The sequence below is a fragment of the Panicum virgatum genome, chromosome 8K, assembly GCF_016808335.1.
Source record: "Panicum virgatum strain AP13 chromosome 8K, P.virgatum_v5, whole genome shotgun sequence".
Taxonomy (NCBI): domain Eukaryota; kingdom Viridiplantae; phylum Streptophyta; class Magnoliopsida; order Poales; family Poaceae; genus Panicum; species Panicum virgatum.
In genome coordinates, this window is record NC_053143.1 from 5,266,195 (window position 1) to 5,369,883 (window position 103,689).

The 103,689-nt window shown below is 44.0% G+C and overlaps 5 protein-coding genes, 3 long non-coding RNA genes and 1 pseudogene across 8 annotated transcripts; 6 read left to right on the forward strand and 3 right to left on the reverse strand.

Annotated features, from left to right (window-relative positions):
* The first annotated feature begins 30,402 nt into the window (after positions 1 to 30,402).
* Positions 30,403 to 31,946, forward strand: LOC120643676 (leucine-rich repeat receptor protein kinase MSL1-like). Its single transcript, XM_039920119.1, has 2 exons — positions 30,403 to 31,192; positions 31,414 to 31,946. The coding sequence occupies exons 1-2, from the start codon at positions 30,432 to 30,434 to the stop codon at positions 31,754 to 31,756; spliced, it is 1,104 nt and encodes a 367-aa protein (XP_039776053.1). The 5' UTR covers positions 30,403 to 30,431; the 3' UTR covers positions 31,757 to 31,946.
* Positions 31,947 to 50,210: 18,264 nt separating this feature from the next.
* LOC120646109 lies at positions 50,211 to 51,794 on the forward strand. The gene is made up of 4 exons (XR_005664279.1): positions 50,211 to 50,426; positions 50,533 to 50,621; positions 50,925 to 50,984; positions 51,608 to 51,794. It is a non-coding gene; the product is annotated as an uncharacterized LOC120646109 (long non-coding RNA).
* Positions 51,795 to 69,884: 18,090 nt separating this feature from the next.
* Positions 69,885 to 71,171, forward strand: LOC120645346. The gene has a single exon (XM_039922146.1). The coding sequence runs from the start codon at positions 69,885 to 69,887 to the stop codon at positions 71,169 to 71,171; it is 1,287 nt and encodes a 428-aa protein (XP_039778080.1).
* A 272-nt stretch (positions 71,172 to 71,443) lies between these two features.
* Positions 71,444 to 73,639, forward strand: LOC120643677. Its single transcript, XM_039920120.1, has 4 exons — positions 71,444 to 72,424; positions 72,509 to 72,596; positions 72,691 to 72,912; positions 72,946 to 73,639. Exons 1-4 carry the CDS (start codon positions 71,460 to 71,462, stop codon positions 73,492 to 73,494), a joined length of 1,824 nt encoding a protein of 607 aa, XP_039776054.1. The 5' UTR covers positions 71,444 to 71,459; the 3' UTR covers positions 73,495 to 73,639.
* A 616-nt stretch (positions 73,640 to 74,255) lies between these two features.
* Positions 74,256 to 75,598, reverse strand: LOC120646110 (B3 domain-containing protein Os06g0112300-like). Its single transcript, XM_039922820.1, has 3 exons — positions 75,077 to 75,598; positions 74,828 to 74,905; positions 74,256 to 74,751 (listed from the first exon to the last, which is right to left on the reverse strand). Exons 1-3 carry the CDS (start codon positions 75,506 to 75,508, stop codon positions 74,422 to 74,424), a joined length of 840 nt encoding a protein of 279 aa, XP_039778754.1. The 5' UTR covers positions 75,509 to 75,598; the 3' UTR covers positions 74,256 to 74,421.
* Positions 75,599 to 77,127: 1,529 nt separating this feature from the next.
* LOC120646111 lies at positions 77,128 to 78,294 on the forward strand. The gene is made up of 3 exons (XR_005664280.1): positions 77,128 to 77,263; positions 77,889 to 77,953; positions 78,068 to 78,294. It is a non-coding gene; the product is annotated as an uncharacterized LOC120646111 (long non-coding RNA).
* Positions 78,295 to 79,124: 830 nt separating this feature from the next.
* On the forward strand, positions 79,125 to 80,936 carry LOC120645347 (annotated as a pseudogene).
* Positions 80,937 to 83,328: 2,392 nt separating this feature from the next.
* LOC120645348 lies at positions 83,329 to 83,966 on the reverse strand. Its single transcript, XM_039922147.1, has 2 exons — positions 83,455 to 83,966; positions 83,329 to 83,398 (listed from the first exon to the last, which is right to left on the reverse strand). The coding sequence occupies exons 1-2, from the start codon at positions 83,964 to 83,966 to the stop codon at positions 83,329 to 83,331; spliced, it is 582 nt and encodes a 193-aa protein (XP_039778081.1).
* A 2,979-nt stretch (positions 83,967 to 86,945) lies between these two features.
* On the reverse strand, positions 86,946 to 88,750 carry LOC120643678. Its single transcript, XR_005663099.1, has 2 exons — positions 88,150 to 88,750; positions 86,946 to 87,339 (listed from the first exon to the last, which is right to left on the reverse strand). It is a non-coding gene; the product is annotated as an uncharacterized LOC120643678 (long non-coding RNA).
* Positions 88,751 to 103,689: the final 14,939 nt, after the last annotated feature.

Genomic DNA, 103,689 nt, shown 5'->3' on the forward strand with positions numbered 1-103,689 from the left:
CAGTATCAGAAATTGCTATCACCTAATTATTTTTTTGTACATGATCGCAACATATATTTTTGTTATACTACTAAGAGTTACATTAGACATTCAACGGAAAGAGTGAAGTTCGTCTTCAATCACTACCCGAAACACAGAGGGAGTATGATTTAAAAGGCTTTACTTCACTTGAATAAACGAGAACGAGTTGATGAATGTGGGGAGTACAATGTTTGTAAGTATTTTATTATAAAATTTTATTAGAAGTCCAACTTGAATGTAGGACGTACAAAGTTTTGGCATGTATGATTCAAATGTTTATATTTCTAGCACGTGGTTTGTTAACGATTTAAGTTTCGAGCCATCCTAGAAAATAGCGACAAAGAACAAATTTGAGAATTGAACAGAAGCACTTGGGCTTCTCCTGCTTTACACCGTTGTTACTAGAACCAAGACCGGACCAAACAGGCGAACCGACCTGAAAAGATGGAAACTAGCAGCATATGTTTTTTTTAACCAGAATGATTGTTTGTGCAAGCTACCATGGTATGATGGAAACATGAGGCAAGAACCAAGTACTCATTACAGAAGTACCCCCAAAATTTTGTTGAATGGCTGAAACCTTAGCGGGCTACTACTGGTTGGAGAGTCTTTGTAAAGGCCTCGTAGTGAATCCCTACCCACTCACCAAAGGAAGTGTTTAAGAGGCTAGCTACCTCGGGCGACATGGGAGACACGACTTGTGGGTAAAGTGTGCAACCTCTGTAGAGTGAAAACTGATATATTAGCCGTGCTCACGGTCAAGAGCGGCTCGGACCCTCACATGTCAACTTAATAGAAATCACTACTTGATTTCAGTTGTTTATTTGTTCCAAGCTGTCACACCCGGTTTATGAAGACAAACCGAATGCATCTCATATGTGCGCCAGGATCAGTTTACACACATATGATTGACCATAAAGTGAATATCACAACGAGTGCAAACATAAAGAGAGTATTAATGACTTTATTACAAAACCGAACGTCTTAAGAAAATAAGTAAACGTCTATAGAGTAGCAATGGAATCTTCTTCAGCACAGGCAGATGACTGGGAGACATACGCTAGAAATCCTCGAAGTCTTCTGGATACTCCGGACATTTGTTATTATGGTCTGAGCAGCAAGTATGCAAGGGTGAGTACACTTATGGTTGGTACTCAACAAGTGGTAGGGAAACAACTATAATAAATGCAAGGCTAATTCAAGGAATAGCTGACACGGCTAACTGCACTCAGCACTTTTAGTTGATCAAATTTTATTAGCAAGCATTAACTAGATATAAGTATATACCATTAAACCCATAAGATAAGAATATATGAAGATAAACCACATAACCATAAGTAAAAGCGGCGATTTAGATCAACTTCAAGTTCAATTATCATGTGAGGGTCCAAGCCGCTCGTGACCGTGAGCACGGCTGATATATCAGTTTTGCACTCTGCAGAGGTTGTACACTTTCACCACAATTCACGTAAAAGCTCCGAAGAACTTTAAACCCAACCATGCAAGTGCGGGCCAAGCACCGTATCACACTTCCTTAGGTATGACTGCATAGGGACGCTACGAGGCCTTTACAAAGATTCCCTAACCCATGACAATCCGCTTAGGTTTCCAGTCAAAGTGGTCATAACACTATCCTAATGAGGTGGTACCTTGCCAAAGGACCATTAAACAATACCAATTGCCCCAATAGGACCGAGCTATACCCCATCGATGCATCCCCTCTTGCCCTTTCGGTAAGACTGTCACAAGCTAGAGTTTCCAATTATTCAGCCAAAACCAGAGCCATATGGTATTGTGGTTGTACTGTTTTCTTGGGTGGTTCTCCATGTTCCAATTAACACATATGATCTTGATTAACAACATTAAGCCATCACGAACATGGAGTAAACAAGTATAGCATTTGTATTAACATTATCCACCCATAACCAAGGTAAAGTGACTAGCATAGCTACCCAACATGAAAATAAACCCAAGTTTATCAAGGAATAAGGTAAACAATACTAGGCACGTCCTTAACTCGGTTCCCATCATATTATAGACACATGCATGTACATAAAAGTAAATGTGATAGACTTGATGATTTCATGGGTCAAAAACATGATCAAGGGTCCACTTGCCTTCCTCAAACTGCTACTGGTCCAGTCCTCCGAAGTCTTGATCTTGCTGCTGCTCCTCGAACTGCGGATCGTCTATCGCACCAAACATGCACATACAAACAAACAAGTACAAACAATAAGAAATAGTACACCAGACAAAATAAATAGTACAAAAAGAGGTTACTATACTATACTACTCGTTGCAACGATCACGTGAGCGTAAAGATCATCGAAAACGGATCTAAAACGGAAAAGTTATGGCTAAAACAAGATCTAAGGGCTAAAACATAATTAAATCTTATACGCAGGGGCTAAAACATAAAAGAAAGGGCTTTTTTGTAAATACTTTTTAACAGCAATGGACGGCAGGTTAATTTTGATAAAACAGAGGGGTTTATGTGCAAAACGGGCTTTGTTGACCGGTAAGCATCTGGTTTGACTCTGCTTAGGTTGGATCTGGGCCACCCGATCTAGATCGGACGGCCACCGTGGGTTGGGTCAAGCTAGCGGCGGCGCGAGCAACTGGCGGCGAGCTGAGGCGGCGGCGCACGGCGGTGGATCACCGGACTTGGCCGTAAACGGCCGTCTAGGACTCGATTCGAGCACGGCAAACACTGGAAGCACGAGCGCGACCTTGCGAACCGATCTAGGGCATCGGCGCAGAGCCTAGGCGAGCGGAGCGAGCTTGCGGCGGCGCACGGCGGAGCGGCGGCGCCGGCGAACAGTTGCGGGCAAAACAGAGTGAGGGACAGGCGGATAAGGAGCTGGAGAGCTCCCTCACCTCGATGCGAAGCTTCGGGGCGGCGAAAATTGTCGACGGGGAGCAGCGGAACGGCGGCGCAGCTTGGAGCTCCAACAATGGCGGCGGCGCGGAAGCTAGGGTTTTGCGAGGCAAGAGGCGGCGGCTTCGGGGTAGGGTTCAAGGGGGTCTAGGGGCGCTTATATAGAGGCGGACTCGGGCCCTTGGCATGCGGGCCAAGAGAGGCGCGGCGACGCGCGCGGCCGGGTCGGATTCGAGCTCGAGTCCGGCTCGGTCGGGGGAGGGAGACGGACCCGACGGGCGGGGCCCGCCTGTCAGCCACGGAGAGGGAGAGGAGGCGAAGCGAGCCGGCGTGGGGACTGGGCCGCGCGGACAGGAGAAGGAAAGAAAAAGAAAAAAGAAGAGGTGGGCCGGGCTGAAAGCAGGTTAGGGAAAAAGGAAAGGCTTTCTATTTTTCTGAAACGGTTCAAACACTTCAATTTAAATTCAAATCCGAGGATTCGAATTTAAATTGAACAACAAGCAAATAAAGATGCAAACCACCATGAAATGCACACACCTATTTTCCTTATATTTATTTTATGGCTAAATAATTTATTTAATTCCCGACAAATGCTCTAAAATCAAAATAAATTAAACAAACTCTTATCGAACCTATACAAAGTCCAATTAATTTTAATTAGGTTCCTAATTTGAAAACACGGGTGTTACAAACCTACCCCCTTAAAAGGAATCTCGTCCTCGAGATTCAGCTGGGCTAGCAAAGAGCTGAGGGGATTCTTTCTGTAACTCATATTCTATTTCCCAAGTAGCCTCATCCTCTGCATGATGACTCCACTGAACCTTACACATCCGTATCCTCTTACTCCGAGTAATCCTCTCTAATGTGTCCAGAATTTTGACCGGATACTCAGTATAAGTCAAATCATCCTGCACATTCAGTTCCTCCAGTGGCAATTCCTCCTCTGGCACCCTCAAACACTTTTTCAACTGAGATATATGGAACACATTGTGAACAACGGACAATCGGGCCGGTAGTTCTAGCTCATAAGCTACTTCACCCTTCCGGGCCAAGATCTTGAATGGTCCGATGTAACGAGGTGACAACTTCCCCTTAACCTTGAATCTGCGCAAACCTCTAATAGGTGACACTTTGAGATACACAAAATTTCCTTCTTCAAAGATCAACTCTCTACGTCGGGTGTCTGCATAGCTCTTCTGCCTCGACTGTGCCACTTTCAGATTCTCTCTGACAACCTGCACTTGTCGTTCGCCCTCTTTTATGATCTCAGGGCCGAACAACTGGCTTTCTCCTATCTCACTCCAATATAATGGAGTTCTGCACTTCCTTCCATATAATGCCTCAAACGGTGCCATCTTCAAACTGGCCTAGTAACTGTTGTTGTATGAAAACTCTGCATACGGCAAGCTCTTATCCCAACTGCCTCCATGCTTTAGAGCGTAGGCTTGGAGCATATCCTCTAACACCTGATTGGTCCTTTCTGTCTGCCCATCTGTCTGCGGGTGATAAGCTGAGCTGAAGTTCAGCTTCGTATCCATTGACTCATGCAACTTCTACCAAAACCGAGACGTGAACTGAGTACCTTTGTCGGACACAATCTTCTTAGGTACCCCATGTAGGCAGACAATCCTGGATATGTATAGCTCTGCCAGTTTGGCTCCCGAGTAAGTAGTCTTCACTGGAATGAAGTGAGCCACCTTTGTCAACCTATCCACAATAACCCATATAGAATCATAGCCATCCTTTGCACGTGGTAACCCCACAATAATACCAATTTCTTCCCATTTCCATTATGGTATTTTCAACGGTTGCAACAAACCGGCTGGTCTCTGGTGTTCCGCCTTGACTCTCTGACACACATCACATATGGCCACGTGAGCTGCAACATCACGCTTCATGCCATACCACCAATACCTTTCTTTCAAATCCTGGTACATCTTGGTGCTGCCTGGGTGAATCGAATACGCTGAGTCATGGGATTCCTTTAGAATCTTCTCTCGCAGATGATCCACCTCTGGCACACATATCCTCTTTCTGAACCACACGGTTCCATGTTCATCCTCAGTAAAATCAGGTGCCTTGCCTCTCTCTATCAGCTCCTTGATCTTATCATCCTCAAGCTGACCCTTCTGTATCTCTTGCTCAAGAGTCGGCTCGACTTCTATAGTGATTCCATCAGTGTGACCAACAAAACCAAGGTTGGGTTTCTCAAACTCCCAACACAATTCTTGAGGCATCTGACTGACCCTGGTGGCGTTCGCATAACTCTTGCGACTCAAAGCATCAGCAACCACATTAGCTTTTTCGGGGTGATAGTGTATCTCCAGATCATAATCTTTTATGAGCTCTAACCATCTTCTCTATCTCAGGTTGAGGTCATTCTAAGTGAAGATGTATTTCAGACTCTTGTGATCAGTATATATCTAACATCTATGTCCCAACAGATAATGCCTCCATATCTTCAATGCATGTACCACGGCTGCTAATTCCAAGTCGTGCATGGGGTAATTCTACTCATGCTTCCTCAACTGACGAGACGCATAAGCAATCACATGTCCCTCTTGCATCAGCACACAACTTAGTCCTTGTCGGGATGCATCACAATATATATCAAAGCTCTTGTGGATATCCGGCATAGCCAACACTGGTGCTGTGGTCAATCGTCTCCTCAATTCTTCAAAACTGGCTTGGCAGCCATTTGACCATACAAACTCTTTTCCTTTCTCCAATAGTGAAGTAAGGGGTTTCACTATCTTGGAGAAACCTTCTATAAATCTTCTGTAGTAGCCTGCGAGTCCTAAGAAACTCCGGATTTCTGACACTGTCTGAGGTGGTTCCCACTTCAACACATCTCTGACCTTGCTGGGATCAACTACAATTCCTCCATCTGTGATGATATGACCAAGAAACGAAACCTCTTTCAACCAGAATTCACATTTGCAGAACTTGGCATACAACTGATTTTCCCTGAGCTTCTGCAAAACAAGCCTCAAGTGCTCCTCATGTTCCTCCTCATTCTTGGAGTACACCAAAATATCATCGATGAACACCACTACGAACTTGTCGAGATACTCCATAAACACATTATTCATCAAATACATAAAGTAAGCTGGTGCATTGGTCAACCCGAATGACATGACCGTATATTCATACAACCCATATCTGGTAGTGAAAGCGGTCATGGGAATGTCCGACGGTCGTATCCTCAACTGGTGATATCCTGACCTCAGATCGATCTCCTTGGAGAGTACCTTGGCTTCTCTCAGCTGATCAAACAAATCTTCTATACGAGGCAACGGATACTTGTTCTTGATAGTAACTTCATTTAATGACCTGTAGTCCACACACATCCTCTGTGTACCATCCTTCTTGTCAACAAAGATCACTGGTGCTCCCCATGGTGACGAACTAGCACGAATAAATTTCTTATCTAACAATTCCTTTAATTGTTTCTTAAGTTCTTCTAGTTCACCAACGGACATCCTATATGGTCTCTTAGCAATAGGTGCAGTGCCAGGTAAAAGGTCTATGATGAACTCAATGTCACGTTCAGGTGGCATACCTGGCAAGTCATCGGGGAACACATCTGAGTACTCGCACGCTATCCTGATGTCCTCTATCAGAGCAGCCTTCATCTGATTCACCGTACAATCTGCTGATGTGGGAGGGGTTGCAACAAACTCAAACCTCTCACCTTCTGGGTTTGTGAGGAGCACTGATCTCTTGGCACACTGAATCACTGCATCAACCTTGCTCAACCATCCCATTCCAAGAATGATATCGATTCCTCTAGAGTCCAGTACTACGAAGTTGGCACGGAATTCTCTACCCATGATCTGGAATCCGACACCAAGACAATGGTACATGGCCTTCATGTTTCCCCCGGGCAAACTAACTAGCATGTGTTTTGACATAGAATGTACGGGAATACCATATTTTGCTACGAACTGAGCAGAAATGAAAGAATGCGATGCTCCCGAATCAAATAAAACCGTTGCAGGGGCGGAGTTGACTAAAAACATACCGAATACAACTTCCTGGGCCTCCTGAGCGATCTCCGCAGCATCATGGTTCACCCTCCCTTGAACATAATTCTGCTGTCCTCGGTTGCCCTGGGGAGTCTGGTTGTTGTTCCTCGGCTGCTGCTGCAGTTGTTGGGGGGTCTGTCTCTGCCCACTGTTACTGAATTGGCCTAGCGTACCCTGGGTATTCCTTTTGGGACAAGCATGAGCAAAGTGTCCAAGCTGACCACACTTGAAGCAAGCATTGCCTCCAGAAGATGCGGGGTTGTTGTTTCTCGCAGGGGTACCGACTGGAGTGTTCTGTCGATTCTGCTGGGGAGTGGCGTGTTGAGCTGACTGCTAATTCTGCTGGTACTGCAGAGCTGGGTGCTGATACTGATACTGATTCTGCCCAAAGTTGACATTCTGTCCTCCTGTGCGATACTGGTTTCCTTGCGTGGGTCCAAAGCGCGGGCGCGAGTTGCTAGACTAGCCTTGTGACTCGAACTTCCACTTCTGCTCGCCCATCTCCTTGCGAGCATTCTCCACGGCGATGGCATTGTCCACCAGTTTCTGGAAGCTATCAAACCTGTGCACCAACAACTGATATATGATGGGTGCAACCAACCCTAGCCTGAAGTAGTCCTGCTTCTGCCCATCTGTGGCCACGTCTGCGGGGGCATAGCGGGACAGCTGGATGAACTTGTCCCGATACTCACTTACAGACATTCCCCCTTGCTTCAGAGCTAGAAATTCCTGCCTCTTTAGCTTCATCAAACCCTCAGGTATGTGGTGCTCCCTGAATTGAGTCCTGAACTCTTCCCAGGTGATGGTGTCTTGATCAGCATGGGCAGCGATATAAGCATCCCACCAGTCTGCTGCAGTTCCTTCTAATCTACTTGAGGCATACAGTACTTTCTCCCTGTCTGTACACTGAACTATGTTCAGCATCTTCTCAATGGTCTTGAGCCAGTCATCGGCGTGAAGAGGATCTGGTGAGTGGAAGAAAGTAGGAGGTCTATGACTCATGAAGTCACGGTGGCGATCCCTATGTGGCGGCTGTGGTACTGGAGCTTGGTTCGCTTGAGCTTGTAGATTGTCCATGGCGTTGGCCATTTGTGTCAGCAGCTGTGTCTTCACAGCAAGGAACTGCTCCATCCCTGCTGGTGGTGGTGGCGGTGGCCCGTTGTTCTGGTTGTTGCCTCCACTCATGTTGTTGGGTTGCTAGTTGTTGCCTCTTCTTTGACGCTGCACTGGTGGCTGATCAACTCCTGATCCGGACCTGGTGTTCACCATCTGACCGGTTAGACAAGTAAGACTCATGAAATAATCATGGTAAATTATAGGTGCAAGGATGAGATAGAGACAATATAAAATAAAATAGATAACCCCAAGCTTTACTAACTAGCTAACTTTATTAAAAACTTGATGCAATCATGGTCATCACTCCATAATTACACCGCAATCATTACAAAAAGCCAACTCACAAGTGTTCACAAAACCAAGCATTGAAACACACTGATTAACTAACACACTTAAATAAACATTCACGAGCTAGCGATTACAAAAAGACTCTTTACAAGACTCAACCTAAACTCTTAAGCCTATCATCTAATAGAAACGGTTCTGGTAGCCACGGTCGCCGAAACGAAGTTCTTGAGCGGGGGTGACAAGGCGGGAAGCGGAGGCTCCTCCTCTGGAACGGGTGGAGGCGCCTCTCCTGCAAGCTGGGCCTCTAGCTGGCGAATCCTGTGGTGAGCTTCTCTTAGTCGGTCTTGGGTGTCGTCCAGTTGGTTGACGACGCTCCTTAGGTCCGAGTCGACTCCGGCGAGAGCTCGCACTATGACATTGACGCGGGTCTCCTCGTCCCCTCCAAGTGTCAATTCCGTATCCTCCGTCCCACGAGCACGGCGAGGAAGGTGCTGATAGTCTATGTCCTCTAAGTCTCGGCGGTTGGTGTGGTTGAGGGACCAGAGAGCCCTCCTGGCGGCATGGCTGACTGCGGCACGGTAGGTCGCCATGGGTGTGGAGGAGTCGTGTGCGGAGACGGTCATCATGCCTCGGGGCCCATTATCCACCCTTATGTGGACCCGAGTGACGTAGTAGTCGCCGAGCGCAGGGTCTTCATAGTGCCATGTCTCGTACATGGGAGCCACGGGGTTGTGAAGCTCGTCCAGCACGTCTCGAAGCAGCAGGGGGAAATGACCCTCCTCGTGGAGTGAGTTGTAGACGCGGTACGGTGCCTTTTCTTCTGGCGGGCCGTCATCCTGATCATCTTCATCATCATCCTTGTCGTCCGGATCCTCTGGATCCTCTAGGTCTTCTGGGTCTCCTCAAGCGGGTGCAGGTGCTGAAGCTGCTGGAGCAGGAGGTGCAGGTGGTGGTACTGGGGCTTCATCCTCTGACATCTCCAGGGGCTCCTCCTCTGCATCAGAGCCTTCCCACATGCCTCCTCCATAGTAGCCCTCACACTGGATGTCACCGTTGTCCTCCTCCAGCGACGGCGACCGCTGGAACCTGAGCTTCGAAATAGGCCAGTGGCGGGCCTAGATCGTGTGCTGGCGTCGGCGACGGTAGAGATGGCTGTATGGTTCCGTCCGCATCGACTTCCCGGATGTTTCCTTCTTGGTCTTCGTCGAAGAAGTAATCCCTCCCGGGCACTTCCTCAACCTCTTCCTCCGGCTGAGCTGGAACTGGAGCAGGCGCTGGGGCGGGTACTAGTTCAGCAGGTGCAGGAACGGTACGACAGGCGAAGACACGACCTCCAGTGCTCTTGCGTGCAGTCTGCTTGGTTCTGGCCATCTGAGGAACAGGATAGAAAGGTTTTAGAATATACTTGAAAGAAAAGACAGGTATGCGATCAAGGATGAGATACAAGCTATCAATAAGGATTAAGCAAATAAGCAGGAAAGAGCATGGCTACTAAGCAAGATAGACCTTAATTTTCGACCATTTCTATCTAGGCTAACGTCCTACAGTCAACACTGCTCTGATACCACTTCTGTCACACCCGATTTATGAAGACAAACCGAATGCATCTCATATGTGCACCAGGATCAGTTTACACACATATGATTGACCATAAAGTGAATATCACAACGAGTGCAAACGTAAACAGAGTATTAAAGACTTTATTAGAAAAATCGAATATCTTAAGCAAATAAGTAAACGTCTATAGAGTAGCAGCGAAATCTTCTTCAGCACAGGCAGATGACTGGGAGACATACGCCTAGAAATCCTCGAAGTCTTCTGGATACTCCGGACAGTTGTTATTATGGTCTGAGCAGCAAGTATGCAAGGGTGAGTACACTTATGGTTGGTACTCCACAAGTGGTAGGGAAACAACTATAATACATGCAAGACTAATTCAAGGAATAGCTGACACGGCTAACTGCACTCAGCACTTTCAGTTGATCAAATTTTATTAGCAAGCATTAACTAGATATAAGTATATACCATTAAACCCATAAGATAAGCATATATGAAGATAAACCACATAACCATAAGTAAAAGCGTCGATTTAGATCAACTTCCAATTCAATTATCATGTGAGGGTCCAAGCCGCTCATGACCGTGAGCACGGCTGATATATCAGTTTTACACTCTGCAGAGGTTGTACACTTTCACCACAATTCGCGTAAAAGCTCCGAAGAACTTTAAACCCAACCATGCAAGTGTGGGCCAAGCACCGTATCACACTTCCTTAGGTATGACTGCATAGGGACGCTGCGAGACCTTTACAAAGATTCCCTAACCCATGACAATCCACTAAGGTTTCCAGTCAAACTGGTCATAACACTATCCTAATGAGGTGGTACCTTGCCAAAGGACCATTAAACAATACCAATTGCCCCAATAGGACCGAGCTATACCCCATCGATGCATCCCCTCTTGCCCTTTCGGTAAGACTGTCACAAGTTAGAGTTTCCAATTATTCAGCCAAGACCAGAGCCATATGGTATTGTGATTGCACTGTTTTCTTGGGCGGTTCTCCATGTTCCAATTAACACATATGATCTTGATTAACATCATTAAGCCATCATGAGCATGAAGTAAACAAGTATAGCATTTGTATTAACATTATCCACCCATAACCAAGGTAAAGCAACTAGCATAGCTACCCAACATGAAAATAAACCCAAGTTGATCAAGGAATAAGGTAAACAATACTAGGCACGTCCTTAACTCGGTTCCCATCATATTATAGACACATGCATGTACATAAAAGTAAATGTGATAGACTTGATGATTTCATGGGTCAAAAACATGATCAAGGGTCCACTTGCCTTCCTCAAACTGCTGCTGGTCCGGTCCTCCAAAGTCTTGATCTTGCTGCCGCTCCTCGAACTGCGGATCGTCTATCGCACCAAACACGCACATACAAACAAACAAGTACAAACAATAAACAGTACACTAGACAACATAAACAGTACAAAAAGATGTTACTAAACTATACTTCTCGTTGCAACGATCGCGTGAGCGTAAAGATCATCGAAAACGGATCTAAAACGGAAAAGTTAAGGCTAAAACAAGATCTAAGGGCTAAAACATAATTAAATCTTATACGCAGGGGCTAAAACATAAAAGAAAGGGATTTTTCATAAATACTTTTCAATAGCAGTGGACGGCGGGTTAATTTTGATAAAACAGAGGGGTTTATGCGCAAAACAGGCTTGGTTGACCGATAAGCATCTGGTTTGACTCTGCTTAGGTTGGATCTGGGCCACCCGATCTAGATCGGACGGCCACCGTGGGTTGGGGTGAGCTAGCGGCGGCGCGAGCGACCGGCGGCAAGCTGAGGCGGCGGCGCGCGGCGGCGGATCGCCGGACTTGGCCGTAAACGGCCGTCTGGGACTCGGTTCGAGCACGACAAACACTGGAAGCACGAGCGCGACCTTGCGAACCGATCTACGGCATCGGCGCAGAGCCTAGGCGAGCAAAGCGAGCTTGCGGCGGCGCACGGCGGAGCGGTGGCGCCAGTGAACAGATGCGGGTAAAACAGAGCGAGGGAGAGGGGGATAAGGAGCTGGAGAGCTCCCTCACCTCGACGCGAAGCTTCGGGGCGGCGAAAATTGTCGACGGGGAGCAGCGGAACGGCGGCGCAGCTTGGAGCTCCAAGCTCCAACAGTGGCGGCGGCGCGAAAGCTAGGGTTTTGCGAGGCTAGAGGCGGCGGCTTCGGCTTAGGGTTCAAGGGGGTCTAGGGGCGCTTATATAGGGGCGAACTCGGGCCCTTGGCGTGCGGGCCAAGAGAGGCGCGGCGGCGCGCGCGGCCGGGTCGGATTCGAGCTCGAGTCCGGCTCGGTCGAGGGAGGGAGACGGACCCGACGGGCGGGGCCCGCCTGTCGGCCACAGAGAGGGAGAGGAGGCGAAGCGGGCCAGCGCGGGGACTGGGCCGCGCGGACAGGAGAAGGGAAGAAAAAGAAAAAAGAAGAGGTGGGCCGGGCTGAAAGCAGGTTAGGGAAAAAGGAAAGGCTTTCTATTTTTCTGAAACGGTTCAAACACTTCAATTTAAATTCAAATCCGAGGATTCAAATTTAAATTGAACAACAAGCAAATAAAGATGCAAACCAGCATGAAATACACACAGCTATTTTCCTTATATTTATTTTATGGCTAAATAATTTATTTAATTCCCGACAAATGCTCTAAAATCAAAATAAATTAAACAAACTCTTATCGAACCTATACAAAGTCCAATTAATTTTAATTAGGTTCCTAATTTGAAAACACGGGTGTTACATAAGCTACTTGTTTACTTCAGTCTTACTACTTCTTTTATAAATGTGGGTTTGGTTCATACAAGCTTAGTAAATAGCTGCTTTAATTTATATATCAATTAAAATGCTTACCGCTTTACTCAGCCAGCCTTTATTCCTTGTTATAAGCCTTGCATGTCATTTACTTTTCTAATATACTTGCTGAGTACGACATGTGCTCACTCTTGCTATAAGCACACTGCTCAGAGGAGAAAGTTGCAATGAAGTGAAGATGTTGCTGAGTTCTAGGCGTACGCAACCCCCGGTCGATTTCTTGTGAAGTGTGGAGCCATCGTTTCCAGGATAAGCTGTGTATCTCTGCTAGTCGTTTATTTGTTGTCTGTGTATCTCTGCTAGTTGTTTATTCGTTGTAAGTCTCCTTTACGTGACATTGTTGCTCATTATTCCATTATGACATCACTATATGTATGGAATTTGATCCTGGCATACATATAATTATGCATTCGGTTTTCTTTTAAAAACCGAGTGTGACATTTACTGAAAGTTTGCAGTAAAATAAGATAAACTTTGGTCTTTTAAACTAGGATACAAATTGCAAATGCAGTCTGTTTTTTAGAGTTTTAGGGCCTTAAGCAAAGCAACAGACTGTATCATAGGTTCATTGCAGCACCAGCACCCTGACAGAACAATCCATCAGCTGCTAAAACACCTCACAACTTACCCAGAGAAGTTTACCAAACAGGAAAAGGACACAGCTCAAAATTGGAAATAGGACACAGCACCAGCACACCCTGACGGAACTGCTAAAAATGCAGAGTGACTCTGTCTGTCTTTACAAACAATACTAGAAAGAAGTGCAAGAATACAAAGACAAGCAAAGAAGGCTTAATTTTTCTTGTGTGCATATTGAATCCTTTCTTCACTACAACTGTATTTCAGTGCAGCAGGTTTGGGTGGAAATTTGAGCTGGAACAATTTTACAGAATACCCCCAAATCCTGCACCTTGCTGCAAAATCGTGACATGTTCTCTTGCTAGACAATCACTAAAATGCAAACGTGCAATGAACCAGGCGGACGACGTAGGGTAGTCCCTTGTCTGGTGCACCAATTTCGGAAACAGAGTCAAATGGGAGCATGCTACTAGATGCAAGGGGAGTATACCCAGTTTCAGGAGCAGAAGAAAATGTTGTTAAGTTACTCTTAGTGGCCAGCTGCGGTGCTAATAGGCCAATAAACTTCTTTTTTATAATACAAAAAGAACAACATAAAATAACAAAAAAGAAAGAAGAATGAGGATCGCAGTGTCAAAGTTGGAAGCAAGAACAGGTTGAAAGCCTTCTGGGGCTCAGTCACAGTAGTGCCTTCCGTGCATTTTGCAAAACTGAAATCGTGTCGGTTTCATCGACGAGAGAATCCAAACCAATCTGATTTCTCTCCAGGTCGTCTCGGATCCCATCTGGAATCCATCGTGTGTGCTTCCCATTAGTTATCCAAAAACACTTTCAGGAAAAGATGAAATTGCTGAGAACAATTTAACTATCTTTAATTTCTTTCCTGGCAGTGTTGTACATATATACAAATGGTGGCGACCAAATCAGTCTCAGCTACTCAGGCGTGAATCACTTGTCCATTAATGGTGCTAGTTGATGAGCAAATTAAATGCGTATCAACAAAAGCAAAACTCGTGCCAGCAATTTCCTCTGTCCATGCTTATTAAAATAAAGAAAAATTAATAATCCATTGTCACTGCCTTACTGGTACTACATGACTGCCTATAAAAAACAGCAAACCATCACCAAGTAGTAGACTAGCTAGGGAAAGAGGGGTAGTAGGATGCTCAAGGGCTGTGAAGAACGTGCCATAATGCTGGGCGATAGGAACAGGAGGCAATATGGAAATCATAAGAACGAGAATCTCTAGGGAGGCACCGGACTTGGGTGACACCGCAGAGCCTCCATATAGGAAATGGCCTGATCCCTAAGCTTAAGCATGTGCGTGACTGTGCGAGGCTTCATGCTCCGACGGGTGGATTAGTGTGAGCTCAAGGATGTGTACTCCAGAGAGAACGAGGACGAGCTTGTGATGCTCAAGGGCTGCGAAGAACATGCTATGAAGGTGGGCGATGGGAGCGGGAGGCAAAAGGGAAATGTACTTATCAGAAGAACGAGAATCTTGTGGTGGCGCCGGACTTGGATGGCACTACAGAGCCTCCATGTAGGAAATGGGCCGAGCCCTAAGCTTAAGCATGGGCGTGAGGCATTTTCCATTTCCGTATTAACCAAAGAAAATAATATTATATAATATGGGAATTATTGTATTCCCACATAGATTCTACAAACACAATTACTCTTGAAAAATGAAAAAAGTGTATTTGTTTCATTCATTTTGATTTGTCGGTCAATTTGTATAATTTCACTATTCACGCTGATGCATGTTCTAGTAGCAGCTATACACCAAGTCCAGTCTCGTGAGCAGGAGAAATTTGCAGAATTATATGTAGTGTTGGTGTGGACCTATTTATCATATCAGTAGGATGTTGTACTCTCTAGAAATACCGTGCCACATTTTGAGTGTTTCTAGGAGATGCAAAACCCTGCAGAATCATGTATCTATATCGCATATTGATAGTCTCGTCTTATCTTGCAAATACGTGGAGCAAGCTTGATGGATTCTATAACGTCTCCATTGGGTGGACTGTCCTCTTTGTACAACTACTAGTGTCAGTCCATTTACGGTGATGATGAGCTGATCTTCCGTGCATGCAATATATGGTGTCATTTTGATGAATAAAAGCAGACACCAGGAATTTCCACTAGCATTAACAGAGAAAAAAGAAAAAAAAAGATTCACCATCTGTATGACTGCCTATATATACATCCATACCCGTAGAGTGTAGACTTGAGGTAGAGGAGAGAAGGATGAATAATAGAGCTAGGAAGGAGCTCGAGCTGCATGCAATGGTGTGTTGGGAATGAGAGGCAAAATGGGAAGTAGACGTCTGCTCCTCAAGAATCAAGAGGGAGATAAATACTAAGCTAGTCTCTTTCAGTGAAGATGCTTCCGTTTCTTAGCTCTTTTGCCGATCCTGGATGGCAGCGCGTGGTGTGGAAGATTCTGCAGCATGTGGCTAGCTATTCCTAAGCATACGGTGCATGGCCCTCATCCTCTTCTTCTACTTGCTAGATCAGAGGGACTCTTACCACTGATACGTGGATCCTGGTGCTGTGGGGCCCGCATGTCAGTGAGAGTGAGTCCATCTACAGTACTGCAGAGGAACCTACTTGTAAGCACAAAAACAGCTTGTAAGTCTATGGAGCTCAGTCACATTGAATCGGATAATAGAGAATTTTTTTGTGCATTTGCAAAACTCTTTTTTTTCTTTTGTTCCCCTTCCGTGCATTTTGCAGAACTGGAATCTTGTTGGTTTCATCGATCAATGACGGGAATCTAAATGAATAATCGGATTTCTCTTTGGGTCATCATCAGATCCCATCAGGAATCCACTGCGCATGTTTCCCGTCAGTTATCAACAAATTTCGGAAACAGTGTCAAATGGGAGCATGTTACTCGATGCAAGGGGAGTACACCCAGTTTCAGGAGCAGAAGAAAACGTTGTTAAGCTACTCTTAGTGGCCAGCTGCGGTACTAATAGGCCAATAAACTTCTTTTTTATAATACAAAAAGAACAACAGAAAATAAGAAAAAGAAAGAAGAATGGGGATCGCAGTGTCAAAGAGTTGGAAGCAGGGTGTAGGATACATGGATTACAAATATGGGGAGGGTACAGAAGGATAGGGATCGATTTTTTTCTGTAAGCAAGAACAGGTTGAAAGCCTACTGGGGTCCAGTCACGGTAGAGCCTTCCGTGCATTTTGCAAAACTGAAATCGTGTAGGTTTCATCGATGATGAGAACCCAAACCAATCAGATTTCTCTCTGGGTCATCGGATCCCATCAGGAATCCATTGGGTGTGCTTCCCATCAGTTATCCAAAAATACTATCTGGAAAAGATGAAATTTCCAGGAACATTTTAACTATCTTTAATTTCTTTCCTCGTAGTGTTGTGCATATATACAAATGGAGACCAAATGAGTATGAGCTACTTAAGCGATCACTCGTCCATTAATTGTGCTAGTTGATGAGAAAATTAATTGCGTAGCAACACAAGCAACTCGTGCCAGCGTTTTCCTCTGTCGATGCTTATTAAAATAAAGAAAAATTAATAATTCACTGTCACTGCCTTACTGGTACTACATGACTGCCTATATAAAGTTAAAAACCAGCAAACCATCACCAAGTAGTAGACTAGGGAAAGAGGGGAAGTAGGATGCTCAAGGGCTGTGAAGAACATGCCATGATGCTGGGTGATGGGAACAGGAGGCAATATGGAAATCATAAGAACGAGAATCTCTTGGGAGGCGCCGGACTTGGGTGACACTGCAGAGCCTCCATATAGGAAATGGCCTGATCCCTAAGCTTAAGAATGGGCATGACTGCACGAAGCTTCATGCTCTGAAGGATGGAGTAGTTTGAGCTCAAGGATCTGTCCTGCAGAGAGAATGAGGAGCTGATCTTCCGTGCATGCAAGATATGGTGTCATTTTGATGAATAAAAGCAGACACCAGGAATTTCCACTAGTATCAACAGAGAAAAAAGAAAAAACAAAGATTCACCATCTGTATGACTGCTTATATATACATCCATACGCGTAGAGTGTAGACTAGAGGTAGAGGAGTGAAGGATGAATAATAGAGCCAGGAAGGAGCTGCATGCAATGGTGTGTTGGGAATGAGAGGCAAAAATGGAATGTAGACGTCTACTCCTCAAGAATCAAGAGGGAGGGAAATTCTAAGCTAGTCTCTTTCAGTGAAGATGCTTCTGCCAATCGTGGATGGCAGCGCGCGGCGTGGAAGATTCAGCAGCATGTTCCTAAGCATACCGCGCATGGCCCTCGTCCGATCTGCTGGCCGAATCAGAGGGACTCGTCCCACTGACACGTGGATCCCGGTGCTATAGGGCCCACATGCTAGTGAGAGCGAGTCCCTCTGCAGTACGTACTGCAGAGGAATCTACTTGTAAGCACAAGAACAGCTTGGAAGCTTTTGGGCCCAGTCACATTAAAGCGGATAATAAAGAAATTTCATTGTGCATTTGCAATTTTTTTCTTTTGTCCCCTTCCGTGCATTTTGCAAAACTGGAATCTTGTTGGTTTCATCGATAGATGAAGGGAATCTAAATGGATAATCGGATTTCTCTCAGGTCATCATCAGATCCCATCAGGAATCCGCTGCGCATGGTTCCCATCAGTTATCCAGAAAAAAGATAAACTATCAGGAAAAGATATGAATAGATAGGAACACTAACTATCTTTTCTTTCCTCGTCCATTAATCAACCTCAGCAGCTCAGCTACTTACTCGTCCATTAATGGTGATATGACGAGCCAATCCTCTGTGCCAGATAGGGTTTGGTCGATGCGTGAATGCGTGGCAATAAAAGCCAAACTCGAGCCAGCAATTTCCTCGGTCAAATAAATAAAAGAACAATCAATGTCACTGCATGCTTTTCTAGCAGTACATGACTGCTGCCTATAAAAACATCAAACCATCGCCAAGTACTAGACAAGCAGTGGAAGAGAGGAGTAGGAATGTAGGATGCTCAAGGGGTTGGAAGAGCCTGCCATGCGTGCGGGGCGGGGAATGGGAGGCAAAAGGAAATACTCGTCAGAGGAACCAGAACCTTGAGGGAGGCGACGGACTTGGTTGGCACTATAGTACAGACCTCCATGTAGGAAATAGGATGAGTCCTAAGCGTAAGCGTAACCGTGGGCATGAGGTTGGTGATGGAATTGATCTCCACCAGTTGGCCGTTGCGCCAACTGGTCCCTTGACCTCGCGCCCTGATTGGGGGCCCAACCCAAGACGAGGCTGGTGGGCCCCCGTCGCGCAGCCCTATAAAGAGAAGGTGGGGACTGACGGCTCAGGATACGAGGTTCGCCGCCGCCACTGTTCCCCACCTCAAAACCCTAACCCGATCAGAGAGAGGGTGGGCTGCAGCGGCGGGAAGAACCAACGGCGCTGCCACTTCACCGCGCCGTCACCACTGCGTCTCCACTGCACCGGCCGTCGCTACCCCTGAGCGGATCTTCAGCTGCTGGAAGCTTTATAGGCGCGCAAGTAAAGAACTTACCCTGACATATTTTGTGTATCCGGGTTATTTTGGCAAAAGTTCAATCCAGATATAGATCACTGGAACAAAATTGAGAATGTCGGCCTCATGCTAAGTTGGAAAGATCAAGTACTCTCAAAAGATTGTGAGTACAAAAGTAGAACATGTGAAATGTGTAGCGAAATCCACAATTGTCGCTAACTTTCACACTTGGAGGTTTTGTGTGGAAAAGCTCCAAAATGAAACAATTATCATCAATGTGATGCAAAGACATGGTATAGCATGATACGAGGCCGAGGGACAGGCAAAATGGTTAAAGAAACCTGTACCCAGAGTTTTGATAATGGTTGACAACAACGATAACCATTTAAGTATTTTGCTCCTATAACAACGAGTCAAGTGTGGTGCCAAACACATTGACACAAAGTTATACGTTGTAAAGGAGAAAGTCCGGAATTATGTTGAAATGCATTGAGTAAAAGAATGACAGACATGTGTTTGTGGATCCACTTATTAAAGGCTTGCCGCCCAGTGTGTACAGAGAACACACAGTCGACATGGGTTTATGGTATAGCCTATACTTTCCGGACAATAAAGGGCCCCAAAGTTAAAGTATCTATTTCAGAACAGAGACATGTATTGTAGCTGTTAAATCTATCGGCAACCGACCGTGACGATGAAACTGCTCTATGCATTAATTTGTGATGAAATATGAAAAGAAGTAAAAGATATGAAGATAAAAGTATAAGAGGATATCAAGGGGGAGAATGAGGAAATTGATCTCCATCAGTTGGCCGTTGCCCTGATCGGGGGCCCAACCCAAGACGAGGCTGGTGGGCCCCCGTCGCGCAGCCCTATAAAGAGGAGGTGGGGACTGACGGCCAAGATACGAGGTTCGCCGCCGCCACTATTCCCCACCTCAAAACCCTAACCCGATCAGAGAGACGGTGGGCTGCAGCGGCGGGAAGCACCACCGGCGCTGCCACTTCACCGCGCCGTCACCACTGCATCTCCACTGCACCGGCCGTCGCAGCCCCTGAGCGGATCTTCAGCTGCTGGAAGCTTTATAGGCGCGCAAGTAAAGAACTTACCCTGACATATTTTGTGTATCCGGGTTATTTTGGCAAAAGTTCAATCCAGATATAGATCACTGGAACAAAATTGAGAATGTCGGCCTCATGCTAAGTTGGAAAGATCAAGTACTCTCAAAAGATTGTGAGTACAAAAGTAGAACATGTGAAATGTGTAGCGAAATCCACAATTGTCGCTAACTTTCACACTTGGAGGTTTTGTGTGGAAAAGCTCCAAAATGAAACAATTATCATCAATGTGATGCAAAGACATGGTATAGCATGATACGAGGAGGGACAGGCAAAATGGTTAAAGAAACATGTACCCAGAGTTTTGATAATGGTTGACAACAGCGATAACCATTTAAGTATTTTGCTCCTATAACAACGAGTCAAGTGTGGTGCCAAACACATTGACACAAAGTTATATGTTGTAAAGGAGAAAGTCCGGAATTATGTTGAAATGCATTGAGTAAAAGAATGATAGACATGTGTTTGTGGATCCACTTATTAAAGGCTTGCCGCCCAGTGTGTACAGAGAACACACAGTCGACATGGGTTTATGGTATAGCCTATACTTTCCGGACAATAAAGGGCCCCAAAGTTAAAGTATCTATTTCAGAACAGAGACATGTATTGTAGCTGTTGAATCTATCGGCAACCGACCGTGACGATGAAACTGCTCTATGCATTAATTTGTGATGAAATATGAAAAAAAGTAAAAGATATGAAGATAAAAGTATAAGAGGAGATCAAGGGGGAGAATGAGGAAATTGATCTCCATCAGTTGGCCGTTGCCCTGATCGGGGGCCCAACCCAAGACGAGGCTGGTGGGCCCCCGTCGCGCAGCCCTATAAAGAGGAGGTGGGGACTGACGGCTCAGGATACGAGGTTCGCCGCCGCCACTGTTCCCCACCTCAAAACCCTAACCCGATCAGAGAGACGGTGGGCTGCAGCGGCGGGAAGCACCACCGGCGCTGCCACTTCACCGCGCCGTCACCACTGCGTCTCCACTGCACCGGCCGTCGCTGCCCCTGAGCGGATCTTCAGCGAGGAACGCGAGATGGCAGGCGGCTCGAGCACCACTGGAGAAGGTATTCATCCCTCTTAGTTTCTGTTATTGTTGTAGATCTAGGATTCCCATGTACTCCGAACAGAGGAAGATGAATGAAATCCACTCGATCTATTCCCTCTGGGGTCCTAAAGTTTTTACAGTTGGTTGTTTGCGGAGGCTGTGACAGGATGGTCGCCAGCATCCCTCTTGGCGGAGGTATTGTGTTGTTCCACACCATGCCATTGAAGATGCACACTAATTGCTTTCATTTGCTGGATTTTGCAGAGTTTAGCAATGCGCATCCAGGTGCAGCCATTTAGGGCATTGGCCTTTTCGATAATGCCCAAAGCAAATGAGATTATAATATGGCAATAATTGTATCCCAAGTTAGATTCTACAAACACAACTATTCTTGAAAAATGAATTGAGTGTATCTGTTTCATTCATTTTTAATTTATCGGTCAATTTGTGTAATTTCACTATTCATGCATGTCGATGCATGCTCTAGTAGCACAGCTTCACCAAGTCTAGTTTCATGAGCAGCAGAAATTTGCAGTATTATATGTGTTGGAGTTGCGGAGCTAGCTATTTATTAGTTCAACAGGATGTTACACTGTCACGCCCAGTTTTGAAGGAATAAAACCGAGCAAATAATTATATGTGCGTCAGGATCAAATTACACACATATGACGACAATAGTGAATAACAGTAGCAATGTCATAGAGTACCGAAGTTAAATTTATTACAAACCAAGCCGAAAGTCACTAATATAAATAAATAAGCGTTTCAGTTCGTATTTATTCTAGCAGCGGATACTCCAACTCCACAGGTAGCTGACTGGGGAAAACGTACGCCAAGAAGTCCTGAATATCCTCTGGGTACTCCTCAAACTGATCTTGCTTTGGATGATGTGGTAATAGCAAGGGTGAGCACATGTCGTACTCAGCAAGTATATTGGAAAAGTAAATGACATGCAAGGCTTATAACAAGGAATAAAGGCTGGCTGATGTAAAGGGGTAAGCATTTTAATTGATATATAATTTAAAGCAGCTATTTACTAAGCATGTATGAACCAAACCCACATTTATAAAAGAAGTAATAAATCTGAAATGAACAAGTGACTTGGAACAATTAAACATCTGAATTAACCATAGTGATTTCCATTAAGTTGAACATGTGAGAGTCCGAGCCGCTCTTGACCGTCAGCACGGCTGATATATCAGTTTTCACTCTACAAATGTTGCACACTTTACCCACAAGTCGCGTAAAAGTTCGAAAGAACTTTAAACCCAACCACGCATGTGCTGATCAGGCATAATACCACACTTCCTTAGGTATGATTGCATAGAGACGCTACGATGCCTTTATAAAGACTCCCTAACCAGTAGTAGTCCGCTAAGATTTCAGCAGTTGCGTAGATGACCCTCCCCCAAGACATGACCAATTCCCAAAACATAGAACGCACCCTTGGCAGTCAGTGATCACCCCATCACAGCCCCCCCTCATGCACCTTTCGGTAAGCTACTAACAAGCTAGAGACATCTAATTAATCAGCCAAGACCAGAGCCATGTAGTCCTTATGGTTGCGCTGTTTTCCTGGGTGGTCGCTCCATGATTGATTTTAATCAAATTCACAAATATGATATTGTTCCAAAGAATATGTATAAATCAAAGTCTCATGTCTCAAAAGGTATTGTAGAAACCACCCATAACCATTGTTCAGCGGCTAAGCATACTACCCAAAAGACTTTTATAACAAAAACCCGGCTAATCAAGGACAAGGATCATCAATAAGGATATATAGGTAGTCCCCCACAATATTAATGCATGCAAGCTTAATTAAATGTTATTGGGACCAAGAATGATCAAGGAATATACTTGCCTTGCTCACTTACTTGCTGCTGGTCAAAGTCTTCAAAGTCTTGCTCTTGGAAGTTCTCGAACGGCTCCTCGTCTATATGTCACAAACACGCCAAGCAATACAAGCACATACAAGCAAATAATAGAAATAAATTAAAATAGTACACCAATCATGAAAAAACAGAGGTAAAACACTTGAAAATTAATTTTACACATTGCAACGATCGTAACGGTACCAAGAATGCTTAAAATGGAGCTAAAACAGTAAAGATACGTTAAAAACAACGTTGCAGGGACTTGTTTATGAGAAAAACTATTAAACTGGACTAAACATAAAGAAAACAGGGCTAAAACATAATTATTTTGAATAGCAGTGGACGGAGGGTTGAATTCAAGAAAACAGAGGGGGTTTTATGCAAAAAGATCAAGTTGACCGGCGGTGGACTAGGTTTGCCTTGGCTAGATCTATTCTGGGCCGTGGGATGAGGATCGGATGGCCACGCTCGCGTATGGGCGCTGGGCGGCGGCGGAACGCCGGAGCGGGCGGCGCCGCCCGCGGGCATCGCCGGAGTTCACCCGATCCAGGGCTCCGGGACGCCAAAAATTGCGCGGAGGGACTCGTTAGCATGAGCACGATGCGGGGAAACTGATCTGGGGTCTGGAGGCTTCGGGGAAATGCCGGAGGTGGTCGGTGGCGGCGGGCTCCGGTGAGCACGGTGGGGGCTCGTCCGAGCGCGGAAACGAGGCGAACCAGAGGGGAAAAGGACCGGTGTCGAGCGGGGAAGCTTACTGGCTCACCAATTTGAGCCGAGCGGCGGCGAGGTGGGAGAACACTGGCGGCGCGCGGCGGCAAAGCTACGGTGGCGGGGCACGTGCGTGCTCAGCGAGGCTGGGGCGGAAAAGGCGGCTAAGGCTGCGGGGCCTGGGTGCGCGCAGGGAAAAGAAGGCGTGGGCGTGGCGCATGGGACCGAGTCGGCCTCCTTGGCATGCGGGCCAGGTGGTCCCGCGCCGGGGCGCGCCCGAGTCCGAGCCTTGCTCGGCTCCCTGCGGGACGAGGGGGATGACGGGCGGGGCCTGCCCGTCGGTGAGGGAAGGGAAGGGGAAAAAGAAAAGAAAAGAGGAAGGAGGGTTGGGCCGGACTGGGCCGAAAACAAAGGGGAGGAAGGGATTCGGGCCGGCGGGGAAAAAGAAAAGAAAACGGGCCGGCGGAAAAAGAAAAGGACTGGCCAGCAGCCCAGTTAGCAAGGAAAATGAAGGAAAAGAGAAAAAGAAAAGGAAAAGAGATTTCCTTTGCCCAGAAAATTAGATAAAGCTGTAGAAAATAGAATAAAGGCTCAGAAAATTTCAGGAAAATTTTGGGAGCTTTAGAAACTCGAGCACAATCAAACAAAAATAAAATATGCACCAGCATGAATGCAACAAAACAATTTAAAGCCTATGGTGTGTTTTCCGAAGTGCGAAAATAATTACTTTTGAAGCTAGAAAATTGTGAAACTAACATAGACTCTTCTAATGCAAAATTTAGGGTGTTACATACACTATCTACAAATACCGTGCCACATTTTTGGTGTTTCATCTAGGCCTCGTTTAGTTGCTTGTGGAAAGTTTTTGAAATGGAATCTTATCACATTTAAAGTATTAAATATAGGCTAATCACAAAACTAATTATAGAACTCGTCTGTAAACTACGAGACGAATTTATTAAGACTAATTAATCCGTCATTAGCACATGATTACTGTAGCAATCTAGTGTCTAATAATAGTCTAATTAAGCTCACTAGATTCGTCTCGTAATTTACAAGCAATCTATGCAATTAGTTTTTTATTTTGTTTAGATTGAATACATCATATATGTAAGATTCTCATTCGATGTGATAGCTTTGAAATTTTGAATTTTGCAACTAAACAAGGCCCTAGTCTAGGAGATAGATGCAACATCCTATTGTTCTGATGAATAAGTGGAGCGAGTTTGATGGATTCTAGAACATGTCCATCGGGTGCCCATAATTGGCTGTCCATTTTTGTACAACTACCATTATCAGAGTGCAATCACAGTGATGATGAGCAGATCTTCCGTGCATCAAATTAAAGGAATGGTCATTTTAATGAGTAAATGCATATATAGCAACAAAACTTGTGCTAGCAATTTCCTCCATCCACTCTCACTGGCACAATGACTGCCTATATATAAGTGTTCTCCCGTTCTGTCAACGAACAAAATGGCAGCAACTAATATCAGAGTAGACGACGATTGCTGAAAGAGTTGAGTAGCTAGGATGATAAAATTAGTTGAAGAAGCGGCCATTTTGTGTTGGGAATAGGAGGCAAAAGTGCAATAATACATGGAAGATGATAGAGGACTAGCTGTCTAGCTATACTTGGACAACACAATAGTATCAGAAATTTCTGTCACCTAATTAATTTTTTGTACATGATCGCAACATATATTTTTGTTATACTACTAAGAGTTACATTAGACTTTCAATGGAAAAGAGTGAAGTTAGTCTTCAATCACTACCGGAAACACAGAGGGAGTATGATTTAAAAGGCTTTACACTTTACTTGAATAAACTTTGAGAACGAGTTGATGAATGTGGGATGTAAAACGTTTGTAAGTATTTTAATTTAAAATTTTAGAAGTCTCACTTGAATGAGGACGTACAAAGTTTTGGCATATAATGTTGGTTAAAAGTTTTCGAAGTAAATGATTAAGATACAAATTCTACCATGGTTTGTTAAATATCCATGTAAGCTTTGAGCCGTCCTAGTAAATAGTGACAAAGAACAAATTTGAAAATCGAACAGCAGCACCACCAGGACCAGACCAAACAGTCGAACCGACCTGAAAAGATGGGAACTAGCAGCATATATATGTTTTTAACCAGAAAGACCGCTTATGCAAGCTACCAAGGTATGTTGGAAACAGGAGGCTAGAACCAAGTACTCATTACAGAAGTACGCCCCAAAAATTTTTTGAATGGCTATACTCAGTTATATAGGAACTCTATTTGGCTCTTTTTGTGCTATTTTTGTAAACATTGTTTCCGTAGAATTTTATCAGATTGACAGCTCCTATTTTTTCAATCATTGTAAAATTTCTATTCACTTTAATATATATTCCCTCCATTGTTAAACATATATAAGATGCTTATGAGGAGTTAATTAGTCAACAAAAATCAACTTATCCTAAATTTCATGTATATGAGAACCGAGGTAGTAACTAACTAGCTTGTAGGGGCATAAAAAACTGAGTAATAAGACAGAGCCACATGCAACTGGCCGGTGAAACGGACACAGTAGTAGAATATTAGTAGTATTCATATGTACCATGAATCCATGATTAATTATCTAATGTCTCTTTTCATTATCTTGTTGATATGCTCCATCTAGTAGCGAGTCACATGTTGTATATTATAAGAGCTATGCAACGTTGCAGAGCATTATGTCTGTGCATGCTAAATTTCCTCACGCTTCAAACAATTAATTAGCTGGAGTGATCTCAGTGAGGCCTAGTACAAGCTCATTGCAGGGTTATTTCAATGAGTGGATGTGTATGTAGCAAAAAATAAAACTCGTGCCAGCAATTTCCACCGCCAATAATATTGATTAAAACATGGGGAAAAAAGTCCACCGCCAGTGGCACAACATGGCTGCCTATACAGGGTCTGTTTAGTTCATTTTGCAAAAAAAAAATTTGCAAATAAATCTTGGTCATTTGAAGTACTAAATGAAGTCTATTTGCAAAACTTTTTGCATAGATGGGTTATAAATCGCGAGACGAATCTAATGATGCTAATTAATCCATGTTTAATCAATAATTAGTGGATGTTTACTGTAGCATCACTGTTGCAAATCATGGCTTACATAGGCTCATTAGATTCGTCTCGCGATTTACAGCACATCCATGTAAAAAGTTTTGTAAATAGACTTCATTTAATACTTCAAATTAGTAAGATTCCATTGTAAAATAATGCGTTTACGGCGTTTTTGCGTTTACATGTAAAAAACTAAACATGGCCATAGTGTTCTCTGTCCCGTCAAGAATTCAACAAAATGCTTGAAACCCATCACCAAGTACCAGACTTGGAGAAGAGGGGAGGACTACATAGGATGCTTGAGGATTGGGAAGAACCAGCCATGGGGTGTTGGAATAGCTAGGAGGCAAAAGGGAAATACATATCAAAAGAAACAGAAGGGCATGGAAGGCGCCCGAGTTCTATGGCGCGGCGCGCCTCCCTGTCCGAAACGGGCCCAGCGCAACTAGGGTTAATGGTGACATGGTACATGTACGGCAACTGTGGGGTGTGAAGCCATTGATATACATGTGATGTGCCGACACCAACTTGTCCACATAATGTTGCACTATCACTTGCAGCTATGGGGTTAATAGTACATTATAGATTAGCTTTGCACATTTGAAAAATATAATGCTCAACCTAGCACATCGGCGTAGAGGCTTTAATTTGTCTAGATTAGTTGGAGCATAGATGATACTCGAGAGATGAAAAGAATCTTGTATCCACGATTACTTTGAGAAAACACATGCAGAAGCAGAAATCGAATCATGGGATCTCAGCACTGGCCACTGAGGGAGAGTGGAGAAGGCCTCGACCATGCCTGTTCTCTGCATTGCTGGCCTGCTGCCCTCCATTGCCATGACTTTGGCACACTGGGTCAATTGAAATCGATGCCAAAAAAAAACCTTGTCAGCAGGAGTACGAACAGCACGCATCCGTGTAACCGAACAAATTAAACTAAAGTTTTGCTTCAACATCTTTATATAAATTGAGCTATATCATTTTACAATTTCTTTTGTACATGCTCGGGTGGGAAACATTGCCGTTGCTAGGATCACAGGAAGTGCAGCTGAGTCAACTACATATGAAGCAGAAATCGAATGCTCAGTGCACTTTTGGGGGCTAGGACATTAACGCAAACAATTGGCATGCATAAGCATAACTACACGTCTCCATGGTCTATTTCTCGTCGGTGTCTCCAAGCTTGTAGGTAATCTTACGATTTTGATCAAACTTAGTTGAAGTCCAGGGCAGGCTAGTGAGGGAGCTGGTGTGTGTTATCATGGTTGACGATGGGGCATTCTGCAACCCCGAGCATGACTCCTCATTGCCGTTTCAGTTGTTAGGTATACTAAATCCCAAGAAGTTTGTCTCAAAGATATGCTAATTTTTCAGCAGTGCTAGGAATCAAATGCCCAAGTCCTTTGGCAGCATCGGTTACGTTCTGCTGATGACAAATACTGTTTGGATGAATGGATTGCTTTCCTTTCACGTAACACGTGACACTTGATTCTGTTTGGACTCTGTTTTGCTCTCAACGCTCCTTTGAGCGGCACCTCTCTCTCTCTCTCTACGCCTCCTGTAACTCTTTTGCTCTGCTGTAACTTGTGCCTTTTTCAATGAAAACGGTTCAGGCTGGCCCAATGGATCCGCCGGAGTCCCCGTAAAAAAAATGCTAATTTAGCAAATATATCCATTTCTGACTAGTTAAACATCCCCTTTTTTCAAGGACTGTATACCACATGAGGTTTCTTTTGCATTACTGAAAATTTGCAGTAAATTAAGATAAACTTTGGTCTTTTAAACTCGGATACAAATTTGCAAATGCAGTTACTGTTTCTTGACAATTTATCTTGCCAGACAATCACTAAAATGTAAGCGTGCAATGAACCAGGCGGACAACGCAGTGTAGTCCCTAGTCTGGAGCATGCTACTCAATGCAAGGGGAGTATACCCAGTTTCAGGAGCAGAAGAAAAGGTTGTTAGCTACTATTAGTGCGAGTAGTGGCACTAATAGCCCAATGAACTTCTTTTGTTATAAAAGTAACAACAGATGTTTACTTCACTCTGGAAAAAAAAAAGATATTTACTTCACTCTCAGTGTCTTTTTGACTCTTTCTGGATTTGTTTTCCCGTTGATGCTTGATCTAGTATGACTAGCCTGGTTTCAGGCGGAACAATAAAAATGCCCTTGCCAGCAGCAGAAACAGAGAGACTGGTACCCAATAAAAAGTTATCCAAATTAACTTCCATATGCCATTGGCAATTTGGCACAACACTATTGGAACCAACCCCTATATATACACAGTTGTTTCCCTTTGGTTGAACAGCTCAACAGAGTGCCAGGACGGTATCCAGTGCAGAGTAGGCTAAAGGAAGAAGAGAGAAGGATTGCTGGAACAGTTGGGAAGAATCTATAGTGGTGTTTTGATTGGGAATGGGAAGCATAAGGGAATTTTGCATCAGATGGGAGTGCAGTTTGAGGGAGGGAGATGCTGAACTGGCCGGCGAAATGGACAGAGTGGTAGAACAGTTGACGGCATACAGCAGTTTGTGTCTGGGAAAACGCACCTCCCTTGTCTTGTGCCCAGTAATGTCAAATTAGAAGTGGTTCCAAGAACTGATAATTCTTCAAAGCAATCGCTTCTGTATAGCCTTGTGGCTCATTGGACCAGCAGCCGGGGAAACGACCCTGACTGGAGATGCACCTGTGATAATGAGATTTTTGAACAAAGTGAAAACTCTAATTTCTCTTTTTTTGGTTCGCGAAAATAAAAACTTCTCTTTTTGTGCGTAATTTTTTTTGAAGCAAATTTGTACGTGATTTGGAAATGAACTTTTTATATGCTTTGTACGCGGATGAGAAACTACAACTGTGGTGAGATATGTGGTAATGGGTACATCATAAAGAAAATTGAAGCTCGGTTCTTAAACAAACACAGCCAATATCATTAGGCACTGTCCGAAACCGTTCTAATTCTGCCTCAACATTTCGCCGTTGCCTTAAACATGCTTACATGCCAGAAGGCTCAAAAGTCAAAACTACAATACATATCCATTGGTTGAGCACAAATCATACGGGCATCCAACCTAGTCAGCATCGGAGAAGATATTCGAGAGATGGAAAGACAACTACGGATAAGAATCCATAATATATCTCGCAGACGGGAACTGGACCCTCTACTATTGTGCGAGTGGCCCAGCCTATAAAAATGTCCATAGATGACAAACATTAAGTTTGAGGTTGCTCAAATATACTTATAATTCTTGAGCAATTAGTCAGAAATAGGTTGATTAGTTTGAATTTAACAACTTCATACAAATCTCTGGACAAGTTGATCTTTTATTTTTGAAACGCAATACAAACACAAATCAACCTATCTTCTGAGTAAACGACTTGATGGTTCCACTAAAAGAAACCTAAACAACTGACCATAAGGTCGGTTCATTTATTCACAAATATTTAAGTCTACTTCCTCGTATCACTAATTCATTTTATCATCCCATCCAACAAATTTCGTAATGTCATAAATATCCCACTTCTGTGTTTGAGCTGGACGTGATGAAAACGTGTATCTTTGGGTTTGTCCAGACGTGGAAAAAGGGCATCTCAAAAAGAATAAAAAAAAGGAGGACGTGGAAAAGGGCAGTATGGTAATCTCGCACCCTTGACTCCCCCAGCAGTCATCAGTCCAAGTCACCGTCCAAGTCCACGCTGACGGCGACGTGGCGACAAAGTCAACCGCTCCCCGCCGAAAAGGCCGTTGACTCCACCGACGACTCGCTCCTCCTCCTCCCCCTCTTCCTCCCAAGATTCACCCAGCCGCGGCCGCGCCACCAGACTCACCGCGCCGCCGGCCACGCCATGGACGTCCCCGTGCTCGCGCTGATCGTCGTCGCCGGCGCCTCCGTCGCCGTCGCGGTGCCCTGCCTCCTCCTCGCCTTCCTCTGCCGCCGCCGCAGCCGCAACAGCCTCAAGCCGCTGATGATCCACCAGCGCTGCCGCTCGGAAACCTCCTCGTCGGCGTCATGGTCGTCCTTCTTCGGCGCCGACGCGGACGCCTGCTGCCTCGAGAAGCTCTCCCTCGCCGACCTCGCCGCCGCCACGGGGGGGTTCTCCCCGGACAACATCATCGGCGACGGGAGCTTCGGGTTCGTCTACCGCGCCGTGCTCCCCGGCGGCGCCGCGGTCGCCGTCAAGCGCCTCTCCGGCGACGGCGCCGCGGGCGCCGGCAACCGCGAGTTCCGCGCCGAGCTGGAGGTGCTCGGTAGCCTCAGCCACCCCAACCTCGCGCGCCTGCTCGGGTACTGCGCTGCCGGCCGCGACCGCATCCTCGTCTACGAGCTCCTCGAGCGCGGCAGCCTCGACGCGTGGCTCCACGGCGGCGCCGGCGACGAGGCGCTCCCCTGGCCCGCGCGCCTCCGCGTCGCGCGCGGCGCCGCGGCCGCGCTCGCGTTCCTGCACCACGGCCGCCGCCCGCCCGTGCTCCACCGCGACGTCAAGTCCAGCAACGTCCTCCTCGGCGAGGGCTTCGAGGCCAAGCTCGCCGACTTTGGCCTCGCCAGGATCGTCAGAGGAAGCCCCGCCAAGTCGCACGTCAGCACCCAAGCCGCCGGCACCGCCGGGTAAACCTTACAACTTATACGCTTTTGCAGCAAATTAAACTGCACTAGTATGTGCATATACACTTTTTAAATACTACAATCATAGGTCAACAGAAATTTGCAAATTGCCACTAGTTATGCTAGTATGATCTATGGTAGAATATATACATGAATGTTGAAAGTTAAATTTCTTGGTGAAATTAAAAAGAAATGACATGTTTATGTGATGTTTTGTGAAATAGGTACGTGGCGCCGGAGATATGGGCTGGTGTGGGTGCGACGGCGAAGGCGGACGTGTACAGCTTTGGCGTGCTGGTAATTGAGATGGTAACAGGTCACCGGCCAAGCTGGCCGGTGAAGGCGGAAATTGGGGAGAAGGAGGTTGACATGGTGGATTGGGCGAGGGAGAAGATAGGCGCCGGCCAAGCCTCGGAGATCTTGGATCGGCGGATGGGCGTCGGAGGGCAAGGGAAGGAGATGGACGAGGCGAAGGGGCTCCTGGAGATCGCATGGCAGTGTACGGATTCTTGTCAGAAGAATCGGCCGACGATGGAGGAGGTGGTGGCATTGCTGAACAAGATCTGAGCTAGAATGCCAAATCAAGTGCCGGCGATTCATATGGCCACACAACAGCATATATAGTGAGTTCAGACTTTAGAACAAGAAATACTTGCTTTCTCCACGAAATAAATACCGATGGTGTGCCAGAATTTTGTACAAATATGTATCACATCGTGTTGCTAATAACAAAGGGCGCATTCAATCATGGTCCACATGTCTGTGCCTCATGAGTTGCTGCTAGCATTCATCTTTGCATCTCAGAGACGTCATTATGCCACCATCTTTAGCCAACTTACAAGTTTTCATTACTAGCTGTGGTGGCAGTACAAGCATCACAGTTACAGCGAGCATTCTTCAGGGTTTACACGAGCAGGAGAAAACCCTTTTACATGAGTGGAGGAAAAAGACATACAGGCACGGCAAAGATCTAATGAAAGGGATGAGGTTCAGGCATAGCAAAGCATGATACTTCACTGTGACCGTACAACATCAGACATTGCGTCCAGACAACAACCTGATGCGAACTCAAGATTTTCAGGGACGTGCGAGGTCAGCGAAGCTGATGGGTACTTTCTGGTTGCCTCCTATTCCTACTGCATCTTTTTTTTCTTTCGAAATGACTATTCCTACTGCATCTTGGCCCAACAGCTTTTTCCCAACTATTTAATCCTCCATTCCTCCTATCATCTTCCTCTGTTTCTCCTCTGTTGTGCATACTGTATAAACTAGCTCTCGTTTGTGTTTCTTCAGTGGGTACTGGGGTTTAGCAAGTGAGTGCATTATATTGCTGTGTATTCATTTATTTAAGTGATAATATCTTTCATGGAAGATCTGATCAGGGAACTGTAAATGCGGCTAGTACAAGGTGGTTGATCCCAGAAGGTAATGACTAATATGTGCATGCAAGTAGCTAGAACATATTTCACAGCATTCCAAAAATTTCATCTCCATGTACCAAACTTGCTTGAAATGATCATATTTTTGGGTTTTTTGTTTGGAAATGGTGGTGGCGCGTAAGAACAGGAGTATCTTGATTTTACTATTTCACAATGGCAGTTGTGAGTAATTTGCTTTCCTTCTTCTGAATAATCGCAATGGTTAAAATCTCCTCCTCTGCGCTCCTCTCTCCGCGCTTCACGGGAGCAACAGGGACGCATGTCGTTCACTCTGGTCTTTGGACACTTTGCAAAAAAGTCCTTCAATATTTTACAAATCACAACTAAACCCAGCACGTATGGTCTGCACATTAACTACGTTCATATGTTTTTCACTTAGAACCTCCAACTAATACTTATTTCGATACAAAGAAGAGAAAATTCGATATTCTTATCGATTTTGCAAAAAGACCCGACATACTTTTTGCTTTCCCCCTCCCGCAGACGCAAACCCTAGCTCCCTTACCACGGTTCTCCACCGCCCTCTCTCCCTCTCTGCCTCTCCGCGTAGGCTGCAGCCTCCCCTTCTCCCTCTCTGTGTGCCTCCATCGCCTCTTTCCTCCGCCGCTCCTCCTGCTCTCCACTGCCATCGCCCGCTCCCGCGAGATCCACGCCGCCCCACTCCTGAACCCACCGCCTCCTCTCTCTCTCTCTCTCCCTCCCTCTCCCTCTCCCTCTCTCTCTCTCTCACTCTACACTGGCAGCGCCTCCTCTCTTCTTCTCTCTCAGCATCTTCTTCCCGGCGGCGCCCCTCCCTGCCCCTCACCCCTCGATCCTGCTCGCAGCGCTGCCGGCAGCTGCTGCGCGGGGGAGATAGAGGCGCAGCCGGCAGCAGCGGCGGCGCGCATACGAGGAGGAGGCACTACTACAAAAAAAAAATCTTTGTAGGGGCGGGCTAAATCCTATTTGTAGGGGCGGACGACGCACCCGCCCCTAATCTCCGCTCCTAGAAATAGCTATTTCTAGAAGCGGGTGCGTTACCCGCCCCTGAAAATCGATTTCCAGGGCCGGGCGACCGCATGTGCCGCCCTTGGAAATCGATTTTTAGGGGTGGTCCACGCCCCAAACCGCCCTAGAAATGGATTACCAGGGGCGGTTGGTGGGGTGGACCGCCCCTGAAAATCAATTTCCAGGTGCGGCTCAGGGTGTCGCCCGGCCCTGGAAATGTTTTTCAGTCCCACAAAAAAATACAGCGATTTGAAATATGGATTCCCGCTATATTGTTCTATGGAGCTAGTTCGCAATCAAATCTCCACTATATTATTCTATCGAGCTAGTTCACAATCGAATGTCCTAGTGATCGACGTGGAACCTTTCATAAATATCAATAAATACGAACGCAAAATTAAATGTAGTGATTAACCAGACACATGTATCATTACAATGCGTATATAACTAATATAGTACATCATTAAAATTGTATCTTGAATGCATGGTTTTCTTCTATTTACCGACACTACTAGAGGAGGCACAGTGCTTCTTGTTCTCCCACTCAAGAAGACCAAGATATTTACTCTCCATTGCTAATTTGATGTGTTTATCATAAAATATTCCCCTCGGGTTGATCACTTCGTGCCTGATGAAACGGCATAAATCGACGACTACTTCTAGAAGTTGTTTCTCATGAAGTTGCCCATAGTTCCTTTCGGGATGGTCCTGAAATTAACGAGAATCCATGAAAAAATTAAGCACAAATGTTAGATATACACAAAAATAATGTAACACATGTAAATCTATGCGTAATAAATAGTAGTCCCTTATATTTTTAGGATCAGTTGTGTATCTCCCTTGTACCCTGAGATGCTCACACAAGTAATACCCGCAGTACATGGAGCAAGGAGGTTGCTTGTGGCATGGAAAGTGTGTGCATAGAGTCATTTCATTAGGCTTCTCAGGGGGATGAGCACCATTTAATGCAATATATTGTTGGTAAGCCCTGTTTGAAAAAGATGGAAGTGAGAAGTTAGTCTATAAATGCATGTTATTTATGCGAAATTTTACATGATGTACGTACGAAGCATAGTAAGTGCACTAACATTCTGAGGATGAATAAGAAATCAGCGTATTTGTTCTTTGGATAATCCAAGGAGTCGAAGACAAGGACTCTTCCAATCTTGGGTTGCAGTGCAAAAGCGATCCAGTGATTTCTGCAATATTAAATATATAAATTTTTTTAGCTATGAATCGGAGCAAGTGTATATTGTAACAAATGATTAAAAGTAGAAGTACCTAATGTTATATGGTGCAAAAATGACATCATCATCATCTTCCCATTTTTTCATCATTTTTGCTATGTAGGCCGCCACCATCTTCATGGCCTCTTTGAGGTGAAATTTTCGTTCCTTAGCTATTTGCGCAGGCATTTAATAGTTCTTGAAGAGATCATGGTCCTCTTTCCACGTATTTGGCCCGCTGTGCTTGGCCTCACAAATTGCTAGAGGATCAAGATACTTGATCCTTCTACCTAAGATATATGCATCACTTGTTTGCATCCTGTAGAATAGAATTATATAATTAATAAGATATGCGTATATATAGTAGTTAAGACAATAGCATAAAAGAAATTAAGTATCAATGAGGCACTTACATGCACCATAGTCTAACTATCTCGATGTCAAGTTCTTTGAGGCGGAACATAGCGTGGATGTCTTGAAAATCGAACAAGACATCGGTGATGCCAGGGCCTGCAGGTCCAAATACTTGGGAATAGTATGGAGCAGATATGGTACGAAGCTCAAGTCTGCATGGCCTAATGTACCAATTATGCATCAGCTGCATTTCACTTGGAACATCCTGGAGGCACCAATCAGGTAGAAGTGGCTGTCCGTACGTAAACTTCTTAGGACAATCAGGCAAATCTAGAATATCATTGACCCCGACTATTTGTTTGAAGTTCGTGTCAGTGCGGGGCTGGGAAAATCTTAATCTTTTAGCAGTAGAGGTTGAATCATCTTTTGACTTCGCCTTTGTCTTGTCCTTCGCTTTAGGCTTTGGATCAGCCTGTTTCATGTTTGCCTTGTGCCACAAGTTTGCAATCTCTTTCCCGTCCTTTAGCTCCTCATAAGCACGTATCACTCGCGGCACCTCATGCGGCGGCTGTTGTTTCTGTGCTACTATTGGAGCCTTTGTCGGGGCCGATGATCGCGGGGCAGGTGGAGATGCCTCTCGGGATGTAGCCGATGGTGATCGCGGGGCAGGTGGTGATGCCTCTCGGAGTGGAGCTGGTGGTGATGCCTCTCGGATTGGAGCTGGTGGTGATCGCGGGGTAGGTGGAGTTTCCTCTCGGAGTAGAGCTGGTGATGCCTCTTGGGATGGAGCCCGTGGTGACCGCGGAGCCTGTGGTGATGCATCTAGCAATGGTGGAGCCGGTGGTGATCGTGGAGCAGGTGGTGATCGCGAAGCAGGTGGTGATCGCGGAGCCGCTGGTGGTGATGCATCTTGCGGAGCCGAGGGTATTTGATCAAGCAGTACGATATCTCGCTTATGCCAAAGAATTGTGCTGCCGACACATTGTCCAAGGCAATTCTTCCCATCTGCAGTGGGGATGTCTATCTCATTATACTCATAAATTGAATTCAATACTTGCTCCACTTGGCGACTTCTTTTGTCTTCCCGGCCCTGCCGATCGGATAGAGCAACAAGCAGGGAGTAGAAGTTGTTATTCTATCCACCGGATATAGCTCTCCAGTGGTCGAGGCGGCACTGCTCTGAGCACATGTACTCGGTTGGGAAAGTACCGGAGGGGGCGCCGGCATGACCACCAACTAGTTTTGCCCCACCTCTTGCGCCGAGTTGAACAAAAGTAGCCCCGACTGCTGGTCCACAACTGTTGCCCTCAACAAATCCTTAAACTTTGCCTCCATTGCAATCTCTGCCGCTGCCACAATTTCTTCTTTGTAGCGGTCATGGCTCCTGTACCTTGACCGGTCCTTCTCGAACCCATCCTTGAGGCTCAACTTAGAGGACAAGCCTCTGACGCGCCCTCCATGCTCCTTTGACCCAATTGCTGTACTTAGCACATCCCTCTCCCTATGTGGTTTGAACTTTCCTTGTTTTTAAAGCTTGGCAAGTTCTAACATTTTGTCTGCCACCGCTTTGGTCTCAGGGCGATCAAATTTTGGCTTTCCTTCAACTATTTTTGGCTTCCTTGCTTCAAGCCACCACCATCCACGTTCATCCAATCCTTCGTAAGGATCCGGCTGCCCGGTAGCTATTGCCGCCTCTCTTTGACGCCGCCATCGGTCCACCTTCCTTTGGTACCCACCTGGCCCAAGACGGACTTTGTGTATGTTGCTCTATGCTAGTTCTCAATTTTTTTGGTTAAGGGCTAGAACTTCTTCAGTGGTCTTTTGTCGAACAAATTCTTCCCACTGTGCTGGTGTGATGTCCCCAAAATCTGAAAATGGAGTTTAACCTTTCTGGATGTACTCGGTATTCAGGTGACGTTTCCACTGGCGAAAAGCTTCACCTAGCATCTTCGTAACATAATACTTAACTATCTCTGTTGTTCCTCTTTGCAGAATAAAAGTACCACTCAACAACTGCCACATTGCTTCTTTCTTGCCCGCGGGAACCAGCGCCCAATTGGCGATTGTTGGATTCAAAACCATTTTTATTCTGATTATAGCACCGATGGCATTACAGAACTTTGCTGCAATCTCCGGGGGTTCTACGGGCTCTCCTGCCGCGCTAACTGTATTCACCGGATACTTCCCTTCGGGGTAGTGGTTTCTTCCTCGTTGACCCCGTTTCCTTTTGTTTTTGTTCTCTGAGGATGTAGTTGCAGGATCAGGGCCCGAGCTTGCATTGTCTTCCTCTGTAGGGCTAGGGGATCGGTGTCTGCGCTTACCCCTTCCTGTCTCTGCTGCCTACATGGATCATACGATTCGATAATTCGTTACACGTAGTCTATGAAAACGTATAGTATGGGTTCAATCTTATATGCATTACCTGATGTGGTTCCGGTTCGTAATCCAGATCAAGTTCCTCCCTTGAACGGCTTTGTCTCGGTTCAACAGGGAATGGATCAAGCGGATCTTGCCACTTGCCATCGACCCATGCCCCTTGACCAATCCTAGGACCCTCCTCTTCCTCAGATACGGAATTGTGGTTGTACTCCTCGTCCCACTCAATCTGGGATGCAATTCTTTCAAGTTCGTCACCACCCTCACCTTGTGGTGCGGCATCATCCCTTCGGGACAAAGATGGCAACGATGGATCCATCTACAATTTTTTTCACTACATAGCCATCGACGATATATTTGAATTTGCAATTTAAATCACAGTAAACAAAATGACAATTATAATTAAATGCATATAAACATTAAAAATTTAGACAAGTGAAATTAACAATACCGACGAAGGAATATCAAATTTCATATACTCAAATTTCATATCAAATTCAAATGTACATTTGAAATTAACAATACTAGCGACGTGAATATCACAAGTATAGAATAAATTTTCATTTCATATGTACAAAACTATTTCATATACTCAAATTCACATGCTCAAATTTCATATACTCAAATTTCATATCAAATTCAAATGTACATTTGAAATCAAGTATAGAATAAATCTTCATTTCACGTGTACAGAAAAATTTCATATACTCAAATTCACATGCTCAAATTTCATATACACAAATTTCATATCAAATTCAAATGTACATTTGAAATCAAGTATAGAATAAATTTTCATTTCAAGTGTACAGAAAAATTTCATATACTCAAATTCACATGCTCAAATTTCATATCAAATTCTATACTAAAATTCTATACTAATAATTCAACACTCAATTTGCACTAAGGTCCCTGCCAAGATTTTGCACCCAAATTCTATACTCAAATTCACAAACAATTTGCACTAAGGTCCCTGCCAAGATTTTGAAAAAGCAATCGGGTCCTCGGCACCTTCGGCACGGCGTCGGCGGTGAGGCAGGGGCGTGGAGGCGGGGCCGGGGCGAGGAGGAGGCGCGCAGGGAGGAGGCGGGCCAGGGTGGAGGAGGGCTCGTGGAGGAGTGGCGCCGGCGGCACCCGACGTCGAGGAATGGCAGCGGGGGCGCTCGGCTGCGGGCCGGATGGGGAGGCGCGAGGGACGGAGTAGGAGGGCTCGGGGAGGAGCAGCGGCGGCGGTCGTCGTCGAGGAGGAGGAGGCGGGCCCGGGGCGTAGGCCGGCCTGGAGACGAGCGGCGGCGGCGCTGGCACGGTGGAGGCCGGATCCGGTGGATCCGCGCGCGCGGAGAAGGGCTGGGGCCGAGGAAGCACCAAGCGGGCGCGGGGTGAGGAGCAGGAGCGCTAGCGCGGGCCGAGGAGGAGGAGCGGCATTGTGCGGGGAGCACCAGCGGCGCGGGCAGCCTCCCGGTGTCGGTCTGTAGTGCGCCCACGCGTTTGAAATTTTTCTAAGTCCCAATTGTATATATAGTCGCCATTTCCAGGGGCGGACGGGGGCGTCGCCCGCCCCTGGAAATCAATTTGTAGGGGTGGGTGATGCCCCCGCCCGCCCCTGTAAATCGATTTCTAGGGACGGGCTAGGCCCTCGTCCGCCCCTAGAAATCATTTTCCAAAATTATCCCATACTTCTTTTAATGCAAAACAAATAGTAAAACACATCAAAAATATTTGAAATTTTTCCCATAAGTATACTATGCTATGTATCACCATGGAAAAATATAAAAATCATATTTTACTGCATTTATTGAAAAAGTGTCCAAACTACAAAGTAACCCTATACACTACATATCAATGTACCCATAAGACTAACTTTGTATTTTGCTCACTCTTAAACAATGAAAGCATTAAATTATGTATTTCATTATTTTCTCTAGGTCTGTAGGTCAGCATATTTCTATGGCTTAAATTTCATAAATTTCCGATGTGTTTTACTATTTATTTTGCATTAAATGAATTTTCGGATAAATTTTGGAAAATAATTTCTAGGGGCGGCCGACGCCACTGCCCGCCCCTGGAAATCAATTTGTAGGGGCGGGCGCCCACTCGCCCCTGTAAATCGATTTCTAGGGGCGGGCTAGGCCCCGTCCGCCCCTAGAAATCATTTTCTAAAATTATCCCATACTTCTTTTAATGCAAAACAAATAGTAAAACACATTGAAAATATTTGAAAATTTTCCCATAAGTATACTATGCTATGTATCACCATGGAAAAATATAAAAATTATATTTTACTGCATTTATTGAAAAAAATTTGTCCAAACTACAAAGTAACCCTATACACTACATATCAATGTACCCTTAAGATTAACTTTGTATTTTGCTCACTCTAAAACAATGAAAGCATTAAATTATGTATTTCATTATTTTCTCTAGGTCTGTAGGTCAGCATATTTCTATGGCTTAAATTTCATGAATTTTCAATGTATTATACTATTTATTTTGCATTAAACAAATTTTCAGATGAATTTTGAAAAATTATTTCTAGGGGCGGGCGACACCCCCACCCGCCCCTGGAAATCCATTTGTAGGGGCGGCCCCGTCCGCCCCTAGAAATCATTTTCCAAAATTATTCCTAAAATTTGTTTTAATGCAAAATAAATAGTAAAACACATTGAAAATTTATGAAATTTTTTCCATAATCATATTGTGATTTTGAGAACATAAGAAAAATACTTAAGTCACATGTCAATGTATATAGCAAATAGAAGTGTTCATACACAAAGACCTCAAATGTTAATATAGTAACAGGTGACATTCATACTAATAATTATTTCAAAATACAGAAATTCATGAGATATTTAAGCTGTAACAATTCTTGATTCGCCATCTTTGTGTGCCCATGGCTTGTCGTCTTTTCTTATGCTTGCTTCTATAATCTTCATCTTCTGTGCTAGATCTGTGAAAAGGTTTATTCGATCATATTGATTATATTCTTCCACATCGTCGATACCCTCAACTCCGATGATATCTTATTTTCTAGAGACGACAACATGTTTTGTCTTTTTTTGCAGGATCAGCAACATATAGTACATGTGCAACCTGTGAAGCTAGTACCCATGAGTCGTCTTTATAACCAATATTGTTGAGGTCAACAATCGTGAATCCATAGCCATCCACCTCAACACCTTTCGGGTGTTTGACCCAACGACACCGAAGGACCAGGATTTGTATGTTGGAACCATAGTGCACTTCTCATATATCATCAATGACACCAAAATATGTTGTATTTTGACTTGTTCTCTCGTCTAAGGCCTCAATACGAACACCACTATTCTGGGACACAGTCTTTCTGTCCTTGGCGGCAGTATAGAATCGATATCCTTTAATATCATACCCTTGCCAGGATGTGATCTGGCTAGATGGGCCAGCTGCCAATCTTTTGAGTGTTTGCTCCTCTACGGTCTCCCCATCTGGTAGATGTAGGTCCTTCAATCATGCAGTTAGTCGACGCTTGTGCTCTCTCATGATCCAATCATCTGAGCGGCCGTTACTGTAACACCCCAGTGTTATGTTTTTGGTTAATCATATGCTTTAGTAGTTAATCCTCGCTTAAACATTGTCATTAATGTTAACCTTTCTCGCTTAGTGGCATTTCATGTCAGCTGAGCTTTAATCCTTATTTTCTGTCAAATCTAAAGCTCAAATCAGGTGTTGCCCAACATCAAAGTTGTAGATTTTTCCATCCTCTACAACTTTTGTTTTGGCAAAAATTCAAGTTTCAATGTGAAATTTTGAATTTTGGACGGTCAAAATTGAGCTGAGTTTTGTTGAACCATTTTTTTTCTCTCTCTTTACCTCTCCCTCACTGTCCCTATTTCGACATTCATCGTCGTTCGGCGTCCGTGCGCCGGCGCCGCCTCACGGCCGGCCACGCGCCGCGCCCCCGACCCAAACCGCCCTGAAGCCCCTGGTTTTGGCCGAAACCAGCCCCTCCCTATCGCTGCGCCAGCTCGACACGCGCCCCAGCTTGCCACGCCGACGCACACCGTCGCCGTACCCGGCCGCTGCGCTGTTGCCTCGTCGCCGCTCAAGCTGTCCTTATCCGCTCACGACGCCAACACCGATTTCCCCTCTTCTCCTCCCCACGCTAGAGCCAGAGCTCGAGCTCCCCTGCACCCAGAAACGCCGTCTGCGCCATGGCCGCCGAGCTCTGAGCTCGCCGTGGCGCTGCCTCTCCGCCCAAGCACTGACCAAATCAAGTAGCCCGTGACCTTCCTCGCACCCCGCTGCAGCTCCCTGGCCGTTTCCCCGCTGCCCAGGCTTGCTCCGAACCGCTACCGACCTCTATGAGCGCCGCCGCAAGCAGCTTGCCGTGGAGCTTTCCCTTCCGGCCCTCCTCTACCCTGGACAAGCCCCTAAATAGCTTACTCTCGGCCTTGTGGTGCTCACTGGCCTAGCCATCGCCGCCCTCCCTCGTCGGAAGCACCGTTGTGCGCTGCGCACATGGCCATGGGAGCACTGCTCCACCGCGCCCCCACTTCCGGTCATCCCCGATCCCAACCGAAACCACCCACAGGTAGTTCTCGAGCATCTCGTGCTTCCCCACCACTTCCAAGCCGCCGCTATGGCCTTCTCTCACCGGAATCGAGCCCTTGAGCGCTTCCTCTGCTTTAACTTGCGCCCAGGGACCTCCTGCAGCAATTGAAGCAAGTCCAGGGGGTTTTCTGCATTGTCATAGACTCATATGAATAGTCTTTCAGGGACCAAATCGCTTGAAACTTTGAAAATCCATAGAAAATAGTAGAAAAATCATAAAATAGAAATTTAAGATGTTTTGGAATCCTTGTGAGTAGATCTATGCAGTGGAATCATAATATGATGGGTGTTAGTTGAAAATATTTGCTGTAAAAATAGATTTATGCTTGTTAAGGTTTTAATGCTAGTGTTGCTTGTCTTTTTCTTAACTGCATTTATATTATTCTAAATGATATGAAATTTTTATGGTAGACTACTCTTGTGATGTGTGTGCTGTGGTAAAAAGTTCAAGTTCATTGAGGGCAGTATGACCGAGTTTTTGCTTTAACTTGTTGAATGCTAAGTAAATAGTTTATAAATAATAGAAATGTGTAAAAATGGAAAATGTGATTCCACTGCCCTTGTATGATGTTATGTTGGTCTAAGAAAATATAATATGGCCATGTGTTTACAGAAAATATGAAGTTTTACATTTAACTTGCTCTCACATGATTAAGTGCAATAAAGATTTGTGTTTTTTTTGTAATCAATAAAATATAAAACCTGAGCATGTGAAATTTGTACAGTAGACTATTAGGAGTATTGGTGATCTACTGTGTTTTTGGTAGAATTTATTGTGCATTTTACATGTATGATCATATATATATGCCCAGTGGCGAATCCAGAAATTCTTAAAGGGGGGCTGATTTCTTCTTTCCTCTCTTCTTCCTCTCCTTCTTCCTCATCTTTTCTTCTCCAAAATGAAGGGGGGGCTAAGGGGGGCTCCATGGTGTTTTTGGGTCTAGGGGGGGCTGGAGCCCCCCTAGACCCACTGCTGCTTCCGCCACTGTATATGCCTATATGTCTTATTATCTAAATAAATTAAGAAAGGCTTTAAATAAATTAATTTGGGGCTGGATGCTATGTTTTCAGGTGATCATAAGTCATGTATGACATGTTAGTATGCTGCTCAATTGTGCTAGTTCTGTTTGAGCTTTCAAATGAGATGTGCATGCTCTCTTTTAACAAAACAAGCAATGCACAGGATATCTGTTTAATGAATTCTTACATAGGTGCTTGAGTAATTAAAATGTGGCTTAGGTGGAGGCTTAGCTCCTATGGCATGTTTAATGTAAACCTTACTGCTGTGAGTAGTGTTTGAAAGCGAGCACCTATCTTGGTTATAGCTCCCTTATGTGTATAGATGTTGCTCATGCAACTCTTGTTTAAGCTTGATATTATTTGCATGTTTGCTAAAGCTAGCTCATGACCTTCATTCATATGGATGCTCAGTCGTGACCTTGTGTTTGTCTTGCTTGCTCTTTTTGATGCATTGTCTATTATACCTCTGTGCATTCATACATCCACATTAATGCATCTCATTTAGATACGCTAGATGGACAACGCGTGGACATGAAGCACGTGATGACGGAACCGAACCCCAAGATGGCGTTGGTGGACGCGTCCTGAAGGGAAAAGAACCCGCTGGAGCAACCGAAGACCCGGCTCAAAGTCAGAAGGGCCCAAGGCCTTGTTTCTACTAACACTGACTTAGTGTTAATCCCAGGCAAACCCCGGAGCATAACCCTTAATTTTATTATTCAATGTTTATTATATAATTATTGTGCATTTACGTTTCTAGGAGTTGATTGGAACCGTAGATGCATGATCCCTAGATTTCCTCAGTTACTCTACTAGTGTGCAGGTCGTTAGTACTGCCATGCTTAATCAGGATTCGGTAGAAGTCGAGTGATTCCTGTCACTCGCGAGATATATGTCCTAATTACTTATGGCAAAGTGGTTTGAAAATAAATCTGTGAGAAGATAAGAATGGAGACCGGGCGGAGAGGAATTGAATTATCGATATGGAATGTATGGAAAGTAAGCCTCCGCCTGTGTCGATTGAGGACCGTACCGTTGTTGGCTGTGCTGACCAAGTTTGAACAGTACTAACCACATGCCGGAAGTAGGAGGTAGTCGAAACCGGTAAGCTAATTACCTAATTTGCAACGATACTTTGAATCGCGACCTGCTACTCTGGGAGTGGGATGATGGCGGGTGTTGGAGTGTATGTCGCCTCCGGGTTCTCTGGGAGTTCGCTGTGAGGGGCCCTTCACCCCGGGTTTTTGCAGGTGTGATTCAGACGTCGGGGTAATGATGGGAACAGTTAACGCATGTGGCCCGGCGTGGTTTGCATGTGTCGTGTGAGTTAGGTCCACCTTGCAAGGTTAAATCGGATCGATTCGCCGTCTCTCTCGGTTAAGAGAACCTTGGTCACTTCGTCACATCGTAGTAAAGAAATGGTAATGAGAATGGAACGAAAATGATTTGATTGTGATATTACCAGAGGATTTCTCTGTTCTACCATGTGTGCTTTAGAAATTCAGGCAAACCTAGTTGGTACGGTGTATACTAAACCTAAGCTAAAATTTGGAAGTAAGGATCCATTGTTAGTATCCTTTTCAGCAAAATAAACTCCATAGCCAAAAAGCTTTACATGTCTAGATAGTGGGGCTAAGTATACCCATAGTCGGGTAAGTCTTGCTGAGTATTAGTATACTCAGGGTTTGTTATTATCCTGTTTTCAGGTTTTTGTTGCTGGTTGGAGCTAACCAGGATTCATATCGGTGGGCTCGATGTGACGACCTCATGTCTTCGTACTATCGTGGTTTTTATATCGAACTTCTTTTTAATTGCCGCTGCATTTCGAACTCTGGTATTTTACATAAATTTGTTTGTAAAACTCCGCATTGTAAATTAAATTTGAGAATTTGTTGTCTACTTGTAATCATCTGTGCTCGTCTTCGTGCGAGACTTCCAGTGTTTTTTGATCCTTAACCCGACAGACATTCGGATTACACCATGTTAAGTGCGTGGTAACTTGATTAGCCATTAAGATGATAGTTAGCGCACTTAAGCCAGTTTAATTTGGGCGGTTCTGTTACAGTTACTCTCTACACGAATCATGCTCAAGTGTTCCTTGACTAAAGGTGTCATTATCGTGAGGTGGTGCAAGATGCTATAATGTGCTTGCTGCACACCTTTGAAATCTTTGTCGATGAATATTTTTCTCCCTACTGTGCCAACACCTTCCAACCTCCCCAAAAATCGTGGAGTTGGCAAATCAATGGACACATTATCATGTAAGTAACCAAGGCAAGACTCGATGACTTCCTCAGTACTGTATCCCTCTATCATGGACCCCTCAGGATGAGCACGATTCAATACGTACCGGTTGAGGATGGACATAAAACGCTCATACATCCAAATTTTGTGTAGGCAAAGTGGACCAAGTGCCCGTATCTGATCGACCATGTGAATCATTAGGTGTTCGGTTATATCAAAAAATCTTGAAGGGAAGCACATCTCGAGCTGTGCCATAGTCTCCCCAATGAATTTTTTCAGATGCTGCAACTCATCTTCGTCGATCACTTTTTGTGAAATCCTATTGAAGAAGTAACATAACCGAGTGATTACCATCTTTACATATACTGGCTTGATCGCTCTGATTGCAATCGGGAGAAACAACATCAGCAACACATGGCAATCATGACAGTTATAGCCACATAGTGACAAATCTTTCATCGACACTAGTTTCCTTATGTTGGACGTGAAACGACTCGGGACTCTGATCCCTTTTAAGCTCTCGCACATTGCCTTCTTCTCATCACGTGTCAAGTTGTAGCTAGCTGGGGGAAGTTCATATCTACCATTCCCTTTATCAACGGGGTGAAGCTCTTTTCTTATCTTCATGGCTACCAAGTCCTATCGTGACTTGTACGTATCCTTTCTTTTGACAGATGTATCCAGAAGGAGCCCAATTGTGTTACCAAACACATTCTTCTTGAGGTACATACCATCGATTGCATGGCGGACCTCAAGATCTGCCCAATACGGCAAGTACTTGTAGAAGATGGACTGTTTCTTGAATGGTACGCCTTCGATAGGTGCGTTATCTCTCTTTCTCTTCTTCCCATCTTCCTTCTTCTTCCCATAAATGACCTTGACGTTTCGGACCATATTGAAAACATAATGCCCATCTCGTCGATCTGGAGTAGAACGGAATTCAGGGTTGCCATCAAAATGATTATAGAACTTCTTACTTCGGTACCTATGCCCTTCAACCAAGAAGCGTTTGTATCCAAGGTAAACTACCTTCCGAGAACTCTCAAGGAAAGCCGATATAGTGTCATCCACGCACACCGTGCATCCCGTCCTACCTTTGATCTGTCCTGACAGGACAAACAATGACTGATAATCATGGATAGTGACAAATATAATAGCTCTAAGATTAAAGGGCTGCCGTGCAAAATCATCATATACGTCGATACCCTGCTTTCATAAAGTTTCCATCTCTTGCATCAGAGGCTCAAGAAAAACGTCTATATCGATGCCAGGATGCTTGGGTCCCTGTATAAGCAAGGATAGCAAAAGATACTTCCTCTTCTGGCACAGCCATTTAGGCAGGTTGTACATTGTCAGTATCACTAGCCATGTGCTGTGGGTGCTACTTCTTTCACCAAACGGATTCATTCCATCCGTACTCAACGTGAACCGAACATTTCTTGGGTCCTTCCGAATTCCAGATAGTACTTGTCATCGAATTCCTTCCACTGCCGAGCATCAGCTGGATGTCGAAGCTTTCCGTCACCCTTTTTGCGCTTATCTGAATCCCACCATCGCATCAGCTCAGCATCCTTTGGGTTCGAGAAGAAATGCCTAAGGCGATCGGAAACTGGGAGGTACCACATAACCATGGCGGGAATTCTGCCCTGTTTCTCAGAAATGCCTAAAGTAGCGTCATCTGTCTCAATGGAGGCAACACTATTATTCTTCGCCATGTTCCCCTTCCCCTTATTCACACCGGTTGGACCATGATTGTCGTCACCACAGTATCTAGCATTATTTTTGTACCGACTTGCGGAACATACCACTACTACAAAAATCCTTTTCTGAGGTGGGCAAAAAGGCTTTTCCAAGGCAGTTTGCTGCCCGTCTCGGTTAATTGAATAAAAAAGTTAAAAAGAAACAAAAGCCCGCCTGAGCCCATCGAGGGCCTGCCGAGCCCCTCCGTCGCACCGCCGGATTCCGCCCTCGCCGAGCCCGGTTCCGCTGCCCTCCACCGGATCACGGCGAGAGGCAGCCGTGGAAGAAGGGCCGCACCCCCGTGCCACTCGGCCCGCCTCCGGAGAGCCCACGCGCCCCTGCCACGCCAAGCCACTGCCGCAAGGGTCGCACCCCCCTGCAGGGGTGTTGCCGCGAGGGGCCCCGCCGCCAGGAGGGGAGCCGCCGTGAGGAGAGCCACCGAAGGGGACCCACCGCCGTGAGGGGCGCCGCTGCGAGGGTCCTGCCGCCGCGAGGAGCGTCGTCGCCGCGAGGGCTATGCCGCCGTGAGGGCCGCGGGGGGGGGGGGGCGCTCGCCATGAGGGCCGGGGGTGGGGGGCGCCGCGCGCCGCAAGCCCGCCGCCGTGAGCGTGCGTGGAAGATAGGAGAGAGAGAGGAGTGGAGAGAAGAGAGAGTTTGCGTGGAGAGAAACCCTAACTCATCAATATATAGGCTGAAGGTGTCTAGTGGGCTGGTATGGACTTGGGTCTGGGCCTGATTTACCGAGGTGGTTGTATTATAATGTCCGCCTCGGTTAATTTATTTTCCGAGGCGGTTTTTTTTAACCGTCTCGGTTAATAAAAAATAACCACCTCGGTTAATCAAAGGCATTAACCGAGGCAATTTTTTAACGTGCCTGCCTCCGAGGCCTTTTCAAAACGCCTCGGTTAATCAGTTTTTGTAGTAGTGTACAAGGCATTTTTTCAAGTCTTTAAAAGCATCTCCATGATACAATATACAATGATTTGGACATACATGCATTCTTTCCACACCCATGGTGAATGGGCTGACAAGCTTCTTTGCTCGGTATGTGTTTGCTGGCACTTTATTTGGCTTTGGAAGCAAACAACCCAAGATACGCAGCAGATCGTTGAAACTACCATCTGACCAACCATGCTTAGCCTTCAGAATCAACAACTCAATGACAAAACGAAGTACGGTCTACTGTTTCGGGCATCCCTTCGATCGCTCATATATATTTTTCTCTGCTGATTTTCTAACCGTATCAAAGTTTGGTAACCCCCTGGCATTAGCAACCAATACCTCCGCTTCGGTGTTCCGCAACAACTGGCTCAAAAAATCACCATCGTCAATTTCCTCATCACTTCTCTCACCATCGATGGGCCCGTCGTCAACATCATCACCATGGAATCCACTAACACCGTCATCATCACCTTCGCCATCATCATCAATATAAGCATCAAACATTCTGTCAAACTTCTCGTCTAGTATCATTTCATCCGGTGGATTATTCGCCGGAGGGGGGCATCCGTCTCGCCATGTTTCTTCCAGATCATGTAGTCCTTAACAAATCCACTCACTATCACATGCGATCTGATTGTGGTTGGATCGCTGAACACTCTCAAATTCTTGCATGCTTTGCATGGGCAATGTATCCATTGTGTCTTCTCATTTCTTGAATGCTTCTGCGCAACTTTAATGAATTTATTAAGCTCTCCACGGAAATAGGGTTCCATCCTATTTGCCTTGTACATCCATGTCCTTTCCATCTCTGAACAATACCAAATAAATTAAATGCATTAACACATACAAGTTTTACTGTAAATACATGAAAACAAATAAATCAAGTGCCCTAAATTTATATAAATATATACTTATATATATGCATATGTGTTGAATTTTTTTTATATAACTACTACTAAGTACAAACAATCAAAACTGATCATATTATATTACCACAAAATTTGTAGGGGCGGCCCACCAGCCAAGCCGTCCCTAAAAATTGTTGCTATTTTTAGGGGCGGCTAACCAGCCAAGCCGCCCCTGAAAATTGTCGCTATTTTTAGGGGTGGTCAGGAGGGTGAGCTGACCTTATAAATGCATTTACAGGGGCGGTTCATTAGCACAGTACCCCGCGCCTTATTTGTAGTTACGGGTGAATTTTTGGTCCACCCCAAAAAAAATTGGGGTGTTTCTAAAAATCTTTTCTATAGTAGCGAGGAGCAGCACGGGCGCAGGAGCAGGCGCCGCACGGTGTGGCCATTTCACCCCTCATCTTGATTTTGACATCTTAATTTTGAGAGCTCAATAGTGAAAAACTAGGTCCAAATCGAGCTCTCTCTCTTTTAATTTCATCCCCTCGACTCCCACATGTAAAAGCTCCGTCCGGCCATCCATCTGCGGCAGAAACGGCCGCTGCTCCCAGGCATCCACGGAGTTGTCCAGCCAGCGCCTCGATGGAGATTATTGCCAGGTACGCTGTCCTCTCTAATTGCGGCTGTCCACCTGCTTGAGCTGCTGGTGCGTGCCATGCCTTCCTGCTCCGGAGATGCGTGGCCGCTTCCCAGTGCGGGCCCTAGAAGGCCAGCCGCGCTGTCGCGTCCCCTCCCTCCCGAGCCACCTGTGCCGCCGCCTGCCCCCGAGCTAGCCGCACCCAACCAGCATGCGCTGCCCACCAAGAGGTCGGTAGGAGCAGACAAAGGAATTAATTTTGCTGCTGCGTTGGCCTGGTCCGCATAGGGAGATGGGAGCAGCGAGGGGAATCAATTTTGCTACTATGTGATCGATTTTGCTGCTATGCGCTCGATTTTGCGTGTGACAGGGAGATTGGTGGTGCGTTTTTGACGCTGCAGCTTGTGCTGCAGTGGTTCTTGCCGTGGGAATGGGAGCAAAGATCCGATATGTGCCTGCATGAGAAAAGAAAGTAGAAAGTCTATTATCAGGGACTGGCAGGGCACTCTCAACTTCAGGAAGATCTAATTGAGCACTTGTTGTACCGTTACATGGACATGTATATTGATCATTTACTTTACATTTCCTTATCAATGTGCCATTTATTTTCTTTAATATCATGTACTTTAATTTGTATGGACTTTAGTTTGTCGGCTATCATGGGTTTATACTGCCTTATGCAGCATCTGCTACAATGCTGATAGATGGGTAGAACATGTATCATTGCTCATTCCCAGTGGCATGGTTTGATCCTGAGGAAGTTACCTTATCTTTATGATTAATCAAGGAGGGGTCATGATGTTGTCAAATCTATATATTTTTTTTGTTTATGAAATGGTCAGTTGTTTGGCAAATCATATAAATTGTTTTTTTGGAGTTGTCACAAAATGTGGTTTTGTGAGGCACTGAGGCTTTCCTAATATAGTCGGTTCTGCTTCTGCAGGTGACTCTCAATCTATTTGGAACATCAATAGTCTAAGAGACAAGTCTGTCAAACACTACACTCTTGCAACAGGTTTTGCTTGTGCAAAGGTAATTATTCCTGGAATGGACATTATAACTCAATAAGCCAACTGTACTATTGCTTCTTCTTATGTTATTTGGTGTGATATCAACTAATGGTATGTGCTTTTAAACATTCCATATTAAGCTGAAATAGTACATTTGTCAGTATTTTTATTGTAGCTTATCAAGTAAGTCATGATCCATGGTATGTAGTTTGGTGCTTTTACCCATTTGTAGAAAACTACATAGGTGTTGTTGGTAATTTGTTTAAGATTATGTCCTTTGCTTCAAGTTTTTGATTGCAGACTCGCTATGGTTATCTTGTTGCAGGGGTCTCTGCTTGATCAGAAGCCAGAAAATGCTGTTGCCATGATTAAACTCCTTTACAAGGTTTGTTACAGGATTGCTGAAATACTGGAATAGTTAAACACCAGCAGTATATTCAAACTTGTTTCTGGATAAAATTTGGTTATTTCCTTACTCTAAATATCCTGCTGCATATGTGCTGGCTGTGTTGTTCCAGCTCATACTACTTTTGACATTTTGAATGTTAAAATGTGATCCAAAATATGCACTCATATTTTGTGCTACAAAAAATTCTGTAGCTAGTTTTTTACTTATGAAAACCTTGAAATGACATGTTAACCTGATGGAATATTTATGGTTGGATGTAGCATTTACCTGATCAGAAGAAACCATTTGTGAAGGATGAACCCCGCTGCAGGGCGCCCATGGTTTTTGGGGCTTACAACCATTTGTTAAGAAACCATTTATGAATTTAGTGTTTTTGAGTTTTTCTTTTGATTCTGTTGTTTACTCCATCCATTGGTTTTTGGGGCTTACAACTGTCATATGTGCCTTGTGGGGTCAATGTGTTGTAGTCTGTTTACAAAGAAAAGATTATTGTGGTGCCAACCATATTATTTTGAGCACTTTTAGTGGTATGATTATTCCGTTATTGGTCTTAAGTTAAAAAATTATGATTCTCTTTGATGGGTTGCCTTTTTCCATAGATAAAAATAGGAGGCTTAGTAGTTTGGACAAAAGGAGACATACATTTTGTTTACAGAGGAAGCAATTATCAGCAAAACACAAAGCATAGTTACTATTTCGTGAGTGATGTTCAAAATATGAAACACAATGTTTCTACAACCCTGCTTGAATATTTTAACTTCTTCAAAGTGCTAACCAATGCTAATGGCAAAGCAGATGATGCTTTACAAGAAAAGTATCAAAACATTTGCGGTCAGAAGGATGAAGAATCTGTCAAGAGAACTCTCTACGAGAGAGAAGTCAACAGATTATTAGATATACAGATTGGGTCCTCAATTTGTTGATTGGTGTTGAAACCCACAAGGAAAATTGTTTTGTGCGAGAAAAGGGTCTTATTGAATTCATCTTATACTATGCATATAGTTTGTTATTTTTTATTGCCTTATGGTTGCTTGCATTTGATTCTTCAAATAGTAGGGCGCGCATTCTAGTATTAGTAATGTCTAGACCTTTTTATGGAGAAAGTGAAGCCTTGTTTTGTTTGTCAATTAAGATAAGAAATACTAGTTAGATGCAACAATAGCTCTCTATTCCCTTGATGGCGTGGAGTTCCGAACCAAGCCACAACGATGGGGATGGCAAGAACAATTTGAAAGAAGAAAACATTCGAGACATGAACAATTTGAAAGAAGAAAACATTCGAGACATGAAAGTTTAGTCTAGCTTAGGCTACGCTAAAGAACTAGATCAAACTGGGAATCTTAGGCATGTTGTCATCAAAGTTCTCTATCAAGCGAAAACATGATATCAATTGACTTGATAGAGAAGTGAAATGGTTAAATTACTACCACTTTAATGTGATATTTCAATCCAGGCATTATACACCATCATGGTTAGGTCACACGAGACCTTACAGTGTCTAGAGAGCAACCTAACGCAACAGAGATCATGATGGACTCTTACATTCACTCAGACTGATGTGAACTTTCCCGTTGCCTCCTATTCCTTTACAACTCTTTGATCACCCCCATATCTTCTTCCTCTGTTTCTTTCCCAAATTTTATATACACTAATACACTATGCTACCGCGTTTTGCCATAAAGAAATAGTTATATAGGAGGCCAGAGGGTAGTGGACTTAATCTGGTATATAGGTGTATTTTGCTACGCATTCACTTCTCTGAATGATCATATCTTGCATTGCAGATCACATCAGCAGCACTGCAAATCCTTATATCTGCAGTCGGTGCTTGATCCCGAAAACCCACCTACCATTCATAAAGCTTTGCAACTGCATAGTCGGTTTAGACCTAGAATCGAAGAAGCTCTTGTAGCTTGTACAGTGAATTATTTGCATTGCTTTCTAGTTTGAGCTTGGCACAAAGTAAATGATGCGTCTGCCATGTACCATGGTGTCATGTGCTTGACCTAGGTTGAGAAAAAAGAAATATTTTCTCTACAAATAAACTTGGATAGTATGATATGTGCTAATAACAAAGTGCACATTCAATCTTAGTTGACATGTATGTTTCTTTCCTTTCTAAGGTGTTCCTTTGAGTACTATTAAACTAAGTTCCCTTATCTAATCTTTTTACATTTTGTTATGTTATCTCCTAAGGAAGTTTTTGTTTGATAAATGTTTCATTGAAATTATACTAAATAGTTATGCTAAAAATCCTCCGATAAGTTTTTTCTACAAAAGGTTATACATGTAAGTTATATATCATGAAAAGTTACGCTAAAAAATATCTCATGAGAAATTGATTGAAACAAGTTATACATAAAAGTTCTAAGACCATTTCATATGAATATATATATAATATACACGCTTATTTTAAGAGTCATACGAATTAATGTAGTGCATTGTCCATTCTCTCGTGTATGCAACAAAGTGGCTATAAAGATCAATTATGTACTAGATCACCATGAGTTTGTGAGTCAAAACCTGAATTGATCACCCTGCAGACAGCCAAACAGACAACCCATTGTGTACAAGCTGTTTGTTGAGTTGTCTATTTGTGACAAAAAGACAACTGTTGTCTGCACTGTTGTACATGCCCTTACAGCACTTCATCTTCATCATAGAGACATAACAAGCAAAGAACTAAGATCATAAACATAGATGTTAGGTAAAATAGAGCTTTTGGTCAAAGCATTTGGTGCACATAGACCAAATCACACGCATGTATACAAATTTATACCAAGACCTTACCCAAGATTTGAATAACATCATCTTTATGATCCAAGATTAAGAAACCTTGAGTTACAAAAGGGCCACCAAAGTTCTAGTGGCATCATCACTTACCAGCAATTGATGTGATTACACCTGGCTTCACTCAAACCATGGGGGTACAATGAATGCCGAGGTCCATAGCAGGGTGAACCAAAGCAGAAAAGGGAAACAAAAATAGATACAAGCTCGGCAGAAGATCCAATGCAGGGGATGAGTTCAAGTATAGCCACGCATTTGACTACTTTATGAGTCCACACCACATCCGACAATGCATCCAGATAGCAACTTCGTTCTATTGCGTGCTTTCCCATTGCCTCCTATTCCTGTTGCATCTATACCGGCAACTTCTATCTCTTTAATCTTACTATCCTACTTCCTCTGTTTCTCCTCTGTTGTCTATACGATATATACTTACTAGTACTAGCACTGTTATGTGTTTTGCTGTGGGGTAGTGGAGTTTATAAAGTAGGTGAATTATAATGTTGTGCATTCACTTCTGTAAGTGGTCATATCTTTCATGGAAGATCTTATAAGCAGCACTGCAAATACACAACTGGTAGAAGATTGTTGATCCCAAAAGGTAATGATTGATAAGTGATATTGTTGTGAAGTATTAGTGGATTGTCCACCTCTTTTCAAAAACTTAAGCTTTTGGGTTCATCTAGTTGGTGCATGAAACCTAACATGATATCAAAACCAGAGGTCTCGAGTTCGAGTCTTGGTAGAGGCATCTTTTAAGTCCTCCGCTCCCTTCTTTATTTTTACATTTGCGTCTTGTTCCGACTGCATGTGAGTGGGAGTGTTGTGAAGTATTAGTGAATTGCCCACCTCTTGGTGCATGAAACCTAACAGATATATGTTGTGCCCAATGTGATTGACACATGCTGAGAAAAAAAAGGAAAAGTTGTCTAGGAATAAACTTGCATGGCTTAGTGGCAGAAATTTGTACAAATTTGTAATGAAACCTAACAGATATATATTGTGCCCAATGTGATGGAAACATGCTGAGAAAACAAAAGGAATAGTTGTCTAGGAATAAACTTGTAGGCTTAGTTGCAGAAATTTGTACAAATTTGTATCACTTCGTGTTGCTAATAACGAAGGGCAAATTCAATCTGGCTTGACACGTCTGTGCCGCAGTTCCTGCTAGTGTTAATCTTCATCTCTCTCTCTCTCTCTCTCTCTCACACACACACACACACACATAGGAAAATTCCTTTCTACATGGCCTATCATGGCTTCTATTCATGACTTGATGGCATGGAGTTCACCAAATTCAGCTAACTATTGTACTGTGATGGGGACTACACACGAACATTTGTCAATAACAATACATTTGAGACATGCAGGGAAGTGAATTTAGCTCACGTCACGTCATGGAAAAGAAGAAGGTTCACACTCATGGTATCTAGGGCAGGATGTCCGTCATCTATCAAGTCTATGGCACCTACACATATTCAGTTCATGAGTTAGAGGAATTATTCAGTTGAGCGAATTATTGAGAACAGGACCATATTTTGGAGCATACTGTCACACTGCACCTCTTTTAAGGACTTTTTGCACACCACCAGGATTTAGCCTAAGAATTGCCACTTTTGAATTACCATCATCTGTTAGCAATGGATAACATGGGCTGCCATGGGTCAACATGCATCTAGAATGCCGGAACAACCAATGACGTTGTGAGTTCAAGTAAAACCAGGCATTTGACTACATTGCGAATGCAAGCAACACCTGACATCCTAATGTGAACCGCATTTCCTCTAGGACTCCCTACTAGTTGAAAATGCTTGATGTGTCATGCGTAGTTTCCCACTGCCTCCTATTCCTATTGCATCTCGGCCAGAAGCTCCCCCAACTCTTTAATCCTCCTATCTTCTTCCTCCTTTTCTCCTCTGTTCTCTAAACTATATGCTACTTGCACCCTTTTATGTTTCCTAGTGGGTAGTGGAGTGTTTGAAGTAGAAGCATTATATTGTTGTGCATTCAATTCTTTAAATGATCATATCTTTCATGGTAGAAGGTTGTTGATCCCAAAAGGTAATGACTGATATAAGTGCATGCACCCGTAACATTTTTTACACTATCATCATGAACCAGTACAAAACATCCGACAATGCATCCACATCCGACAATGTGTAGGGGATGAGTTCAAGTATAGCCACACATTTGACTACTTTATGAGTCCACACCACATCTGACAATGCGTCCAGACAGCAACTTCCTTCTGTTGCGTGCTTTCCCATTGCCTCCTATTCCTGTTGCATCTTGACCGGCAACTCCCATCTCCTTAATCTTCCTATCATCTTCCTCTGTTTCTCCTCTGTTGTCTATACTATATATACTTACTAGTACTAGCACTCTTTTGTGTTTCGCTGAGGGGTAGTGAAGTTTATAAAGTAGGTGAATTATATTGCTGTGCATTCACTTCTGTAAGTGGTCATATCTTTTATGGAAGATCTGATCGGCAACACTACAAATACATTTGGTAGAAGGTTGTTGATCCCAAAAGGTAATGACTGATAAGTGATATATGTTGTGCTGTCATGTGCTTAGGAGTGGTAAAAGGCCGTCAAATTTGGCCTAGATAATCTAAGGGCCGGACTTAAAAGGATCGAGCTCTAATCAATACTATAAGGATCGGAAACAATTGAAATTTTTTTTCACCCACATTGGGCCCACCGTACTCCTCACGCCGGACCCACCTGTCAGGGCCGAGGAAGGTGGGAGGGGGTGGAGACCCATAAAAATCACATGTTGGGAAGCGTTTCTGCCAAAACTCAATTGTTTTTTTTCACCCGATGCCGTCCTAACCCTCCTCTTAGACCAAAATAATGGAAAAACTATAGTTGAGCCCACCTGTCAGCCCTAGCTTGCTTTGATGGACCTGGGGGCCCTCAACGCGGGCGACGAGCTGGAGCAGCTTGGGCCCGTCAGTGTCGAGGTTGAATAGGCACATCTCATCTCACAGGATTGACCTTGATGTCACACCACACGCGGAGCCTAGGAGCACGAACTGGCTCAAGGTCACGACTCACGAGCGGCAAAGCTTGCTGGGCGGGTGGTTACGAGTAGCCATCCATGGTTGTGGTCTACTATCTGCAGCAACATCGTGAGTCAGTAGAACCAGGGGTAGTCAGGGCACGGTTCGTCGCGGCGGGCGGTAAAATCCGTCCTATGCGACCGCTACGAGCTTCTTTCATTCTCGAAAATTCGAGCTCCCAGTCCATATGCAACATAAATTGACCACTCATGTGCCTCCTCATGACTAATTCTGCCAATCCCTTCAAGCAATTTGAGTTAAGTCAGTTCTTTTCCCAAATCCCAACAATAGGGGCACAAACGAGCCCAGTTCTCATTGGTTTGGCCATGGGGAAGATTAATGCAGGTCCTCTGTAGCTGGTTTGGCCATAAGGAATATGAATGCGGACTATCGTAGCTGCGGCGGCCAGGCCTGCGGATCCTGCGTGGGACGGTGGGGCTGCCGCGACATGTTGGGTTGCTGAACTCTTAGTGACCCATCAAGCCGAGGATAGACAAGGGGAATTGACTATTGCATCGTCTAACACATCAAGAGGCACTGTCTATTTTACTCATCGTTATATGAACAAGCAACATGATTCATTCAAGGCAAGCCAAAATCTGAATCCTGCACCTGAGCTCAACCGAACTGGTCAGAGTGATCTCGAAAGAAAAATTTTCATTTTCTGTTGACAAAGTGGCTGTAAACCAGGTATCAGGGTTGAAAGATCACAGTGGCGCAATCTTTTCTTCCAAACACACTGATCATGACAAAAAAACAAAATCAACACGCTCCAGTTATCTGCAAAAATACGAAAGATGAGTCTATCCTCCAATTAGTCTTTTTAGTATGCCTAGAAATCACGTGCGTGTCGCACGTGCATCTATGTTAGTCTTATATAATTTTGAGCTAAAAAAATTTAAAGGTCAAGTTGAGCTGTGAAGTGACCACTAGGGCCATGGCCTATTATCACCCCTACATGTGCTTGACATATGCTAAGAAAACAAAAGGAATATTTGTCTAGGAATAAACTTGCATGGTTTGGTGACAGAAATTTGTACAAATTTGTATCACTTCATGTTGCTAATCACAAAGGGCACATTCAATCTGGCTTGAAACATCTGTGCCTCAGTTCCTGCTAGTGTTAATCTTCCTCAGATATATATGTGATATGTGATCATCTTTAAACATGTGTCCAGGTTTATTAGCTTCATTTCTGAATCATGGCCTACAAATGCTTGTTTTGACTTGATGGCACGGAGTTCACCAAATTCAGCTAACTATTGTACCATGATGGGGACTACACATGAACATTTCTTAACATGAATACAATTGAGACATGCAGGGAAGTGAATTTAGCTCACGTCATGGAAAAGAAGAATGTTCACACTCATGGTATCTTAGGCAGGACGTCTGTCATCTATCAAATCTATGGCAACGACACATATTCAGTTCACAAGTCAGAGGAGTTAAACAGCACCATATTTTGGAGCATATTGTCACACTGCACCTCTTTTAAGCACTTTTTACACACCACCAGGATTTAGCCTAAGAATTGACACTTTCCAATTTCCATCATCAGTTAGCAATGGATATCATGGGTTGCCATGGGACAACATGCATCTAGAATGCCAGAACATCTAATGACGACGTGGGTCAAGCAAAGTCAGGCATTTGACTACATCGTGAATGCAGGCAACATCTGAAATCCTAATGCAAACCGTATTTCCTCTAGGACTCCCTAGTTGAAAATGCTTGATGTGTCATGCGTAGTTTCCCCTGACCGTGTGTCCAGAGAGCAACCTAAAGCTGTACAGGGATCTTGACCCACAAGAATCATCTCGACCTGCGAGGGGCTAGCCGCCCCCTGAGCATTCTTATAAGAAGGAGGCCTTTTAACGCAGACCGAGAAACCCGCCGAATCCCGGCTCTTTCTGACCTTGGGTCTGGTGCCATTTCCTGGAACCGTTACCCGGGCCGGGACCGTTACCCACTGGGCCGGGAAACCGTGACGCCAGGCCGGGCCAAGCTGACTACACAGCCCAAGCTATCAGGAGCACAACGAGGGGGTTTTTCCCCACAGCCGGGGAAATTCGCCCCGATGGGGGTTCGAACCCCCCACCTGTGGAGTGCTGCCGGTTGCTTCGCACCACTCGGGCTAACAACCTTAGGCGACCCACAAGAATCATCAGTCTGCTTGATGTGAACTTTCCTGTTGCCTCCTATTCCTATTGCATTTAGGCTGACAGTTCAATTGCAACTCTTTGATCGTCATCATATCTTCTTCCTCCCTTTCTTTCCTAGATTTCTATACACAATGCTATTGTGTTTTGCCATGGAGAAAACCATTATATAGGGGGTCCACCAGATAGTGGAGTTAATCTGGTAGGTGAAATTTTTTTTAATGCATTTCACTTCTCCAAACAATAATATCTTGCACAGCAGATCTCATCAGCAGCACTACAAAACCATGTACCCCAATTCCTGCTATAACTATAATAAGGTGGTAGATCCCAAAAAACTAATGACTGATCTGATAAGTGCATGCAACTAGTGGCCCTTACTGGACAACACGTCTCCATAACTTATCTCCAAGTATCAGGGCATTCACAATCATTACGTGGAGTTGTGGGCTTGTGATGTGTGAACAAGTTGTTTGAGCTCTGTCTATATGTACTGCAACTTACTTGTTCTACTAAAACTGAACATGTGTCCGGTTACTGGATTATAACATCAGAACTAAATGAGAATAACTTATTTTAGAGACATGAGAATCATGTTATTCTCATCCAGCAGCTAACATAAGCCACCAAAAATATAAGGCAAAATAGCTGATTTGATCGTGCATGCCGTGATACAATGGTTCCGGCCTTCTCTCTTCCTGGCAACGGTGGCTTGGCAACACGCCCGGCACTCATCGTCCTCTCAGTGCCTCCTTCCACCCTTGCGTCATCTGCGGCAGCGGCAGCAGCTGCACCCCCTGCTCATCCTCCTAGCCCCAACCCATACATCTTCTGCAGTAGGCCATGGAGGCACTCTCACAGCTGCAACCTCCCATCAAAATTAAATCGGGCACAACCCCCTCCCTGCTAGCGGTGGCCATGGCCGAAAGCCTTGTGGCCTCCTATATATTGGAGCATTGAAACAGAGAAATCGTGTAACGCGGAGCATGCACATGTTATCATGGATGCCATGGCGGCGGTGCAGTATCGGAGCATAAAATTGATTGAGGTGAATGTTTTAGAGGTTGGATGGGGCACTTTTGTTCCATATGGAATCACATCAAGACTCGATCACGGTGGAGATCCACAGTAGGCAGCGATACAGGAAAGCTTGGGCAAGAGATGAGTTCTGGCTTTGGAACATGAAGCTAGATGAGTAAATTAAGGTGATTAGAAATGACGTACATCGAGCAGTATGCTTGATCAGTATAGTTTGTCAAATATGTCAACTAATGTTTTTTATGCCTTATTTTATGATAACTATGAAATACATAATTTAAGGTAATGTTGGCAATAATATGATGAGATGACCGATATGATAATTAACTGTCTCAAAAAAACCCCTCTTGGACCTCTTTCCTTTAGCCTTTTTTTTTCTTCATTATTTGACCAATTTGAGCTGAACTGAAATAAATTTGTGCTTAAAATTGTGATTTTGATAAAATTTGTTCTAAGCTACAAAGAGATACACTACCATTTATGATTATTTCTTAAAATTTAATCAGCTCGTCTACACGTAAACTAAATTTTCAATTTTGTAACACCTGATGTAGGTCATTAGTCAAGTTATGACATAAGTTTTGGATCATATTTGTTGAACAAGGGGTATGAAAGATTTTTCTTTTTTTTCGTGGCAACGCACAGACATATCTTATTTTACTAGTACCAACAGAGAGAATCCCTCCCTTGACACTGCCAAAGTTTGCTTCCCTACTTGACCACATTTTAATCTTTCCAATTTGACACTAAATCAAATTTAGTTACCAATTTAACACTACCATCTCCTTTTACCACTCACAGTGTTAAAAAGTCGAATGTGAAAAGACTATTTGACCCTTTTGAAATGTGCAGTGCGGCGTGATCAATTGCCTTCTCCTCGTTCGTCCCCTTTTGAAATGTGCAGTGTGGCGGAGGCCTTTATCGAGTTGCGGAGGCCCCAACTCAAGGCGGCGGCAGCGGGACCAGCAACGTAGCGACGTGGGGTGCCACACAGGATGGGCGCCGGCGTAGTCACGGGACGAGACGGGCCCTGGGGCATCATCCAGTGCTGCCGGCGCGGACGCGCGAGGCCATCGCCGCCTGCACGCGCCACGCGGCCAGCACTGCTGGGCAGACCCATGCGTGGGACGGTGGGATCCCCCGCGGGAGGCTTGGCTGTGATTGCGAGTCTGCGAGCAGTAAGGTTGACTTGTTGCCTGATGTTATTAAGCAAGGCCAATATCAAAAATGATGCTTTGATCAGAAAAACAAGGGGCCAAAAGATGCAGTTAAGTGACGAGTACATAAACCAATCTGCTGGTTTTTTTTCAATTTATTAGATGCAAAACTGTACAGTGCACATCAGAGGCAAAATGGTCTTTCGCCCTTGACATAACACTAAAAATAGATGCTAGTGTCAAATTGGAAACTAACTTTAAATTTAGTGTCAAATAAGGAAGATTCAGCTTTAAAGGGTCAAAGAAGTAATAAGCAACTTTGATAGTGTCAAATAAGGTATTTTCTCGGTACTCTCTCTACACACTGGTTGGAGATCAAAGGATCACACCAAGGAAACTGGTGCTCCCCACTTGCGGTCCTCCCCCACCAAGAGAGAGATGCAACCGAGGGGGCGATGCGTCTTATCACCGGCGAGGCCGCCGTTCCCTTCCGTCTCCGGCGTCCGTCTGGCCATGGGACGGTGGGGGAACGGTGGCTCTCCAACTGGTGAGGTAGAATAGGTCCCTGTAGTTCTAGGGTTCCATTTCTCGACATCGCTTGCAAGGTGAGGGCGGCGACACTACAGTGGAATAAGGTCCTCCGGCTCTTCCTCAACCTCATTGTCCTCCGCTCCGAGGCCGGCGATGAGCTTGTGGGGTTCGTCCTCATCGGATTTGGAGACCGCGCGGGTGCTTTAGATCCAGACGAGGCTTGTGCAGGAGCGTGCCATTGGCCGGTGATGGCGGCGGCCCAGGTTCTTCGTTCTTGCTCTTTGTCTGAGTTGATGATTGCCTTGTTGGATTTGATGCTACTGTGGATTGAAGTGGATGGGTGTGAGGCGTGGGGAGGGAGGTTCGGCGGCTGCTATTCTTTCAACGGAGATCTTTTATTTGCAGCTTTCCAATTTCGTGTCCAATCTTCAATCTGGGGAACAGTGAATGGAGGTTGGCTGCTTCGATGTGCAGAGTTGTGAGCGGCAGGGGTCTTGATGTTAATCTTGTTTTCATCAGGGTCCTTTCCACAAGCAAGGATTGTACTGTGCTTATTCCCTTTTAATATATGGTACATCCTTCTCGCAAAAACAAAAAATGGAGAGAGATCAAACGATCGTTGACCCTGTACTGGTTAGGGAGGAAATTCACGCACAGTAATTTTCTGAGTCTGGGTAAACAGATTACCCACAAGCAGATGAACTTTTTTTTTGAGAAATGATGGAAGCCGAAACATAGGCAAGCATCCAAATATCACAGCACTTCATCTTCATCATAGGGACATAACAAGCAAAGAACTAAGATCATAAACATAGATGTCAGGTAAAACAGAGCTTTCCAGAATCCATAAGTTCAAAGCATTTGGTGCACTTTAGACCAAATCACAAGCATATAGACAAATTCGTATCAAGACCTGCCCCAAGACTTGAATACCATCATCTTGATGATCTAAGACTGAGAAACCTTGAGTGACAAAAGGTGTCACCAAAGTTCCAGTGGCATCACCGACTACCAATTGATGAAGTAATCCCTTGAGTGACAAAAGGTGTCACCAAAGTTCCAGTGGCATCACCGACTACCAATTGATGAAGTAATTATACCTGGCCTCGCTCAAGTCATGGGGGTACGACGACGAACACCAATGAGAAAAAAAGGGTTTGGTATTTGTGTCTGGGTAAGGCCCAGCAATACATGTCATCATGTATTACCCTGAGCACCCCTCTTCAACTGATCAAAAGCTTGACTTTATTGAAATCGAAGTCAGTATTGCACTAGCTTGATAGACTGCTATCAGGGTCAAAATGAGCTTCCATTATCATTTCCATTACTGCATTTCATAGCTTTACCCATGTGTGCATCAACTCCCATGCATCCAATGCAACTTAGAGCATCTCCAAGAGTTTGTCATATTTTACTTGGCATATCTTGTGTTTTGCCAACTTCTAAAAAGATATGCCAAGTAAAAAAAAGAGCTTATCTCAAACAGTTTGACATAATTCACTTGCCAAATCCAGATCTAACTTACATCAGGAACCCTGAGAGAGAAACAAAATTATATTTATGCCCTTCCACCTCTTGAAAACTTAAATCAGGAACCCTTCTCTGTTATTTATTTCTTTTTTTACCCTCCCACCTGACTAGAAACCACGATGCCAACCGCGCGCCGCGCGCGTATATTTACGCGCTGGAGGCTGATTTTTCCCAAGTTGCCAAAAATTGCCAAGTCTTTTGCCAAACTGTTGGAGGAGTATTTTTAACGTTTTTGCCAAAAATCAAAGATGGCAACTCGATTTGCCAAACTGCTGGAGATGCTCTTATAATGGACTGTGTATTCAGCTGGCTTTAAGCACCATGGTGTCCAGTACTGACTGAAACCTCCATGCTTCGCATGCAGAAGGTTACAATGGCCCTCGCACAAGCTTTCTACATAGAATTATCGACTACATGTACATCTCGCTTCTCAGCCTTGTTGTCTTCTTGGTGAGTACTGATAACCTCCAGAAGTCGTCATATCACTTGAGCAATGGGATGAATTCAAGCCCAGGTACACAGCAGGGATGAACCAAAGCAGATGAACTTCGAGAGAAGGGGAAGAAAAGCAGATTCAAGCTCGGCAGAAGATCCAGTTCATAGGGGAGGATTAGTCCAAGTAAAGCCACGTATTTGACTACTTTGTGAGTGCACACCACATCCGACATTGAGTCCAGATAGGAATCTGATGGAAAGTTGAGATCTTCAAGGACTTGTAAGTTCCCTCCAACTGTTGCATACCTTCCCATTGCCTCCTATTCCTATTGCATCTTGACCGGTAGCTCCTATCCGTTTAATTAATCTTCCTATCCTCTTCCTCTGTTTCTCCTCTGTTTTCTATACAATATATACTAGTACTACCACTCTTTTGTGTTTCGCAGCTGGGTAGTGGAGTTTATAAAGTAGGTGCATTATATTGCTGTGCATTCACTTCTGTAAGTGATCATATCTTTCAGGGAAGATCTGATTAGGAGCACTGCAAATACATCTGGTAGAAGGTGGTTGATCCAAAAGGTAATGACTGACAAGTAATATATGCCATGCTGTCATGTGCTTGGCATATGTTGAGAAAAAGAGAAATAATTCTCTAGGAATAAACTTGCATTGCATGGTTTGGCAGAAATTTGTACAAACTTGAATCAGCTCGTATTGCTAATAACAAAGGACACATTCAATCTGGCTTGACATGTCTTGCCTCAGTTCCTGTTAAGTGTATTATCTTCGTCAAAGATGTGGTATGTGACCATCTTTAAACATGTGTCCAGGTTTTCTTACACACTACACATTTTTCGTACCAGCGGGTAGAAGATGACAGCATCGCAATAGCAAAGAGGGCATTGATTTCTATCTTCACTCCTATTTCCATCACCACTGGAACGATATATACAACCGGGTGGCAAGCTCCTTTGCAAATAGAGAATATCATAATCGCCTCTGCCTTCATTTATTTTATTCTTGCTTATATAAAAGAAAATAAATAAAATTAGTGAATAGTTAATAGAGCGCTCCAAGCAGATTTCTATTAGGTTATTAGTTTCAATTCTCAATAATGGCCTATCATGACTTCTCTGGATGACATGATGGCATGGAGTTCATCACCAAATTTAGCTAACTATATATCATATCATGATGGGGACTAAACGAAGATTTCTTAACAAGAATACATTTGAGACATGCAGGGAAGTGAATTTAGTCCACGTCATTGAAAGAAGAAGGTTCACACTCATGGTATCTTAGGCAGGACGTCTGTGATCTATCTAAGCTATGGAACCTACACATATTCAGTTTATAACTCAGAGGACTTACTCAGTTGAGCGAATTATTGAGAACAGCACTGTATTTTGGAGCGTATTGTCACACTGCACCTCGTTTAAGCACTTTTTGCACATCACCAGGGTTTAGCTTAAGAAATGCCACTATCCAATTTCCATCATCCATTAGCAATGGATAACATGGGTTGCCATGGGCCAGCAAGTATCTAGAACGCCAGAAGATCTAATGAGGTGATGAGTTCAAGCAAAGCCAGGCATTTGACTACATTGTGAATCCACACCACATCTGACATTACGTCTAGACAGCATCCTAATGCGAACTGCAGTTCTTCTGGGACTCTCTAGATAAAAATGCTTGATGCGTAGTTTCCCACTGCCTCTTATTCTTGTTGCATCTCAGCCAGCAGCTCCTTCCCAACTCTTTAATTCTCCTATCTTCTTACTCTGTTTCTCCTTTGTTCTCTAAACTATATGCTACTTGCACCCTTTTTTGTTTCCCACCAGTGGGTAGTGGAGTTCATCAACTAGGAGCATTATATTGCATTATTGCTGCGCATTCACTTCTTTCAATAATCATATCTTTCATGGTAGAAGGTGGTTGATCCCCAAAAGGCAATGACTGATATATAAGTTCATGCAACAAGAACATACTTGACACCATCTCCACGAACTAGTACAAAACTTATCGAAATAATCATATTTTGGGTTTAACCTTCCTTGGAGTGGTATGGTTTTGCATAATTTATTAATAGGTATTGGGGTATTTTGGTATAATTATTTTATAATGGAAGCAGTGTAATTACTAAGATTAATGTAAACTAGTCATTTGCAACAATGGCTCTCTGTTGTCCTGATGGTGTGGCTTTGTTCTCCAAATTATGCTTACCAATCTACAGTGAAGGGGACGTCATGAACACTTCTAAAGAAGAATTAATTTGAGACATGGCAGGTGTAATAATCGATGCTGTGGAAAATAACAAGTTCAAACCGGTAATCTTAAGCATGATATCATCATTAGCAGTCCAGAAGAACTGTGGCAGCTACAGATATTCTGTTAATTGACATCAATTGATAAAGAAACAAAAAAATATTTAATTACGAACACCTTTAACAAAAAATGCCAGAAGAACTGTGGCAGTTTAGACTGGCAATGCATTTCATCAAATATAGGGTGACTACTGCACAGCACCCCTGACTGTGTGTCCAGAGAGCAACCTAATGCACAACTGGGATCTTGATCCACCCCAAGCTTCGATCGGCCTGATGTGATCTTTCCCTTGCCTCCTATTCCTGTTGCATGTTCACTGACAGTTTAATTGCAACTTGTGGAAGTTTGTAGAATGTGAGTTGAGGTCGGTTCGGACAGACCGAACTCACCTCCCCCTCTCTCTTTTATTAGCATTTATGCATTTGGGTCCTTACAAAGTTTTCTAATAGCGCACACACACATACATACATACCAACACTCCCCCTCAAGATGGGTGATGAATGTCTATCATCCCCATCTTGCTACATGCTAATAAACACGCCTTAACACCTAAACCTTTCGTTAAACAATCAGCTACTTGTTCATTAGAGGTTAAAAAACTAGCTCAAGTGTCCCATCATCCAGTCGTTCTTTAATAAAGAAGCGGTCGATCTCCACATGCTTAGTTCGATCATGCTGAACAGGATTGTTAGCAATATTAATTGCTGACTTGTTATCACACCGAAGCTTCAGAGTACCTTTCATAAGCTTTAATTCTGATAATAAATTCTTTTCCCACAACAATTCAATAAGGCATACCGACATAGCTCTGAATTCTGCTTCTGCAGTTGAGCGGGATACCACTGATTGTTTTTTGCTTCTCCATGATACTAGATTTCCACCAACAAAAACACAGTAACCCGAGGTAGATCTCCTGTCATCCAGACAACTTGCCTAGTCTGCATCACAGTAGCCTTCCACATCTAAATGACCATTTCTTTTGAACCACAGTCCCTTCCCTGGACAGCTCTTCAAATATCTCAAAATTCTATAGACTGCATCTAAATGTCCACTCATTGGATCATGCATATACCTACTCACAATACTTACTGCATAAGTTATATCCGGCCTTGTGTGACATAAATAAATTAACCATCCCACAAGCCTTTGATATCTTTCTTTGTCAACAGGATCTCCATTTCGTGCACATATTTTATGATTTTGCTCAATAGGACTAAAGGCTGGACGACATCCAAGCATACATGTCTCATGTAGTAGATCTAATACATACTTGCGCTGTGAGAGGACAATTCCCTTAGGAGATCTTGCTATCTCAATGCCCAGGAAATACCGTAGTTGGCCTAGGTCTTTAACTTCAAATTCCTTGCTTAAATTCTTCTTCAGTTGGAAGATATTCAAAGGATCATTCCCTGTGATGATCATGTCATCCACATACACTGCCAGAATAGTGACACGGCCTCCAAAATGATAATAAAACACAGTGTGATCACTATTGCACTGTTTATATCCCATATTACCCATAGCCCTTCGTAATCGATCAAACCAAGCTCTTGGTGATTGCTTTAAACCATATAACGATTTTTTTCAGCTTCAATACTTTTCCTTTGGTCTGATCAGTAGCAAATCCAGGTGGAATCTCCAGGTAGACTTCTTCTTGAAGATCCCCATGTAAAAAGGCATTCTTAACATCCAACTGATATAGCGGCCAATCATAATTAGCTGCACAAGAGATTAATGTCCTTACAGTGCTCATTTTTGCAACCGGGGCAAATGTTTCATCATAGTCAGTCCCATAGGTCTGACTATATCCTTTTGCAACTAATCTAGCTTTGTATCTTTCTATTTTTCCATCGGGATTTTGTTTTACTGTATATACCCATTTGCAACCAACTATTTCCTTGCCCAATGGATAAGGCACAAGATCCCAAGTTTTATTTTTTTTCTAGAGCAGTTAGTTCTTCAAGCATGGCCTTTTTCCATTTTGGGTCCAATTTTGCTTCCCTCCAATCTTTTGGAATAGTCACAGATTGTAAGGATGCCAGAAAAGCATTATACTCAGAAGATAGTGAGGTATGAGACACATAATTGCTTATGTCGTGATCAAATCCATAGCTCTGAGGAGGGACTCCTGCACCAGTTCTTGGTTCCTTTCATAACGCAATAGGCATATCATCTGATGGCAGATCCTCAACCTCAATCTCTGGAGCTGGAGCTTCTTCAATTTCTTCCTGGCCACTTTCTTGTACAGGAGTTGATTGAGCCATGTCTTCCGTGTTTGTTTGAGTTCTGAACTTCTGTCTTGTATACACTTTTGAGAATACTCTGTCATGTATACCTTCTCCTCTAGAATTCTGGGCTTGAGATAAAATTGATTCATCACTTACCTCTCTTCCTTCCTGAGGAACTGGACTGCTTATTACTCCTTCATACTTTGTTTGTCTCTTATCTACATCATCTTGTTCATTCTCATTCTCCCCCTCAGAAGTAACTCCATCTTCACTAGGAGTATCAAGGGTAGCAAATAGATCACTCAGATCTGATCTTTCTCCATAAAAAGGAATAGCTTCCCGAAAATTGACATCTAAACTCACGAACATCCGTCGTTCAGATGGATTCCAACATCTATATCCCTTTTGCCCACAGGAGTACCCAACAAAGATACATTTAACAGCTCGAGGGTCTAACTTTCCCACTGAAGGTCTGTGATCTCTAAAAAAACAAGTACATCCAAAAACCTTTGGTGGGACAATGAATTCATTCTTTCCATAGAGCAATTCACATGGACACTACAAGAAATGTGGTGATCTATGACGAAAATTTTATGACATTTTAATGGAGCGTCACAATTGCACACAATCTATGACGAATTTTAAGGTATGGACCCTAGGCCCAGAAATTTATGATGTTTTATTGAATTCGTCATAATTGAGCCCACAAAATATGACGTTTTTTTTGAATTCGTCATAATTTAGCCCACAAAACATGACGTTTTAACATTAATGTCATAAAAATCGTCATAGCTATTTTAACTATATGTTTTGACATTTTCATTTTTAATTCAAGTTTTTTCTTCTCTTATTTGATGCTTACGTGGCAGCCTAGTCAGTGCACACGTGGTCTGCTGAGTGGGGCCCACTTGCGAGCCAAGTTAGCAGCTGCACAAGCTAGTAAAATAATAAAAAAATCCGCCTTGCGCGCAAGGCCGGGAGTCGATCCCGCGACCTGCGGCAAGGGCAGGCATGATGCTTACCACCACGCCACTTGATTGCATGTGGTTGTGTTTAGAACAATATTTTATTTGTAGTTTTGTTGCATAACAGGCAAATGAAAAAGTGACATCCCGTGAGTCATCCCGCGAGTCCGGCCGCTGCATCCCGCGGCACCTGCGCCGCCGCTGCATACTGCGTGAGACCGGCGCCGCCGCCGAGGCTCCTCCCCTCCGGCGCGGCCTCCTCTCCGCGGCTCTTCCCCTCCGGCGCGCCCTCCCCTCCGTGGCTCCTCCCCTTCGGCGCGGCTCGCCGCCAGGGCTCGTCCCCTCCGGCGCGGCTCGCCGCCAGGGCTCGTCCCCTCCGGCGCGGCTCGCCGCCACGGCTCGTCCCCTCCAGCACGGCGGCCTTCAATAGCTTGGACACGCTGGAATCATCGATTGGTGGGCACCCGTCTCGTCTTTCCCCTTCCTCGCGTGAGCATCGGCCGGCATCCAAAGGTATATCAATTTTTTTTCTTGGCTGTGTTGATAGTAGCTTATGGATTCATGCAGATTTGTTAATTGGGGTTTTTTTATGCAATGCTTGTCTAGATGGATCGAAGTTGGGTGTGTGGTAAATTATTTTCTCCAGAATACATGGATGGTGTCAAACAATTTATGAGCTTTGTTAAAGGGAAATTCAGTGACAATGTTGAAATTCTATGCCCCTGCAGTAGATGTCTTAATCAGAAGTACCTAGCTCAGGCTCTTGTGAAGAAACACATACTAATGAATGGCATGGACAATAGCTATACTCGATGGATTCATCACGGAGAGGATTTAAATGTGGAAGTTATTGAGCATCTTCCTGCTGGTATTGTGCATTGTAGTCATAATTGGTCCACAGATGGAATAGGTGTGACAGAGGAGGACAGCAATGATATTGATCCTTTGGAAGCATTTTTAGGAGACCTACATACTGCTGCAGCACAGGAAGATAGAGAGGTTGGAGAAAATAAGGATGGTGATACAGAATCTTGTGAGCAAGACACATTTTTTAGAATTGCCATGAAAGAGGCAAAGTGTATGCTCTATCCTGGTTGTACCAAATTTTCGAGGTTCTCATTTGTGGTAAAGCTGATTCATATGAAGTCACTATACAGGATAAGCAATTCTGCTTTTACTACAATATTGAAGCTATTGGCTGAAGCATTCCCAGAATACAATACCCTTCCAAAATCATATAATGAAGCAAAGAGCATTTTAAAGGAATTAGGTCTTGGGTATGAATCCATACATGTGTGCCAGAACAATTGTGTGCTGTTCAGGAAGGAATTTGTCAAGTTTGACAATTGCCCCGTTTGTAGTCTCTCTAGGTGGAAAGACCCAGAAAGGAAGAAGATTCCAGTGAAAGTGTTGCGTCATTTTCCATTGGTACCGAGGCTGAAAAGGATGTTTGCAACCAAAGAAGCATCAGAACAAGCTCAATGGCACAAGTTGAAGCGGCAACCCAGTGAGAAGGAAATGAGCCACCCAGGTGATGGTGAGGCATGGCAGGATTTTGACCGAGAATATCCAGATTTTGCAGATGATGCAAGAAACCTTAGACTTGGCCTTGCTACTGATGGTTTCAATCCCTTTTCAGAGAAGAACACAAAATACAGCATGTGGCCTGTATTTGTTGTGCCATATAACCTTCCTCCTTGGGCATGCATGCAGGAGTCAAATTTCATGATGGCTCTGCTTATTCCAGGTCCTACATGCCCCGGGAAGGATTTTGATTTATTTCTTGAGCCTCTTATAGATGATTTACTTGAGCTTTGGAATGGGGTCCGTACATATGATGCTATTACTCGAAAAACATTTAAACTTCGTGTTGCAGTTTTGTGGTGCATCCATGATTATCCAGCTTTGAGCACTCTTTCTGGCCGTACCACAAAATGATATTTTGCATGTATTCATTGTGACAAGCACCCTCTGTCATATGGCCTTAGGAGCAAAATTGGGTATGTTGGGCACTTTCGTTTCCTTCCAAAGGGACATCGTTTGCGGAGAAACAATGAGTATGCTGGACTTCATGAAAGCAGTGAGGCACCAGGTAAATTCTATATAGATGAGTTGCTTGCTGAATTGGAGAAAGTTAAAGATATTAGGCCTGGGCAGCAACAGGAATGTGGGAAAAGGAAGCGTTCAGGCTTGGACAGGGTACATGGGCCAAACATTTGGCAGCGGATGGTTAGTTTATGGAAGTTACCATATTGGAAAAAATTGAAGCTGAGACATAATCTTGATGTCATGCATATTGAGAAAAACATATGTGAGAATTTGATTGGGACAATTCTGAACATAATAGGGAAGACAAAGGACACTGTTAAAGCTAGGCTCGATCTAAAAGATTTGGGAATAAAAGAGGAGCTACAATTAACAGAGGATGGAGATTCATGTGAGATGCCTAATGCTCGATATACCTTGTCCAAAGAAAAAAAGAAGGCATTTTGTGATTTTTTAAGGGAGGTAAAGTTTCCAGATGGTTTCGCTTCCAACATTTCAAGATGTGTTAGTGCTGATGGGACCAAGGTTCAAGGGTTAAAAACACATGACTGTCACATTCTGTTGCAAAGAATCTTACCAGCTGCCATGAGAGGGTTTTTGGACAATGATATCTATGAAGCAATAGCAGAGTTAGGGAAGTTTTTCAGAGAGTTGTGCAGCAAAACCCTGAACAAGGATGTGTTGGCTAAAATGAAGGAAGAGATCCCAATGATTTTGGTGAAGCTTGAGAAAATTTCCCCCCCGGCTTTCTTTGATGTGATGATGCACCTAGCTGTTCATTTACCTGATGAGGCATTGCTCCGAGGTCCTGTGCAATATGGGTGGATGTACCCAATTGAGAGACGGTTGTATACTTTGAAGCGCTACGTGAGGAATAGGGCACGACCAGAAGGTTCAATTGCCGAGGCATATATTGCTGATGAATGCCTGACATTTTGCTCAAAATACATGGAAGGTGTTGAAACAAGATTTAATCGGGAACCAAGAAATATAGGTTTTTGTAATGAGGAGAACTATGGTGTGAATGTTTTTGGCCATGGAGTTCATTTTACTTCTGCACCTGAACTTGTATACGATGAGAATGGCTTTGATCGAATGGTGTGGTATGTGCTTCACAACTGTAGTCAAGTTGAGCAATATGTGGAGTTAGTTCTAAACTTCTAACTGTTGTATTCTATATACTTTTGTTTGACACTCATGTATATTTAACATACGCTTTATTTTTTCAGAATGTTCAGAGATGAACTAAATAGAGAAGGAGTGCCTAACATTGAAAGAATTATTGGACAAGGATTTCAGAATTGGTTCAGGAACCATGTTAGTTTGATTTACATTCAAATTGTTTATGTTTATTTCAATGCCAAATTTGTAGTATACATTTTGATCTATGTTTGTTTCATGCATTTGACAGATCTTTAGGTTGCGGAATACTGATCAAGAGATAGATGAAGATCTCTTTTCCTTGGCTTGTGGTCCTGATTTTATAGTCAAGAAATACTCTTCATGCGTTGTGAATGGTGTGCAGTTTAACACTGTTGATCGTGACAAGAACAAGAAAACACAGAACAGTGGAGTTATGGTACAAGGTGAACATAATGGTCAGGTCATTGATTTCTTTGGAATCTTGAAAGAGATAATTCAGTTACTCTATATTGGCGATGAAGAGATAATTCAGTTACTCTATATTGGCGATGAGAGGTCAGTAGTTCCGTTTAAATGTGACTGGTTTAAATTGGATGGAAAGAGGACTGAGCTTAAATATGATGGCTTTTTTAAAAGCATCAATATTGGAAACCTATGGTACAAGGATGATTCTTTAATCTTGGCAACTCAGGCTAAAAAGGTTTTCTATTTGCCAGATACTAAGGAGGGGGCGAATTGGCACGTTGTCCAGACATTTGACCATAGGCATCTTTATAATGTAAAAGAAACTGAGGGCGGCAGCTTTAGTTCTCCTGCATATCAAGAGAATGAGTGCTTTGAAGAGGATGGTACACGACACCCAATTTCAGACAAAACTTGTGATACACCTCTAAATAGAGATGATGAACAAGGCGCTAGGTTTGAAGCTGCTGAAATTTCTAGGTTGGTGATGGAAAGAAACCGAGAAGTGCATGAGATAGATGGCGAAGACGAAGACGATGACACATTGTTGGAGTACTGCAGCGATGATGAAGGAGGTGCTGCACTGGAGGTTGACAGTGATGATGAATAGCTACTTGTTCAGTTTGCAATTATCTAGTGTATGAACAATTTTAAATAATATGACCATGTATTTCTATGCACAAGACTATTTGAGATCATGTTCTGTGTATGCACAAGATTATTTTAATTAATTTGACCAGCTTGTTCTGTTTTGAGATGGTGAAATGGTCCCATTTTGAAATTGCTGCCTAGTGACACCTTTTTTTATTTGAAACTCCATCACGTTCAGCTTGCAGATTTTCCCAGTTTTTTTCGGATCATGTTTCAGCATCTGGAGATCATGTACCAGTTCTCTGAAATATCACAGGCTTAATTTGAATGCTCTGTAACAGTTCTCTGAACAATATATATGTACTTGATGAATTAATGCAGAGATGTTATTTCTGTTTTGCTGAATGTTACAGTGACAAGTTCAGTGTGATCATGTTCTCTGTATGCACAAGAATGGCAGTACCATCTTGATGTTCTGCTAAATGGTGGCAAATGAGAAATGGCTTTACTCTTCTTTTCAAGTCTAATATACAAGATCTCAAAAAACTCTTTGGAGAAAAATGTGCATCATGTATCAGTTCAATGAACCTTTTCAGCTCCGCTCTAGATTCACAAGTGAGGCAATGAACCTTTTCAGCTCAGTTCAATGAACATATTTCAAATTTCAGTATTTCAGATTTCAGTCTAATCTCAGCAGATTTCAGAACATATACCATTTGAGCAGCATTGCTGGTTTACTCAAATTTTTGGCAGCATCTCTGCTGCTTGAACAATTTGATAGACAGACAGCATAATACACAAATATATATTTCATGAAATTAACCTTCCAGTCACAGAGTCTGAAACAACAAACATGCAGCCATTTTTCATCTCCTACTAGCTACTAGCTTGCAGCCATTTGTCATCTCCTACTAGATACTAGCTACTGCTAAACAGAGTGCGGTTCTTAGTTGTCCACGATGACAATGGGATCCTGAGAGGTGGCGCCCCTGGAGGTGATCTCCTCCGGCAAGTCCCCGCGCAGCACCTGCACCCGGAACACCACCTTCCCATCACCCTCACTCCCAGTTCCTCCAGCAGCTGGCGTGATGAGCTCGAAGACGCAGGCGTCCCTGATGCGCAGACGGTTGGCGACGACAAAGTCCCTCCACCCCGGACCGAGCTTCTTGCACTTGAGTTCACCACAGTAGGTCACCGCCCATGACTGGTTGCCGAACAGGAGCACTGCTGGGACGCGCGAGCCCGGCAGGTGGGAGTGGAGACGACTCGGGATCTCCTGAGCACAAGAATAAGCAACAGCATTCAGTTGAGTGAACTGCATGAATGAACAATAAAATTACCTCTATACAAACCAGCTGGGCAGGCTTCTCTACATGGCCCTTAGACAAGACAATGGTGAAGAAGGGCTTGTCGCCTGAGAGCGGGACGATCTGCATCACATGACATGCAACAGATTCAATGACATAATTGAGTGATATAATTGAGAAAACAATACACAAGTACCCATCACTAGATGCAAATGGCCTGCAGCAAGTACCCATCGTAAATTGGCACAAGATTTCAGTGACATAATTGAGTGATATAGCAGAAGAGGACCTAACCTCCAGGTCGTCTCCGCCTGCGGCCAGGGGATCTCCGCCTGCGACCAAGGGGTCGTCTCCTCCTGTGGCGATGGGATCGTCTCCTCCTGCGGCGAGGGGGGCTCCTCCTGCGGCGAGGGGATCATCTCCTCCTGCGGCGATGGGATCGTCTCCACCTGCGGCGAGGGGGGCTCCTCCTACGGCGAGGGGATCATCTCCTCCTGCGGCGAGGGGATCATCTCCTGCGGCGAGGGGATCTCCTCCTGCGGCGAGGGGATCATCTCCTCCTGCGGCGAGGGGGTCTCCGCCTGCGGCCAAGGGGTCTTCTCCGCCTGCGGCGATGGGTTCTCCAGCTGCGGCGAGGGGGTCGTCTCCGCCTTCGGCGAGGAGAACCGGGCCTGCGCAGAACCGACCAAACTTGTCGCGGAGCTGCCGAATCGAGTGGTGCTCCATCGATCCGGCAGCGGAGAGGGCCAACGAGGGGGCGCAGAGAGAGAGGATAAGGCAGCGACTGGTGGAGAAGATGAGGCTGCGCGAAAGGATTTGGGTGAGAAAGGATTCGTGTCCGCCTGCGTCTTATTTTCAGTGGCCGAGAAAGGATTTGGGTGCTTTAGGTGAAGTACAATTACAGATGCCTAGCTTACAAAATGTCTTGTGTAGCCCAGTGGTTTAGCTTCTTAAGCTCGAGGGCAGTTGGTGCCGGTTCGATTCTTTCCCTTGCACATTTTTTTTTGTTTTTGCACATTACGTCTCTCCCACAATCAAATACATATAATTACTTTTGTACATTTATTTGGCTTAATGAATAAATTCTTCCATTTGTTCAAATTGAACGAATTCTAGTTCCATCTTACTTTTCTATATTTATTTGCCTTAAATATACAAACTCAAGATATCCACATTCAAATATATATGTATCCTTCCTTTTGTATATTTGACTCTTTTATCTCATTTGCACATTATACCATCCCACACAAATCAAGTAGGCTTAAATTAAATCCACCTGTTGTATCACATTATACATCCCTTTTTTACTTATTGCCTAATGGGAGAGATAATTATTTGGTAGTTGATCGGGTATTTTGGGAAAACCCGCAACGCACCAAGTTCCTAAAGGGCTAATTCTTGTTTCAAATCTTGAAGTAATGCCGAAGTTGCTGTCCATCCCCAACAAATTAGTCTCGCTAGCCGCGCCCTAAGAGGATCATTGAATCGATAACATAGATAGCATAGATAGCCGAATTTTGCACTATATATAGATTCCAAGATGCGGCATCCACTCAGTTCCCGACCCGAATGCCTTGGGCTACTATTCACGAACGAATCTTAGCTCCGACAAGATATATGAACTCAAGATATCAACTATCAAATACTCCCTCCATCCCAAAATAAACGCAATTCTTTGACTCTTAGATATGTACCCCAATGATTCATGTCGCAATAACTAATCTTATTGTTAGTACATTAAAAGTACCATTTATACACTCCCTCCATTCTAAATTTGTGCAAACATGAAATAATTCGTTTGACTTTTACTAACAAAAAAATTGTGCAAACTTAGTCACCAAAGTTGCAAAAAAACAGACCATGAATTTTTTAAACAAAATTTGTGCCATGATTCATGGACAATTGCAAAAAAACAACAGACCACGAACCGGCGGCCTGCGCGGGAAAAAGCCCGCCAGGCCAAAAAACCTCCGACAGCACAATTACTGTAATACCCATGTGGTCACCAAGTTTAGAATACCATGGGGGGTGGGCAAACTGGTAATTTCTCAACCGCAGTACCCCCACTATATATAGATTCCAAGATGCGGCATCCACTCAGTTCGCCCAAACCCTAGCCCCAACCAAGCCGCCGCCGCCGCTTCACAAAATGCAAGGGAGACGCGGAGGGAGACGCGGCCGAGGGCGAACCCCGGCGGCGCCGTGCTCGCGGAGGGAGACGCGGCCGAGGGCGAACCCCGGCGGCGCCGTGCTCGTGGAGGGAGACGCGGCCGAGGGCGAACCCCGGCGGCGCCGTGCTCGCGGAGGGAGACGCGGCCGAGGGGTGCATCTCGCGGAGGGAGGTCGTCCAGGGAGCTGCAGCCGTGTACGTGTGCCTCCTCGTCACCACCGCTTCAAGGGCTTCTCCGCCACTACGCCGTCGTCCTTGACTGCTAGGCTTCAACGGCTTCAAGTGCTAGCAGACGCAGCAATCTCTGAGAGGTAAACAAAATAGGCCCATGTTCTTGCCTTATGGTCTTGATTATTCTAGGGTTTGCTTTACTTATACTTGTTAATCTGCACAGAAATTTGTGAAGAATTAGATGCATATGTTCTTGCCTTATTCAGTTCGTGCCTTGTGGTCTTGATTATTCTAGGGTTTGATTATTCAGTTCGTGCAGTACAAAAAGATTAGTTGCATATGTTCTTGCCTTACGGTATTTTCTCAATCAGATGCATGTGTTCGTGCAGTACAAAAAGATTAGATGAATATGTTCTTGATTATTGTAGGGTTTGCTTTACTGATACTTGTTAATCTGAGCCCATGTTCAGTTCGTGCAGTTCCGTATGCTAATTTGGTTGTTCCTATTTCCTAGTATAAACCAGTTCATGGCTAGTTTCGTCTTTTGCATATGTGTATTTTGAATTTGTGGGGAATCTGCACAGAAATTTGTGAACAAAACTTTAGGCACACATGTTCAGAAGGTTTACACATGGCTAATTTCAATTAGATTCATATTGCTGTTTTACATAAATATTTATTTACGACTTCTCTGAAGCATTTCAATTTTGAATTAAATTTACTGGTGCATTGATACTTTGTTTATAAATGTTCTTATCATGTCAGCAAGGATTAAATGTCCAAGGACCCTAGCCCGATGACGACGGAGGGACAGAGGAGACCACATGGAGGTCAGATAACAACCATGTCCTTGTTTACTTTTGAATTCCAATTGAATTCTTGTCTCCACATGTATTGCTGCTACAAAAATAATAATCTGTTGTCCATGTTTTCTTTTATCCAAGGACATGCACTACATCCATATGAACAAGAGCGCCTCCGACAATGTATGGCCAACAGTGCTAGGCTTCGGGAACTTGGAGTTTCTGGTTTTTCCAGCATATTTCCAAACAATAGTGGCACTGCTGTAAACAAGAAAAATGCAAAGCATAGAGATAATGAAGACTCTGGATCTGAGTATGATCCTTCACAGGATGATACTGATCAAGGAGATTTGATTGGTGATGACAATGCTAAGATGCTCATTCCTCCACCTTGTTAAGCCTTAACTTGTTTTCTTCCTAATGCAATATATCAGTCTCCCCAGTCTGTTCACAAATCAATGATTACATTGTACTAGGGAACTAAGGAGAAGGCTCCCAAGCAAACTTCCAAAGAAAGATCAAATGTATTTCCTGGAGTGAGGTTTCGGTCTCGTAAGAGGGTTTTTGCAGATCAAGCACCTACTAGAGTTACAAGGTCAAAGTCAAGCATCACCCAACCTGATACAAATCTGACACCAAGTAATATCCATGTGCCACCTCCATCCGAGCCTAATGATGGCACCCAAGCTGCTTTGGAAGGCAATTTCTGTTACCATGTTTCTTATTACTGTTCTTGCTTGAATTACATGAATGCAATCTGACTTGTCAATATTTTTAAGATGACGGGCCTGGTCAGCAAGCTGACAGCACCAACATCACCAATGGAGGCGATGCGATTCCACGTCATAATGGAAGCCCCAACCGGAAGAATGAAGGTGCTGTTTTTTTACTATCATTCTGTTAGATTTGATCCACAAATTGATTGCATTCTTACTGCCTGCAATTTTTAGATGGATCTACCCAGCATGATGACAACACCATTGCTGGTGATGGAGTTGATTGCATTACCCATCTAGATGGACACGACTAGATGACCACCGAAGGTGAGCGTTTGTTCATTTATTTGCCATATAGCATATTTCCTTGTTATTTTGGTTGCTGATTGCAAATGGTTTGTTTGATGAATGACCATCTCACTAATTGCAACTTCTATGTGCATTTACATCACGGAGAAGAGCCATGGGACCGAGGAGTAAATATGGGACATGGTCTCCAGAGGTTGACCCGAGCTCATGGTGCCAAACTGCCAGTTGTCATAACTGAAGGGAATATAAGGCCCTTGGAACCTAAGATTGCTGCAATGTATGCCACTGAATGCAACATTGCAGTCAGGAATCATATTCCTGTGTTCAAGCACTGGAAAGAATACAAGAAGCACCCTGCGCTGTTTGAGCTGTTTTTGGGAAGACTACGTGTAAGTACCTTGCCCTAAATTAATTGCAATTGCCTTTCTGGACTACAATTATATTCGCATTATACTCCTAGATGTGGGCAAATGGTAATTGCACCTTATTCAATTATTTTTCACTAGAATCTGGAAATGTAAATGTGACTGTACATTTTTAACTGCTGGATTTTAGAAATGAATTTTAGTTACTGTAATTTCTTATTGCAAGCTGTTCATTCCTTGTGTTAGTTGCAAAATTTCTTATACATGTTTGAACATATGGATAGGCAAAGTTTGACATCGACACAAGTAATGAAGTAGTCAGAAAGGGTTGCTTGGAGATGATGCAATCTGCAGTTCGCCAACAGCGATACAAGCTGAAAAAAGATTTCTTTGATTCTGTTCCTCTACATCTGGTTAGGAAAACTTCTCCTGTAAAAGTGATGAGTAATGAACAGTGGATTGACCTTGTGGACTCATGGATGACCCCCCAAAAAATGGTATTTTCCAGAAAACAGGACTCTATGCTTGTACATGCTAATCTTTCACGTTTCTTACATGTATTGTCTTTTGATGTAGGTGGCAAGTTGAAAGAACAAAGAGAATCGAGATGATGTAAAGTTCCACCAAACAACTGGCTCCTGTAGCTACCCAGTTTATGTAGAAAAAAAATTGGTAAGTTAGCTATGTTAATATGCACTTTATTTATTATGCTGCTGTCTCATATATAGCTGCTGTACCAAGTCATGTGTACTTATAGCTGCTGTACCAAGTCTACTTGTAGTTGCTGTACCAAGTCATGTCTACTTATAGCTGCTGTACCAAGTCAGTTTAATATGCACTTTATTTATTATGCTGCTGTCTCATATAAAAAGTTAGTCATGTCTAAGCTTACAGAATTCTAGTTCCATAAGATGCTAGGACCATTAGTTCTTGCTGCACCAATATAAATGTCTACTTGTTGTTCTTCAATTTGTTGCTATATTGCTTCAAAATAATGTTTTAGGTGTGACCAAGTATACCACCATGTAAATGTTGTTTGCAGAGAGAAGATGAGTACAAGGATAAAGAACTTGATGCTGTTGATTTGTTTAAGATGTGCCACTACAGCAACAAAAAGAAAGGATACACGCCCACTGTACAATCTGCTATTGTAAGACAACATCTAATTGTGCTTTTCAGAGATGCTTATTTTCTAATTTCTTGTGATCATAAACCAGTTTTCTATTGTTTGCTGCTTTCATCTTTGCTAGACTCAAATGGAAAATCAGTTGGCTGCACCAACAGAAGATGGACAACCCAAGTCTGCAACCCAAGTTGTCAGTGTTGTGCTTCATCAAAACACAAAAACCAATCACTTCCTTCGGAATGTGGGCAACCAGGTTACAAAGCGAAGGACTACACTACAAAATGTGCAAGCAGAATTGGAGGTGGAGAAAAGAACCAATTCTGAGCTTCAGTCGATCGTCAAGAACCAGCGTGAAGAAATGGATGGTTTGAAAAATCAAGTCCAGGGAACAGAACAAGCAAGGATCAAAGACCAAGAGGAGAACCGGAAGAAGCAAGCTGAGTTGGAGAAGAAAATTGAGCTGCTGCTAAGCCAAAATGGACAAAGCTGAGCATATGGTGGTCTAATCTGGTAGCTTTTGGGTGGCCTTCATATTTTGCGGAGTTATCTTGATGAATACTATATTTTGTTGTTGCTGGTTATTTGCCTTGGAAAACTGTATGGCTTCAACTCTAGATTCTGGACAAATGGAACTATCTTTTGCTGAGCATGTGGATTCTGGAATGTTATTATTTTGCTGAGTTGTCATGTGAATTTTGGATAAATCTTGTTATTATGGCTGTGATGTGAATTTTGGATTAATCTTGTTTTGATTAATAATTTTGGGCTAAAATCTTATTAGTTGATTATTAATATTGGGCTGAAATTTTGTGAGCTGATAATTAATTTAGGCCTCAAATCAGGCCCAACTTGGTGGCCCACTTTGAATTCAGCCCATCAACTCATGGGCTGTGTAGCTGATGTCAGCAGCCACGACATTTGCCACGTCGATTGCCACGTCAGCCTAACTTTCCATGTCAGCAGCCATGTCACCGTCCACGTCAATTTACATGTTATCACTGCCATCCATGTCATCACCATGTCAGTAGCCACGTCATCCTCCATGTCATCAATGTGTGACATGGCAATTGAATCTGTGACGAAAATTATACTGTTCGTGACGTTAATTTTCGTCATAGAAAACGGGCTTGGGCTGGGTTTCCGGGGGCCCGGAGACATACCATGACGATTTCAAAACGTCATGGATTGAGCAATCTATGACGAAAATTTAAGGAACGTCACGAGGTGTGATATGTGACGCTCAATACATGACGTTATTTGAGATCGTCATAGATACTGTTTTATGACGGTTTTTCAGTGATCTGTGACGAAATCCAAACGTCATGGATCAACAGATTTTTTGTAGTGGGAGTTTTCATGCCAAGTATCCTTGATGGCATACGATTAATTAAATGAGTAGCAGTCATCACTGCCTCACTCCATAGAAACTTAGGCACATTCATTGTATACATAAGTGAGCGAGCCACCCCTAGTAGATGTCGATTCTTCCTCTCAGCTACTCCATTCTGTGGGGGTGTATTGGGGCATGACGTCTGATGTAATATCCCTTCTTTACAGAGAAAAGATCTAAATTCCGTGTTTACATACTCTGTTCCATTATCACTTCTGATAATCTTCACATGAGTATTAAACTAGTTCTTTACGTATGCACAGAAATCCTTAAAGCAGTCTAACACTTCATTTTTATGCTTCATAAGGTATAACCAGGTCATACGAGAATAACAATCAATATATGAAACAAAGTATTTTACCCCGCTCACCGAGACAACAGGGGATGTCCATACATCTGAATGAACAAGCATGAAAGGACTTTCACTTTGTAAACCTTGAGTCACATAGGAGGTTCTAGTATGTTTCCCAAATTCACATGCATCACAGACTAATTTCTGTTTGTTCACTTTACTCATTTCATAAGGAAACATTTTACTCATAACATCAAAAGATATATGCCCCAGCCGGCAGTGTAAGAGCATTACTTTTGCTTCTTCTTCACCAGCCACTGCAGATAGTGCAAGACATACTGCTTCATCAGTTCTTCTCCGATCAAGATACCAGAGTCCATTATGACGAACCCCAGTTCCAAGTTTTTTTCCAGTCTTCCTTTCCTGAATTATACAATTTTCACGATCAAGAAATATTTGACAATCCAATTGATCAACCAAAGAACTTATTGAAACTAAATTGACTCCAAAGGAAGAAACATATAATACTGATGATAAGGTTATAGATGGTGTGCATTTTACTGTGCCAACTCCTTTAATGGGTTGAAATGTCCCATCAACAGTTTGAATTGTTTCCCTATATGAGCTCGGATATAACTTATATGATGCAAATTGACTTGACCTGCCCGTGACATGTTTTGATGCCCCAGAATCTAATATCCATCTTGAATTGCATTTTTCCATGGAAATTAAAGCATTATTTTTTATACCTGGGTCCAAATCGTCAGTTGAAGTTGACACTGCACCTTGATCATCAGACGTTGAGTCATTCTTATTCTCCTTCAACTTTCTCAACTCTTTTATTTCTGAAGCTGAAATTGTGATTTGATCTTCATCTCCCTCAGGTATAGCAACATTAGCTCTATAACCTCCTCTCCTTCCTCCATGGCTTCCACTTCCTCTCATAACATGTCTATCACTGCTTATTCCTCTCCCACGATAAGGCCTTCGTTGTTGAGGACAATCTCGACTCAGATGACCTTGCTCTCCACAATTATAGCATGTTCTACTTTCTTGTGTCCTTGTCATCACAAAAGCTAGAGGAGGTGGAGATGAAGTATCACCTTTTATCAACTTCAATCTAGTCTCTTCTTGTGCCATTGCAGCTACGGCTTCTTCAAGACATGGAAGACTGGATTGATGAAACATACTAGCACGCCTTGCCTCAAAATCTGGATTCAGGCCTCTCAAGAATTGAAGAACCCTTCTTTTTTCTATCCATTTCTTTATCCACACTACACATTCAGTGTGTGGTAACTCAATAGGATCAAAATGATCCACATCAGCCCACAGCCGCTTCAAAGCTGCAACATAATCCATCAAGGAAAGCTCCCCCTGCTTCATAGTACTAATTCTGTCCTCAGTCTCAGCTAATAGCATCACATTACCAGCTCCTGAATACATCTTTGACAAGGCCTCCCATATTCCAGCTGCACTCGTGATAGTATCCACGGAGCCTGCTATGGTAGGAGATAAAGAGCTCAACAACCATGCAGCCACCAGAGAGTTTATAGCCTCCCATGTTTTCCAGTCATTGCTTGACTTGTCTTTTGGCTCAATCGATTCTCCGGTGACAAAACCTTCAAGTCTCTTTGCCTTTAGTAATAATATTGCCCTTCTTGACCAAGGCAAGTAGTTCCTAACGCCTTCCAATTTAATGTCATTTGGCATTAGCTCAATTTTCTGGACAGGTTCCATATATGATACAACTTCCTTGCTTGAAGATGGAGCCTCATCTTTCTTCGCTGTAAGCAGTTCCACCAGCTTCCCAAGAACTTGCTCAATGCCTTGTTGTTCCCCCATTCTGCTCAATCAGCACAAGCTCCAGCCACTTCTATGCTGCCTGAGCTGTCCCTCTGCTTCGTTGCCTCTTCTGGTGCTTCCACACTTGCCTGCAGCTGCAGCCAAGATCACACCACCACCAAACCAATCAGACTACTCTCTGGTGTAGAACGGAGAAAATCGTTGCCAAACTCTCTGCTCCTCTGCTGCCTATTCCTCCTGATTTCTGCTCTTGCTCAATGCTGCCGTCACACCACCAGCCACTCGCCCGTCAGGTCTCCTTCTCGAGCGTGTGGAGCTCAACCTCAAGCTGAATCCTCTTCGTTCTCCTTCTCGACTCCTCCGCGGCTCTTCCCTGCACAACATCGCCGCCTGCCTCCCTGCGGCCTCCTCCTCGCTCCTTCCTGCACAGCACCGCGCGCCTACCACCACCAACAGCTGTCGCTGCCGCCGCCGCACCGGGTCCACTTCCTCCGGCGCTGCCACCTCGGGAAGCCTGCTCGGCCGCCTCAAGATCCACCACGACCCGCACGAGCTCCCGCGCTGCTCCCCCTGCGCCGCGACCCCCTGCGCAGATCCGTCGGCCGTCTTCCTCGCAGGCACCTTCTCAGCTGCACCGCGTGCGCCGACTCGTCGCCGCCACCATCGCCTCCTCAAACACTGGCTCTGGTACCATGTGGAAGTTTGTAGAATGTGAGTTGAGGTCGGTTCGGACAGACCGAACTCACCTGCCCCTCTCTCTTTTATTAGCATTTATGCATTTGAGTCCTTACAAAGTTTTCTAATAGCGCACACACATACATACATACCAACACAACTCTTTGATCATAACCATATCATGTTCCTCTATTTCGTTCCCAGATTTCTATACACTATGCTATTGTGTTTTGCCATAGAGAAACCATTATATAGGAGGCCAGCAGGTAGAGTGGAGTTATTCTGGTAGTGGTAGGTGCATTTTGTTAATGCATTCACTTCTCCAAACGTTAATATCATGCACAGCAGATCTCATCAACAGCCTACAAAACCATGTACCTAAGTACCTGCTATAAGGTGGTAGATCCCAAAAACTAATGACTGATAAGTGCATGCAACTGGGGGCACTTACAACACGTTTCCATAACTTATTTCCATGTATCATGGCATGCTCGATCACTATGTGAAGTTATTGGAATTGTGATGTGTGAGCAAATTGTTTGAGTTATATCTATTTGTACCGGAAAAGAGACACTTTTCGGTGACAAAATACCATACAGCTGCAACTTTATTTGTTCTCCTAAAACTGAAATTGTGTCACGTTACTGGGTCAACATGAGATAGAGCTAAAAGAGAATAACTTATGTTATAGACATTAGAATCTTACAAGGTGTTTGGTTCAATGAGTGATAACGTAAATGAAAATGGAATCAAATAACACTATAATAGGAAGATTGCGATTCCAGTTTGGAATTGGAAATGGAACAGATAACATCAGTAAAAAACAAACATGTGTAATGGTAGTGCATACCCTCTGTAATGAGGTTGGGTTACATTTTAGAGAGCCAAACACTATGTTAGTTTTATAAGTTGTTTCCATTCTACCACCAGCTAGTGCATATAACAATATGCTATCTCTCTGCTCACACTGGTTGGAGATCGGATGATCCTTCATCCTCTACTGAAGTAATTTTACAGAGTATAACCTTCATCACTGTAAATTATTGTTCTAGTCCTTTGATATACCATCACCTCAGATCCATATGGTTCTATGGTGATATCCGAGCTTCTGTTGCCTTTCTATCCGGATGATGCCCATATCAAATAATGGAGGGATAAGTCCAAGCATAGTCAGGAATTTGAATTTTAGTAAATTGAGTCCACCCCCTACATTCTACATTGCTCCTAGACAGACCCTAATGCAAGGTACTCATATCTTTAGGAACTCTTTTGTGCTCATCCCGCTGATTTGTACTTCCGCGTTGCCTCCAATTCCTGTTGCATCCTAACCAACGTCTCCTTGGTAACTCTTTGGACATTTATCATCCCCTCCCTTCTTCCTCTGTTGTCTATACTCTATACTACTATCGGGCTTTTTTGTTTTGCCAAAATGAAACAACTATATAGGATACCGGTTAGAGTTGAATTAATCTAGTTGGTGAATCTGTCTATGCATTATATTCATTTCTCCACATGTTGAAATCTTGCACTGAAGATATGATCAGCAGCACTGCAAATATACACCCCGAGTCCCCGACAAGTTTGTGACAAGTGAAGAAAGCAAACCTTGTGCACTGGGATAGAGAGAACGTAGACAGTCCGGGCCTTAGGGATCTTGAATCCGCAATGAGGTCATTTATAACCTGGTGCGTTGGGACAGAGAGAAGGTAGCAACTTTTGAACGTCATCATCTGCTCATGAATGAGGAATGGAAGCACTAGAGCAACCCTCCAATGCAAATTGGATTCACCTCCATTTCCTCTTCAATGCCAATCATTTTGGTGCTGGCTCTGGCTCATTAATTAGAAGGGGACGGGGAAATCTTATATGGCTTACATGTATTTTATTTCCTCTTGCTTCCTATATCCTCTTGGCTCATGGATCGTCAGGGGTTCGATCTGAAGCTCCAGTACTGTGGAGCGGGAAAAGGATTGACGCCATGGTGAGCAGCAAAAATGATTGGCTTGGCAGCGGATCCAAGTTTCATCAACCGGTTCAAATCATCTCATATGACATATGTAACCTTAATCTAAGGAAACAACAATGCAGGCAGGATATATATAGCTTTGTATGTGCAAAAAGAAAAGATCTTTTAGAGCAGTAGCTAGCTTTCCACATTCGCTAGAATGTCGGTGCGCAACGGCTACTCCAGGCATGGCCAGACCAAAATTTCTATCCCCACAACTGCTCAAGTTTGCATAAGACCGCGCTATAGTTTCCATGTACTAGAAGTGTGTTGTCATATATCCACAAAGCCACAGACTGGATATGGGGAATCTAAACACAATAACTGAACTCCAACTATTTGCCGCGCAAAATGGAGATTGCATTAGCCTACCTTTGGCTGCTTGGCATCACAAAAATCGATTCCTATAATCTACAAGGAATTGTCCTCCTCCAATAACTAACATGATCACACATGTTGATGTTTGTGAATATTCATCTCACATATAGGTCCACCAACTGGTACATCCAAGGATGTTCTATCTGAATATTGGTCCCGGTAAGAACATGCATGGGTAATAATCATTGTGAACATGTGTGGTAATTCCCTTGGTGGAAAAAAATGTTGTGTTGATTCTCTCGACGCAACAATTCTAACATTGCCTCAGGTTTAGATTACAAAAGATATCATCTCTGCAAGTCTTCAAGGGTGTCAGCCAGAATTGCTCCAGCCAAGAGCACTCGATCGGTTCTCCTGAATGAACACAAGAAAGAGTTGTAAACTGGGTGTTTTGGTGCTGTGCATGAAGGACCGGACAGGCGACCAGAGGGGGGTGAATGGGAGCCGATAAAAATTCTCCGAGAGAACAAGGCCTATGTCCCGAATTCAACCCGACACACCTCTCTTCTAACCGCCAAAGCGACACACGCCAACAAATGACGAGTTCACCCTAGGAACGGCTAGGAAAAGCTCTACGCAAAGAGAAAGCAAGCGAAAGCAATCTCTTGAGTCAAACACAGCACAAAGCGGAAATGCCGATTTATCAAAGCGCCGGAAAAACTTTTCTCAAAAGACTTGCAAAATATATTTCTTCACTAAGCATGTAAAAGGTTAGACCCAAAATGCGAGATCAAATACTCATTATTTAAAATAACTAAGCATGCAGAGAGTCTATTATCGAATAGCAAGATCTGAACTAAGCAAACACTGATTTCCAAGCACAAGAGCTAAAGCACTAGCTAATCATATGACAAGAGAATAATTCTTGCTAGTGCAGTCAGTCAACAGAGACAAATGAGAGGCAATTAAATTGCTCTCGGCCAGCACATGAAGGAACTAGAAGCAAGCAAATTTTCCAACCAAAACAGCTAACAGAACATGCAAGAGTTAATAGAAAAGCAAGTAAAGTTATCGGCCATGACAAGCAGGAATTGATTAAACAAAGGAAGCTTCACTGTATTATGAAAGTGACATTCCAAATCATGTGACAGGAATTAAAATCAAGCTTTGCTAGTGCTCTGAATCGAACTTGCAATACACTCTGCAAAACATAAACCTGCTCACCTATGCATGCTGTGCTTGTTGACCAGTCGAGCTGCCTAACCTTGTGGGCAAAAAATCGAGCAGCCTGCGTGCGGTGGATGGAGTTGCCGATGCCGAGCTCCTGCTGCTGCCTAGTCGATGTGCCTCTGATCCCCAACACAGGAAGACAAAAATTACCTGCGCGCCTAGGCCCTTGGTCGCTGACCCTGCTGTGCACACGCTCGCTGGCCGCCTGCTGCCTTCCTGCTGGTGCTGCGCATGAGCTGCTTGTGCTGTGTGCGTGCTGGCTCTTGTTCTTCTTGCTTGCTGCAGCGCGCACTCCAAAAAGGGCCAAGGCCCCCTGCACCAGCGCCAAGAACAAACAGAGAGAAAACAAGAATTCCAGCAGAAAAACAAGATCACAGAGACAACGAATTGAATCGATTCAAAAGCCCAGAGGGCACTAGGAGGGAAGGGCCTCCTTTCCCATGAATCCGTGATACAAGCTCTCAAAATTCCATCTCCAAATCCTAACCCTAGAGGAAGAAAAAGGGGAGGAGAAGAGGAACGGGAGAGGGGCAGGAAGGGGGCGACGGGAGAGGGGCAGTGCCGACCATCCAGGCACCCCAAGAAACAGATCATCCTCCTCTCATCTTATTTTCCGGTCTCCTCTAAAAGACTAAACTATCCCTAGAGCTGAAAATAAACTAGAAGGCTTGTAGGGGCAAAACCGGAAAAGACACATTGAAGACCATCCAACGGCTGCGACGACTTGGAGATATTTGCTTCGACCCGACACAATTACTCTGATGTCGCCACGCGTCCTTCTGGAATCTTCAGAGGGGGCAGTTTTTGGAAAACTGGCGAAACCGAGTCGGGGGCGGTTTTGAGAAAACTGCCAAAACTCCACGCGCGGGAAGATTCCCGCCTCCACGCCGTGGCCCTAGACGCCGTTCCCGCCTCGGTCTTCTGACGGCCCTAAACGCCGCCCGACGCCCGTCACCTCCTCGCCCGCAGCGAGGCCCTAGACGCCGTCGACGCCCGTTTCTCCACCAGCACCGAGACCGACGCCCGTGACTCCACGATTTAGCGTCTTCAACCGCCGTCCGCCAGCTTGGTTTTGTGGCGCAAACCAAGAAACCCGCCATCCACCGGCACTTGCGCCCTTAATCCAGGAGTGGATGCCACAACTGCCGCCCGGCCCGAGCTCCGGTCCCGGCTGCCTTTCACCGCCGTCCACCGCACGGTCCATTGGCCACAGCTCCTCCACGGCAGCTCTCCGTCGACACTCGACGCCCGTGTACTTGCAACCAAAGACCAAGTAACCGATCACACCGCACGGTTGACAATTCACTCATCACAGCCAGGAGAGGGTACTCAGCATTCCTCAGTGCAAATGCGAGGCAGCGCGTTTTCTGTAATTTATTCCTTTCTTATACTCAATGCTAAGACAAACTGGAGAGTAGGATCAGCTGAGCTATTTTCACGCCATCCATCATACCTACATGACCCCGGTGCATGCGTGCGCCATCCCACACGCAGATCGTGCTGCGCACCGCTAGCCATGACGTGGAGATGTCAAGGCCGTCACAAGATGCGGTCGGGAGGATGCTAACCCAAGCTGAGCCCCAGACGCTAACAGATTTAGCAAACATGAGCGGGATCGTATCGTAGGATTACAACGTTGCTTTCAGAGAGTAGCCTCACAACACTCTGAAGGACGGTGACCCTGGAACCTACTACTTGCTTGTTTCCATGTGCATCCTATTCCCATTTCCCATGAGGCCGCTCGCGGAGGACTTCCAATTCTAGCCATTCCCTCCCATTCTCCTACGCATTGGATTTTAGATTGTTGTTCAGTTTACCAGAAGTTTAATTTGCTGGGGCTTGGTGTGCAAAGTATGAAACGACATATATTATATGCAGAGGGCGGAGGAGAGCCACATGAATCTAGTAATGATGGCGGAATCTTGGTAGAGGTTCATAGTGTGATGGTGTGCATTACTGCATTTACACTAGTGATCACACATATCCTGCCTTGTACGTTGTCCAAGTGGTGGATGCCTTCTATATGATCCATCTCCGCTCCATAAAAGCACATATTACAATGTTTCAAAGTTCCACAGCTTGAACAGTTCAAGTATTTCAAAACCATACCACAAGCTCCAGCTATTTGGTCCATAGATTCAAGGAAAAAGTCTAAATAACCCCCCGACGTATAATTAATTGAGGAGGTGATGCATGTAGTTGACCCTCGATATATATGTTGGGGGATCATATAGACTTTTTCCTAGATTCAAAAAGAAAGGATGAAATTTATATATAAGTGAACATGCAAGGTGTATATATTAGAGAATTTTTACAATGATTGGGAAAAAAATGAGAGACGTCCATCTGAACAAAATCGTATGGTGGTCGTGGTAGGAAGTACTTGGAAGTACCTAGACTAAAGTACCAGGTGCTATAAAAATGTGAGACCCAAGACCAAAAAGAGTGGAACCGAATACTAATTTAATTTAAATTTCCATAGATCAACGGCTAGAAAAAAATTTAAGAGAAAAGACTTTACAATAATTGTAACGAAGCTGTATATATTAAGGTTATTATTGCCCTCTCAGTAGACATGTCTCTACTAATGATCACATAATTAATCTTCATTGTAATTGATATCCGAAGTCTAATTACTTTCACACCCTAATTATTTGACCAGCATGTGGATCAATGGAATTGAATGACTCGCTACTATACAAAAACCTATCACTGCCGCTACACACATGCAGTTGCTTTGAAACCGGCCGGCAGTAATGATGTATCATTGCCAGTTCATGGCAGGGTTGATGCAACACACAAATCTGATCACAACTATGGATCCACCTTGATATCATGCTCCTCTCTCCTCATAAAAAGGGCTTGCTCCTTCCTTCTCTCAAAACATAATAAAAACCAATTGGGCACATGGCATTAATACAAGATTTACAGTGGTTGTTTTTAAAAATTCATACAGGAACAGAACCTCTTGTCCATAGCCTAAACACACATAAGCCCAGGAACATGCTTACCATTTCAGCTTAGTGTTGAGCTGTGGCACTATCAGTTCAGCAGTACTTATCAGTGATAAAGATTTATAATGGATACCAGTTCACCTCAAACTAGGATTAAGCTTGCCCAGGACAACAGTGGCTACAATTACGGAATAGTTGTCTTGTTGTGCCTTTTTCAGAAGGGAATGCAATGATACAAAGCTGCCACACAGACAGTGGCACATAGTATGGCACTACAACAGCAAGCAAGAAGAAAACCCACAAGCATCAACAACGGACATGACCACAGACACCCAGTGTATACAAAAGAGACCATGGCCACTGCTATGTCACTACTCACTAGAAGCTGGATGTGGACGGTCATGCAAGACAACGCCCCTCCAAAAAGAACACGCGATAAAATATCAAGGATGCCACTGTCATCTATCCACTTCATAAGTGAACCGAATTTGCACCTGGCAATACCAAAGGGCTTGGGTAGCCATGACAACACTCCCAACAGGGTAAGCTATGCCTGTAGATGCAGCCGCTGAACACAGATAGTTCTAACATTGCTTCAGGCCTAGATTACAAAAGATATCATCTGTAAATTAGATCTTCAAGGGTGTCAGCCAAAATCGCTCTGACCAAGAGCACTCGGCTCTCCAGAACGAAGTCAACGAACACAAGAAAAACTTGGAAACTGGGTGTTTTAGTGCTGTGCAAATGCTACAGCGCAGTTCTGTAATTTATACCCTTCTTATACTCAACACGCTAAGACAAACGGGAGAGGGGTAGCCGCACAATACTGATGGAAGGTGGCCCTCGAACCTACTACATGCTTAGCTCTTGTTTCCATGTGCATCCTATTCCCATTTGCCATCAGCCAGGCCACTCACGGAGGACTTCCAACTCTGGCCATTCCCTCCCATTCTCCTCCGCATTGGATTTTAGATTGCTGTTTAGTTTACCCCAGAAGTTTGCTGGGGCTTGGTGTGCAAAGTAGGGAAACGACATATATTATATGCAGAGGGCGGAGGAGGGCCGCATGAATCTATTAATGATGGCGGAATCGTGGTAGAGGTTCATAGTGTGATGGTGTGCATTGCTGCATTTACACTAGTGATCACACACATTGTAAGAGAAGTGGGCATTAGTACCGGGCGGAAACCCCTAGTTAGTACTGGTTCCTCGGCCAGTACCGTCCGATCGGTACTAAATAGCACATTTAGTACCGGTCACCAACACCAGCCGGTACTAAAGAAATTTTGGCGCAAAAAAATCAAGTCGCTTCTCCCGCTCCTCATCCTTCTCTCTCCTCTCGTTTTTCTTTCTTCCACTGTCTGCTTCGTTTTTCTCCTCTGCTCTTCAAAAGTCAATAATAGAGAAAAAAGATAAGCAGATGACGCACTACTACAAAAACAATTTGTAGAAACGTCCCGATTTTTTTCAGGGACGGACCAAAATTTCACCCATTGTTACAAATAGAACGGGGTTACTGTAGCATCCGACCCGCCCCTAGAAAAGCATTTTTAAGAGCGGGTCACCCCCTCACCCGCCCGAAAAAAATGTGCGTCATTTTTAGGGGCGGTTCATAGCGTCACCCGCCCCTAAAAAGAACATTTCTAGGGGCGGGCAACGCCATAAACCACCCCTAAAAATGGTGGCATTTGTAGGGGCGGGTCATGGCCTCACCTGTTCCTACAAATGCATTTTAGGGGCGGGTGATGGCATGGCCCGCACCTATAAATAGTTCCACACAAAAAAATCATTATTTTTTCATATGATCTCTGATGAAGTCAAATTTTATATCAAAATTGTAGAGAATGACGAGATTTAAAACTTTGTAGCTGATAACTTTTTCATTTAACATCATCTAGTGGTACCAAAAAATATTATTAGTTCTCTAATAGCTATAACTATATAGTATCTTATATAACTCAAGTCATACTTTGAGGTTTCCACAATCTTAACCTTTATATACACTAAAATATACTTGACATATTTTTTTTGTTTTTATAGTTCATAATAACCATAGTGTAGAAGTTTCACAATTTTTAATTTGTTTTGTTATATGTAAACAATTAAATAAATTTTTAGATAAAATAGAAAAATATTTTTAGGGGAGGGTGATGGCGTCACCCGCCCCTAAAAATGGATTTGTAGGGGCGGATGATGGCATCACTCGCCCCTACAAATCAATTTTCGAGTTAATATAAAAGAATAGCATATCTCATAGAGTCATAAGTAATTGTATAGTGTAGTGGTAAGGAAGGTACGCACGAGGCTGGAGGTCGGCGGTTTGAATCCAAGGTGATGCAAGTGTGTATGTTTCGTCAAAAAAATCGTGCTTGACACTACAGAGCTAGTGGTGCTGGTTGGTTGGCTAGAATATTTTTTCCTTTTTTCTTTTGCTATTTTTGATTTTTTTGAACCTTTTTTATTTTCTGGACAAGGATTTGTAGGGGCGGGCTATGGCATAACCCGCCCTTAGAAATCGATTTTTAGGGATGGGTTATGCTGTGACCCGCCCCTAAAAATCATTTTTAGGAGCGGGTAAAAAATGAAAGAATGGATTACATTTTTCATATGCTCTCCTCTTATAGATAGGACGAACAAAGAAGAAAGTTTTTCAATCACTTACTTCGCTCGCCTTTTTTTTACCAGTTTTTTAATGCAAATAGATTTAATCTAATAATTTCTTTTAGATTAATTCTTAGGTCTCGTTTGACCTGTGAAAAATCTCCTTTGTTGAAATTAAATGTTCCCAAAATTCCTAAAATAAAAAGAAAAAGTCCTAAACTAAGAATGGGAAGGAAGAGGGCTAGCGTATACTCTAAATTGATCATGCTCAAATCAGCCCTTCCTGGGGTTTTTGGGGTATTGTCTGTCCCGATAAATACAAAATTCTCAGAATAATATAATAAATAGGAGTAAAGAATTGATATACATGGAATTACAGAAGCAAATGCCAATGTACTAAAAAAAGAAAAAATATCTAATCTAAAGGACTCATTTTCTTTTTTAGGATTAAACAAAAGGATCTAAAGGATTACCCGCGCCTGAAAATAGCATTTTTAGCTGCGAAAACTAGGGGCGGGTACCGCATTCGTCCCTAAAAATACGATTTTACCCGTCCCTAAAAATTGTTTTTGCAGTAGTGGCGGTAGGAAGAAAACTGAGAGCAGAAAGAAAGGGATGAGGAGCCAAAAAGCTTCATTTAGATTACAACAGGAGACCCATGATTATAAGAAAAATTATATAATAGGAGAGACTCAATAGGGAAAGATTCAGTATTCAACTACATATCCAAAAATAAAAAAAATTAAAGATTTATGGCCGGCGCCGGCGCAGCCGTGAGTCCACTCACTCATCTGCAGGGAGCCTCGCGGAAAGGCTGCCAGCGCTGAGCCACGTCCGAGTCGCCAACCACCACCTCCGGCTCACGCAGCCAGTCGAAGCCCAGCGCCTTGCCCGCCGGCCGGTCGTTGAAGTTCCTGGCATCATGTGAACCCAAAGAAAATGCAAATCTCATCACCTAATCGGTCGCCGGTGGATCAGATTGGAGCTTCCAGAGAGAAACGTACATACCAGGAGAGCTCCCGCGGCCGTGGTAGGACTTGCCAAGGAAGCACAGACACTCCGTGCTGCTGGCATCGCAGTAGTTGCTCGGTGGCCAGATCTCCTCCTTGAAGCACAAGCCCCACGCGAAGGGCCCGGCGGGCGCCGTCGCCCACCCGCCGGACGTCTCGTGGGAGATATGCGCTAGGAACGCCAGTCAAGCCCACACGCTCCGCCGCTGCCGCCGCCATCGCCGCATGGCCGAGACCGCACGCTTCGCCGCCGTGGCCAGGCGCCGCGCGCCGGTGGCTCCGCCCGAGGGGCCATCCATCTACTCGAGAGAGAAGAAAAGGGAGAAAAGGAAGAAGGAAAGAGAGAAGAGAAAAGGAGAAGGGAAAGGATGAAGAGATAAACGCGGATGGTAGCGGGGAGGGTTCGGGGCGGATATCCGCAGGTTTCGGGTTCGGTTCTTGATTTTCACCCGTGGATTTGCGGGTTCGGGTACCTAAAGTTTTTTGGGTTTGGAGCAGATCCTGAATTGTACCCGCGGAGCTCCATTGGGCCCCAAAACTTCAGCCCACTAAAGGCCCATCTTGGAACCCTAGATATATAAAACCGAAATCCTTTCCTTTCCTCACCCACCCTCGAGCCCCCACCCTTCCCGACTCCCGTCCGGCCCCCCTCCCCAAACAGCGTCGTCCCACGCCTTGCTCCGGCGCTCCCGCACGGCCGCACGACCACGGCACGTGTGGGGGGGGAGGGGGGGACGAGCCACGACTGGGCACAACCGCATGGGCACGGCACGGGCATGCAGCGCCTGCGCACGGCGGACTGGCAGAGGCAGCCACGCCCCACTCCGCATGGTGTCCAGCCGGCCAGCAGCCTCACGGTGCCCAGCCAGCAGCCTCACAGTGCCCAGCCAGCCCGTGGCCGCACGGCCTCGCTGGCGACCCCGGCCGCACCCACCCGAAGCCCCGCCCCTGAGCCCCTGACGAGTGCGCGCCCAGACCGCCAGCCTCGGTGGCTCGCTAGTCCACGAATCAAGCTGGTTTGTAAAGAATATCAGGTTTCGGATTATCCGTCGAGTTTCGGGTATCTGCGGATTTCGGTTTTCGGGATGAATTCTAACCCGAATTGGAGTTCGGGGCAGGTTCGGGTTTCAAGTTCGAGATTCGGTTTTGGGTGGCCAGACACTCCACCTGAACTGAACCCGATCCATTGCCATCCTTAGAGATAAAGACCTCCGTTGGTCACTCGTCCGCGAGATTTTTTTTGCGCGGTCAGGTTAGTACTAATATGATACTTTTTATAGCGGGTGGAGCCTCTACCCAATATTAAATATTTTGTGTGTCATTTAGTACCGACTTGAGCCACGAGCCGACACTAAATGGTTACCTCTCAGTGTTAGTGGCACTCTCTAATACCGGCTGGTGGCTCTAGCTGGCACTAAATGGTCTTTGTTGGTACTGTGCTAAAGAACCGGTACTAAATATGCATGTTACTACCAGGTGAAAGACAGTCGGTACTACCGGCCGTGGACAGGATGAATGCTTATTTCTCTAGTAGTGACATATCCTTCCTTGTACGTTGTGCAAGTGGTGGATGCCTTCTCATTCTAGCCATCAGGCCACTCCCGGAGGGACTTCCAATTCTAGCCATTCCCTCCCATTCTCCTCCGCTTTGCTGGGGCTTGGTGTACAACGTAGGAAACGACAGATTATATATATGTAGAGGGCGGAGGAGGGGCCGCATGAATGCGTCAATGATGGCAGAATCTGGTAGAGGTTCATAGTGTGATGGTGTGCATTACTGCATTGAATAAGATTAGAACCCGGTCCTTTTAGAGCCCGGCCCTTAGATTTTCTAGTTTAAAATCTTGGGCTCTTTACCACATATCATACCTTGTACGCTGTCCATGTGGTGGATGCCTTCTATATGATCTATCTCCACTCCTTAAAAACACATATTACAATGATTTAAAGCTCCACGACTTAAACGATTTCAAAACCATATATACCACGAGCTCCAGCTATTTGGCCCACAGATTCAAGGAAAAATTCTACATACGTATAGTTGAGGGGGTGATGCATGTAGTCGACCCTTGATACGTTGGGAGGTCATATAGACTTCAATTTTCCCTAGATTCAGAAAGAAATGCTGAAATTTACATAAGTGAACATGCAAGGTGGCATATATATTAAGGTTATTATTGCCCTCTCAGTAGACATATCTACTAACGACGACACATAATTAATCTTCAAGTAATCGAGCTCCGAAGCCTAATTACTTTCACAACTAATTATTTGACCAGCATGGGGATCGATGGAATTGAATGACTCAATACAGTGCATAACCTATCATCACTGCCGTTACACACGAGCAGTTGCTTTGAAACCGGCCGTAGTAATTATGTATCATTACCGGTTCATGCCACCGTTGATGCCACACACAAATCTGATCACAACTATGACTTTCCATCTTTATATCCTGCTCCTCTCTCCTCACGAAAAGAGCTTGCTCCTTCTTTCTCTGAAAAAATAATAAAAATCAATTGGGCACATGGCATTAATACAAGATTTACAGTGGTTGTTTTTGTAAAAACATACAGGAGCAGAACCTCTTGTCGACAGCCTAATATAAACACACATAAGCCCAGGAACATGGTTACCATTTCATCTTATCTTAGTGTTGATCTGCGGCACTATCAGTTCAGCAGTACTTATCAGTGATAAAGATTTATAATGGATACCCTGTTCATCTCAAAGCAGGGTTAAGCTTGCCCAGGACAGTGGCTGCAATTATGGAATCGGTGGCTTGTTGTGCCTGTTCAGAAGGGAATGCAATGATACAAAGCTGCCACACAGATAGTGGCACATAGTATGGCACTACAACAACAACCAAGAATAAAACCCACAAGCATCAACAACAGACATGACCACAAACACCCAATGGATACAAAAGAGACCATGGCCACTGCTAACCGCAGTCACTACTCACTAGAAGCGGACGGTCATGCAAGACAACGCCTCCAAAAAGAACACACGATATAATATCAAGGATGCCACGGTCATCTATCCACTTCAGAAGTGAACCGAATTTGCACCTAGAAATACCAAAGGGCTTAAGTAGCCATGACAACACTCGCAACAGGGTAAGCTACGCCTGTAGATGCAGCCGCTGTCAACACCAGCACATGTTTTTGGTTGCGGTATCCAACCCCAACCCCAACCCCACACAACATCCTACAAAAATTCAGCAGTGACAACTTAACAACAACGTAAATATTTGGCAGGATATTGTGAATCATAGTTAAGCAAAAACTGTGGCAGAGCTACTCATATTCCATTGACCAGCATCGATTCACAACACTATAAAATTAAATTCCTGCACTACTACGGCATGGCTTCTTATTACGCTGAGTCTATGGAACAATGGAAATTAGTCCAAAACAGCATGGTATTGCAAACTTGCCTGTTCCGGCGACAATAAAATTCTGTACATCCGATGTGTATGTTCCTGTTGCCTCCTATTCCTACTACCTTTTGGAAGCTCCTTTCCGAATTCCGAATCTTCAGTTTCCTCCTCTGTTCATACTCTGTTCTCAAATTTGGGAGATGTTTTTTAGATAATGGATAAAATATCCGGCCTCTACGTCCAGAGACGTACACAGCCTAATTATTACAACATTTATGAAAAAGAGCAACACTTGTTCACAAATAAGAACAACGAACTAGCACAGCCTATATAAGTGCTTCCATCCACTGTTAGCCTGCTCCAACGAGACCATCTCAATTCTAGTGCTCAACGATGATAGTAAGTTCTTGTTGTGCTCATCACGCTGCAACTGTGCCCAAAAATATAGCCAGTATGTTCCCCTGAAAATAACCTGCATAATAGAGTTATATTTAATTCTATAAAAAATAATGTCATTGCGGGTATTCCAGATGGCCCAGCATAGAGTAGTGACCCCAACCCAAATCAAATCACTAATCTCAGTATTTTGATTAGAGAGCCAAGAACCGAATAAATGTCTAATGGATTTGGGTTGAGTTAGACCCGTAGCAAGATACGCCATCCTCCAAACCATTATAGCATAATGACAATCTAGGAACAAATGTTGAATTGATTCATTCAAATTACAGCCAACACATTTATGGCTGCCTTTCTAATTTTTCCTTGCAAGATTGTCTTTAGTTAAGACCACCTCTTTTTGTAAAAACCAGAGGAAAATCTTAATCTTTAGAGAAACTTTAATCTTCCAGATTTTCTTATGTCTGAAAGGGGTATGAGTATTAATTAAATGCAGATACATAGAGCGGACCGTAAATAACCCAGATTTGGTTAAGTTCCATCTGAAAGAATCCGACCCATCCACTAGATTAAAAGGTGCTATCTGTGCTACAAGATTAGACCAGTCTCTCAGTTTAGGTCCCAGCAACGTTCTCCTAAAAGAAATATTAAGAGGTTGAGAAGCCATAATTTTGGCCACCGTCGCATGACGATCTCTCACAGTATTATAAAGAGATGGATACCTATCCTTGAAAGACATATTGCCTACCCAAGTGTCTTCCCAAAACCGCGTGGCACTTTCATCCTTAATCAAAAAGGTGCCATTGGTTAAGACCTCATCTTTAATCTTCATAAGTCCCCTCCAAAAATGGGAATCATACGGTTTAGCCTTAACCTGCATTAAAGATTTGGACCACAAATACTTGTTCTTCAGCAAATCTTGCCACATACCATTAGTGTTAAGCAAGTTCACAATCCATTTTGCTAGAAGACATTTATTTTGTATTTGGAGGTCTTGTATTTGGAGGTCCAAGATGCCTAAGCCACCCTGATCTTTAGGGCGACAAAAGATGTCCCATTTAGCAAGCCGATATTTATGTTTTTCGGAATATCCTTGCCAAAAAAATCTTGATCTGAAATGGTCAAGATTTTTTAAAACTCCTTTCGGAATTTCAAAAAAGGACATCATGAACATGGGAAGACTGCTAAGCACTGAATTTAGGAGAACCAATCGTCCTCCATAAGACAGGTACTTAGCTTTCCAACAAGAGAGTTTTTTCTCAAATCTTTCTTCAACTTTATGCCACTCAGAATTGAGCAGCTGTCTATGGTGCATAGGTATCCCCAAATATCTAAAGGGATATTCTCCAGCATTACAACCAAAGAGGGTGGTATATTCATCTTCCATCTCTTTAGCAGCACCATAGCAGAAGATTTCACTCTTGTGGAAATTAATCTTTAACCCAGACAATTGCTCAAAGGCACAAAGCAAAAGTTTCATATTTTTTGCTTGTTCTAGGTCATGCTCAAGAAAAATAATGGTGTCATCCGCATATTGGAGAATAGATAGACCATCATCCACTAAATGAGGAATGACCCCACTTATTTGTCCATCGGACTTTGCTCTCTTAATAATGAGTGCAAGCATATCAGCCACGATGTTAAATAAGATTGGAGACATCGGATCCCCTTGGCGTAATCCTCTTTTAGTTTGAAAGTAAGGACTAATATCATTATTGACTTTAATCCCTACGCTTCCTCCTGTAACCATTTCTTCAATCCATCTACACTATTTTGAAGAAAATCCTTTCATGCATAGAGTTTGTTGGAGAAATTACCACTTCACTTTATCGTAGGCCTTTTCACAATCAATTTTGAAAATGACCCCGTTTCTTTTCTTGGTATGAAGTTCATGGATGGTCTCATGGAGGATGATGACACCTTCCATGATATTCCGCCCTTGCATAAAGGCGGTTTGAGTCGGACTAACCACAGTCTGAGCTACCTTATTTAGCCTATTTGTGCCAACTTTAGTGAAAATTTTAAAGCTGACATTAAGCACACAAATAGGTCTATAATGCTGAATTTTCGTAGCTTCAGAACTTTTCGAGATGAGAGTGATAATCCCAAAATTAAGGCTAAAGAGGTTTAATTCCTCTTTATGAAAGTCCGAAAAAAGGGCCATAAGGTCATCCTTAATTAATGACCAGAAGACCTGATAAAATTCAGTAGGGAAACCATCAGGTCCGGACGCTTTATTATGTTCCAATTGGAACACCGCCTCTCTAACCTCGGCTTCAGTAAATTCAGCTACAAGCACATCATTTTCTTCCTGAGTTACCTGAGGAATATCATGGTTTCGATCTTCCATGAGAGAGATATGTGCTTCCTCAGGTGATCCAAAAAGACCCTTATAATAATGGGTGATATGCGTTTTCAACTGATCATCTCCAACTAGAACCCCATGTTCATTTTCTAGTTGGTAGATGTGTTGCTTTCTGTGCTTGCCATTAGCTACCATATGGAAGAATTTGGTATTGTCATCCCCTTCTAGTAGTGTCTTCACTTTGCCTCTTTCATACCATTTGAGTTCTTCTTCTCTCAAAAGAAGAACTAACCTCTCTTTTAGAAAGTGTTTAAAATTAATCTCTTGGTTAGATAGAGACACACTTTCTGCCTTTTTATCCAGGCTATCTAAAAGAGAGAGCAACTTTTTCTTCTCTTTCCGGTAGGACCCAGAGATATGTTGGGCCCAGCCACGGAGATGTTGCCTAAGCCTACGGATTTTATTCTGCCATCTCTCCAAAGGAGTACTTCCAGAGGTTTCTGATTGCCAAATTTGAACAACCATATCATAAAAACCATCACGAATAAGCCATCCCCTCTCAAATTTGAAGGGCCTCTGGCCATTCTGATGTGTGGAAGAACCCATACTAAGAACAAGGGGAGTATGATCAGAAATATTCCTATCTCTAGCCTCAACCATCGATAGGGGAAATTTATCTTCCCAATCCGTACTAACTAGGACTCTATCGAGTTTCTCAAAGAGAGGGTCATCCCCCGGGCCTGCCCATGTATATTGGCGGCCGGACATAATAATCTCCTTGACATCCAGCGACTCGATAATGGAATTAAACAGATTAGGCCACTTAAAATCAGAAACCCCGGAACTCTTATCCTGTGGGTGTCTCATAATATTAAAATCTCCACCAACAATATACGGTAGAGATTCTTTCGAGCATGTATTGGCCATCTCTGCTAAAAATTCTTGTTTATGATCCTGTTGCGCTGGTCCATAGACAACAAATAGCGCAAATTTGAAACCATCACTTTTGCATCGTAGGATGAATTTCACGTAGAAATCTCCCTCTGCAATGGCTCCAATGTCATAAACAAGAAGATCAACCCCAAGGAGAATCCCCCCAGATCTACCGTGTGGCACCATACTATGCCAGAGGAAATCCCGGCCAGCACACAGTGCTTTTAGAATATTGACAAGTGCATTTGACAATGACAATAGATGTTGCATACTTTACGCTGGCTTACCGATAGATAGGAGCACTATATAGGCCCCTGTATCAGGGGCGACGTGCTAAGGTAGGCTCCTTTGTAGGTGAATACATTTGCTATGCATTTACTTTATAGTACAAACACAAAGCTGGTCTAATATGTAAGAAATCATAATTACTTTGTTTCAAATCAGATAGACATGAAAACAGTTTTCTAGCAGAATTCTTCTAAAAATGCTATTACTACCCGATTTCATATATACTCCCTCCGTTCGGAAATGATCTACATATTTTGACTAGAGAAAGTCATTCGAAGTAAGTTTGACTTTTATTAATCACTCAGAATATAATGTCAATTACGAATAACTCAATGTCATCTCAAAACCTCTTTGAATACATATGTATTGACATAAATTTTATAAACTAATTATACATATAATTTAACTAATTATTAGTCAAAGTTTATAAAGTTTGACTTTTCCTAGTCAAAATACGTAGATCATTTCCGGACGGAGGGAGTATGATTGAGAGTTGGATTTCTTATATCGTACTGAAGAACGTACTTTACGTTGGGTGACAGGGGCGGAGCCAGCGTGGGGGCTAGGGGGCTCGAGCCCCCCCCCCCCCCCCCCACGCAGACAAGGGGAGCCCCCCGAAGCCTCCCCTTGATTTCTCTGCCCACGGAGAGAGATGCAGCGAGATGCTCTGTCTGGAGGTTGAAGAAGACAGTAAATCGAGCACCTGGACCTACAGGATGCATGAAACTGGCCCACAGCACTGCCTAGTTACCTATTGGGCTTCACGTGTGATGGCTTCCGGCCCAACAGGTAATCATTTCAAGCCCCCTACTATTATTTCCTGGCTCAGCCCCTGATTGGTGATTTGTCGTAGTACCAAAGTAGCAGAGGAAGATGCAGCCGTGTTGAGGGGGCCTTGAGCTAACAGCGACACGAGGCACCGGCGGTGGTAAGTACACTAGGGCCTTGTTTAGTTCTCCTGTGTAAAGTTTTATAAAGAGAAATTTTTTATATTTGAAGTGTTAAATATAAACCAATCACAAAACTAATTACAGAACTCGCCTGTAAACTACGAGACAAATTTATTAAAACTAATCAATCTATCATTAGCACATGTTTACTATGTCTAATAATGGTCTAATTAGACTCATTAGATTCGTCTCATAATTTACAAGTAAACTATGCAATTAGTTTTTTATTTCATTTAGATTTAATACTCTATGCATGTGCCGCACACACTCAACGTGATAGTTTTGGAATTTTGAATGTCGCGCGTAAAGCAGGGCTCGGTGGCTTAAGAACTCGTGACATCATGTGCATCTCCGACCCCAAACTCTGCATCTCCTACTCCAAACCGGTGGCATTCTCCCTTTCTCTCCTTTCACCTTCCATCTATATGGTTCACGGCGGCAGACGCAGCGGCGGAGCGCCACCCCCCCCCCCCCCCCAACCCCCAACCCCCAAAAAAGAAAAATTTCAGTACCCCCAGTCCATATATCCCAGCCCATAAAAGATTGAAGGCCCACTGGCCCAATAACCGGCTAGCGGCCCTAGTTGTCGTTTGACGTTTCGTTTCCTGCTAATCTGCTAGCGTCTGCGCGTCTACCGCGCGTCGCCGAGTCCCGGAGTCCGCGACTCTCCGCTTGACCGCCTCCCGACGTCCGGACGGCGGACACCAGCGCCCAG

What these genes read in the sequence shown, in the direction of transcription:
- LOC120643676 (XM_039920119.1), top strand. Translation starts at nt 30,432, where the DNA reads ATGGACGTCCCCGTGCTCGCGCTGATCGTCGTCGCCGGCGCCTCCGTC. An exon ending in CAAGCCGCCGGCACCGCCGG is followed by an intron (nt 31,193 to 31,413) that starts GTAAACCTTACA and finishes TTTGTGAAATAG; the next exon opens with GTACGTGGCGCCGGAGATAT.
- LOC120645346 (XM_039922146.1), top strand. Translation starts at nt 69,885, where the DNA reads ATGGATGGTGTCAAACAATTTATGAGCTTTGTTAAAGGGAAATTCAGT.
- LOC120643677 (XM_039920120.1), top strand. Translation starts at nt 71,460, where the DNA reads ATGGTTAGTTTATGGAAGTTACCATATTGGAAAAAATTGAAGCTGAGA. An exon ending in CAAGTTGAGCAATATGTGGA is followed by an intron (nt 72,425 to 72,508) that starts GTTAGTTCTAAA and finishes TTATTTTTTCAG; the next exon opens with AATGTTCAGAGATGAACTAA. An exon ending in AGAATTGGTTCAGGAACCAT is followed by an intron (nt 72,597 to 72,690) that starts GTTAGTTTGATT and finishes TGCATTTGACAG; the next exon opens with ATCTTTAGGTTGCGGAATAC.
- LOC120646110 (XM_039922820.1), bottom strand. Translation starts at nt 75,508, where the DNA reads ATGGAGCACCACTCGATTCGGCAGCTCCGCGACAAGTTTGGTCGGTTC. An exon ending in CAGGCGGAGACGACCTGGAG is followed by an intron (nt 74,906 to 75,076) that starts GTTAGGTCCTCT and finishes CATGTGATGCAG; the next exon opens with ATCGTCCCGCTCTCAGGCGA. An exon ending in TAGAGAAGCCTGCCCAGCTG is followed by an intron (nt 74,752 to 74,827) that starts GTTTGTATAGAG and finishes TCTTGTGCTCAG; the next exon opens with GAGATCCCGAGTCGTCTCCA.
- LOC120645348 (XM_039922147.1), bottom strand. Translation starts at nt 83,966, where the DNA reads ATGGGGGAACAACAAGGCATTGAGCAAGTTCTTGGGAAGCTGGTGGAA. An exon ending in GTTGCAGCTTTGAAGCGGCT is followed by an intron (nt 83,399 to 83,454) that starts GTGGGCTGATGT and finishes CTGAATGTGTAG; the next exon opens with TGTGGATAAAGAAATGGATA.